Here is a 144179-nt window from a genome sequence, read left to right on the forward strand (position 1 = left end):
CGATCGCTGTGGGGATACCCGCAATCGTCTCATGGGGAGGTAGAACAGGAAGATTCTAATGTAAACAAACATCTCCATGTTCTGCCTAGTGACAGTGTCACTGATCTCTGCTCCCTGTGATTGGGAGCAGAGATCAGTAACATGTCACACGTAGCCACACCCCCCCCACAGTTAGAACCACGCCCCAGGACACACTTAACCCTTACCCTGCCCCCTAGTGGATTACCCCTTCACTGCCAGTTTCATTTACACAGGAATCAGTACATTTGTATAGCACTGATTGCTGTATAAATGACAATGGTCCTAAAAATGTGTCAAAAATGTCCGATGTATCCGCCATAATGTCGCAGTCACAATAAAAATTGCTGATTGCCGCCATTACTAGTAAAAAAAAAATTATTAATAAAAATGCCATAAAACTATCCCCTATTTTTTAAACGCTATAACTTTTGCGCAAACCAATCACTAAATGCTTATTGAGATTTTTTTTTACCAAAAGTATGTAGAAGAAAATGTAATGCCTAAACTGAGGAAAAAAATTGATTTTTTATATATTTTTGGGGGATATTTATTATAGCAAAATGTAAATAAAGAATGCATTTTTTTCAAAATTGTCACTCTTTTTTTGTTTATAGCGCAAAAAATAAAAAACGCAGGGGTGATCAAATACCACCAAAGGAAAGCTCTATTTGTGGGGAAAAAAGGACGTCAATTTTGTTTGGGAGCCATGTCGCACGACCAAGCAATTGTCAGTTAAAGCGACGCAGTGCCGAATCGCAAAAAGTGCTCTGTCAGGAAGGGGGTAAAATCTTCCGGGGCTGAATCGGTTAAGAGGGTAGCGGTTGGGGGGAACGGTACCACACCAGTCATAATATCTCTGATCACCCCGGCACCAGTCACATTGGCGAAAGACCAATGTATCTACTGTATAAACAGTGTTCAAGTTCCCCACTACACCAGACCAAAGCAGCCAGCAACAGTTTTCCTGATCACTGCCACACTAGTCCCTCTTAGAAATACCTTTGGGTATTTACACTCCGAAATGTGGCTATTTTCTGGGTTTCTTCTGTCCTGGCAATCCACGGTCTTCAAAAATATGAAAGGTATTCAGGAAATTAGGTGCATATTTTATGCCCATAGAACGACAAGAGGTGCTTCTTGGATTTTGGGCCTCTTGATGTAGTAAGGCTGCGATAAAGTCTCACACATGGTATCTTCATACTGTACTTGGGAGGAGTAGAACATGTTTTGGGGTGCAATTCTAGGTATGCCTATGCTGTACGTTATAAATATCTTATTTTTTGACAATTTTGTGTTAAAAAATAAATAGATTTTATTATTTTTTTCCATAAAATAAGACAACTTAAAAAAAACTCTATGCTTCTTGCTAAGTACCCTGGTTGGTCTATTTTCCAAAAGGGAATCATTTTGGGGGTATTTTTTATTTTCCTGACATTTTATGGCCTCACAAAATGAGAGGCAGTCAGAACATCAGGATTGATCAATTTCCAAATATATACTGTATACTATGATTTGTAGACTTTCACACAAACTAAATAATATACACTGATTTGTTTTTGTTTTTTCTTCATCAAAGAAATGTAAAAGAATAATACATTTTGGCCTAATTGTATAAAGACATTTTTTTTTTTTTTGCAAAGTGTTATAGTGTATAGTGCATAGTGTAACAGAAACTAAGAAAACTGTTGCACTTTTTTTTCCAATTTACTTAGTATTTAAACTGCTCAAATGACTGTGAGATAATATCATCTGTCTGCTGACATCAGGAGAAAGCATTTCAAAAGTCCGGTCTCCTCTCCCTCAATGATCACTCTGACTACACTTTTATTTAAAACATTTTTTAAAAAGGCAAGAGGCGGCACCCAGTGGCTGATATATTTCAGATATTTTTTAAAACAGCCAAGAACTGCACAGGTGCCAGGATTCACGTGGATAAACCAGCATCTCAATGCAGGAAGTAGATGCTGACCCTCAATGATGCCTAAATAAAAATGCCTTCATCCTTCTGGCGCAAAAGCAGATAAAGACTTTGTCAGAGTGAACTGTGATCTCTGTGAGAGGTAGTAAATATATGTGTCAAAATGACATCTTACTTAGCATGCATGCATTACCTGGAAAAAAATTTATATTGGATGTCGGGACTATTAAATACAGTGGACGACGTTAATATTACCATACTGATTGTGCAGTCTGACAGGGGTGCCTGAATCGGAGTGGCTAAAGCAGTGGTGGTCTTTAGTGTGGCCACTGAAATCCAAAGTTTGAACATAATATTAGGTAAATTATATGTATAATGTTGTTGGAGACGGGGGACATGCTGCAGGAGGCTGACGTAGACAGAGAAAAAAACAAAAACGTTAACCGCTCAAACCACTTTTGTTACGTAGCAAGGAGAATATTGAACATTTTACAAAGCAAAAGAAAACTTTCCTTTCCCAGCACACTTACTACCTTGTCAGAAAAAAAGCAAATACTTTACTGTTTCAGCAATTTGCAATAGAAACACAAGTTTTGATTGCATAAATTTGCAACTATATTACCAAAAGTATTGTCTTTATGGACCTTGCTTTGTGCACCGATGCGCAGTCATGTTGGAATAGGAAGGGGCCATCCCCAAACTGTTCCCACAAAGTTGAGTGCATGAAATTGTCTGAAATGCCTGGCGATCTACCCGTCAATTGCCAACAGCCTGCGCCTGACGGTTTGATCGAGATTTAGCCAGCATGCAGAGTAGTGCAGGAAGCGTCTGTAGTATGTTCTTTTTCATGTCATGCTGCTCGCCAGCAGCCCCTCCTCTCTTCTCATCTATCCCCATTGACTTGTGACATCATCTGGGATGGATGAGAAGAGAGGAGGGGCTGCCGGGGAACAGCATGACATGAGAGAGAACTTACTACAGATGCTTCCTGCACTACTCGCCATGCTGGCTAGTAAACGATCCCATAATGTGCCATGTGCCCTGATATGCCCCATAATGTGCCCTGATTGCCCCATAATGTGCACTGATGTGCCCCATAATGTGTCATGTGCCCTAATTGCCCCATAATGTGCCCTGATGTGCCCCATAATGTGCCCTGATGGGCCACATAATGTACCATGTGCCCCATCATGTGTCCCGTGCCCTGATGTGCCATGTGGCCTGATGTGCCCCGTGCCCTGATGTTCCCCATGTCCTGATGTGCTATGTGCCCTGATGTGCCCCATAATGTGCCCCATAATGTGCCATGTGCCCCGAGCCCTGATGTGCCCCGATGTGCCCTGATGTGCTATGTGCCCTGATGCGCCCCGTGCCCTAATGTGCTATGTGCCCTAATGTGCCCCGTGCCCTGATGTGCCCCGTGCCCTGATGTGCTGTGCCCCAAAGTCATATGCCCTGATGTGCCCCATGCCCTGATGTGCCCCATGCCCTGATGTGCCCCGTGCCCTGATGTGCCTCGTGCCCTGATATGCTATGTTCCCTGATGTGGCCCATAATGTGCCCCATAAAGGGCCATGTACCCCATCATGTGCCCTGATGTGCCATGTGCCCCATGTGCCCTGATGTGCCTCGAGCCCTGATGTGCCCTGATGTGCCATGTCCCCTGATGTGCCCCGTGCCCTGATGTGCTATGTGCCCTGATGTGCCCTGATGTGCTATGTGCCCTGATGTGCCTGTGCCCTGATGTGCTATGTGACCTGATGTGCTCCGTGCCCTGATGTGCTGTCCCCCGATGTCCTGTGCCCTGATGTCCTGTGCCCTGATGTGCCCCGATGTGCTGTTCCCCCGATGTCCTGTGCCCCAGTGTCCTGTGGCCCGGTGTGCTGTGCCTCAATGTTGTGTGCCCTGATGTACTGTGACCCAAAGTCCTATGCCCTGATGTGCCCCATGCCCCTATGTGCTGTCCCCCGATGTCCTGTGCCCCGATATTCTGTGCCCTGATGTGCCCCAATGTGCTGTGCTCCGCTGTCCTGTGCCCCAGTGTGCTGTGCCCCGGTGTGCTGTGCCTCAATGTTGTGTGCCCTGATGTACTGTGACCTGTGCCCTGATGTCCTGTACCCTGATGTACTGTGTCCTGATGTGCTATACCCTGATGTGCTATACCCTGATGTGCTGGGCTCTGTACCCTGGTGTGCTGTGCCCTGATGTACTGTGGCCTGTGCCCTGATGTCCTGTACCCTGATATGCTGTACTCTGATGTGCTCTACCCTGATGTCCTGTACCCTGATGTGTTGTGTCCTGATGTGCTATACCCTGATGTGCTGTGCCCTGTACCCTGATGTGCTGTGCACTGCCCTCTGATGTGTTGTGCCCTTATATGCCCTGTACACTGATGTGCTGGGCTCTGTACCCTGATGTGCTGTACCCTGATGTCCTGTACCCTGATGTCCTGTACCCTGATGTGCTGTGTCCTGATGTGCTATACCCTGATGTGCTGTGCCCTGTACCCTGATGTGCTGTGTTCTGATGTGTTATCCCATGATGTGCTGTGCCCTGTACCCTGATGTGTTGTGCCCTGATGTCCTGTACCCTGATGTGCTGTGTCCTGATGTGCTATACCCTGATGTACTGTGTCCTGTACCCTGATGTACTGTGCCCTAAAGTGCCTTGATGTGCTGTGCCCTGTACCCTGATGTGCTGTGCCCTGATGTTCTGGTCTCTGTACCCTGATGTGCTGTGCCCTTGTGTGCTGTGCCCCGTACCCTGATGTGGCCTGGTGTGCTGTACCATGATGTGCTGTACCCTGATGTGTGCTAATATGCTGTACCCTGATGTGCTGGGCTCTGTACCGTGCCCTGGGACAGTCTGGATGAAGTCCAGGGCCAAATGTTTGTCCCAGTCCAGCCCTGTCAAGCCCTCTTTGAAGTGTGGTCCTAACTAATATGTAACAGAACTCCCATCTTGAGAGAAGGCTGCAGCCATAGACTGAAGACATGTTACATGAGACTGCTAGAGATCACTGCTGTCGCAAATCTTTTACAACTCAACAGTTGTGCTAACCCCCTAGAAGAACTACTTGTGTCACATTTGATATATAAGATCAGAATAAAAAAATAAATAAATAAACAGAGGAAGAGGAATGGATGGACAGCAGAGAGAATTAATATAAACACCTTTTATGTTGTCTGGTTTTGATGTGTGCTGACCTTGTTGGGTGAAGCAATACATACATTCTGCTAAATGTGTAATATTTTGTTGTACATTAATTGCATAATTAAAAAAAATAAAAAAACAAAAACATCTAACTGTTTAACTTATAGAAGCCAGTTTAAGAAACATCAAAGTGCAGGTTGGGCAATATAGAACTATCGTGAATTAAAACTTCGATATACAGATATATATATACTGTAATATATATATATATATATATATATATATATATATATATATATATTAAAAATCTGTGTAATAAGCCTGGAGTTTATCTTTAACCGCTAACCAACCAGGTTGGCACAGCTGTAGCCGTACGTCGCTCCTTTAAGATGCCATAGCAGTCTCCAGAGCTGATGCACTTGCCCGGTGGGTGCAATGACCGCTGGGCACCGGCAAACACTCGTGACAGAACGAGAACAGGGATCTGTGTGTGTAAACACACAAATCCCGATTCTTTCAGGGAGAGGAGACAGATTGTGTGCTTCTACTAAGTATGCACACTGATCGGTCTCCTCCCCTAGTCAGTCCCATTCCCCCTACAGTTAGAACACACCTAGGGAACACAGTTAAGCCCTTGATCACCCCCTAGTGTTAACCCTTTTCCTTCCAGTGACATTTATACAGTAATCATTGGCTATTTTAGCTATGTATAAATGTAAATGGTCCCAAAATAGTGTAAAAAGTGTCCAATCTGCCACTGCAATGTCGCAGTCCTGATAAAAATCGCAGACTAGTAAAAAATAATAATAAAAATGCCAAAAATCTGTCCCCTATTTTGTAGACGCTATAACTTTTGCACAAACCAATCAATATACTCTTATTGCGATTTTTTTAATCAAAAATATGTAGAAGAATATATATCGACCTAAACTGATGAAGAAATCGTTTTTTTTTTGGGGGGGGGGATATTTATTATAGCAAAAAGTACAAAATATTGTGTTTTTTTTCAAAATTGTCAGTTGTTTTTGTTTATAGCGTAAAAAATAAAAACCGCAAAGGTGATCAAATACCACCAAAAGAAAGCTTTATTTGTGAGGAAAAAAATTACATAAATTTTGTTTGGGTACAACGTTGCACGTCCGCGCAATTATCAGTTGAAGTGGCGCAGTGTTGTATCGCAAAAAATGGCCTGGTCAGGAAGGGGGAAAATCCTTCCGGGGCTGAAGTGGTTAATAACACATGCTCGGTTAATCTTTAAATACAGAAGTACTGTCGTGCAGTTTATAGCAAGTAATCTTTGTCTCTTCAGAAGATCAAAAATGACTTTAAATATGTAAAGCAGCCGGAGGCTTTTGCATGCACACTGTTCTCACTAGTTAAGTATTCATTTGATAACTCAATTACTGCTGTTGGCATTAGAGCCCAGCAGGCATTTCATTAACAATTCAATATATGGGTCATTAGATCTTGCAAAGGCTTGATTTGACCTATGATGTGTCTGGATTACAGTCCTAAATTGGAAATTACACTTTATGACAGTATTCATTTCACAAGAGGATAAAAATAGTGAAGGGTCTTTGACAAATCCAATGCACCTTACAAGTTAAAAGTGAAATCCTTTATTCCTTAAAGTCACAATGAGAAGGTCAGCAAACAAAAAAAAAATTACTTTAGAACAAGCAGGAGGCCAAGCATGCAATTGATGAAGGTTAAATAATGTTAGCTCAGTACTGTACACAATATAATCAGCTACAAATTTCAAACGGAATTAAACCTATCGAGTTAACTGTTTCCCAAAACAGTTACATTTAAGGCATGTATTCTCAACCAAACTGTCAAGCTATTAAGCTCTATTGCAATTGCAAAAGCTAAAATTACTTAGCTCTGCTTTAAAGTGTTACTAAACCCAGGACTCTGCATTCACTATCTGATATTTATATGAACACGGGCTCATCCATTTATTATATGCACCACATCCCAAATGTTGTATAAATTGGAACACTAGTTGATAGGGACTTTAAAGGTGCAATATTCAAAGTCAGGTATAATGTATAAAAAATATATTCTTTTATTTTTAAACAAGAACAAGGATTTTTATCGTTAAAATATACAGGAACAAGGAAATGTGTGTGTGGTCCTTGGTATTAAGTCAGCTGCAAAATTTAACTAACTGGCCATTATCTACCATCTGTGGCTACCTGTGACACTGAGGTGGGTTTTTGGTGCGGCTGATTATCTCACCATCCTGGCAGTTCTGGTCTTTTTTCAGGAAATAGTGAAAGCATTATAATGTACAAACGGACAGCATCCCCTAAGGAAGCCCGATATAGGGGCGAAACGTTGGGAAATATCACCATGCTGCATCATTTATAACACAGAATGTATTGTACTAACTATTATGCATTTCCTTGTTTCTGTATATTTTAACAATAAAAATCCTTGTTTTTGTTGTTTAAAAAAAAAAAACATATTTTTTATACATTATATCTGACATTGAATATTGCACCTTTAAAGTCCCTGTCAACTAGTGTTCCAGTTTATTCACTATATCTGGTCTCCACAGTACACAGAACATAAAAATGCAATCATTTTAGTAAATATAAACTGCTAAACATATTTTATCATAAGCAGTATATAGCAGTCTTGTGACTTCTATCAGTGTCTGGTTAAAGGTTGTAGGAGGAATTTTCATACTGCACTGGCTGCCCTACCAGGATGTAGGACCTCTGACCTTCTGTCTGGACAGTGCTGATTGGTCCTGTGCTGATCACATGCACTCCCCCAAGAAAAAAAAAACTCTCTAGCAATACACGCCAAACTGAGCATGTGCAGCCTGACTCCAGTAACTCTGTTTTATCTGGACATGTTTTGGAGACAATGCAAGAAGAGTATATGTGCATACAGGATCAAACAGTATATTTACATAATGCAGAGGATTAACCCTTTAGGTTCTATAGTTAGTATATCAAGCATGCTATACGGCATATACAGACTGATTTTAAGGTTGTGGGTTTAGTAACACTTTAAGATTGTTTTTCAGCAGCAAATGATGAAGCAGCATCTGGCAAAGGCTCATGGTGATATACTCTGTTTTTTAGTGCTGTGCTACGTAGCACAATGTGTTTGGGCCCCAGATAGTAATGAATTTCAAAATACACTAGGGAAGATATTAATTACAGAGAGTAAGATACACAGCAGACAGAAAGAACACATGGAAGACTATATTGAAGTTGTAGACCAAAGAAATATGTCCCATAATGTGAGGCTGCAGAGATAACCAATTAATCAGACAGTGAAAGATTGAGTAACAACGAGGTCACAGGCATTGATGAAATTACCAACTGACAATGTTAAAAGAACCGAAAATAGTGTAAAAGAAAAGTTTGTTCAGGTCAAAAGAGGCATTTACCAAAATGAGCAAATTCCTTTTAAAATGGCTGAAACCCATTTTCGTAGTAATCCTGTAAAAAAATGGAAAAACCACAAAATGTGCAGCTTGTCAGATATTAGCCCTGATACATGCAATGAAGGTTTTGTCAAAGGTAATCTTCAGTCGCATAAGCTGAAAGCTCCAGGACAAAATCAACCTACTGCTATATGGCTTGTGGCCAAAAGTTGGCACCACCAAGAGCATTACCACACCGAAAACCGTTTTAGAAAACCAGATCAACAAACGACAGGAAAACATATTTATGCTTCGTTGACTTTGTCAAGGCATGCCAAGAGTCAAGCATGGCATCCTCATAGAAACATCTTCTATCTACACTATCTTCTGTCTTCTAAAAATACTGTCTATAATGAACAAGGGTTTATGAAGATGGATACCAAAAGAGAACATGAGATAATAGTAGAAAGAGGCATGTGCCAAGGTTATGTTCTGTCTAAAATACTGTTTAAAACTCATACAGATTAAGGCCCATACACACTTTCAGATTTCCTGCTGATTTTTTCCTTAATGCCGCATACACATGATCGAATTGTCCGGCGGAATTGGTCCAGCAAACAATCCGGCAAACAATCCGCCGGACTTTATAGCGAACGGACTTGGCCACACACGGACGCTCCGAAAGTACGGCGATTTCTAACGCGATGAAGTACAGCAAGTACGACGGGACTAGAAAAAGGAAGTTCAATAGCCAGTAGCCAATAGCCTCTGTCTCGTACTTGCTTCAGAGCATGCGTCATTCTTAGTCACTAGCACACTGACGAATGGATTGTCTGCTGAAAGCCAAGTCCGGCGGACAAATTTTGAGTCAAAACTACTTTCTAAGGCCGCCGGACTTTACAATGAAAAAGTCTGCTGGAGCCCACACACGATCTAATTGTCCGGCATAATGTGGTCCGGCGGTCTTGACTAAGTCCGCCGGACAATTAGATTGTGTGTATGCGGCATCAGATTTACCAAAAACATATAATATGAGGTCAAACCTTAGGAGTTTCAATATGTATGCAATCAGGCAGGCCCTTGTACTACAGGGTTTTGGTAAATCTGAAGACAAAAATCAGCAGAAAATCTGATAGTGTGTATGGGGCTTTATTTTTTCATGTTGCTTGAGAAGGCAATGGGATTTCAGCATATGATTCCAAATGTAAACAGAAAATAAGCTAAATAATTTCATTAAACAGTTAAATTGATGGGTTTGGTTATACTTTAATGCCGCATACACACAACCAGACTTTTTGACGGGCTAGGTCCAACGGTCTTCCTGACGGACTTTCAGAACGAACGGACTTGGCCACACACAAGGACTCCAAAGTCTGACGGATTAGGAAGTTCATAGCCAGTAGCTGCCCCAGCGTTGGTTTTCATCCGTCGGACTAGCATACAGACTAACAGATTTTTTGACCGGACTCGGGTCCGTCGGAAAGATTTGAAGCATGTTTTATTTCTAGGTCCGTCTGACTTTTGGGGAAGAAAAGTTTGCTGGAGCCCATACACGATCGTTATATTTAACGGATTCATTCCATCAGACCTAGTCCGTCCAAAAGTCCAGCCGTGTGTACGCGGCATAAGTCTTTGAGCTGACTTGGTAGGTCAGCAGTGCACACACCACATCAGCTAATCACTGAATTGGAATTAATTTAAAGATATACCAAAACTTTTCAGGTGTTACATGGATGTTCTGCACATACAGAATGTTTCATACTAAAAACTTTCTTAACTTCATTAAAATAACCATATGACATCAAATTTCTATAAAGGCAAAAAGATTCTGTAAATACCCAAAGATGTGCAGCGCTTCCTATGATATTGTAACTCAATAAATACCAATCATATAATGTAATTAAAGTACCAAAAAATTGAATTCGTGACTTGACTTCGCCAAATTTTCAGTGTAACCCGAAATAATGCCAACAATATGCTTGATAAGTTTAACCATTCACCAGAAAGTGGAAAAAATCCAGCATAAGATATATGTCACCCCCACCAATCTGTGCACTCACCAAATGATAATGCGCCTTAGGTTATAACTCTGAAGTAGAGAGACATCTTGCCCTGGTATATTGGTAGGATGGTGGTCCTCAAAAGGATTAGGCACTATGCAAAAAAAAAGCTCACCCGTGGGAGCCCAAAAGATGATCATAAAGTGTAGTAGTTTATTAAACACTTGCTTACTGGGCACTTAAAGTGGTTGTATACTCAATTTTGGTACTTTTACCTACAGGAAAGCCTATAATAAGGCTTACCTGTAGGTAAAAAAAAAATCTTCTAAACCTGTACGGTTTAGGAGATATTCCCCTCGCAATGCGCCGCTGACTGCAGCGGCGCATGCTCACAAGGCATTCTTGGCTAAAAGTCCAGCAGACGCCAGACCCTGCTGGGAAGAAATCTCCCGCTCGCATGCGTGGGAGTGCGATATCGCGCCTCCCGCCATTCACAGCGCCGGAGCCGCGATACCCGGAGGAAACGCTGAGGGAACATGTCAACTCCCTCGGCGTGGGTCGGGCCAGATGTTGGGACCTCGTTCTAAGGTAAGTATTTAATAATGAGCTAGTATGCGGTGCATACTAGCTCATTATACCTTTTCCTTTGCAGGTGAGTTAAAAAAAAAAATTCAGAGGGTATACAACCGCTTTAAACCCCCTTCCTGCCCAGGCCAATTTTTAGCTTTCAGCGCTCACATTTTGAATGACAATTGCGAGGTCATGCAACACTGTACCCAAATTACATTTTTATTATTATTTTATTCTACACAAATAGAGATTTCTTTTGGTGGTATTTAATCACTGCTGTTTTTTTTTTTTGCTAAAAAAAAATAAAAAAAAAAAAAATAAAAAAAACATTTCATAGTTTGTTTACATTTTTTGAAAACAGGTAATTTTTCTTCTTCATTGATGTGTGCTGATGAGGTAGGACTGATGGGCACTGATGGTCATTGATAGGCTGCACTGATAGGCTGCACAAATAGGCACTGATGAGCACTGAGAGGTGGCACTGATGAGGCAGGACTGATGGGAACTGATGGGCATTGATAGGCTGCACTGATTGGCACTGATAGGCTGCACAGATAGGCACTGATAGGTGGTACTGATGGGTGGCACTGATGGGCGGCACTGAAGGGCACTAATAGGTAGCACTGATGGGCACTGGTAGGCTACACTGTTAGGCAGCACTGATAGGTGTCACTGATAATGAGGCACTGATGGGCACTGGTAGGCGGCACTGATATGCACCTGTAGGTGGCACTGGTGGACACTGGCAGGTGGCACTGGAGGGCACTGCATAGAAGCAGTGCATCTCCCTGTTCGGGACCGATGTCCCTCTGTCAGAATACAGTGATTGGCTTTTATTTTTACTCACACTGTCAGCATGAGGGGGAAAAAAAATCTGATTACCAATTTTCTGTTTACATCAAGTGATCGGCTGTCAATGGCTGAAAGCTGATCACGTGGTAAATGGCCGGAATTAGCCCCTTACTCTGATCTGTGATCAGCCGAGTCTCATTGACTTGGTGATCACAGAGCATGCGGCGCCTGCCCTGCAGGGGGCATGCTGGCAGCTCATGCATGGGAGGACATCTATTGATGCCCTTCCAGGAATTAAGGGCTGCGCTGTAGCCGTCACTCAGGCTGTAGCGCCGGCGGGAGATGGTTAAACTTAAAAACTAGTCGATAGAAGCTGCAGCATAAAACAAATAGGCCAAGAACTCGCATAATAAGCCATCGCTCCTGCCACGAGGACATGGTGGTAATAGCGTCAGCACGTAGGCCCCCTTCTGACACGTTTCATGCTTGTGTGCATTCTTAAGAGATTTTTCTATCTGAGATTCTGTATATTCCCTGGGGAGCCTATTCAGATCTCAAAAAATATAATAAGCTTGAAAATTGGTTTACAATATCCCTTTTCCACAGACGAAATTATGAGTTAACAAGCATTTAATTCTTGGTGAGCTCTCGTAACGCAGTGGTGTAAACTAAGCCTTAAGGATTTATGTAGGAAACCAATTGTACATTATTACAAAAGCTTTTTGTGCATATAATTTAAAGTGGAAGAAAAGCCTAACACTATCTATTCTTAAAGATGTTCCCTCCCCCCTCCTCCCTGATATCCTGCCTAACCTGTACTTACCTTTTTTTTTTTTTTTGCTCTGGTCCGCTGTTGTCATCCCACAGCTCTGGCTTCCCTCTGTCAATGAAAAGCTGCTGCAGGGGAGAGGAGTTAGTGCCAACAACAGTTGAGCCATGGGATGTAGACAAAGACTAACCCAAGCTCTACCACACAATTGTAAAGTAATGAGCTGAATATCTGTGCTCAGGCTTGTTGTGTCCCATGAAGATCAAAATAGAAAATGCCGGCAACATGATTCCTTCTGTTTACAACTCTTTATATGGCACTAACAGCAGTGCTACAGCTATAGTGCTAACACGTTTCGGCCGGAGCCTTCCTCATAGCAACATATATATGCTATGAGGAAGGCTCTGTCCAAAACCCATTAGCACTATAGATGTAGCACTGCTGTTAGTGCCAAATACAGATTTGTAAGACGAAGCAATCATATTACCAGAATTTCTTGCTTGTTGGGCCATGGGAGCCTATGAGGGATGTTGCGAATTCCCAGCTGCTGTCGAGTGCTCCCTGAGCTAGTGCTGCAGGATCACAGACTGGACCAGAGCAGATTAAAAATAGGTAAGTATATAGATATTTTTTAGACAGATTAGGCAGGATAGATAGGAGGAGGGGGAGGGTGCATTTTTAAGAATAGATTTAGTTTTTTTTTTCCACTTTAACCACTTGCCGATCAGCCGCCGCAGTTTTACTGCAGCAGAATGGCACGGCTTGGTGAAACAATGTTACCTTACATCGCTTTGCCCCGTGGCCACTAGGGGCGCACGCACCACTGCTCGCCCGCCCCCCCCTCCCCCCCGGAGCCGATACGAGTGCCTGCGATCGCTCATGACACCGCGAGAACCAGGATCTGTGTGTGTAAACACAGACATCTCGGTTCTCTGAGGGAAGAAGATTGTCTGTTCATATAAAGTATGAACAGCGATCTGTCATCTCCCCTAGACAGTCCCATTCCCCCTTCAGTTAGAACACACACATAGGGAACACAGTTAACCCCTTGATCGCCCCTAGTGTTAACCCCTTCCCTGCCAGTGGCATTTTTACAGTAATCAGTGCATTTTTATAGCACTGATCGCTGTATAAATGCCAATGGTCCCAAAAATGTGTCAAAAGTGTCCGCCATAATGTCGCAGTCCCAATAAAAATTGCAGATCACCGCCATTACTAGTAAAAAAAAAATAATAATAAAAATGCTATAAACATATCCCCTATTTTGTAGACGCTATAACTTTTGCACAAACCAATCAGTATCCACTTATTGCGATTTTTATTACCAAAAATATGTAGAAGAATACGTATCGGCCTAAACTGAGAAAAAAAACATTTTTTATTTTTTTTTAAATGGGGATATTTATTGTAGTAAAAAGTACAAAATATTGTGTTTCCTTTTCAAAATTGTCACTTTTTTTTTTTTGTTAATAGCGCAAAAAATAAAAACCACAGAGATGACCAAATACCAAAAAAAGAAAGCTATATTTGTGGGGGAAAAAAAAGGACAACAAATTTGTTTGGGTGCACCTTTGCACCACCGCGCAATCGTCAGTTAAAGCGACGCAGTGCCGAATCGCAAAAAATGGCCCGGTCATTCAGCAGCCAAATCTTCCAGGGCTGAAGCAGTTAATGTAAGTGTATTGATGAGTAATATACAATTTATGACTGTGAAATTGTGGTCTTTGTTAGTAATGCATTGAGTGGCAGCAAACAGGAAGAGTGCAAAAAAAAAGACATTTCAGTAACCAAGAAGTTCTCGCTCACTGATAGCTAGCTCTTCTTCCTGTACAAATTTTTATCAGGTCTGATCACTACAACATTTTCACCATTATCTTCTCCATGAACACGACGACAGACATGTCTGCTCTGCTGGGTTTGGTCATCTTGTTAATGTTAGGAGAAAGGACTCAAGCTGGGACCAACGTTGGTAGGGATATAATATAATTTCTTTGTATCTTTGTTTTCTCTAACATTGCAGATTATTTGCATAAAATGCTTCTCATGCTGAGAAATGTCCATTCTGGGTTTGAATTCACAGTTTCTCGCTTATCATAACAGTTGTTTCTTCTGGTTTTGACATTAGTGCCATGTCATTTACATAGATTACATTTAATGGAAGATAAACAGAATATATTTTTTAAAGGGATACAGCAAGTCCATTAGCAGAGACAGAATCCAGCCTAGCTGATTAATACTGCATGACAATATCTGTGTTACCTATGCTTTCTGAATGTTGTTCTTTAAAGCTGATATCTGGGCAGATATAAATACACAAATTAATGCAGCTTTGTGTTCATAGATTGTAGATTATTAATTTTTTTTTATGCAGTGTACCCTGTTTCCCTCAAAATAAGACATAGCGTGATTGTCGGTGATGGCTGCAATATAAGCCCTACCCCCAAATAAGCCCTACCCTGAAAATAACACCTACAAGGACTTTAACTAGGGCTTATTTGGGGGGTAGGGCTTATATTGCAGCCATCACCGACAATCACGCTAGGTCTTATTTTCGGGGAAACAGTGTAAGTACCTGAATAGTAGCCAATAGCTTTGGTGTAGGAATTTGATCTGAGCATGCGTGGCACTTTGTCCGATCGGAATTCTCTACACATGATCGGAGTATGTCTGATCGGACCAGTTTGTCGGAAAATATTTCCAACAAGTTGGAAAATTAGGTCCGACGGATATTCTGATGGAATCAGTCCGATGCATACCACACGCGGTCCGATAGGACACATTCCGACGGATTCTCCGACCGTGTGTACAAGGGCTTAAAGTGATAGTAAAGGTTCATGCTTTAACCCCCCCTTCGTGACCAGGCCATTTTTTGCGATACGGCATTGCGCTACTTTACCTGACACTGTACGCAAATACAATTTATTCTCTTTTTTTCCCCCACAAATAGAGCTTTCTTTTGGTAGTATTTGACCATCTCTGCGTTTTTGTTTTTTTTTCGCTATACAAAAAAAGACCGTGAATTTCGAAAAAAAAATCAATATTTTCTACTTTCTGCCATATAACACATCCAATTATAATAAATAAAAAAAAAATCGAATTTCTTCATCAATTTAGGCCAATATGTATTCTGCTACATATTTTTGGTAAACAATCCCAATAAGCATATATTAATTGGCTTGCACAAAATTTATAACGTCTACAAACTATGGGATATTTTTATTTTTTATTTTTACTAGTAATAGCTGCAATTAGCAACTTATAGTGGGACTGCAATATTGCGGCGGACAAATCGGATATTTAACTGACACTTTTGACACCTTTTGGGCACCATTGACACTAATACAGTCATTAGTGCTAAAAAAAATGTACTGTCACTATACTAATAACAGGGCCAAAAGGGGGGTTTAATGTGTTCCTAGCAAGTGCAAGTGCTTACTCACTGTGTGGGAGGTGCTTCTATGAAAGGAAGGCATAGATCCGTGTTGCTGCTTAGCAGAAACACAGGATCAATGTCTTCCCTACTGAAGAACGGCGGCCTGCCTTGTTTACATAGGCAGATCACCATTCTGCCTGTCTACTAAACAATTGGTGGACATTGAGTCTGTGGGAACCCATCGCTGGGCTCCCGCTGTGTGTGATCACAGCTCCGTGGGTCTCCAGCGGCACGCACCCCAGACCCGGAAGTGCCAGGGCCTGTTCTAGGTACGTGATATGGTGCAGAGCGCATGCAGAAGGTTTTTTACCTTCATGTATAGAATGCATTAAGGTGAAAAAAACCTTCAGCATTTACAATCACTTTAACTTTCCAGTCAAAGCTTGGGGGCTTACTCATTACAGCCTGGAATCAGAGAAAGTGGGATGATTATAGATATGATTCTATGCCTATGAATTTGGTATAACTGAAACATGTTGGGCCTCCATTATGTACTGCTGCTCTGATCCAGTGCTTTCCTGTATTTCACATGAGCTTCTTATGTCCACCTAGCACTTCTCCTTTCCCTTGCCTCCAGGACCTCTCTGAACCATTCCTCACTTATCCAATATTCCCCCAGATCTGCTCCTCTTCTCATCCTCCAGTGCGCCCTTGTATTGTACCACTTCTTCCATTGTTCTCCCAGCCTCTATTCACTTCTGCCTTCAGTGTTCCTCCTATATCCTACCCTCTGCCTCCCCCCTCCTCAGTTTCCACCCAGTACTGGTCTCTTCTGCCTCCAGCACCATCCTGTACCATACCTCACCTCCCCCTTCAGTGTTCCCTCAGTGCTCATCCACCCTTTTGGCTCCAGCCACACCTTGTACCGTACCTCAGCTGCCCCTTTAGTAACACCCCTCTCGCACAGCACTTCTCCTCTCTTCTGCCTCCAACACCCCCCTGTACCATACCTCACATCCCCCTTCAATGTCCCCTCCAAGTACTTTTTTTTTTTTGTGCCATGAGCACCTACCTCACTTCCCCCTTCAGTGTCCTTTCCCCAGCACTTTTCTTCTCTTCTCTTCTCTTCTCCTCTCCCACTTTGTGGAAACAGTTTGGGGATGGCCCCTTCCTGTTCAAACATGACTGAGCACCAGTGCACAAAGCAGGGTCAAAAAAAGACATGGATGAGCAAGTTTGGGGTTTAGGACCTTGACTGGCCTGCACAAGAGTCATTTAAAGTTCATGTGTGTGTAAAGGCAGGTGTCCCAATACTTTTGACAAGATAATGTACATGTGCTTATTTTTATATGAGTGGAGATGAGTATGGGTAGATAGTATGGGTAGATTGTATGCGCTCATACACTTTTAACTCTCCCCCTGGCCCTGAATTCACTAGGAGTTGGTGCACATGGCCAGTGTATATTTATTTACCTAGCTAGAACAAGTATATAACAGTAGAAATGCCCTATAATGCAACAATATATAAAATGTGTGTGTAAAAAGTATATAGGTTCGATAGGATATAAAATATATAAATCCGTCTGAAACAAAATAAGTGAAATGAAAGTCACCAATGGTCAAGGTGTTATTGTGAAAGGTAATTAACTTGCAATGTAGTAATTCTAATAATGGATACAAATGTTATCAAAGTGTTGTACCAAATAATGTGTAACGGTTTCAATAAACCAAAAAACTAAAAACTGTCAAAAAAAAAACAAGTTAAAAAACATAAAATAGTAAAATATTATTATGTCAAGAATGTTATGTAAAATTCTATAGGGACAATAAAAATAATACAAATATTTGGTGCCAATACCATTATACTATATGAACAATGAAGTAATACAAATGGATAAATATAAGGCTATAGAATATTCCAATACATCCAATTCCTTATTAATCCAATGGAGTGTAGTGAATTTAACATACAGATCCATAAGTTTCCTAATTGCACAACTTTTGAACCATTCATCTGAAGTTATATTATCAGGAATTTGTTCTATAATCTTTCTTAGGTTTACTTATGCTTGAAAAGGAAGTGACAGCTTGTAAAATGTTGAGGCAATGTTCTGCAAAAAGGATTCAGCATATATGAAGTGACCCAGAGGGGCAAGTAAGCCCATTACTACATGGTCTGTGGAGCAGTTGATAAATTGTGTGATAGGATAGGCTCTAATAGCACCATGATAAAATATTGTTTGACCATATGTGATATAAAAACAAGTTTTATATTTGAGTTTTCTACACTGTAAAACTCATTTGATACCCTTCAGAAATTCTATAAGAGAAACTGTTGTCCTTCCACTCGTTATTTTGTTGGCTGCTTGCTAGATTAAGGACATTTTTGGAAAATTATTTTGGGGCTTGCAGGTAAAATGGGAGCCTAGCTTTGGATTTTTTTTTTAAATATGCCCATTCTTCCTAATGGCTTTCTCTATCAAGTGGTGCTTTGTATTGTGTTTGGTAATGAAATTAATTCCTGTTGCATCTGATTCTGACAGTTTTTAGAGTGTTCTGGCAGGTTAAAAATATCTCATAGACATCCTCAAAAACATTTTTGCAGTATTGGCCTTAAAGAAATTTCTTTTAAAGGGTTATGCTTTGCATAATATAATCTTTTGGCCAATATGCAATCTTTTCTAAGTTGTGTGTAAAGGTAAAATCAAAAATAATGCTATTGCTATATTTAGCAATCGATATACTGAATGTTGAGCACAATTCCAAATGATAATGTTATATAGCATACAATATTACCATAGTCAGGGTTATGTTTCCATTTGTTAAAGTTGAAAGGATAAATTCACTTTTGGAACATGTTACCATAGTTAGGGTGGAACATTTAACGTGTTCCAGCTCCTGCTGCCTCTTCCCCCTGATCCCCCGTGACAGTGGGTAGGGTTCTTCTCCCTGTACCGGCTGTCACTTTTTGAAAAAAGCGCAACCATGCCAGGCTCTGCCCATATAGTTTTCTGTGAATCAAATAACTACAATTTCCACCTGCCACTGCGGCAGACGGCTTGTATTTTTCAATGTGCTCCCTTGTAGTTTATTCACCTGCAGCTTTCAAACTGACAGCTTGTACACTGCACCCCCAAATCAAAGATCACAGGTGCAATGCTTTCCAGGCTCCTGCAGGAAAAAATAATACATACACATTTTTTTGCTGAACAAATATGTACAGTGGTGTGAAAAAGTGTTTGCCCCCTTCCTCATTTCCTGTTCCTTTGCATGTTTGTCACACTTAAGTGTTTCGGAACATCAAACCAATTTAAACAATAGTCAAGGACAACACAAGTAAACACAAAATGCAATTTGTAAATGAAGGTGTTTATTATTAAAGGTGAAAAAAAATCCAAACCATCATGGCCCTGTGTGAAAAAGTGATTGCCCCCTTGTTAAAACATACTATAACTGTGGTTGTCCACACCTGAGTTCAATTTCTCTAGCCACACCCAGGCCTGATTATTGCCACACCTATTCACAATCAAGGCATCACTTAAATAGGAGCTGCTTGACACAGTAAGGTCCACCAGAAGATCCTTAAAAGCTACACATCATGCCGAGACCCAAAGAAATTCAGGAACAATTGAGAAAGAAAGTAATTGAGATCTATCAGTCTGGAAAGGGTTATAAAGCCATTTCCAAAGCTTTGGGAATCCAGCGAACCACAGTGAGAGCCATTATCCACAAATGGCGAAGACATGGAACAGTGGTGAACCTTCCCAGGAGTGGCCGGCCGCCCAAAATTACCCCAAGAGCGCAGCGACGACTCATCCAAGAGGTCACAAAAGACCCCACAACAACGTCCAAGGAACTGCAGGCCTCACTTGCCTCAGTTAAGGTCAGTGTTCATGCCTCCACCATCAGGAAAAGACTGGGCAAAAATGGCCTGCATGGCAGAGTTCCAAGGAGAAAACCACTGCTGAGCAAAAAGAACATCAAAGCTCGTCTCAATTTCTCCACAACACATCTTGATGATCCCCAAGACTTTTGGGACAACATTCTGTGGACCGATGAGACAAAAGTGGAACTCTTTGGAAGGTGTGTGTCCAAGTATATCTGGCGTAGAAGGAACACTGCATTTCATAAAAAGAACATTATACCAACAGTAAAATATGGTGGTGGTAGTGTGATGGTCTGGGGCTGTTTTGCTGCTTCAGGACCTGGAAGACTTGCCGTGATAAAAGGAACTATGAATTCTGCTGTCTACCAAGAGATCCTGAAGGAGAATGTCCGACCATCTGTTCGTGTACTCAAGCTGAAACGAACTTGGGTTCTGCAGCAGGACAATGATCCTAAACAAACCAGTAAGTCTACCACCGAATGGCTGAAGAAAAACAAAATGAAGACTTTGGAGTGGCCTAGCCAAAGTCCTGACCTGAATCCTATTGAGATGTTGTGGTATGACCTTAAAAAGGCCGTTCATGCTCGAAAACCCTCTAATGTAACTGAATTAGGACAATTTTGCAAAGATGAGTGGGCCAAAATTCCTCCAGGACGCTATAAAAGCCTCATTGCACGTTATCGCAAACGCTTGGTTGCAGTTGTTGCTGCTATGGGTGGCCCAACCAGTCATTAGGTTTAGGGGGCAATCACTTTTTTACACAGGGCCATGATGGTTTGGATTTTTTTTCACCTTTAATAATAAACACCTTCATTTACAAATTGCATTTTGTGTTTACTTGTGTTGTCCTTGACTATTGTTTAAATTGGTTTGATGTTCCGAAACACTTAAGTGTGACAAACATGCAAAGGAACAGGAAATGAGGAAGGGGGCAAACACTTTTTCACACCACTGTACATGTATTATTTTTCTATAGAGCTTAACTTATGTTTTCAGCACCAAACACAATAGGTATATGTAATGGTGTGTCTCTCATTACCTGCAGGTGGCTGCTTCTGTTAAAATATATCTCAGTGTCTCCTTTACAGCCACTTGATACTGCCCTGAGTGGCTCTCTTCTGGTGCTGTGAAGCTTAATAGTGCTCACCACCCTCACAAAACTCATATTACTACATACCCACAATGCATTATGTTATGCGAATGAAGGAGGAACAGTTAAATAACAGGATCTCCTCCAACCACAGAATAGAATCAGGGCCGTCTTTAAGGCAGGGCAAAAGGGGCAGCTGCCCTGGGCCCTGTCATTGTTGTGGGGCCCAAAGCAACTGCCTCATACTTGCCAACTACCCCAGTTTAAATCCCCTTGTCCCTTGAATTTTTAGTCCTGTGCTGTGTCCCGATATCTCAGTGTGAACTGCTGGTACTAATGCTGCCCAGGTCTGCCCTATTGTTGTGTACAGATGACTTACCTGCAGAGCCAGTGTTTACATGTAAATAACCGTCATTCATAAGTAAATACCTGAGGCCAGCGGCATTGATATGTAAATAAAGGCCGCATTTATATGTATATCATGCCCCCCTGCAGTGAGGAGATGATGTGCTGTAACCTCTAGCAACCAACCAGTGAGCAGTATTACTATACAGTAATCTCTAGCAACCAATTAACAAGCAGAAATCATTTGCTGTAACCTCTAGCAACTAATCAGTGAGCCGTAATGTGTGCTATAACGTCTAGCAACCAATCAGTAAACAGTAATGATATGCTGTAACTGCTGGCAACCAATCACAATCGCTGCTTGATCTGATACAATAATTAGCAGTTAGACTTAAAATCAGTTTAATGTATGTCTGGAGATTGAAATTGCATGGGAGGGCCCCAAGAAAATTTTTGCCCAGGGTCCAATCAATATTAAAGACGGCCCTGAATAGGTTGCATTGTGGGAGTGTAGTAATTCAGGTTTTGTGAATGGAGGAGAGGGAGAATGAGGGTGTTGCAATTTTCCTCTGTACCAGCTAAAAATTCCAGGAGGACAGAAGTTTTGGGCAGTATTCAATGGCTGTGGAGAATACAACGCATAGATGATTTGTAGCAGAAGTAACTGTCTGTAGGTAATGGCATTAACACAATTACAAATAGCTAATGCCTTTAGTGCTGTATACCAAAAAAATATATAAACTAAGCTTCAACTTTAAAAGCCACCCAATGGTCCATGGTCACACTCACATAGCTATGAGCATAGTTTGCTCCCATAGCAGTCCCTTGGATTGCAAAAACTATTAATCCAGAAATGTATAATTGTGCTCCAGAGAACAATGGGTGCTTTCTAGTAAAAATGTAGCTGTAGGTTTAACATTCATTTGTTTGTTATGCTGTTAACTTAATGCTATAAGGGAAATAGATGATCACAGTGAACACACATCTAGGGAAAATCACATGTATGTGGGTTCCTATTAGGGATGAGCCGAACACCCCCCGGTTCGGTTCGCACCAGAACTTTCGAACGGATCCCAAATTCGAACGAACGTTAGAACCCCATTGAAGTCTATGGGACTCGAACGTTCGAAATTAAAAGTGCTAATTTTAACGGCTAATATGCAAGATACTGTCCTAAAAAGGGTTTGGGGACCTGGCTCCTGCCCCAGGGGACATGGGTCAATGCCTAAAATGTTTTTAAAAATGGCCGTTTTGGCGGGAGCACTGATTTTAATGACGATTAAAGTGAAAAAAAAAAGTGAAATATTCCTTTAAATATGGTGCCTGGGGGGTGTCTGTAGTATGCCTGTGAAGTGCCACGTGTTTCCCGTGTTTAGAACAGTCCCTGCACAAAATGACATTAAACGGAAATAACACCATTTAAAACTGCTTGCGGTTTTAATGTTATATCTGGTTCCTGCAATATGGTTGAAAATCATTGAGAAAAATGGCATGGGTAGCCCTCCCTGCCCATTACCAGCCTACTTGGGTCTTGTACGCATATTAAGGGGAACCCCGTACCCATATTAAAAAAAGGAAATGCGTGTGGCCCCCAGGCCCTATATACTCAGAACAGCAGTATACAGGCGGTGCAAACAAGACAGGGACTGTGTAGGTTTGTTGTGTTAAGTTGAATCTGTTTGTAATTTTCAACTGGTACATTTTTAAAGTGTAGCTCCAGTCAAAAAAACTATTTTAAAGCTTTTTGGAAAACATAGGGAAGGGTTATCACCCCTGTATAATTTGTTTTGTCGTCCATCTTTTTTCATCTCACTTGCTGTTGTCTCCTTCCGTTTGCAAGTAGGAGATGTTTGTAAATTGGATGTGTGAAAGTAGGGGCCTGCCCTATATGCTCTGCAGAAATGGCGGAACAAGGTGTTGGTTTTGCCACAACATTGTAAGCCCTCAAAGTGACTCTTGGTGGGCGCTGGAGCGCCCTGCTGTGAACGATTATATCAAGAATTGTAATTACATGCCATTGTTGAACAGTGGTAGAAAAATTGACCTTTGGTGGTTGTGGTGCTGGTGCCACAACACTATAAGTCCTCACCGTTACTCTTGGTGGGCACAGGAAGGGGCCCTCCTGTGAAATATTATATCAAGAATTGTAATGTTTGTTAAACAGGGGCAGAAAAATTTGGCCTTAGGCACTGCTGCTGGTGCCACCACACTGCAACCTCTTCCATATACTCTAGTTTTATTGCAGGAATTAGCCCTGCTGCAAAGCATTGCATCAAAAATTGTACTTAAACGCCCCTGTTAAACAGGGACAGAAAAATTGGGCCTTAGGCACTGGTGCTGGTGCCACCACACTGCAACCTCTGCCATATACTCTAGTTTTATTGCAGGAATTAGCCCTGCTGCAAAGCATTGCATCAAAAATTGTACTTAAACGCCCCTGTTAAACAGGGGCAGAAAAATTGGGCCTTAGGAACTGGTGCTGGTGCCACCACACTGCAACCTCTGCCATATACTCTAGTTTTATTGCAGGAATTAGCCCTGCTGCAAAGCATTGCATCAAAAATTGTAATTAAACGCCCCTGTTAAACAGGGGCAGAAAAATTGGGCCTTAGGCACTGGTGCTGGTGCCACCACACTGCAACCTCTCCCATATACTCTTGTTTGATTGCAGGAATTAGCCCTGCTGCAAAGCATTGCATCAAAAATTGTACTTAAACGCCCCTGTTAAACAGGGGCAGAAAAATTGGGCTTATGGCATCAACCAGAACCAGAAATGTTCTTCCAACATATCAGCGGAGGAGGAAGAGGATAGACAATCAACATAACAGGACAGTCACTCAGCATCAGCATAGGCAGTCTTGAAGGGATGTGGTATTTCAAAAAAAATTATTCGGTTACATCAGCTTCAGGTGCTTGGTAGCTGTGGGTGATCCAAGACTGATTCATCTTGATGAAGGTCAGTCGATCAACTGATTCGGTGGACAGGCGCACCCTGTGATCGGTAACAAAGCCACCAGCAGCACTGAAGGTGCGTTCCGAAAGAACGCTGGATGCAGGACAGGCCAGTAGCTCAATTGCATACTGTGCAAGCTCTGGCCAGTGATCCATCCTCAAGACCCAGTAAGCCAGAGGATTTTCGGTGGGAAAGGTGTCCAAGTCTGACCTTGCCCCTAGGTATTCCTGCACCATGTAAATCAGACGCTGGCGATGGGTGCTGGAACCGATCATACCTTGGGGCTGCGGACTAAAAAATTGTCTGAAAGCATCAGTCAGACGGCCACCTTCTCCACTGCTCCTTCTGACCGATGCCTCAGCAACACACTGTCCAGGACCAGGAGTTTGTAACCTCCCAGTCTCTGGGAACGCGTTGCACAGATCTTTCTGCAAGGCCTCCCGGAGATGTCTCATCCTCTGCTCCCTCTGCGATGGCAAGATAAGGTCGGCAACCTTACCCTTGTACCGTGGATCAAGGAAAGTGGCCAGCCAGTAATGGTCCCTCTCCTTGATCCGAAGAATACGAGGATCCTTCCGCAGGCTTTGCAGGATCAGGGAGGCCATGCAGCGTAGGTTAGCTGAGGCATTCGGTCCGGAGTCCTCTGGGTCGCTAAGGACAACATGATCCGCAGCTACCTCCTCCCAGCCACGTACAAGTCCACGTGTTTCTTGGGACTGTAAATCATCCCTACAGGAATGCTGCTGCTGCTGCTGATGCTGAGTGCCAGCCTCCACCTCCATGCTGACACAATCATCCTCCTCCTCCTCTTCCTTCTCCTCATCCTCTTCCTGTGTGATGGGTGGCACAGCAGGAACACTGTCTGGATAAAGGGGGCCTTGAGAGGCAAGGAAGTCCTCCTCTTCCTGCCTCTGTTCTGCCTCAAGTGCCCTGTCCATTATTCCACGCAGCGTATGCTCCGAGAGGTGGACAAGAGGTACAGTGTCACTGATGCATGCACTGTCACTGCTCACCATCCTTGTGGCCTCCTCAAACAGTGACAGGACAGTGCATGCATCCCTGATCATGCCCCACTGGCGTGGTGAGAAAAAACCAAGCTCCCCTGACCCTGTCCTGGTGCCGTAGTCGCACAGGTACTCATTGATGGCCCTCTGCTGCGTGTGCAGCCGCTGCAGCAAGGCCAATGTTGAGTTCCATCTGGTGGGCATGTCACATATAAGGCGGTTCTTGGGCAGGTTCAACTCCTTTTGGAGCTCAGCCAGCCGAGCACAGGCATTAAATGATCGGCGGAAATGCACACAGACTTTCCTGGCCTGCTTCAGGACATCCTGTAAGCCAGGGGACACGCCCAAGAACCTCTGCACCACCAGGTTAAGGACGTGAGCTACACAGGGCACATGGGTCATTTGTCCCTGTCGGAGGACGGGGAGGAGGTTGGTGCCATTGTCGCAAACCACCATTCCTGGCTTAAGCTGGCGTGGCGTCAACCACCTCTCGGCCTGCCCCTGCAGAGCTGACAAAACATCCGCCCCAGTGTGGCTCCTGTCCCCCAAACAAACCAGCGCAAGCACGGCATGGCATAGTTTTGCCTGCGTACTTGCGTAGCCCCTGGAACGCCTACGGAGCACCGCTGGTTCTGAGGACAGAGCACTGGAAAAGGCCATGGAGGAAGAAGAAGAGGAGGGGGTGGAGGAGAGAGGTGTGTCACAACCAATAGTAGCATTTTGGAGGCGTGGTGGCGGAACAACCTCCAACACTACTGCACCTTGTCCTGCATCCTTCCCAGCTGCCAGAAGAGTGACCCAATGGGCCGTGAAAGACAGGTAACGTCCCTGTCCATGCCTGCTGGACCATGAGTCAGCGGTAATATGCACCTTACCACTGACCGCCCTGTCCAGCGAGGCAAGGACATTGCCTTCCACATGCCGGTAGAGAGCCGGAATCGCCTTCCGTGAGAAAAAGTGGCGTTTGGGGACCTGCCACTGAGGAACCGCACATTGTACAAACTCACGGAAGGGGGCCGAGTCTACCAACTGAAAAGGCAGCAGTTGAAGTGCTAGCAATTTAGCCAAGCTAGCATTCAACCGCTGGGCATGTGGATGGCTGGGAGTGAACTTCTTCCGCCGGTCCAGCAGCTGGGGCAGGGACATTTGCCTGCTATAATCGGACGTGGGTGTACCGCTAGCAGAGTTCCCGGAAGCACTTGGCTGTGACACACCTAATTCTACACCTTCATTCCTCTCAGAGCAGGTTTCAGAGAGGACTGAAGGTCTAGTGGGGTTGGAGATGCCAGCTGATGAGGAGCAAGGAGAGGTCCGCTTTGTTCTTTGGTGTGGGTCTTTGAGGTACGCTTGCCAATGAGCTGCATGGCAGGTCAACATATGTCTGGTCAAGCATGTGGTGCCCAAGCGGCTGATATTTTGGCCACGTGAGATACGCTTGAGACATATGTTGCAAATAGCAGCGGTGCGATCTGATGCACTCGTCTCAAAAAAGGCCCACACCAAAGAACTTTTAGAATAACGCGCAGAGGCAGCGCTCTGCACAGGCGGAGCTCTGCGGTGTGATTCAGTCAGTGTGCTGCCCCTAAGCTGGCCCCGGAGGGCATCCTGCCTCGTTGGACATGTGCCTCCTCCTCCTCCCTCCTTCCAGGCACCCACGTGGAGTCAGTGCCCTCATCATCCCCTCCCTCTTCATCACTGTAGCAAACCTGGCAGTATGCTGCAGCTTGTGGAACATGACTGCCAGATTGCTGTCCTTCTTGAGCATCCCCTCTGTCTGCGCTCACGCTACTGCCTTCCTCTAGCTGAGTGTCATCATCAGAGCCCACAAAACACTGGGCATCCTCCTGGAGCATGTACCCAACACTGTGCTCAAAGAGTTCAGGAGACTCCTCAGGAGGACGTGGTGGGTCTAGGGAAGGAGTCACTGATGATGACATTGAGAGGAGGGAAGACGATGCGTTGGCAGCTGCTTTGCTACTACCCTGAGACTGGGTGAGAGAGGATGAGGAGGATGAAGAGGGCTTGGTCATTCACTCTACCAAGTCGTTGGCATGTTGCGGTTCAACATGTCCAGCTGCCGAAAAGAAGGACAAGCATGTCCCATGGCCACGTGCTGATGACAATGCACCGCGTCCACGACCAGCACTGTTGTCTCTAGACACAGAGCCTGCTTGCCCTCTTTTATCGGCTCGCGCCTGTCTGCCTCTCCTTGCTGGCCTTCCAGACATGGTAATGGCCTGAAGGGAGTTGGGTAAAACAGCAGTTGGGTAGTGTATATTGTGCTGGAGGCACACAACACCCACTAACTCCTGCAGATGCCTTTATTATAGAACACCAGAGATAAAGGGGTATATACAGATGTATACTGTGCTGTGCTGGAGGCACACACAACTTCCAATAACTCCTGCAGATGGCAAGTGGGCTCAAATAGAGAAGAGCTATGTAGGTGGATATAGCGGTATGTACTGGGTACAGAGCACGCAGACAGCACGCACTATCTCCTAACACTACTGACTGCAAGCTCTATTATTAAAGATAGATCACTAGCTATATAGGTGAGGTGAATATAGCGGTGTATACTGCGGTCAGGGCACGCAGACAATAACCAGAGAACACCAGAGATAAAGGGGTATATACAGATGTATACTGTGCTGTGCTGGAGGCACACACAACTTCCAATAACTCCTGCAGATGGCAAGTGGGCTCAAATAGAGAAGAGCTATGTAGGTGGATATAGCGGTATGTACTGGGTACAGAGCACGCAGACAGCACGCACTATCTCCTAACACTACTGACTGCAAGCTCTATTATTAAAGATAGATCACTAGCTATATAGGTGAGGTGAATATAGCGGTGTATACTGTGGTCAGGGCACGCAGACAATAACCAGAGAACACCAGAGATAAAGGGGTATATACAGATGTATACTGTGCTGTGCTGGAGGCACACACAACTTCCAATAACTCCTGCAGATGGCAAGTGGGCTCAAATAGAGAAGAGCTATGTAGGTGGATATAGCGGTATGTACTGGGTACAGAGCACGCAGACAGCACATCTCCTAACACTACTGACTGCAAGCTCTATTATTAAAGATAGATCACTAGCTATATAGGTGAGGTGAATATAGCGGTGTATACTGCGGTCAGGGCACGCAGACAATAACCACTACACAACAGCAAGATAGAAAATCGGCCGAAAACGATCGGTGTGTACTGTGTTGAAGGTACACAGAACACCCACTGCTTCAGACGCCAACACACTACACGAGGCCGCCGCGATGGCGGCCTTATATAGTGTGGGGCGTGCACTACACAGCCTGAGCTATGATTGGCCACAGGCATCCTGCCTGTGGCCAATCATGGCTCTCCTCGCTGCTGGCGCTGCGATTGGCCAAGCATGCGGGGTCACAGTGCATGCTTGGCCAATCATGAGCCAGCAATGCACTGCGCCATCGCAGTGCATTGTGGGCCGTGAGCGCCACGCGAATTTGACGCGAACGGACCAAAATGTTCGGATTTCGCCGAACGGACAAACAGCCAATGTTCGAGTCGAACATACGTTCGACTCGAACACGAAGCTCATCCCTAGTTCCTATTTAGAATTCTAAAGGACTTCCAAGAGTTGATTATAATCCTTTATGTAGGATAGTAGGGGTTTACCAGGTTCAAGAAAATCTATGTATTATAGGCCAATTGTCAGACTATCCATACACGCAATTATTGATCTACCTGGGGGTGATTTGTTGGCTTTATGGATTTTGGGAAATAGTGAAAATAATGGTTTTAGAAAAAAATCTTTGTATAAAATGTATAAAATGTAGCATTCTTTTTTGTTCATTATTCTTTCTTTGATTATCCTGAATTAAATTCCACCACCTTGTCTGCTTGTGTAATCACATGCTTATTACACTATTTGAGATACTTCAGGGATTTTTTCACCTCTACTGAGATAATCACTGAGATGATCACTGTTAGGAATCTTCCCTTGTGATCAGTCAAAACTCCAGATGTGTTGAGAAGCAGGCAATTTATTTCTGATTAGTGATGGCCGAACGGTTCGCCCGGGCGGTCGTTTCGCGGCGAATTTCGGTCGTTCGCGGCCCGCTCGTTCGCTCGCCTTTTTCCGTCGTTCGCCCCGGCGGACTTACGTGTTTAATGTGTAAAAGAACTTTGACCTATGATGACACGTCTATCATGGGGTACAGGACAGCCAATTGAGACATGACAGCACATGGACACTTTGACATTCCCCCTAACCTATAAATACACCCGATCCGGTGGCCATTTTACATTCTTTCTTCTGTCACTATAGGGAAAGGTTGCTGTGTGGAGTAGGGAGAGATAAATCGCTAGCTATTTGGTACACAAAAGTTATTTTCAGAACTGGTATAGGTGTTAGGTGTATATAGGTTTGCTGTGCTACTGATTCTTGCAGCAGCCTGAGTGTCTTTTGTCAGTTTAGAGAAAGGGAAAGGACGGTGTGAGCTACAGGGAGAGTCAGTTTAGTCATCATCATCATCATCATCATCATCATTAGCTGTTACTATCAGGTCCACAAAAGATCTATTCCAGTAACCACTAATTGTTCCAGGCTCCTCTTTTTTCCCACTTTGTATAGGGACAGGAAGGAAGCAGTGTGTCAGGCAGTGAGGGTCAGTTTAAAGACTTGCTGTTACTATTAGTTCCACAAAGGTTCTTTTCAGGACTGGTATCAGTGGTATGGTAATAGGCTTGTACACGTATAATATTCTTTCTTCCAAATATAGAAAGAATATTATACTTGACTGCTGCCCTTCTGCTGCAGTCTGCTAATCATTCACAACTCACTTGTTCCACAAAGCTCTTTATCAGGACTGGTAACTTGGTCTGTGTAGGGTGCTACAGTACATAGGGTTGAGTGAGGTACAGTCTGCTGTTCTGTAAGGACCGCTATCGGTCCACAATAGATAGGGTTGAGGTGCACCACTGCTGACCACTGCCCTATACTGCAGCAGTCCTTCATTGGTATAGGGACTGACGTACAGTCTGCTAATCACTAACACACAACCTGCTTGGTCCACAAAAGTTCTTATAAGGACTGGTAACTTGGTCTAGGGTGCTACAGTACATAGGGTTGAGTGCGGTACAGTCTGCTGTTCTGTAAGGACCGCTATCGGTCCACAATAGATAGGGTTGAGGTGCACCACTGCTGACCGCTGCCCTATACTGCAGCAGTCCTTCATTGGTATAGGGACTGACGTACAGTCTGCTAATCACTAACACACAACCTGCTTGGTCCACAAAAGTTCTTATAAGGACTGGTAACTTGGTCTAGGGTGCTACAGTACATAGGGTTGAGTGCGGTACAGTCTGCTGTTTTGTAAGGACCGCTATCGGTCCACAATAGATAGGGTTGAGGTGCACCACTGCTGACCGCTGCCCTATACTGCAGCAGTCCTTCATTGGTATAGGGACTGACGTACAGTCTGCTAATCACTAACACACAACCTGCTTGGTCCACAAAAGTTCCTATAAGGACTGGTAACTTGGTCTAGGGTGCTACAGTACATAGGGTTGAGTGCGGTACAGTCTGCTGTTCTGTAAGGACCACTATCGGTCCACAATAGATAGGGTTGAGGTGCACTACTGCTGACTGACCGCTGCCCTATACTGCAGCAGTCCTTCATTGGTATAGGGACTGACGTACACCTCTATGCTTCTATTGGCTGAGGGAACATAAATAACGTTGTCATGGCACAGGATGGCACTTTATTTACTATTCATGTTCCCGTACATTCTTAGGCTATCATATTAAGTTAAATCGAATCATCCTACTTACTATGGAGTTAATTAAGACAAAACAATACAACAAGTTAATACAATAATGTGCTCAGAAGTAAGTTTTTAAAAATCAGTCTCAGGAATATTGTTTTTCTAATAGTCACACAATAAACATTTAAAACTTTTCTAACAATCACTCTTTTAGGTTTTATTGGTGGACTTGTAGATATTTAAAAATGAATAAAGTAACCTTTAACTTGGTGAGGATAAAATTAGGTTTTTGGTCTGAAAGAAGTGTGTGTAATTTTAAGGTAGAAGAGGGCTTCTAAGTCTTAAAATGGTTATAACGCCTAAACAATTTTCACCTTAATGCATTCATTCCTTGCATTAAGGTAAAAAAATGTTTAGGCATCAGTATCGCCACCTCACCCCCCCCCCCCCCCCCTCACTTTTTACTTACCTTACCAGCACTGTGCACATCTGCAGCTCTTCACTTCTATCACTTCCTGGTCTCACAGGCAAAAGACGCAGGCTGTTGTAAGACCACAGTCTCAGGACATATATGTCATCTGCTGCTGCTCCCAATCTCTTGGAGTCCTGGACCATATTGTGCTCCCAATTAAATTGACTCCTCAGGTTACTTATTTTGCCTGTCAAATAATTGATGTGCTCCCAATTAAATTGACTCCTCAGGTTACTAATTTTGCCTGTCAAATAATTGATGTCTGCCCTGGGGTGCAAAGGCTTCACCAATTGCAACTGTTTCTCCAGCGTTGCCTTCCTCTTTATTTTGTTATGCCCCCTAATATTTTTTTTATTTTTGTTTTGACAAGTACTTGGCTATGTGTTTTACTTCAAAAAGGACAGTTTGTGAGTAGGGAGGTACATTTAAAAAATACAATGTCAAATTAACAAGGGACACCAACACCAATCAACCTTTTTTGAGGTTAAAAAATACAAGATAATAATGGTGTGGTGGTAATTTGACACAAAAAAATGACACACAGGTGTGAATGGGGAGCAGGTGTGTTAAGTTTGGTGTTATTGCTCTCAGTCTCTCATACTGGTCACTGGAGGTTCAACATGGTACCTCATGGGAAAGAACTCTTTGAGGATCTGAAAAAAGAATTGTGACGATAAATAAAGATGGCCTAGGCTACAAGAAGATTGCCAAGACTCTGAAACCAAGCTGCAACACAGTGGCTAAGACCATACAGCGGTTTAACAGGACAGGTTCCTGTCACGGTACTACTTACAGCGAACCCACAGGCGAGCAGGTGACAGGGGATCCCCCAGGGCGTGGAATCTAAGAGTCAGTCGGTGTTCCGCCAGGGACCCTCTCACGAAGGTTTGGACTTAGCTGCGTGCTGACCCCAGGTCACAACCCCCGGGTTCACCCTGCTCGCTAGGGAAGTACCAGAAGACACTGTAGACAGGGATGGATGGATGAAGCAAGGAAAGCCAGATAGTGAGCCAAGGTCAGGGCGGGCTGCAGACAACGTAATCAGAACAAGCCGGGTCGGTACACGGAAGATCAGTTCAGGAGAAGTCAGGTAAAGCAGGTTACACAGGGGAGCTTCAGAAACAAACATTGCTCAAGCAATGGTAGCTAGTTAGGAAGGGATTTAAATAGAGAAGAACATGAGGGGCTGGACAGGAAGTAGCAGGAGGAAACATATATTAGGCAACAGGTGAAGGGCGTCGACGCCCATAGCTGGAGAGTGCACAGAGCTGAACACCAGACAGTGGACAACAGATGCCAGCCGACCCACTGCAGTAAAGGTGAGACACAGATCAGCTCCGCAGCTGATCTGTGACAGTTCCACTCAGAACAGGCCTCACCATGGTCATCCAAAGGAGTTGAATGCATGTGCTCAGTGTCATATCCAGAGGCTGTCTTTGGGAAATAGACGTATGAGTGCTGCCAGCATTGCTGCAGAGGTTGAAGGGGTGGGGTGGGGGGGTCAGCCTATCAGTGCTCAGACCATATGCATCACACTGTATCAAATTGGTCTGCATGGCTAGCATCCCAGAAGGAAGCCTCTTCTAAAGATATAGCACAAGAAAGCCCACAGTTTGCTGAAGACAAGAAGACTAAGGACATGGGTTACTGTAACCATGTCCTGTGGTCTGATGAGACATAGATAAACTTATTTGGTCTAGATTGTGTCAAGTGTGTGTGCCGGCAACCAGGTGAGGAGTACAAAGACAATTGCGTCTTGCCTACAGTCAAGCACGGTAGTGGGAGTGTCATGGTCTGGGGCTGCATGAGTGCTGCTGGCACTGGGGAGCTACAGTCCATTGAAGGAACCATGAATTCCAACATCTATTCTGACATACTGAAGCAGAACATGATCCCCTCCCTTCAGAGTAGGGGTCGCAGGGCAGTATTTGAACATAATAATGACCCCAAACACACCTCCAAGCTGACCACTGCCCTGCTAAAGAAGCTGAGGGTAAAAGTGATGGACTGGCCAAGCATGTCTCCAGACCTAAAGCCTATTGAGCATTTGCGGGGCATCCTCAAATAGAAGGTGGCGGAGCGCAAGGTCTCTAACATCCACCAGCTCCATAATGTCGTCGTGGAGGAGTGGAAGAGGATTCCATTGGCAACCTGTGAAGCTCTGGTGAACTCCATGTCCAGGAAGGTTAAGGAAGAGCTGGAAAATAATGGTGGCCACACAAGATATTGACACTTTGGGCCCAATTTGGACATTTTCACTTAGGAATGTAGTCACTTTTGTTGCCAGCGGTTTAGGCATTAATTGTGTGTTGAGTTTTTACACTGTTATACAAGCTGTACACTCACTACTTTACATTGTAGCAAGCAAAGTGTAATTTCTTCAGTGTTGTTACATGAAAAGATATATTAAAATAATTACAAAAAATGTGAGGGGTGTACTCACTTTTGTGAGTTACTGTATTTTTTTATTATTATTATTATTATTTATATACAGTAAATGTGCACTTGATACTTTCTGCAAACATTATGGATGCTTATATGCTTATACTCCAAATAATAAAACACTAGTTTGTGTTTTAAGTGTGGCACGCTGCAGGGGAGCATTTTTAGATTTCTCAGAGTTGCACTTTGAGAAGAACTTTGGAGCACCACAACGTAAAATAAAAAAATGTGATGCTATTTGTGATTTTAATGCAGGTATATTTTATACAAAAACGGTTTGATAATTACACTTTTACCTTAGTCTATCCAGATCTCAATTGTTTTTTGTATTCCTTTTAATCTGAAAAAAAAAAAAAAACATAGATAAAATGCCGAGGAGGAAAAGTGGTGGTCAAAAGGCTGTTTATCTTTTTTTTTTATCTTCTCTTATGTGTATGACAGAACCCATTAAAGTAAGCTTACACTTCATATACTGTGGTGACTGCACAGCCCTATAATTCTGGATTCATCAGGGATAAATCAACAATATCAAACTACTTTACAGAAAGTGATTACTACAGAATGCAATGACTGAATAAATTGTACTTGTTGGTGTTTCACTCACTTGTTTGTGACAGACAGTGGTTACTGACCTGTAGACTTTTAATTTCTCCTCAAGCCATTTTTAATTTGTATTGCTGCCGTCAGCAAAAGAAGCAGTAAAGTGCCCAGTAATTGTGGCAAGGATCAATGATTTTCCTCTTCTGCAAGAAAACACTGCATTACATACCAACATTGTCTGTGAAATAATTTTAATTTCCTTTGCAAGTTCTCCATTTGATTAAATAAGGCCTTTAGTCAAAGGGAAGCAGCGTGTTACAAAATCTTGAATTTATAAGAAAAATCTCAATCAGGCATTCTGTTACATGTGTAATGCACAGACCTTTGTTTTTTTCCCAAGTTTTCTTCCCATCTGGGTCCCTAGGCACCAGGCACACAACACTTGAACAATTTCTCTCACAATAGCCAGGCAGTGGATGCCTTTTTAGGCTTTATTGCTTGTTAAACTTGGATGGGTGCGGGGAAGCTTTCGGATACTCCAGAATTTAGTGCACAAAGTATTTGGAGGACTCTATGTATTCGGTCTACTCTCTTGAGGAATATCCCTCCTCTTGGCAGAGAATAGAAACACAAACATGTCTGGGACTCCCAGCAGGGCAAATCCCACTTTAGCAACACTGAAGAAGTCACACAAAGGCGTTAAACAGCAGTCACTAGGATCCCACTACAAGGCCTCCACTTACTGTGTCTCTAGATACTTGGTTATACTCTTGTCCAATATTGGCTAGACACTCTACAATGAATCTCCAGGCCAGATCCTAAGTGCATCCCCTTGGCTAGGCTCAAAACTGCTTTCAGGAAAAATAGGCTTCCCAGTTCCCTTTAGGCTGGGGCCCCAATAAATTCTGTCCTATACCCCCCCCCCCCCCCAGCTCCCACTGAATTGGAATCTAGATGAGTTCTCTTAAAGCTGCAGCTAGTCTTCACAGAAGGGAAGCAGCCCTTCAGGCTGGAGTCTCCTCCTCCAGGATAAGAACCCTGCTGCTCTAGGCCTCAGACTATTTAACTGCTTCTCATCCACCTACTGGGCACTTCTCCCCAGGGATTGAACAAGACCACATAAATATTCAGGCCCAGGGTCTGCTTCTTCCAGCCCACTACATTCTAGAACCTACAAAAATGCAGGAGAAGTAGTCGAGCCTGCAGCCTGGGAAACCCATAGCAGTCAACATGAATCACACACTGCTCCAAAGTTGCCAAACAGACTAAATTTACCTGAACCTCTCTAGCAACCTATTCTAGGAGGGTACTACAAATAGATCTTGTGACATTCTATACAGGGATAAAGCTGAATTTCTGATATAATTGGTTGTCTTTTGTAACCCCAGTTTTGGTGGTGCTGTTCAGAATATAGGGTCCTTTCACTAAACTGAGTAATTATAGAAGTGCTCGTTATCTCATATTATAATTTTATCATCGACACATTTAGTTGCTATGTGATAATTCTGCCTACACATCTGCAATGCTTTTTTCATAAAATAGGTATTTATTGTAAGCTTTCACATTGGGGAGATTTCTCTTTACTTTCTGACCCTGAGATACAATAGTAAGGGGAAATGTTTGGAAAGTTAGGGGAAATTCCATCTTAGCCCCTGTACACACGGTCAGAGATTTCGACAACCAAATCCGTCGGATTTTGTCCATCGGATTTTGTCCGTCGGATCTTGTCCGAAATTGTTGCATACACACGATCGGACAAAGTTGTCGAAAAATCCGATCATTCAGAACGTGATGACGTAATTTCGTTACACTGGGACTACGTTCAGGCTAGTAGCCAATAGCTTTGATGTAGGAATTTGATCTGAGCATGCGTGGCACTTTGTCCGATCAAAATTCTCTACACATGATCGGAGTATGTCCTATCGGACCAGTTTGTTGGAAAATATTTCCAACAAGTTGGAAAATTGGGTCCGACGGATATTCCGACGGAAACAGTCCGATGCATACCACACACAGTCGGATTATCTGACAAACCGGTCCAATAGGACACATTCCGTTGGAATCTCCGACCGTGTGTACAGGGGCTAAGACATTTGTCATCAGAAGTAGTCCCCTTTATTCTTATTCTGGCAACAGCTGTATTTATTTCTCATCAAAAAGGCAACAAAAAAACCTGACAACACTTCCCCATTATATCCATATGTAGCATCACCTTACCCATCACCCTTAAAGGCAAGCATTTCAAACCTCTTCCTAAACTTAGGAAGCATTTCAAACATCTTCCTAAACTCCTAAACATATCCTGAAAAGTGACCAAAAATGCAAACTCCAGGCCTCTACTTACAGTCTATCCAGAAGAAAGGAAATTTTCCAAAACTGACACTCTGTACTTTGCAAAATGTCGAGTCACTTTTAGGTAGCACATGTACCCTCTAGATGACCCACCAGAACTTCCTGCAATGTACCCTGAAAGTAGGTTCTACTGTACCTAGCTTTCAGGGACACTATGCAGCAGCTACGTTTTCTCCCCTGGTGTTCCAGTTCTGGTAATCCATAATTCTTAGGCCTCTGACCCAGGCCTCTCCTCTGACATAGGCTCAGACCTCATTTATACATCCCCCTTTTTTGGCAGCAGCTTCCAAAAGGTCCCTCAAAAATATTTATGCCCTCCCACAGCATGCACTGCTGGCAATAATAATAATCTCATAGTGGTTATGATGATTATTGTATCTTCCCACACTAATGCCAGCCAACTCACAACAGTGGGCAGAAGTAAACAATAAAATTGAGCTTAGAGCAAACCAAACAGCAGAACTATAACAATTCATGCACAGGCCAACCGCAGCCCAGCAGTACTATATTTAGGCTAGGGATATCACTGCTTAGGACAGGGCCCCTACAGATAACTAAAAAAACATTTTTGACTACACTTTAAAAAAAAAGTGTATTTTAAAACTAAGAGCATGTACAAATGCACTTATTTTTTTTTTATAGTACCCCTTCCTTCTACTCCGTCATACCTCCATCTCTGACCCTAGCTTCCTGCAGTACCTCTATTCCTCTGCAAAAATATGATCTGGCCATGCCTGCACAGAAGATCCCCACAGATTTATATTGGGCCCTCTCCCACATGGCGTTTTGTGGTACAAGCATAAAACAGTGAAGTAAATAACAGGAGATTACATTTAAATGTATCACCTTTAATCAGTGTATATTCAGTAAGCCCAAATTAAAAAGTACTCACCTTAAAAGTTAGCTGAGTCACAATTTACAGTATATTGCACCATAGCATGAATGCTTAATCATAAGTAAAACCTTTATTGAGATGTTGTATAAGATTCATCTACTCCGTCTTCTAAGTGGTGTGTTTCCAAGTATTGCATGGAAACACACCACTTAGTAGACAGAGTATTGCATTGTTCAGAATATTCACAGGCATAGATTCATCAAATGCTAGTAAACTCAACAGTGTTCCTTCTGTAGGAATCCCTCAGCATTGCATGCTAATTAGCACTTGACTACTGAACTATAATTACATATCTTACTGCATTCCTAGATTACCATTCAATTTAGGACACTTCTGGGCACAAAATCCACAACTTGCCAGTACTGATTGTATATCCTAACATGTGTCCCAACCTACCAACCATTCCCCCACCCTGGGACGCCTGCCTGGGGAGCACTGCAAAATAGTGCAGTTTATACAGGGCCGGCCCTACCATGGATCCCGATGGGTCCATTGGTCCCAAGCTGCCTTCTGGGAGGGGCGGCTGCAGCAACAGGGGCGGACAATTGCTTTGTCCTGGAGAATGCAGGATCACTAAACTGCCGCCTGTGTTGGGGGGGCACATCGTTATTGGACAATTCCCTCCCTTTAGTGTAGTGTCAACCTTGCGTGTTGTCCTGCTGGGGAGCGGAGTAGGGTGGACAGGAGGGTAATGCGGGAAGAGGGTGCAGTTTGCTGGGTACAACCATACCCAGCACAGAATATGCTGCTGAATACAGCAAAGTAGACAGAAAGCGGCTTTGTTCCTGCGTGTAGGCGAGATTGTAGCACTACACCCGCCCCCTGCCTGCACCGTGCACTCCACTACTAGGTCCCTCAGCAAAAATAGAAATTGGCTATTAGCGCTTTCTTGAGTGATTCTAATCTTGATGCACACAACTTTCCTGCTCCTCTCTTGCCTTCTCCCTCCACCGCGCCCTTCTTCTCTTTCAGTGTCTCAATGCTCTTGTGACATCACCAGGCCCACACCCTAGCCTCCTGTTTTTTTCCCTCTCCCTGTTCTGGGCGATCTCAGAGCCCATTCCATGTCTGTGTAGTGACACCTCCTCCTGTGCCCTTTCCCTCAGACCCCCTCCTCTTCAGCCCTACTGCTAAACTGACTGCTGCTCTCTCTTCTGTCTGTGATGCTGAGGCTAGCCCTAACTTATCAACTAACAGGTAACACACTTTCAGGCTTGATATCACTGATATAGCTGTGGAGAGTGGAGACAACTGTTATTTCAAATTCTATTTTTAGTACATGCACATTCACAAGAGGTGCAAACAATGTGTCTCCGATGCAGGGCTGTCTTTTATCAGCAAGGGGTACATAGGTGTTGTGTGCACCCCCATGCCAACACCTCATTCATATCTACTGGGACATGAGGCTGCATGGACTCAGCCACTGTATTCTAATATTACATTCAGGTGCAGGATCTAATAGAAATTAATGGGACGCTGGTACAGGAATACACACAATGCCTGTGCATCCCCAAGCTGATAAAAAAGAGAGCCCTGCACAGGGCACACATGTCTGCACCACGTGTGTTTCAGTGCATGAGGGTGCCATTAAGAGTTTTTCAGGGATGGGCTCAGTCCTTCCTTCTCTGAGCTGGCTGCTCAGATGTCGGCTAATTGCCAGCTCCCGCTCTCACTCAGCTGTTTATGATCCTGCTCGTCAGTTCTGCCTGCTTAAGTCATCCAGTCCAGAAGAGCTCTGCCTTCGCCTTGGTCACATCACAAGAAAATATCTCCTGCGTTCCTGTTTAAAGACTGGCTTTGCTGACATCCCTTCTGGCTTCAGATCCTGCTTGCTGTTTCACTACTTTGATCCCTAACTTCTGGCTTGGCTGACTATCCGTTCCGGTTACTGAACTTTGGCTATGTTTTGACCACGTTTGTTCTTTTTACCTTTATTATTAAACAAGTGTGATTTAACTGTACTTCTTTCTCGGTCTGATTTCATGGTTTCTGACAGAGTTAATGGAACCCTTATGTGTTTTCTTAAAGCATCATGTTTTTCTATGCGGGTGTGGAAGCGTGTGTAATTTACATGCACTGACTCCCGCGTCCACACTGATGTGAACCTAGCCAAATTTTGGTGGTCATGATTTTTTTTTATTTTTGCCATTTCATGCTTGGATCCAGGCAGCATCATTTCTGGGGCCAGCCCTGAGTCTATAAGTAGTGATACTTCAGTTATGCAGATCTTAAATAAAGATCCAATGGTCAGGTACGAATTTACATGCAATGGTTTGTTATCTTTCTCCAACAAACTGAAAATATTGATTTTGACAGCATTTACAACCCACTTAAAAATGTAATTCACAACAATTGCCTATGGGGTTACATGTATTACTGCTTTTTCACCAACCAGTCTATTATTTTTTGTTGTAGACATTCACTCCACTACAACGGACCCTGGGTTTCCCAAAAATGCCAGCACGAATGACCCAGAAGTTAAAAAAGCAGTAAGGATAACTGTGTATGCATACAACAACATGTCCAATGATGCTTTCCTATTTAAAGATCTGGAGATAGAGAAAGCTATGATACAGGTAAGAATACTGGACTGTTATTTCAGTCAGTTATAAAACTGAATAAATATGTCATCAGAGCACAACGTCAGTATCTGGTTTTCTTCTGTAGGTTGTGAAAGGTATAAAATACCTGCTAAGAACCAAAATAGCAAGGACAGTATGTTACAAGAGCATGAAGGATGTTTTGGACGAGTGTGACTTCCAACCAACAAAACCACTGAAGCAGGTATGCTATAACCTTTAGATGGGTATAAAAATCAGAGAGGTGAAATGGTTTATTACGGTAGTGATCATATCAATTACAGTCAGAAAAAGACAAGATGTTAAACCAGTTTTCTCAGCTAGTGTTCTATGGAACCCTAGGGTTCCTCCAGAGGTTACCTATCTGTAAGGGGGCCTTCTTCCAGTACCCACCAATGTAAGGAGCATTCTTCCCATTGATCACCATTGTAAGGAGCATTCTTTTAATTGACCACCATTGTGATGCTTCATTCACTGACTATCACTTTAATGGGGCCTTCTTTCACTGAGAATAATGCCGCATTCACACGACCAGACTTTCCGGCAAACTAGGTCCGACGGTCTTCCCTAGGTCAAAGAGGTTCCTTCCCTACCACATCCAAAAATTAAAACTGAAAGTTTTGCCTAGAAATAAATACACTCTATTGCTTCATTAATGTTTGCTTCTCTATTTAGATCTTCACATGCTACTCAGAAGTGTGGAAGATTAGCTGGCAGCACGTTGAAAAAGTGTCCATCTTGAAATGTTCGGAAGATGCATCTTCTCACAGACCTCCAAACTATCTTTAGAGTTTTTTCTATCTGTCGTCATATAATATCCAAGGACAGCAATGTAATGTTTACTGTACATGTGATAACATTTCATTAATGGGTTTAAGATTAGAGTTCTCTTGGTCATGTAAACGATAATATATTTCAGCGAGAACCTTAGTCATAGCCCCATCTATTTGCTTATCTTGCTGAGCCTGGTCACCTGTGCGGGGATCTTGCATCTACATTAGGCTGTTCCTCGTAGTGAGCACTGCACCTACAAGACTTTCTCTCATCAACCTATGTTGTTCTGCCATCAGGGGAAATAAATTGAACTCCTCTAGCTCTAATTTCAAATTTGATGGGTCAACATATTAAAAATAAATAAATAAATAAAAGGTAACTTATTTCAGAAGCAATAGGAACTGCATGAAGCTGTGTAGCTGGAACTGCCTGTAGTAGAACTCTTCACAGTGGGCTTTTTCTGCTTCCATACACAGTGGCTCACGAGGGGCTGAGCCAGCTGCCAGTCCAGGCATTGAATTTTATACCCCATGTTGCTACTTTTATTCTTTTTTTATTTAAAAAATCAATGAAATTATTGTGAAATAAGAAATAATAGACTAAAGGGTAATGCTCCCCTCTTTAAATAAAGGGGTAATTAGACTGCTGTGGTTCATTGTGGTTTATTCAACATTTCCTGCCTTGTTTTGAATGTTTCAAAACCGTAATTGAAGCATTCACACCTTCACACTCAAGGATAAGAAACTCTAAAGTTAAGCATGGTATACACCCACAGCTTTTTTTTTTGTTTTGCTCAGCCAGAGGGTTGAACTGAGAACAACGGACAGATCCCTGCATCCATGCAAGCGATGTAGATGCCGGGATCTCCACGGCTGAGCTATTGTATTCCAACAGTATGGAAAAACAAAAAGAAATACACACAATGCCTGTGCATCCCCAAGCTACCTAGTGAATAAATGCGAACAAAAATATATGTGTAAATAGCTGCAGCTCAAAAATGTGAGATATACACAAATATAGAGAGAAAAACAAGCTGCGCTTAATAGACAAATACCAAAAAATAAGTGAATAAAGGAATCCGTGATGGCCCCATAATTTAATTCCCCAAAAAACTAGGGCTGTTACTGATTAAAATTTTCGTGTTCAATTTTTTTTTAATCGACTAATTTCGATTAATTATAACGCACATACAGATCCAACTACTTTTAGCTGATCTCCTTGCATTGCAACTCTGCATTAGTCCGTGGTAAATGTGGTATACGCTATATACAATCACCCAACACTAGTTAATTTCCACAATCCATGACTTAATGTCACAGTTCACACAAATACGTTTTCAATTCAAACTGTAGGACTGACGTAAATAATTTTTTTAATTAAACTTTAAGAAAAACGTAGACAGTTAATTTAACTTTAATTCTAAATCTTATCTAGTATATTGACTGTCAGTCACTTTATAGTAGGCAAGTAGGCATCACTTTAGTCAGTCACGCAGACATACCAGAGTGCTTATATTTTGTAATTTTTTTTTACAACAATGTTAAAAACGGAGGTTATCAAATTTGCCTACACTTAGCTCACTGAATAATCCCAGTTAACCACATCCGTATTTACCATCACTGTCCGGGCTGTCCGGTGACGTCACGGGCATCGACAACACCGGACTTCTCCCCCCTTCCCTTCGTTAGCAGACGGAGGCACTTGGGGAAGGGGGGAGGAGTCCGTTGACATCGATGTCCGTGATGTCACCGGATCTCAGACGGAACTCCCTGAAGACCCAGAAGCCGGGAGAGAGGCGAGTACCGATCAACAGAATTTTGATCAATCAAAAAAATTAACGATTAATCAAGGAATTAATCTTTAATTTTCCTAGCCCTAAAAAAAATAAAAAATAAAATAAACGAATATCATTGACAGCAGTAAAGGTGACAAAGTATATATAAGGACATTAAAACAGTGAATCGTCCCAAATAGAAATGAGTCTGTGAGCATTAATTCAGTGATGGTTCAATAAGGTGAATAGAACTTCTTAATCACAGAAAAAAACCCTGTGATGTGATCCACCACCGCATAGAGGACAAGCTTGTAAAGTAACTTGATATCCAGTCAGCAGTGCAGTCACAGCTCAACTCCGCAGTATTGAACCAGTGCAAACAGGATCGCTCCATCCAGTAGGCATAAGGAGCAATCAGCAGATAAGGCCCAGAAAAAAGATGAAAGAAAGGCTCTCCATAGTGTGACTCGGTATAGCCAAATTTATTAAAAAAGAAAATTGCACTAACATCTGAAAGCAGGTAAAAACATCAAAAGGTAAAAACAGTAGCTGGTCGACTTGCTGACACCCGTTCAACTACGAGGTACACCACAATGACGTCAGCGTGTCAACCACCCAATGTACGTTTTGTCTCAGAGAGACATCGTCTTGGGAAACCAACAGTATGCTCCCCCCCAACAGAGAGAGCAACACACACATTGGAAGTCGGGCAGTTCCTGCTGAACCGGCCAAATTTCCGTTGTATACCCAGCTTTTGCTGCGATAGCTTTCTGTGCTGATGCATCTGGCAGAGCGGGTCCTGTGTAAACCACTTCAAACAAACTGCGTAATAAAAATTCTGGAACGGCTGCCCTCCCACACAACGATGTATAATCAATTATTTATGGGAAAACCATAAAACTAGATGATGGGTACAAGCGGGAGATGAGAAGAAACGAGGTTCCAAGCCGTGCCCCTGCTATAAACTTGTGATTTCTTCTTACACCAACTCTAAAAAAATTACTTGTTAAGAATTTGTAAAATTGCCATTACTTCTCTCACCTTCGGGATCATAGTAGTTTCATAGTTAGTAAGGTTGAATAAAGACACCAGTCCAACCTGAGTGAGTATCTACATTTGTCCCTGTCCGTGTACATTGCACAATCACATTGGTCCCTACCCTCAAGGAGCCCACAATCCAAGGTCCTCATTCATATACTAGGGACAATTTTGGACAGAAGCCAATTAACCTACCTGCATGTCTTTGGATCATGTTGCGGGTTCCACCTCAACTCTAGGGTGAAACATGTAACAAGCTCCCACTCCTGCAGCAGCTCGACTATCCGAGTCCTCTGTGTGACAGCAGTATGGGGAGAAGCTCCCCGTACCAGCTTTCACTCTTTGAAAAGAACATGGCCATGAGAGGCTCCAACCCAACAGCCATATCATTCTTTCACAGTTCTGTCACTGAATAAACTATAAATATGGACATCCTTGGCGGCTGTCAGCTTGTAGTTCTCAATTAACTACCACGGCGCTGTTGAGCATACATTCTATGATGTATGGGCAGACAGCTCACACTGACAATCTGCAGGAGACCTGCATGGCACCAGCAATCAGCTGATCGCTGGTGCAATGCTTTCCAGGCACCTAAAAATGTAAAAAATAGTAAATGCACATTTACCCAAAACTCTTGTCACAAAGCACTGTGTTTGCCTGCACCGGATTGCATTGTGCAGTGCAACTTGAGCCCATTCAAAATTAATAGGCCCAAATCACACCACACTGAACCACATGTGAATCATACAGGAATGTGAACTGGCCCTTAGTCCTCATTCACACTGAACATGGGTTTGAAATCGTGCACGTTTAGCTGAACTCGCATGATTTCAAACCCGCATTTTATTGCAAGTTCAGGGGTGATTTGAAAGACAGCTTTCTATTGAAATGGTCCCCGAAGTCGCCAAAAGTAGTGCAGGAACTACTTTCAGAAATCAGTGCGGCACCACACCGATTGGGACAGTGCCGTTGCCAGCAAAGGCTGTGATTCGGCATGCGATCTGACATATCAAATTGCATTTCAATTTACTCTGATGTGAACAGAGGCTAAAGGATAAATGTACTTTTAAAACACATTTGCATTTTACATTTTTTCCTTTCGTACACCATGAAACTCCAACCTTTTCCCTCAGCCCTTTTTTCCCCATGTCTCAAGAGCTGCCGTCATATGCCCAGGCCAGTGCAAGTTTCCTTTGTTAACATTCAGCTTGTCTACAGCCTGAACAATGGCAAGAAACAAAATAGCAGTGTACAAAGGATTACTTGAGAATATTTAATAAAAAAAAAATCCTATTCTGATTACAAGAATGATCTGAGAGTAATTGATAGATTAAAAAGGAGTAGGATATGTTGTCTTGAAAAATCAGATGTTAGCCATTTTTCCTAATGCAGATTAAAAAGAAATCAGTTTTTATTGGGACATCTCCACACGCACTGGACAAAAAAAAAAAAATAGATTACCGTAGCGTTTCTCCCAAGAATGACGGGCAGGGAATAGCCGGTCATTTTCACACAAGTGCTACAACCAGCACTACAACCAGTGCTATAATCCTTTCAGAATGCCAGTATCTGTGCATGTGCTGTACTTTTGCACCTTCATTTTTTTTGTATGGAAGAGTTAAACTGGCCATAAACTGACCCAAATTCAGCCGGTTCAGCAGGGAGTGGCCAAATGTTGATCGGTGTGTGGCTGTCCCTGCTTGACAGAAGTCGATCAAACGATTGACTTCTGTTGAACGAAGATGGCAAAAATCTGGTACATGTTGGAAAAATTTTCTCTGCAGTACAGCGGATGCCGCTGTCAGAATACAATGTCCCGCTGGGGATCTGCGAGGAATCCAATAGCTAGAAAAAACGTGTATGGCAAGCAGCTTAAAGTGTCTGTAAAGACAGAAGATTTTTTTTTACCTGCATTAGGGTAAAAAAATAAAAATAAAAAAATAAAAAATAAAAAAAACACTGTTCAGCTCCCCCCCCACCCACCTTACACTTACTTCTTGAGCCAGATCTCGACCCAGCACTGTGCCCAAGAGAAGAGGCTGTCTTCACTCTCTCCTCACTGGACATGGAGGCAGCAGCCAGAGACATTGGCTATTGCTTCTGTCAAATCAGTCTGTAAGGAGAGAATGGGGGGTCAGGGCCAGCTAGCACTGTGTGTGTGTGTGTGTGTGTGTGTGTGTGTGTGTGTGTGTGTGTGTGTGTGTGTGTGTGTGTGTGTGTGTGTGTGTGTCAATGGACACACAGAGCCAAGCTCAGGGTCGAGCCGTTTGAGTTTCTCCATAGCAAGCAGCCTGCTATGAGGGCACTTGGAAGGTGGGAGGAGTCAGAAGCACTGGCAGGGGACCCCACAAGAGGAGGAGTGGGGCTGCTGTGTGCAAAACCATAGAAAATATGTAGACATGTTATTTAAAAACAAATTCCTTTCCAATCACATTATTGAGTAAACATTGGACAATCCTCCTTTCAGATAACACCATTGACTGTCTGAGGGGCTCCTTATTACCCTTTTTGCCTGATAATCACAACTGATAAAAACAATTAGGAGCAGGTATAGCTAGTGCATTCACTGGAGCTCAAAATTACAGCTCAAGAAATCAAGCCCATGTTTAGACAATGCAAACTTAAAAAAAAAAAAAAAAAAAAAGTAGCCCTGTCTTTTTTCCTCTTTCTCCATTTGTCCTGATGACCACCATCACTGAGACAGGGACCACTGGAAGGCCCATAATATTACAGTTGTCATCAGACCAGAAACAGGGGTGAGAATCTTCCTGAGAAGACACCAGCTTTGATGATAACTGATGGGGGATTCCCTTTAACTTCTGAGAAATTTCTACTAACTTCCTGTTTTGTCCAAGGGACAGGAATTAAAGGGAAATCTCCCTAATGAAGACTGGCAATAGAAACCTATTTAGGCCAGATTCACATATGTGTGGCTGTGGGCTCGTGCCTGAGGTTTGGTGTGTCTGTTCACCGGTTTCAGGTGCAATTCAGGTCTGAATTTTTTGCCTGAATTCGCACCTGAATTGGACCCAAACATGCACAGGACCCTTTTTGAATGCAGACCGCAGCCGTCCTGAACCTGTGTGTACCGGCTCCATTGAGAGCCGGCCACACTCACCTGTTATGCGAATTGGATGGAGAGAAAGCCACATCCAATTCGCATATATGTGAACCCAGCCTAAAGGTTTTACTCATTTCTTTCTCTTTCTGAAATTAATTTTTTAAAGTTTTGGCTAAAGTTACACTTCCAAAATTCCAGATTGACATTTTTACAGACATTTATACTAACCATTGCAGATGGGTGGGTTTGGAAATCCTACCCTTTGTACCATACAGGAATAGTAGTCCTACTGCCTGTCAAAAAGTACAGCAAGACCTTGGATTGCAAGCATAATTCATTCTGGAAGCATGCTTGTAATCCAAAGCACTTGTATATCAAAGCGAATTTCCCATTGAGAAATAATGGAAACTCAAATGATTTGTTCCACAACCATTTATTCATAAGTCCTTCAGTTTATAGTCCATATAAAAAGATTATAGCAATGTGACCGGGTTGTGTAACCATAAACTGTCCCTCCACAAATGGCAGCCTCCACAAGGGGATTAGAAGCAAAATCCAGCAGGAGCTACACAGAATAAAAGAGAAGAGAAGTGTAGTAATATGGTTACATTTAATGAAGGTACAACATTTAGTATATCACATGGCTGATTAAAAAAGAGGCACATCTATGTATAGAAGCATCCGGGGTAAAGCTGTCCACATAGACCCTTCTCCGCACTGCTGGCTCTCACCGCTGTCGGTCTGCAATCCTGACCAGGAAGACTAATCTGCAGTAGAGCGATTCAACTGCTTGTGGAGTGCAGAGTGGAAGGGACAATGTCAATGGCGGGGAGGAGGACAGTCTATGAGGACAGCTTTACCCCCAGATGCTTGTATACTTGGTTGATGATTAAAACAGACACATCCATGCGAGTTGCTAAATGTTGTACCTTCATTAAATGTAACCATATTGCTACACTTAGAGGCGCCTCTCTTCTCTTTTATACTCAGTTGTGACCTGACGCTACTTGTATAATCAAGAAATCGCTTGTATATCAAGTCAAAATGTATTAAAAAAAATTTTGCTTGTCTTGCAAAACGCTCTCAAACCAAGGTTACTGTAAGATATAATATTTAGGTAAACCTGGCCTAAAATTACTTGTCCGGATAGAAAAGCAGCTGTTTTTGCTGTTATGCTCATGCTTTCTTCAAATTGTGCTGAGCCATCACCCTGGAACAGGCATCTGCATAGCTAACATCTAAATACTGTAATAACTGCACACTTGTTTCTGTCACTGACTTACTAAGCAAAGATAAGGAGGATAGGAGCAGAGTCTGCATCATAAAAAACAAGTCAGCAAAGGCTGCTCCCATATTTCCACCCTGACAGGTATTTGTAAACTAAACTCCAGGCAAAGTAAAAACACTCCTTTGCAGTAGGGCTGCAAGGGTTAAATGCTTCCTTAGGTCTAGGGCAGGGATATGCAATTAGCGGACCTCCAGCTGTTGCAAAACTACAAGTCCCATCATGCCTCTGGCTGCCAGAGTCTTGCTATGCCTCATGGGACTTGTAGTTCTGCAACAGCTGGAGGTCAGCTAAGAATTGAATATCCCTGGTCTAGGGGAACAAGAAAAGCAGTTTTACTTACCTGATCATCGGTTTATGCAGACTCTTTCCACACTGCAAGACTGGTCTGCAGCTTCTTCTTTCCTATGCTCCAGTGGTCGTAGGTCCCCTGGTATCATCAAATCCAATGAAGGGTTATGCATTGGACATGTGGATGCTGAGGAACGGTACAGCGCTGGAGCATTGGGGAGCACTGACTGCTGTGGAAGTGGTGAATCAGGTAAGTAAAACTTGTTTCCCAGTCTACTAGACCCTTGCAGTTCCGCGGCAGCCTCATTATTTTCATAGAAGTTGTACTTTAAGAAATGAAAAAAATGTGGGTACTAAACCAAAAAAACAAAAAAACAAAAACAAACACACACTATACACAGTCTGAAGAAAAGATCAAAACTCCAGTGTAGTCACTTTATTAAACAGTTTTCAAATCATTCCAATCAATAGCACTTTAAATAGATATTCCAACAATAATTCAGGAATTGACAAAATTGCATGAACAAAAAAATGGATCAACAAAAATACAAAAATCTGTTAACATTATGTAGATGCACATGACAGCTACAACATAAATATTTAATATACAGAAAACAATGTTAAGATTATTTAATAACTAAGTACACAGCGGAGTGGTGTGAGTAACTGATCTAACCCAAGCCAGACAAATGAAAGAAGAGTTGTGATTGGTTGCTGCACACCACTGCTCTCTGCACTAGGTTAGCAAATAAGCACCCGTCTCTGGCATGTAGATGAATATAAAAGTATTATCCAGTGCAACTGACCACAATGTAAAGCAGGACTGCCACTGAATGAAGTAAGTTGGTAGTTCCTTCTATCAGGAAGTCGTCTTACAAAATTAACAGTCTTGTGTAGTAATGCATGGCTACATATGTCTGTTGCAACATGGTATATACTCCATTGAGCAACATTCTTCATATTGTGGTAAAGGTATGAACAAGGGTTTTTTTTAGAAAAAAAAAAAAAGAAGTATATAAACACCTATAGAAGTCAGTAGAAGTTTTCTTGCATTTGACAACCTGCATTAGAAAAAACTGAAAATCGGGAATCTTAATCTGTTTTTTTTTCTATCAATCAGTGGTTTTACCTCCTAAATTTCCTTAAACAATGAGCTATCGCTTAAAAGTAAAAATGTTTTTTTTAATACATAATAAGCACGTTATATTATACACACCTGCTCTGTGCAGTGGTTTGGCACAGAGCAGCTCCAATCTTCCTCTTTTCAGGTCCCCTGCTGGCGCTCCTGGCTTCTCCTCTTCAGTCAGTGCCCCCAATAGCAAGCCACTAGCTCCGGAGGTAATGGTGCGTGCTCACTCCTGAGCCTTGATGTGTGTCCATATGACAAACACAGCTCCACTCCATGCTCTCTCCTCATTGGCTCACTGGCTGTGATTGACAGCAGCAGGAGCCAATGTGGAATGAGAGACACAGGAGAAGCTCAGCTCTCGTACACGTCACTGGATCACAGGGGTCGATTAAGGTAAAAAAAAACCTTGAGCCTTTAAAACCACTTTAAATCTTTATTTCCTCTCAGAACTTAGCCTTAACCCAAACTTTCATTAACCCTTCCTGAACACTTGTCATTAAAGGGATTGTCTCTGCAGTCCCTGACACTATGGCAAAAACCCTGCCTGCACTCTCCTTACCTCCAAGTATTGCTATGGGTCCATCCCTGTGACAGGCTGCCTTACGGGCCATCATAAATGTTTACGAAGCAGAAAGGGCAGAGAAAACTTCATCAAGTTTAAATGCCTAAACTCTAACCTCAACCCACACAAACTTAAACAAATCACTGTCCTTAGTTCTAAATTAAACATTGCAGCAGAATATTTTCCTTCACATGAAACATCTCCTTTAAAAACCTCGATCCTGCAGAAAGATCAGCACTGAACACTGGGTATATGTGATTTTCTAGTTATAGATACTAATTAAATAGCAGATTATCAATATTCATCATTTCCCAAACACATTATTATATACAGATTAAGTGGTTCATTTATTGTACCTAAAGCGGAAGTAACGAAGAAGCTTTCATCTTCTCCCAGGCTTCCTTACACATTTTGTTTGTTGAGCCTCTTGATTGGCTGGGCCACTTTGACGTCGCCCGGAGTAACATAATCATGGCACAAAGGGGTGCCGTAAATGTACGCTGAGCTGCAAATGTGAGGATCAATTTCCATTACTGCTGACTGGCAGGAAGAAGCATTTAACTGCCTATCAGTGTTTCTTTTTTTTTTTTTTTTTTTTTTTTAGTTCAATTCTACATTAAAGAGAAACTCCGTTAGAGATTTTGATCCTTAACATGACTTTCCCAAATCAGGAACTTTTTTTTTTTTTTTTTTTGGCCTCCCAAAAGAACCCATATTAAAACATGCACCAAACATTAAGATCAGCTCAGGCACTGCTTGACTGCTTGTAATGATCAGGCAATGCAAACACAATAATCAAGCAACATGAACATGGGTTAACATAACACTAATGCTCACATAGATGTACCAAAATGGGAAAATAATAACATTTGCTCAAAAACCGGTGTTGAGTTTTGCCAGAGTTGAGGGGGCTGACGTGACAGGTGTAGCAGCTTTGATAAGGAGGGGCAAATTATTCCCGCTGAAAAGGAATTATGGGGGGGGGGGGGGGGGTTGGGCTTGTGTTAACCCTACTTAACATCAAATGACAGCAAATTTCTGCCTATTTCAGTGCACTCAGATTAAAGTAGTCGTCGATGGGCTAGCAGGCTTGAGATGTCATTTTGTGCACATTTTGCAAATTAGAAAGTGTGCAGAACTTTAAACTAAATATAGGTCTTTAGCTGTGCCCTTTATTACCCTTTAGAGAAAGGCACTGGAGAGTTGAAACCACAGATAAGCTGGACCCAATTAATGTTACAGCCGCATCTGGGTGGAAGGATATGTCCCAGTGATCTCCTGGAGAACGTGGAAGACTTGACAATGGAACTCAGACCTGCCCCAGTACACCCATAGTAAACTGCGCTTTTGAACTTTTACCTACCGGTAAGCCTAGAATAAGGCTTACCTGTTGGTACTGTAATTATCTCCTAAACTTGTAGGTTTGTAAGAAATATTCAGACTGGATGCAGCCGGTGACATTACTGGCGCATGTGCCCTGAAGGGATGGCATACCCGTGCCTTTCCCCTCAGAGCTCTGTGCCATAAACTGTGACTTCAATGCGCATGCGCGGGATTTATGTTATCATGGCTCAGGCATTCACAGGACCAGAGCCAAGGAACCAGGAAAGACCGGGGGAAGACGGAAGCCCTGTCAGCTGTGACAGCACACTGCTGGAAGGCTTTTTTCTAAAAGGTAGGTACCGATGTATACTAGCACATTATGCCATTGCCTTGCTGGGGAATTTTCTATTTTAGTCTGCGATTCACTTTAAAGAGAAAGTACAAATTATTTTCAGTAAAGACTGTGCATTCCCTTTAAAGGAAGCCTGTAATGGGAGATACAAGAGAAAATACTGAACTACATTCCACTTTAATATGCACTGATATGGAAGCACATCTGAAAATAGAAAACCTTTCAACAATGCAACTAATGCATGGCAAGCTAACTGTACACAGCCTGCACTGAATATCTGACTGTCTAAATGTGTAAAAACCATTGAGGAATAGTTGGGTTCATATCTCAAAAAAATAACAAATAAATCTGCTTTACTTTGAACCAAACGAAATCAGAGTGAGCTCCTACTACGCAGAGATGCTCAGAGCAGGGGACACAGTTTTTGCTTTCTCTTTGAGTCCAATTCTGGTCCTTCAGCTACAAAAGGGTCTGATAAGCCACTTCAGACATCATTAAGGTTCAGTCTACAGATAAAGGGAGACCGGAAGGATCCCAGGTATAAATAACCATCATGTTCATGAGCCTCACTGATAAAGGTTGCCACCTCTCCGTTGGGATCATGAAAACTTCTTTTGTAGGATCCTTTCTCTCCGAGCTCTATAACCAGGCTGTATCTTGGAACAAACTTCATTACAGTATCCGGACTTAAAATCTGAATGAGCAAAAAACACAAAGTTAAAAAGTAACTCGACATGTTCTATGAGTATTTAATAACAATGGGAGAAAAAAAAAAAAGTTGAAGAAGTCCTGCTTTGGATTTTGTACTATATACAAAAATGGAGCACTCTTTTATAATAATTGCACAAACAAAATGAATATAAAAAAAAGTCTAGTTTAAATACATATAGTTGCCTGTGTACAGGAAATACAGACAACTAAATGAAAATAATTTTTCACTTTAATTGCAATTTAATTTTGCACTGGCCAAGTTACAAGAAACTCTGCATTTTCATTAGTTCATGCAGGCATGATAGCGCTCCTGCAATGCTAGATTACTGGCATCAACAGACAGGTCGTTTTCTCGGGTATCCTCTAGGTGCAAAAATTCTGTTGCAAATTTTGGGTCATTGATTTTTGAAGATTGTTGTTACTGAGGTACATAACATATTTGTAGCAGATTTTAATTAAAAGTGACAATAGTAATATGCAAAACAGAAAAAGACAGACATACTATAGTTTTTTTATTCTCTGGTTTCCTGAGCAGTAAACCTCAGAAACTGCAGAAATGTGAAAAAGACCTTACAGGAAACGTATGACAAATTACTCTACTACATGAACGGCTACTCTCAAGGGTAACCTAGGATGAAAAAAAATTAAGATTTATAACTTACCAGTAAAATCTCTTTTTCGCAGTGCCATACAGCACATGGGACTTTAGATGCGCTGACTGCTTTAGTGTTAGTTTTTCCAGCTAAGGACATTTTAAGCAAGTACAGAAAAATAGGATTTTCTGATTTACCAGTAAAATCCATTTCCTGGAGCACAGTACAGGACACAAGTTATTTTTTTAAAGATGGGTCATATGCAGCTGCCAGGTGATTGGACAATGGACCAAAAAAAATAAAAAAATAAAATAAAAAATACAAATAAAAGCTTGCTTGTAACCAGCAATTGGGAGATCATAAGGAACAGAGAGGAGGGATCTGTGTCCTATACTGTATGTACTCAGGAAAAGGGATTATACTGGTAAGTCAAAAGTCCTATTTTCTAATTCATACAGTACAGTCCATAGGATTTTAGTTTTTAACCATGGAAAGTCCTTACTGCCTAAAAGAAGCTGTGACTGCAAAGTAGACTCTTGAAGTGCGCACCGCCTAAAAGACAATGAAAAGAAACTTCCCTGGGCTAGCTCACAGCAGGACATAAGGAGAGAAGGGCTATAACCCGGTTGAGGTGGAAGTAGGAAACCACTTTAGGAAGAAAAAAATCTTGAGGCCTCAGAACAGCCTTGTTGTGTAACAATAGGAAATGTTCTTTACTGGATAAGGCCACAAACTCAGAGACCCTCCTCACAGAGGAGATAGCAATAAGAAAGGCAATCTTGTTATTAAAGTCAGATGCGAGAATATCCTTAATAGTTTCGAATGGGCATCCTCTGAAAGGCCAAAAGAACCAGGTTGAGATCCCATGGAGTCACAATCCAGAAAGGCCAGCAGAGTGTTTGCTACGAGTACAAGCATATCCAAGTGCCACATCCTCCTGGGCCAATTCAGTGAGGTGAAAATTACTGGAATGCCCCATCTTGATTCTGAGGTGCAAATGAGGGAGAAGCTGGAGAGGTGTAAAAGGCACAGATCTAGTTGAACTGATCCCACAAAGTCACCAGCACATTGCTGGACTGGAAACCTATTCAGTTTTTTGAAAAATCTGGATGCCAGATGATCCATTTCTGGCGTCATCCATCTGCAGAAAAGAGCTTGCAGTAACCCCAGATGGAGAGCCTATTTCCCTAGATACAAACACTGACAACTGAGAAATTCCATCTAATGATTTTCCTAGTCCAGCATGTGGATGGTGGGCGGGACCAGAACACGGAATTCTGCCCCAGAGAGAATCAAGTCCACTACCCTATTAGTGGCACAGATTCTGGGGTATCCTTAATGGTTGATGAAGGCCATGATCATGGCATTGTCCAACTGGATTCATGTGGGGTGACCTTACAACAGAGATCCAGTTCTGAAGGAACAACTGAACTGCCCCAAGTTCCAGGATGTTGATGGGAAGATGGCGTTCCTCTGACAACTAAGTTCCCTGCACCAAGAGGACATCTAAGTCTCCATCAAGTCATGTATTCCATATAGGCTGGCAGCTATCATGAGAACATTTATTGTCTTTGGAGTGAAAGGATTTCCTTAACTTCAGCACTGGGTTGGAAATCCAAAACATTAGGAAAGAGTCTAGCGTGAACCTGGACCTATAGTACTGCCTCGAAAAAGGTTGCCATCAGGCTCAAGACCCCTATGCATGCACAGATCATAGATCAACTCTGGGATTAGTGCGTGTGGTTATGAAAGCAAAAAGGGACAAAAGTTTAGATAACCCACAGCATGCATCTCCCCCCCCCCCCCCAGAACGAAGCTGAACTAAGACCGGGGCAAACACCACGGTGAAAACCTATGGATAGGCCAAAGGAAAAGGTGACAAATTGGTAATGCTGACTGCCCACAGTAAAATGCAGATAGTGTTGATGGGGAGAAAAATATTCTGATAAAGGCTTGTTCCAGGTTTAGACTTGGAGCTGGAGGTCTGAGAGGAATGGAAGGAACTTTTCCTAGACTCAAAAGTAGCAGGTCACCTACAGAAGCTCAAGCTTTCTTTTTCTGGGAGAGAAGAGTATTCCCACCACTGTTATCTCCTTGATGTATTTATCCAAAGGAGGGGCTAAACAGGAATTCTCCATCAAAGTAATGTAGCTGTATATATCCCAAGACTAAAATCCTGTGTGCTGTACTGCATGACTAAGAAACTGTATTTAAATATGTACAGTACATACATTCAAACACTTATAAAATGTGTAAACTGTAAAAATAAAAAAATAGCATGAATGTTTACCAATTGTATCTATATAAACATTACAATATCCAAATCAAATATATAAAAATACTCCTGCAACAAGTTGAACATTGGAAAGACCAATAACTGTTCACACGCACACACACACACAAATATATTGTTTAAAAGGGGTAGTTCCCTATTGATGGCTTTTCTAAAAAAAAAAAAAAATAAATAAAAAAAAAAAAAAAAAAAATGTATATGCATTACAGCTATTTCTGTACTTTAAAAATGCTGTTCTCAATTTTTTCATACGATCTTTACCTTCGACGATGCTTCTAATGTGGGCTCCCCCCTCCATCCTGCTATTGGATATGCAGTCTGCTCTCTCTCTCTCTCTCTCTCATGCACTAAATGCTGAGGTCAGCTGCTAAAACACGAAAGAGTGGACTGCGAATGCGTGGTTAGTTGTGAGTGTTTGTGAGGTGTTGAGTCCGTGCATTCAATAGTTGGCTTGTTCTTGGCTAGACGGAGAGGGGGAGCTCACAGTAGAGCCTGCAGTAGAAGCAGCATCAAAATTAAGGATCATGTTTTAATAACAAAGAACAGGATTTTAGTACAGACAAATTTGTATCACCCTTTCTCAGTTCCATATACTGACCTCACAACTGTTATCGAGTTAAGTTACATTGGTTATATTTTCACATACCTTGAAAATGATCTTTTTAATCCAAGGTTTGTCAGCTAAGAAGTCCATCATGGAAAATCCAGGGTTTAGTCTCACTGCAGACATGGCCACCCAGTACCCTCCTGTGCTACTAAGGCGAATATTATCTGGAAATCCAGGCAGGTTGTCAACAAACGTATCCACGCCACCTTTGGTGAGGCCAGAAACATAATACCTACACAAACATAATTATGGTAGATAATAAACTAGAGCTGCACTGTAATAAATTAAATATAAAGAACAAAAGAAGTCCATGCTGATAAAATATAAACAGACTCAATTTCATTTATTGAAAGTTCTTGAACCTTCCTTCGGCCTTTAGAACCACTTCAATATTGCTTATGTAAAAGTGCTGCATTATATTTACTGTGAATAAATTAAATATATTTAGGATTTTTTGTATATTTTGAATGATCTTTAAAAAAATGAATGTTCCATTAGCAGTAAAGATATTGTAAGGGCCTGCATTGATAAGCACATCAGAATAGATTCTCTCCCTATAAGACCCCTTTCACACCACACCGCCCTTTGCGTCGGCGGTAAAACGCTGCTATTTCTAGTGGCGTTTTACCGCCGGATTTGCGGCGTTTTGCCAGCGGCATTACAGCAATGCCCCATTAATTTCAATGGGGAGCAGCGGTGGAGGAGCGGTAAACACACCGCTCCTTCACCGCTCCAAAGAAGCTGCTGGCAGGACTTTTTTCTGACGTCCTGCCAGCGCACCGCTGTAGTGTGAAAGCCCTCGGGGCTTTCACACTACACAGAATGGTGCAGCTTCTTTAGGGCGGATTGCAGGCGCTATTTCTAATGCTATAGCGCCTGCAAAACGCCCTGGTGTGAAAGGGGTGTAAAAGTCAATGTCTATAGGCCCATACACACGATATGAAAATCGGAAGTAAAATTTCGTCCAACGAACAATCTGCAGATTTTCGGATCGTTAGTATGGTGCTTTTGACAGCCGATTCCGATTTTTCGTACGACAAAAGCTGGATGTGCAGACTATAAAATTTGTCGGATGTGAACACAACATCCGATTTTCGTTTAATTAGTACGGTTTTCATCTGAAAAAAAAAAATAAAAAAATCGTAAGACCAAAACTATGCATGCTCAGAAACAAAAACTATTCAACACATTACATCACTTCTGAAGTTGAATTCGGTCATACGAGGATTTTCATATGGTGAGTAACCTTTTCACTTTTGATACAAGACTAGCATGGAACAAAAAAACAGACAAACGTTTGTCTAAAAATCTGATTGTGTGTACGAGGCTTTAAACTGACATCAAATGCAAGCTGAATGCACCTGAAAGCATTTGACCCTGGAAACTAGCCTTAATGCTGGATTCACACTTGCAGTTCGTTAACTCAAGTTCCTTTAAAGTGGTTGTAAACCCTCCCTCCTGACTTAACTATAGGCAATCCTAGAATAAGGCTTACCTATAGGTAGTGGAAACATCTCCTAAATGTGCGCGGTTTAGGAGATATTTCACTTGTAGTGCACCAATGATGTATTTGGCGCATGCACTGTGAAGAAAGGGACCATACGATGCATACTAGCCAATTATGCTTTTAATTTGCAGGCTTTGCAGGGAGCAAAAGAGGAAGTAAAACCCATCAGGGTTTACTTCCTCTTTAAAGCAGAGCTCCAGCCCCCCTTAAAAAATTAAAAGTCAGCTAAAAATACTGTAACTGCTGACTTTTAATATTAGGACACTTAACTGTCCAGGGATCCTGCAATATCAGTACCCCAGACAATTGTTCAATCGGCTCTTGGGTGCTGCCACCGCCATTCCTTCTAAGGGGAACTGGCAGTGAAGCCTTGCGCCTTCACATCCGGCTCCCTACTGCACCTAGCATGCTGCGCTTTCCAAATGGCCCGGCAGCAGTCGAAGGAGGAGGGGGGCGAACTTCCACCTTTTGGGTGGAGCTCCACTTTAAGGCAGCCCTGTTATTATGAATAGGCTCCTAATGCACCACCATGGATCAAAACATGTACATAACCCTTCTTCGGCAAGGCAGTCCACTACAACACACGGCATTTGCACTATGGTACTTTGTGCTCTCCAGTACAATGCATTAAATTGCCATTTACAACAAATAACACTGCACCACACATGGAGTAGGTGTATTGCCATGAGCGGTGGAAACAAATGTTAATACACCCTTCTGATGCAAAGTGTTCCAGCGCTCAGAACCCAAGTACCATCCAATTATACAAGCACTGCTAGAGAGCAGTAAATATTGGTATGACAGAAACCATGCTTGTCCATATTTTTGTCCATTTGGGTCCACTGCCAGCCCACTGAAATTAATTAAATAGCTGTAGATGTAAAATGTGAAAGTCACATTAAAAAATTACTTTCACATGAACGTCATAATAGCAAGTTAAAATTTATACGCACTGAAAATACATTACAGTCTCATCACAAGTGAGGCACAAATACGATTATGATTTCCACCACAAAGTTTAAAGTGGTTGTAGAGGCAGAAGGTTTTTTATCTTAATGAATTCTATGCATTCTAAAAATTCTTCTGTGTGCAGCAGTCGCCCCACTCTAACACTTACCTGAGGTCCCTCTCTGTCCAACAAAGTGCACAAAGTTCTCCCTCCCGATTGGCTGAGACACAGCAGTGGCGCCATTGGCTGCCGCCAAAGTTTGCTAGCCAATTAGGGCAAAGAGGGGGCGAGGTCTGGGTCAGGGCTCAGTGTCTGAATGGACACAAGGGGCTGTAACGAACAAGAGAGTCTCGAGAAGAGGAGGATCCAGGCTGCTCTGTGCAAATCCACTGCAACAGAGCAGGCAAGGAGAACGTTTGTTATTTTTATAGGAAAAAAAAAAAAAAAAACAAGACTTTACAATCACTTTAATAGCCATGCTGAGCAGTAAAACAAGTACACAATATAAAACATTTTTCTACTTCCTCTGCTCCTTACTATTAATATCTGCCTATGTTTAGCCTATGTTACAGTAGGAAACACGCTTTGTTGTCATAGGACTTTCACACTAGCCACATAAACAGTCTTGTTTTGTTTCTAGTGCAGGCTTTTGGCAAGAGAATAGACGGCTTTATGTTCTCAAAACAACATACCTCTTTACACGCGCCATTGTGGTTTCTGCAACAAGTACAAAATCCTCTGCAGGAGAAAGCTGAATGCCATTGGGAAAACGCAATCCAGCCATTAAAACCTTTACTTCCTTTGTCACGGTGTCATACTCCAGCAAGCTGCAAATGACAAGTAATTATAGGATTATACTAATCTCCACGCTGTCATGTACATGAATGGACAAGGCTTCATCACTGTCAAAAAAACACCCATATTAACAGCCTTCATTTTAGCAAACACAATTGGTCATAATGTATTTTAAAGCTGTATGACATTTTTAACAATTGCATAGCATTTGAAAATGTACAATACCCAACTTAACTCAATAAAGGTACAACATGCAATGACCATAAGATCACAGCTATGATAAATAAATTAAAATTTCTATTAGGCTTTGCTGACAATGCGCTGACATCTGAGGGTTCTTGCACTTAGAAGCCCCAAAGCACAATGTGAAAGTTCCCTTATGCCGCGTACACACGTATCAGACTATCCGGCGGACTTAGTCTGGTGGACTTTCCGAACTAGCTACTTGCCCACACACGGTAGTTTTGCGGCGGACTAAGTCCACCGTACTTTTGAAATGAACGGACTCGCCCACACAAGCAGAGAAAAGTCCACTCATTTTGAGCGCGGCTCCAGGTAGCCGAGGCCAGCGAAGGAGGCGTCGCTGGCCCCGTCACCTGGTATGGACTTCTTCGCCGACGCCCTCTTCTTCCGACTTTGAGAGTCTTGTCCCCCTCTTCGGTTCTTCTTGCCGGGCCACTGCGCTTTCTTCTAGCTCTTTTACAAGCGGTGGCTCGGTCTTCTGTAGCCGCTGTTGCCGTCTTCTGTTCTCTTCTGGAGATGTTGCCTTGTCGCTGTCTCCGGTCACTATGACAGGACACGCGGCGACTTATATAGGGACATCACCGGATGATGTCCCCGCCCATTATGATGTCACGGTCCCAGAGGATGCTGGGACTGTGACATCATAATGGGCAGGGATATCATCCGGTGATGTCCCTATACAAGTCGCCGCACGACGCGTGTGTCCTGTCATAGTGACCGGAGACAGCGACAAGGCAACATCTCCAGAACAGAACAGAAGACGGCGACAGAAGACCGGACCACCGCTTGTAAAAGAGCTAGAAGAAGGCGCGGTGGCCTGGCAAGAAGAACCGAAGAGGGGGACAAGACCCCCGAAGACGGCGGCAAGACCCCCGAAGACGGAAGAAGAGGGCGGCGAAGAAGAAGAAAGCCGGGCTCCTCCGCTAGTGAAAGAGCTAGCAAAAGAACAGAAGATAGCGGAGGAGTCCGGTGAGAAGACCCCCGAAGACGGAAGAAGACCCCCCTTAGCTGTGCAATAAACTATTTTAACCCTTGTGTGTTTTTTTTCACTTTTTTTCACAGGTGAATGGGTAGGGGTACATTGTACCCCATACTCATTCACATAGGGTGGGGGGGCCGGGATCCGGGGGCCCCCGGATTCCGATAAGCCCCCCGCCCGCAGAACCCGACAACCAACGGCCAGGGTTGCTGGGAAGAGGCCTTTGTCCTCATCAAAATGGGGACGAGGTGCTTTGGGGTGGGGGGGCCCCCCCATGTTGAGGGCACGCAGCTTGGTACGGTTCAGGAGGGGGTGGGGCACTCGCTCGTCCCCACCCCCTTTCCTGGCCGGCCGGGTAGTGTGCTCGGATAAGGGTCTGATATGGACCTGGGGGGGGGGGGGGGGACTCCCGCTCCGATTTTTCGGAGTAGGGATTACCCTTTAAGTCCATACCAGCCCCGGCTACCTGGAGCTGCGCTCAAAATGAGCAGACATTTCTCCGGGCAGGAAAAGTCCATTCATTTCCAAAGTACGGCGGACTGGCACACACACACGGCCCTACTGTCCGCCGAAATGCGAGTCCGGCGGACAGATTGGTGTGCCTACTTTCTTAGTCCACCGGACTTTTGGGTAAAAAAAAAGTCAGCCGGAGCATACACACGGGCGGATTGTCTGGCGGACTTGAGTCCGCTGGACTTTTCCACCAGATTGTTTGATCGTGTGTACGCGGCATTAAAATGGTTTTTATTGCCACTGCAGCTGACAACTCTTCAATTGCTAACCACCTTAGATGCCCCAATAGTTATTAAAGTCCATGATTAGGCTACTTTCACACCGGGACATTTTTCAGGCGCTAAAGGGCTAAAAATAGAGCCTGTAAAGCACCTGAAAAATGCCTCTCCTGCAGCCCCAGTGTGAGAGCCCGAGCGCTTTCACACTGGAGCGGTGCGCTTGCAGGACATTAGAAAACGTCCTGAAAGCAGTATCTTTTGGGTGGTGCAGGAGCGGTGAATACACCGCTCCTCCACCTTCCCTGCCATTGAAATCAATGTACACCGAAGAGCCTGCAAATCGCTTTGGCGATATTAACCCTTTATTTAGACGCTGAAAGTGGCCGAAAAGCACCACTATTACAGCAGTAAAGCCATGCTAAAATTAGCGGCGCTTTACCGCCAACGCGCCCGCCTCAGTGTAAAAAGTAGCCTTAGTAAAGTGTTAACAAGTAGCAGCACTTGAGTTTGTCATAGAATATAGGTGTAATTACCTCTAGCTTTAAGTGAACCCATGGTTTGCCCATACAGAACAAAGCAACATTTACCTACTTCCCCATCTGTACATACTCACCTTTTATGCTCTTTACCCAAAACGAAAAGCTTACAAAAGGGCTAAGTACTCTCTCCCCACCCTCATGCAAGTGCTGGTGCTTGGTGATTGGCTCAGAGCTGTCACATGGGGCAGAGAGCGATTCATATGCTTTGCATATACAGAAGTAGTGGATATTTCTCTTGGCTACTGGTGGTTGAATATGGGGGTGTTGGCTGAAAGAAGAAACATTGCTGGGGAGAACATTAAAAAAACATGTTCCCCAACTTTTCATATTCCCGATATGTCCCTGCTGTACCATGTACTTGTATGAGAAAGTCTCCTGTTCTCTTTGTATTGCTTCCTTTGTGTGGAATCCCTGGTGTTTCTGCCACTCCTTCTGTTTCCCTATCAAAAATTGATCACACTAGGCACGAGAGCACAGTGTTGTCAGTTCTCTAGCTGTGCTGGGAACTCCACCTGCTCTCCTCCAATGATCAGACTAGTTCTGACACACCCACTGCACAGCCATTCACTGGATCATTATACTGTGGTTTCCCCCCCCCCCCCCCCAGCTCTTATGCAGCCAAGAACAGAGGAAACATGATACAGTTATAAAAAAGGGGGGGAAAAAAAAAAGTGTTGTTTAGATTCTTTTATTTTATATGCATACACATATTTTTTGCCTTTTGTTTCTATTTTAAACTGAATGGGTTGTTTTATAAGATGATCGTTTACATACACTTTGAAGCCCAACTCCATAAGAATAAAAAACAAAAAAAACAAAAAAAAAAAAACTGCACAGTAAGAGTTAAATTGCTTGTTGCGTCTAGGGCTTGCAGAACAGACACTATTACCTGATTCCTTGCTCCAGGCTCTCTCCTCCTCCACCCGAAGCACCAGTCTATGGTCGGATACTCATTATCGTCACATACAACACAGGACATTAACCCTGTATTGTATATTTAGGTGTCTGAAATGCAACCGGAAACAGTTGCAACTTACAGAGCAGCTACAGGAGACCATTTAAAGTGCTGGAGGGAGCCTGCTGGAGTGAAGATTAAGGTAAAATATTTAGCTCAGCGAAGCTGGCCCCCCTGCAATCAGCACAAATAAAAACTCAAGTGTGTTTCTTTAGTGCTACGCTTGTGCGGTTTTGCATCGTAAAAATTAACATTTGTACTGCTTTTAATTTGAAGATATTAGCAATTGTTTTTTCCAGACTATGACATCACCTAGCCCCCTACAACAGCCAAATGAAATGAAACTGGGCTGGTTGGTTAGAGCCGTGTTTGTGCCATTAAAATTTCTGTTCTCTCTTTTGTTTTTGAGTTATTAATGATTTAATAAAAAGGTCACTCAGCTTCCCTACAACATTCAAGAGGCACAAAACTGGTCTTGTTGGTTAGCGCTACGTTTGTGCTGCTATGGGTTTTACGTTTTATAAACAGGTTTTTTTTTCTTTATCAAACCCAACCCACTTTGGCCCCCCCTACAAATCAGCACAAATAAAAACTCAAATGTGTTTCTTTTAGTGTTGTTTTGTGCCGTAAAAATTTACATTTGTGCTGCTTTTATTTTTACGATATTGGCAATTGTTTTTTCCCAGACTATGACATCACCCAGCCCCCTTACAACAGCTAAAGGACATGAAACTGGGCTGGTTGGTTAGTGCCGTGTGTGTGCTGGTTTGTGCCATTTAAATCTCTGTTCTCTCTTTTATCATGTTTGTTTCGTGTCCTTTGGCTGTTGTAGGGGGGGGAGCTGGGTAATGTCATAGTCTGGAAAAATAATATATAGAATGATAAAGAAAAAAAAACTATTATAAAACGTAAAAACCGTAACAGTACAAATACAAATTTTAGCAGCACAAATGTAGCACTAACCAACGAGACCAGTTTTGTGTGTTTTAGCTGTTGTAGGCGGGCTGAGTGACCTTTAATACATCATTAATAAACGCAAAAATTATAAAAAAATAGAACAGAAATTTAAACGGCACAAACACGGCACTAACCAACCAGCCCGGTTTCATGTCATTTGGCTGTTGTAAGGGGGCTAGGTGATGTCAAAGTCTGGAAAAAACAATTGCTAATATCTTAAAAATAAAAGCAGCACAAACATAGCACTAAAGAAACACACCTGAGTTTTTATTTGTGCTGATTGTAGGGGGGCCAGCTTCACTGAGCTTAAATATTTGCTCCTTAAAGTGGAGCTCCACTCAAAAGGGAAGCTCCGCTTGTTCGCACCCCCCCCCCCCCTTCGCTATCCTTTTTGGGGGGGGGAGCAGATACCAAATTTTGATAGGTACCCATTCCAACTTCTAGTTAAGAACTCCTTCCCTCCGGTCCCTTCTGGAACACACAGGTCCCAGAAGACAGTGGGACCATTCAGGGAACGCAGCGCGACTCACGCATTGCGCAGCAGGGAACCGGCTGTGAAGCCTGAAGGCTTGGCTTACAGTTTCCCTTACTTACAATGCCGGCTCCTGCATCCCAAGCTGATTGACGAAATCGGCTCAGGGTGCTGACATAGCGGGATCCATGGACAGGTAAGTGTCCTTATATTAAAAGTCAGCAGCTACAGTATTTGTAGTGACACTACAAGGATGAATTTAGAAAATTTTCTGTTGCTTTATTCCACATGGGCAAAGCAATAGTTCACTTCAAGGTGCGGAAAGCTGCAGTATCACACTATAACTATTTCTATGGTGGACTCAGGGGGTAACTATTTTCTGACACTTAAAGCGATTGTAAACGGTCACCTTGTAAAATAATCCATTCAGTTGAAAATAGAAATAAAAGGGAAAACATTTGTTTATAGATACTAAAAATTATAATATATATATATATATATATATATATATATATATATATATATATATATATATATATATATATATATATATATATATATATATATATATATATATATATATATATATATTAGAGCTGCCACGACGCATCAAAGTAATCGACTGCGTCGACTAAGAAAATACGTCGACGTGCGTTCTGGGCGTCGATGCGTCACAGTGGTGGCAGTGCTTAGTATCTACCGCTGCCCTCTGTGCCGCCATCCCCCTCTCTTCTCCCCCGCTGTCCCCCTCTCTTCTCCCCCTCTGTGTCGCCGTCCCTAGGGGTGCAACGGATCGTCACCGATCCGTGATCCGAGCGCACATGAGGCGCTCTCGGCCTTAGGAGAGGCCGCGGCTTCAGCCTAGCTCCGAAGCGGCGGCCATCTTTCTACACCCAGGCATTTACAATGTGATTGCTCCGACGGAGCGATCACTTGTAAACAAACCGGTGTCATGACATAACACCGGTTTCTCTCTCCCCTCTCTGTACTGATCTGTGCAGTGGAGGGGAGAGGTCGGATGGAAGCAGCCATCCCTCCATACCCTGCCAATACTCTGCCAGCCCGATACTCTGCCAGCCAATGCAATGCAATACTCTGCTGCAATGCAATGCAATACTCTGCCCGCCAATACTCTGCTGCAAAACAATACAATACTCTGCCCGCCAATACAGTACAATGCTCTGCCCGCCAATGCAATACAATACTCTCAAAAAAAACACTAGATTCATTAAAAAATAAAAAAAATTATCGGATAGTCGTTGACTAATCGAAAAAAATAATCGATAGATTAGTCGACAGACAAATTAATCGTTAGTTGCAGCTCTATCTATCTCTCTCTCTATATATCTATATCTATATCTATAAAAAAAAAAAAAAAACACAACAACACACACACACACACACACACACACACACACAATACACATACTGCCTCCAGTATTAAATGATTTCATACACTCAACCGACTAATTAGAAAACATAATAGTATTAAAATAAGCTTCTACCTAATTTGGCCCTATTGTACGTTTGTGTAGGACTATGATAGGTCCATTACATTGTAAGCTCATTTAGAGTAAGGATAGAAGTAATTGGCCTATGCACGGTGTAAAACACTGTGGATTTTGCTGGACTATACAAAAATACTTGCCGGCCATCGTCTGTGCCTTCCATAACTAAGAGGGGGTATTCCCTTCTCTGCCATTTACTGCTGGAATCAGTAAAGTAGATCTTTCTGCCATCACTGGTTACAGCGAGGTCATTAACAAAGGACATTTTCTTCCCTTGAACTGGGGTCCTGGAAGAAACCAGCCTCTCCACTTCACCTGTGCAAACAGATAAAAGAATCAGTAGATGTGTCCAGTGAAATCAATATTTTATATTATACCTCAACAATCGAATAGGTATATATTTACAGAATACCTGTAACAGTATTCACTTTGAATATTCCCTGATAAGCATCTGCAACAAAAAGTGTTCCATTAGGGCCAACTCTAAGCCCCAAAGGTCTTCCGCAGTTTGGTTCATTTTCTCTTGTTCCTGTAAAAGAAAAAAAAAAGAAAAAAAAAAAAAAAAGAAAAAGGTTTTATTAAATAATTCTATAAGAATTGAGTATAATATTAACAAGAAACCACCGAACCTAGGTAGGAGTTAATGGGATTTAGCCAAGGGAATAACTGATATATAATGGATTACCCTTTACTTAACATTGGAAGCCTTGAGTGCTTTACCTCTCTGGCAGCTGTCCATTTCCAACTGCAGTAGGGGGCAGTGTTGTGCACTATACAGCACATCAAACCTCAGCTCCCTATTTATACAAACTTTATTTGAAGTGTACAAAAATGACACTTAGTTTATGTCGCTATACAGGGCCAAGGGTGACGGAGGATCAGGATGGAAATAGAACTTCCCTATTGCATGACTAGTTCCCGGAAAAGGAAAAAAATAAATGGCGCCTATGCAGAAATTCCTGAGAGAGAATGCACCTCTTCGCTACCTTCCACTAATGCCAGTGAACCTACTTTGCAAGATAACATATGGATAATGCATGTGTGTAAACATTTTTAACTTCCATTTTCAGAATTTATAAAAAAAAAAATAAAAAAAAAATGGATATACAAGTTCTGCTTTAACATCTTTTTTTTTTTTTATTATTTGCATGCAGTGTTTTTATTCTTTTCATACAGAACATGCCTCAAAGACATGACCAAAATTAAAGCAAGTCTCTAACATCTTGCTGAGCATTACAATGTTAAAATCATTATTTTTACATAAGTTTCAAAGGCCTCCGTCATAGGAACACATTGTAATCCTCACTGTGAAACTGTGTTATTTTCTGGTATTATAAAAGGCAGCTTTACAAGGCAGCGTGCAGCTGAAACCTTAAGTGCCTATTACATGAATAGGATCATTTTAACAAATTAAAGCACTTTGCTGAAGTTAAGCATTTTCTACAATAGACTTCTAACTAAATGTCAGTCATTCAGAAGCACAACTATACTGCACCAACAGCACAATGTTAGCTGATATTACAGCATAATACCCTTGGGCAATGTCTTGTTAAAACATGCTAGAAAACCACTTCATCCGAATGATCAGACAGAGCGTAACTGTTGCAGTTCACTAAACAGGGGCAAAGTTAGCTTCAATAATGCAAAAACAAGGTCAGAATGACAAAAAGCGTGTATACACAAAACGGACTATGAAAGCTGCACAAACATGGACTCTTCACAGCAATGTCTCTATGGCTCAATCATTGTATCCTTGCACAGAGACTGTGGAATGGGCTGAAAATGCTGGGACTGTGGTAATAATGGGAGATATTAGCTATCCTAAATTGACTGGAATAATGTCACTGTTGAACTATAAACCTATTACAGGACAATAATATTACAGTTCATAGAAGTCACAACTTGAAATGATGCTCTACTGCAGTGATTCTCAACCAGGGTTCCGTGGAAGCCTAGGGTTCCTCCAGAGGTTGCTAGGGGTTACTTCAGCATTGGGCAATTTCTGCCTCAGATAAGTTCCCACTCACGCCATTAATCTTTTTAGCTCTCTGTAAGGAGGTAATTCTTCCCAATGACCACAAGAGTAAGGACCATTCCTCTCACTGACCATCACACTAATGTATCATGAGTTGTAGAGTTCTAATTTTTATCAGGGGTTCCCCCGAGACCGGAGAACTATTTAAAGGGTTCCTCTGTGTTGAAAAGGTTGAGAAAGGCCGCTCTACTGGATAAAACCATTCAGTGCTTACAGTGAGGGGGGAAAAAAAAAGTATTTGATCCCCTGCCGATTTTGTACATTTGCCCACTGACAAAGAAATGATCAGTCTATAATTTTAATGGTAGATTTTAACAGTGAGAGACAGAATAACAAACAAAAAAAAAAATCCAGAAAAATGCATTTCCAAAAAGTTATAAGTTGATTTGCATTTATTCAGCAATGCAGATAAACACAGGTTCATAGCAGGAGAGCTTTGTAGAGCAAGTCCATAGCATAAAACTAACAAAATATCTGGTTGTCTAAGCTACTAACTAAATTCAGGTCAGCTTCTAACGAATTGGTGCCCCTTAACATGTTACCCACAATGAAGAGTCAGCACTGTTGTTTTTAGTGTTCTGTCAGCACTTAGCCTTTTCACTCTGCAGCATACTTTCACAGCAGAGAGAGCCCTGGAGTCAGTTCACATATAAAAAAGGCCTGTGAACAGCTCCAATAATTGAGGCCTGGCTACCAATTAAGATGAGGTCCTAGGAATGGAGGCTTTTCACACCCAAAGCACTACAAAACCCTGAGGACTAAGGACAGGACTTAAGATTTTGAAAAAAAAAAAAAAAAAAATCTTGTTTTCTCCATAACAGACACAAACTCTGGAGTCCTTCTACATGTGTGGGTTTACCAAAGAAAATCTGTTCCCTTTCAGACTCTCCGATTAAAGTCTAGTACACAAGGGCCGAATGTCAGGCAAAAATCAGCCGGTTCAATAAAAAACGTCCGACATTCGGCCTGTGTGTATGCTGGAAAATTAGCAGCCGACCAGCTCCCAAATCAGCACTCTCAGCGAATTGCTGAGAGCACTGACTGGAGTTTTCTAGCAGCTTTCCCCCATCAGGGGAATAGTACAGCAGGGAAGATCACTGTAACATCGGCTCCGACCCAAACTATCAGTTTTTTTTTTTTTTGTTCAACCTGCTGGGCTGAACAAAAAAAATAAAAAATAAACGGGCGGTTTGTACCAGGCTTAAAACTCTGTAGCGCCCCACAGGCTGGCAGCGAGGAAACTGAGTCACTTCTCTGGCTCATTCAGTTGGGCGGGTGTGTAAAAGTTCAACAGGTTTTTTTGGCAAGGAACATAATGGCCTAGGAAGTATGTGAAAATACATCCTCCTCAAGCTCCTCCTGCCAGATGAAAAGAAGAATACACAATATTTCTTATTTACTGAAAATAATAATAATTATATTATATATTATTTTTATTTTTTACATTTTTCTTTATAGTTCCGAACAGAATTACAGAAAATATATTGAATAACCTATAGAAAGCCTTACCACAGGGGGGTGTGCCCAGTCTTGCTATGGTGTGGATTTTGTCTTCTTCAATTTTCACAATCTGCCCATCAGCAGTACCGGTATACAGGACATCTAAAGAAATGTTTTAGAAAAAGAATTCAGGTAAACTCAAAACAATCTTTACAATTCCTGTGAGTTTCAAGAATTGCTCTCATGGTAACGTATGCATTAAAAAATACATTTTATATTATATGCTACGTAACACTAAAACAAATGATTTACAATGAGAGGCGTTGATGGATCTAAATAGATTTCAGGTATATAACTAACATAACTAACCCATCGCTAAGAAATAATAATCTGCAGTGGCAGATGATTATTATTTAATACATTTTTCAGAAATTACCCACAAAAATGACTAAATGTTCAAAGCCAAGACAGAAATCTCTTAACTTTTGCATTATTCATTTTTAGAAGAATCCTTGTGACTGTGTGCCTCTTCAAAACATTTAACTTATCACAGCAGTTCTAAACTTCTGATCATGTATAATTACATTTGCTAGTAAAAAAAACAAAAAATAAAAAACAAACATATCTAGTAATGGATCGGTCCACACAGTTATTTCAACTTTGAGAATGCTGGGAAATTATGAAGTTATTCCACCTGAAAAACCTATTATTTACTTTGGAATTAATAAAGTATTCAGATGCCATGGGACTGCGTTGGTCAGCTATTCTAGCACAATCCCACTTCATGGACAAGGCAAAATGCCTGATCTCATGTGTACCCGGTTCACACCACTGCACTGTTGGGGAGTGCGGGTATGGTGTACTGTATGCGGGGTTTTTTTAGCAGCGCAGTGCGAGACAATTCACTGCCTCACACTACGTGGACAGCAATTGAACTTTATGAGATGTCTATGTGATATCTCAATAAAGTTTTTTTTTTTTTTATTTTTTTTTTATAAAAGTGCGACTCACCAAATTCAGTGCTTTATGTGCTGAGCTCAGTCGAATTGCACTGCGCACAGACTGCTGCACTGTGATGCAGTGGCTGGTGTGATATAATAGTGTTAGGCCATCTGTTAGGCTATTATTGCTGATCATCCTCTACTGGAGAAATTTCCCCTTGCATCCTCTACCAAAAAACAGGATTTAAGGGAAAAAAAAAATCTTCCCAAACAAAAGGAAAAAATCCTACCTTTGAGAGCTGTCAACAGAACAGGTGTCTCAAATGGCAGATTTCCCCTTCACTCCAGTTTCAGTCATAACCGTAAAATGGTCACAGGACATAAAGTAAGGCTGAATCTCCCAAATGAGAAAACAGACAGACAACAATAAACCTTATAGGAGGTTCTAATCATTCTGTAATCTGACTTAGGCCAGAGTAACCTAGGTTGGGCACCCCACTATAAGGAAAAAAAATTTCAGTGCCCAGAGATGGACTTTAAAGTTGTAGTACAGTCCACTTTTTAACTTGTACCTACAGGTAAGCCTATAATAAAGGCATACCTGTAGGTACAGTGAACATCATTTGGAGATATTCACACGGGATGCAGCCGGTGTCATCATTGGCGCATGCACTCTGAAGGGACGGCATACCCGTGCTGTATCTTCAGAGTTCTGCGTTTTGAGGTGACTGCCGGGTGCATGCGCAGGAGTGACATCATTGCGGCTTGGCCTATCACACAGTCTGAGCGCACGGACCCAGAAGGAGGACCGAGTGACGATGGAAGCCCTGGCAGCGGTGACAAACTATGCCATAATGTGCTAATATGTGGTGCAGTGTTTTTGTTGTTCTTTATGGATTTACTGCTGCTTTAAGGTGACCATTTGTCAACAGAAAATATTTAACTAAACCACAGGACTCTGGTGATCTTCACTGTGCAGCCTCATGCAGCAAACAAATAAAAAAGCAAAAACCACACATACGTTACAAAATCCCAGGATAAAATAAAGCTTGATATTGTTGATCCAAAGAATGATGATCAAAAAAACTAAAATGATAACTCACCACCAATATTTGCAATGGATTCTGGGCCTACTAACTGGTCTTCGTACAGACGCTCAGCTTTTCTCAGCTTAAGGTTTGCCTCTAGGGCACCTATCATTAGAGGAGGAGTTGGGAAACTGAAAAGAAAAACACAAAATAAATTGGCAAGAGTTAATTATAACAATCACGTACCACAAAGAGGTGTATGAAGCATGACTGGATTCAATTTGTTTAAACAAAAAGGCTGGAATATCTGAAGTGGCATTCCTAATGTCAAGTGACATTACATGAGCAAATACAACCTGAAAAAAGCTTCAGCTTCATGAGGCAACAGAAGGTGAGCAACTGTGCAAGCATGATCAAGTTGCCAAAATACTTTTATACCACTATCCTTTAAAGCACAGACACTCAGACTGTCTGATTGTGCGTGTTTATGCGTTAAGGCCTATGAAGGACGCTATGGTGGTATGGAAGGAGCATGGCCTGACAACTGCCGGTATTTGGTAGAAAACAGCTAAAAGTGAGCAAAGTGATCTCACAAGGCAAATGCTTACGCTGCTGTGGGTGTCGGGAGCTGGCAACTGCTGTGGGTGTCGGGCGCTGGCCGCTGTTGCCCATATACCCAAGTGTGAGAGAAGTCGGATCCCCTATGTATTTATGCATTTGTGTGTTATAGAAAATAGAATTCTCTGTGTCCTCCTCGCAGTAGCTTCTATGTTTTTCTATGTACTCTCCCAGATACTATGATATGTCCAATTAAGGTTTATGTGCGTTCATAAGCTTGTGTGGTTTATGTTATCAATATTATAAGGTTGATTTAGTGCATTTAGGTTTCATTATTAGATACTAGTTTAGCGTTTCTACAGTACGTCATTTTATATTCCTTCTTTGGTACTACCCACCTTGGAAATTATTTGCTCTTTACATAGGTAAGAAATGGGTCATGGCCTTACCCTAGTCAATATTTGTCTCTAGAGTGTGGAATTGTGGCTTATCCTGGGGACATAGTTTTTGTTGGTGTGTTGGTATTTTTTACTTTCTCTCCTCTCCTTAGTCTTCCCAGTTTTCTTTTTTCCTCCTTCCTTCTCTGAGACACCATTTTGGGGTGGATATATTGGATTGTACAAGGTGCATCCAGAAAGTAATGAGAATGAGAATTTAAAAAATTAATTTATTTACACTTTTTTTTTTACAATTGAACATCGTCTCCTTCAAAGTATGCACCTTGTGAGTGTACACAACACTGCCAGCAATTTCCCATTCTTCAAAGCATCCCCGGAAGTCTTCAACAGGGATGGCATTCAGATCCTGTGTAGTGGCTCTTTGGATATTATCCACACTACCAAAATGGTGTCCTTTCAAATGGTGTCTGTGGGAATATAGAAAAAGTCGCAAAGGAGCCAAGTTGGAGCTGTAGAGCGGATGGGGAAGCACAGTGATGTGTTTTTTGGGCAAAAACTCTATAACAGCCAAAGCACCGAGACTCGGTGTTTGCCAGGATGACAGCCGACTCAGACAAGTCATCGGTCATGGTTGAAAACAAACGTCACAAAGCAAAAGGAGACCTCGTTTAAAAAAAGATAGATGCAGGCTGCTTGGTGCGAACACTGATTGTGTATTCACCACAAACCAACAAAAAAAGAAAGTGCAGCACAAACCACCATATGAAAAACAATGCATGTTAATAATATACTGATAGACTGTTCAATATGATTGATAAATTTATACAGTCTATCAGTATATTATTATTTACATGCATTGTTTTATGACATTTGTTTTATCATATGGTGGTTTGCGCTGCACTCTTTTTGCTTTTTTTTTTTTTTTTTTTTTTTTTTAATAAAGACCTCACTGTATTCACATTCTGTTTGTGGCAAAGAGGGCCATCCTGATCGTTGTTCGTCTTTAACACCTTCTTATTCTTACTTGAAGGCTTTGTGCCATTGGTACACTTTTGCAGAAGACCGCTCATCATCTTCATAAGCTTTCCTCCTCATTTCCAAAGTTTCTGATGCACTTTAATTTCAGACCAAAAAATTTTTTTCCCGTACCGCTATTCCAAATGTGCTTGCATTTTTCTTAATACGAGGCACTTGAACAGAGTATCACAAAAAAGAATGTCTCAACTCTGACAGGACTTGAATGCAACTGATCAGTGTTCTAACGTATGCCTGTCACCCCACCCCAAGTAACTGGCCAGCTTTTTCCCTTCACAGAGCCCTTCGAGCGCAGGAGCTTCATTATATTCTGAACAAACCTCGTATTTCAATAATCTTTTTTATTGTAGACTTTCTACTATTCGCCATAACCTAAGATCATACAAGAAGGTGGATCCTGAGGAAGTAATATTTTATGCAAAACATGTCGATCCAGGGATTTTCATATGATATACATTGTATACCTGATATGGCGATTGCATGGATACTTTTTTTAATGTATCTGTAAAGTTGTACTTTAACTTTTTTTATTGGCATAATATAAAAAATATCCCCATGCTCCAGTCTCCCTTTTGGGTTACTGTTAGTTCTATAATTTAATGCATAAAACAACATAACCTCATTTTTGTAAAATGCTATCCTCCGCAACCCTCTATGTAATGGAGGTAAAAGGGAAAGATGCATTTGAAGTCCAGCCTGTGTGACAAACATGGTTCCCTGCATGGATACAGTTAAGGAGTGAGCATAGCCATCCAGAGACAGAATGTGAGTTATTTGCAGGACACCCAGGTGAAAATAAAATTAAAAAGCCTGAAAGATAAAACTAATGCAGCCAAAACATTTAAGCACTGCTAAGCCTCAATATATTACATTTTTGTTTCTGGGTTTAGATTCGTATTAAGGGGAATCGACCTTTACCTTACAGTTTTTTAAAGTTGCCTGGAGTTTATCCTCTTATGTACTCTATACTCTCTATAACCATTAAATCTCCACTCCCATGCCTTTAAAATTCCACATAAAAAAAAAAAAAAAAAAAAAAAACTTAACACAGCAGAATTCTTTGCATTACCCAGAAGACAGGAAGATTTATTGCACCTGATGGGGAAAAGAACAACTGAAAGACAACACACAGACAGCTGTCAGAGTCCGATAACTACCTGAGAATCTTTACTATAGACATAATTAAGATGGCTAACAAGACTAAACTGGCTGTTCTGAGAAAGGTAAACAACAAGTTACAGCATGCTTACAGACTAGCTTCTTCTAGAATACAGTTTGTGCCGTGTGATATTGATAAACACTCATTAGAAAAACATTTACGCTATTAAGCATGCTAAAGCACTGGGATAGATGATGTGTTAAAAGAGAACTAGGGCCAAAACCCTTCTGGCCCTTCTCCTGTGGGTCACAGGGGCGCACATAGTTCTGAACTCCTGTGATCCCCATTTAGCCAACAGCAGGCTAAAGTCCACTGTCAGCTGATGTCACTAAGGCAGTCCAGACTTTGGAGGGATTCCGACTTTAATGTTTGGGGTTCCACCCAGATGCCTGACTGGAAAGCTGGCTCAGCGTATCAGCATGCCACTGAGAGTCTGAGCCAGCCGCTCCCACCCCCTCCACAGGTCAGCGCTCCAGTGGAGCACTTGAGGGGCAGAGCAGAGACCCGGAGACTGACCGTCACCAGTCTCTCTACTTAGTGAAGACCGAGAGCTGAGTGATCAGAAGTCTTCGATCGCTGAGTTCTCGGTCTTTGATGCAGGTGCAGCATCAGACCAATGCTGCATTCACCTAGGTGAGTATGATGGGTTGTTATTTTGAAATCACACACTTCTCTTATTTATGACAATCTGTATGTCTGCCAACACCTGTATATTGTTTTAAGCAACTTATTATGTTTTTTATGTCTGTATGCCTGGAAAAGACCCCGGACAGCAGATCCTAGTCTTCAAATTCAAGTCCTTACAACCATTTAAAAGTCCAGTGGCAGAGTATCTACTGGTCACTGAGATTCTAATAATGGGAAGCAAAATGGCTGTAGGACTTGTCAGGAGGATACAGGTATTAAAGTGGTTGTAAAGTCTTGTTTTTTTTGGGGGTTTGTTTTTTATTAACAAATATGTTAAACTTACCAGCCCTGTTGCAGTGGTTTAGCACAGAATAGCCTAGATCCCCCTCTTCTTGGGTCGCTCACCGATGCTTCTGGCCCCTTCATCCCATCGAGTGCCCCCACAGCAAGTAGCCTCGCCCCCTCGCTCTCCCGATTGGCTAACTGACTTTGATTGACAGCAGCGGGAGCCAATGACGCTGCTGCTGTGTCTCAGCCAATCAGGTGGGAGTTAAGAACAGCTGATGGACTCATGGACATTTCTGGATAGAGATGGGGCTCAGGTAAGTATTAGGGGGTGCTGGGGTGGCTGCTGCACACATTCGGCTTTTATCTTAATGCAAAGAATGCATTAAGATAAAAAAACCTTCTGACTTTCCAACCAACCAATTTAAAGTCTGAGTAAAGCCAAAACATTTTTTTCTTTAGTTTCGGACACAGTACATAATTAACACTACTGTCAATTTTTTTTTCTTTTTTTATGCTGTGTTATTCCTGTCTGGGAGATTTGTGTTCACCTTCTGTCCCAGAAACACAACGGTAAGTAAGAGGTAAATCACTCCAAAGTAAAGCTAGACAGTCATCATTGAACAGGTGTCCCCATTAGAAGATTTACCTGCACCTTCTGTCTCTGTGACAACTCTAAAAGTTAGATATTAAATATCACTTGGGGGGGGAATTTACTAAAATTGGACCACACAGAATCTGGTGCAACTATGCATAGTAACCAATCAGCTTCCAGGTTTTATTAAAAAATTAGGAGGATTCTAGTGGTTGTGCCGCTGCTCTGTTAAAGATGTAATCTAATGCAATATAACCTTGTGACCTTTGTTGGTGTTGTGAATCATTCCATCAAATAAAGAGACAAATGCTACTCAACATACTTAGCAAATATGTAAATCATATGAAGTAAAGTGACATAATATAATCTTCACAGTATAACCTAATAAAAATAATATACATCAAATCCTAAGTGTACTAAGTGGTAAATTATGATAAAAAAAATTTAATAAAAAAAATTTGTGAATATATATAAAAAAAAATTGTGTATTATATATATATATAATAATTTTTACTTTTTTTTATATAGAAGTAAAAATTATTGTTGTTATGTTCAAGTCCTGATAATGAAAATGAAGAAACCGTCCTTCAAAAGGTGAGCAAAACAAAGTGACTGGTGCCTTTTTCTTATGGGTGCTTTAAAAGAAAAATCTTATAGTGTAGGTGCTTCACTCCGTGCTCTTCTATATAAATGCACTTACAAGAGGGCTCTACCCTCTAAGGCAGGGGTCTCAAACTGGTGGCCCTCCAGCTGTTGCAAAACTACAAGTCCCATAATGCCTCTGCCTGTGGAAGTCATGCTTGTAACTGTCAGCCTTGCAATGCCTCATGGGACTTGTAGTTTAGCAACAGCTGGAGGGCCGCCAGTTTGAGACCCCTGCTCTAAGGGGTGTTGTGCCTTCACTTTGTTTTGCTTACCTTTTGAAGGACAGTTTCTTCATTTTCAAGCAGACTGTTTATTATTATATTCAGGACATAACAATAAGAATTTTTACTTTATATATTTTTTTTTATAATAAATTTACCACTTAGTAATGGAGAGATAGAGATAGAGAGAGATATATATATATATATAAAAATTGTGATGGGGAAAAATAAATAAATGCACCCGATTCCGTATTCTCCAATTTTAGTTAATCACCCCCTTGCTATCTGGAGACAATGGTCACTAAATCAAATACAGAGTGAAACACCCCAGCGGGAAAATAGACAGAAATAAACACCTGACAGGGGTTTTAACACGTCCCCACTCTATATGAAGGTAAAAAAAAAAAAAGTTTTGGCTTTACTGGCATCTTACCTCCAGCTACAAAGGCAATCTGAAAAGGAAAAAACAAAAAACAAAAAACAAAAAAAAAACACAGGGACTTGATGACAGCTAAGGAGCCAGCCCCACCAGTATTACTTGAAAAGGAGCATAATTAATTAGATGCTGCTCAGATATTGTACTGCCTTACCTTAACACATGGGGCTCTATGGGGCTCTCTAGAAGACAGATGGCTGCCAGCGAAGGAATGATCAGTGCCAAGGCCAAGCATGTTAGGGTGACACGGAACACTTTGCCGCTGTATGTGCTGTGGATCAAAAAAATATCAATATTTACTAGACAGGAATAAAGTAGGACAGACTTGAAAAAGGCTATTTGATATGCAAGAATGAAATATAAGGATGGCCGTACATTATACAATTTTCTTTTTAAATAATAGGAGGTCAAACCTAAACACCTTCAATGGAGGCCCTTGCAGTACATAATTGAAGGTAAATCTAAAGGAAATTGAATAAGAAAAATTGTATAATGTATGACCAGCTTAAGGCTGCTTTCACACAGAGGAGTTTTTGAAGTGCTTTTGCGTTATAAAAAAAAAAAAAAAGCCCCCCCTTAAAAAAAAGGGTCCCTTTAAAGTCTGTGTAAGTGTTCACACTGGGATGGTGCACTTCCCTTGCGATGTAAAAAAAATCTCTCTTTCCACATTTTTGGTGGAAAGAAAAAAAAAAAAGAAAAAAAACACACCTCCCTATTGAAATGCATTTAAATTGTGACAAATAACACACCTGTGTTTTTTTATGCAGTTTGAGTCACATGTACTGTGAATAACGCACCGCAAATGCGAAAAAATAAATAATCGCAGCAAAAACACATATGCGTTTTTACCGTGCTTTTGTTGCAGATCAGTGTGAACGTAGCCTTAAGCATCACGACTGTTTAACCAGCAACACAGCTCTGCTTACAATAAGCTCAGCCAAAGGGCAGTCATGTTTAGTTAGATGTATGCAAGTCATTACTAAATTAAGAGTTGTTAGGTGCCATTCACAATTCTAAATGTATATACAGTAGATGCATGCAATAATTTTGAATGGTATAATTCACACTGTGTTTGCCTGCATTTCATTTAGCTTTGTTTAGGCCAGGTTCACCCTATGAATTACACAGGAATGTAACAGATCATTTATGTGCAATTCACATGCGGTTCAGTGCGGTGCAATGTGAGCCCATTCATTTTGCTCAAATCGCACTTAATTGCACTAAAAATAGCGCATGCACAACTTTTGGGAATGCACTGCAACTGGATCACATGGTACTTTTGTACCATGTAGGCAAATGCACTTTGGGGGGACTTCACATCCACCTTGTCTGTGCGGATGGAGGAATCTGTGTTTTTATTCAGCCTTCTGACTTAGGCTGGGTTTACACCGCTGCGGCAGCGAGAACCGGATGTGATTCGCACCGCACTGCAGTGCAAATCACATCCGATCTCTGTGCGATGCGAGTTCAGCCATACAGATAGTATGGCTGAATTCGCATCGCACCCGCCCCAAACTCGCACAGGACCCTTTTTTTGGTCCGCAGCAGAATCGGATCGCATGGGTGTTCACACCATGCGTTCCGATTCCTGTCCGAGTTTGCAGATCGCACTGCGATATGCGAACTGATTTGGGGGTGTCATTAACGTTTCACTGACACTCCCAGCAGTCCGCATAGGGCAGTGTGAACTGTCGGCGGGAGGCATGCGATGCGGGAAAACGCCGCGGATTCGCGGCGTTCCCGCATCGCTCCAGTGTGAACCCAGCCTAAAAGGGAAAAAACAAAACAAACAAAAAACAGCATGTATGGCCAACTTTGGGAACAGTCATGTCGTTAAAATCATGAATCCTAATAACACCTGACCTGTCTTGTGGGCCAACATGAAAGTCTGAGACAGGACAAACTACAGAAATCTTGTACTGCTCTTATTGCAAAAAACTGTTACACTTTATCCTACACTGGTATTTTATCATAAGATCTAAGATCTTGAAACTTTCATAATCAAAAGAAAAATCAGAGCCCCAACCCCCCATTTGTAAATTTGAAAAATAAGAAAGAAAATGCGAAAGGACAAAAAATTTGAAATAATAACTACTAAATTTTAGGTATTGGAATTTCCTTTCAAATTTGGCTGTTAGCGAACGTAACAAATACGAATTTATGTGAAGTTACCAATTATCAGAAATAACTATTGTTGCATCTAAACAAATGGAACATAACGAATTAATAATAAAAAAAAAGTTTTTATTCTCATCAATTGGTTACATTCCATTTGTTTAGATGCAGCATTCGTTATTTCAGGTAATTCGTAACTTTGGACAAATTCTTATTCATCACGTTCACCAACAGCCAAATTTGAAAGGAAATTCCAATACCTATAAATTTAATAGTTATTATTATTAGTTAGTTATTATTTCTGATTGTCGAATTTTCGTTCTATTGAATCTTTGTTCTTATTTTCAAATTTCGGAAAAATCTGTTAAAGCGAGTTTTCGTTCATTCAAATATTTCCAAATTAAACAAATTTGTCAAATTTCGTTGAAAAAACGAATTTGGAACAAAATGAATTACATGTCTACTGAGAAGGAATATGCTGACAGGGGGGTGGAGCACATAGATCAGGGATATACAATTAGCAGACCTCCAGCTGTTGCAGAACTACAAGTCCCATGAGGCACAGCAAGACTCTGACAGCCACAAGCAGGACACCCAGAGGCAGAGGTATGATGGGACTTTTTGCAACAGCTGGAGGTCCACTAATTGCAGATCTCTGACATAGATCATAGATGAACATGCTGGAGTTACGGTTTCAGTACTTTATGCATCACTGACCATGAAACTAGTTTGCAAGTCAAAGGTTCTGACTTTCCCAATCTGCAAGCTCGCTGCAGATAAGTGACACAAAGTACAAAATCAGAGACAGCCAAGCAACCAACAATTAGAAGGTCAGCAATAACAGCTCTTTATTTCCCTTCGTATATTCACTTTAAATGTTTTTTTTTTAACCACTAGAGATCCGCGCTATAGCCGAATGACGGCTACAGCGCGGACCTGCTTTGCCGGGACGACGTCTATTGACGTCGTCCCGTGCACGAGCGGCCTGCGCGCGGCGCGCTGTGATCGGCGAGTCTACGAGACTCGCCTGATCACGGATCCGAGCAAGGGGGTCGATCCCGACCCCTTACCACGTGATCAGCTGTCAGCCAATGACAGCTGATCATGTGATATAATGGAGCCGGTAATCGGCTATTTTTCCTCCTCGCACTGACAGCGCGAGGAGAGAAAAAAAAAAGCCGATCACCGGCGGCCGTGATCGGGACATCAGTCCCGATCACAGCCAACTTATCAGTGCCCACCTGCCCCCTGCCAGTTATTAATAAAAGTGCTACCCATCAGTGCCCATAGTGCCATACATCAGTGCCCACAGTGCCACCTATCAGTGCCCACAATCTGCCTCAACAACAGTGCTGCACCTCAGTGCCACATATCCGTGCCCATCAGTGTCATCTACCAGTGTCACCTATCAGTGCCACCCATCAGTCCCATCTATCATTGGTACCCATCAGTGCCATCTTATCTATGCCCATCTTTGCCCATCAGTGCCGCCTTATCTGTGCCCATCAGTACTGCCTTATCTGTGCCTATCGGTGCCACCTTAACTGTGCCTATCAGTGCCCACCAGTGCCGCCTAATCAGCGCCCACCAGTGCCGCCTCATCAGCGCATTTCAATGAAGGAGAAAAATTACCTGTTGTTTGCAAAATTTTATAACAAACTATTAAACATGATTTTTTTTTTTTTTGCATCTTTTTTTGTTTGTTTAGCAAAAAATAAAACTCCCAGCTGTAATTAAATACCACCAAAAGAAAGCTCTATTTGTGGGAAAAAAAAATGATAAAAATTTCATTTGGGTACAGTGTTGTATGACCGCGCAATTGTCATTAAAAGTGCATCAGCGCTGAAAGCTGAAAATTGGTCTGGGCAGGAAGGGGGTTTAAGTGCCCAGTAAGCAAGTGGTTAAAGTAATAGTAGAACTAGAGCTCTTTTGGCCCTACTTCTCCAGTGGGTCACAAGAGTGCATTTTGTTCTGTATTCAGCTGACAGCAGGCTAAAGTCTGCTGTTGGCTAATGTCACTCAGCTGCTCCAGACTCTGGAGGGATCCTGACTTTAATGTCAGGATCTGCATAGTTGTTTAACTTGCAGCTGGCTCAGCCTGAACCATTTAAAATTTAAAAAATGTCCAGGTCACTCTACAACCACCAGTTTATCGAGCCCACTGAACCTGTGTCTTGTGCAAAAGAAGCCACCAAAATACACAATGCAAAAACAACCTTACCTCATGTCAGCAGTGACACAGCCAGTACCTTCCTACTTGCTGGACCCAGTGAGCCAGGACAACCTTCTACAGATCACCACCACCCCCCCTACATAGCCCCTGAGTCCTCACCCATTGGCAGGAGAATGGTGAAGCTGATTGGTGCATGGCTTCAAGGTTGGTTTCCTCCTTCTCTCCCTGTAAGCCATTGCTCCTCTCTCAGTTCCCGGAAAACATCACTCTGTAGGACATTGTTACAACACACACTGTGATCTCCACAACTGATTTTTTGAATGAAAAAAACTTTGAAAGGTTGTACTGCCAAGACAGTAGCGTGTGTAAGTGCAGCAAAATATGTCATGATGCTGTTTTTCTAGAGCACTGTATAATTGTAGGAGATGGGGGAGGAGCAGAAGACGACACAAGACGACATTTCCCCACTTGCCTGGGCACATTTCCTACTACCAAGGAAAGAGTTCCACAGCCCTGTATTTAAAAAAAGAAAATAACACAGAAATAAAAAAATACCATGTGTTATGGTATAGTGAACTGACACTAATGTCCCACATTACAGGTCTGTACCTACCAACCCAAGTCTTTTCTCATAGTAGCGACTAACATTTTTCCGATGCAGCTGAATTCATCTAAGCTTTAAAAAAGAGGGAGCTCAGTCTTGGATGGTCCTGTACATACCAGCAGCTACAAAGCATCTCTTACGTCATGCTGCCGCATGTCAAAATCATCATTTGCCTTGCCTGACGTTGTATTGAAGGAATATTACTCAACTGTCCCCAGAACACAGCGCGACCCATTACCCAGAAGACGCCGCATGGAGGAGAGAAGACAGAACATCACCGCGGAGGAGGAAGAGGCAGATTAGGATGATATGCCTAGCAACAGGCATTTCTGGTAAATTTTTTTAAAAAAAAGTATTTTTCATTTTTTTTTTTTTTCTAATTTTTAATGTACTTTTGTTTTTCAAGGTGGCCCTCCACTTTAACACCCCAAAAAAAGGTTAATTAAATCCACAAGTACTTTTTTTTTACCACTACTATTCTCAAATACTGGCTTTTAAAATGTGCAAATGCAGCAATTTAGAAATTGGATGAAAGGTTTAGCTCTGGGAAACACCTTTTGAAAGGTAAAAAGTGCATTTTATATAAAAGTATATAGATCAAACCAAAATGAGGGACAAATGAGGAGGAATGAGGCACATTGCTCCAAATCAGGGACAGTTGGGAGGTATGAGAGTGGGCAGATGACAGGTCTGTGTCTACTCTGCTTATGGACATGGCTTATGCTCTATGGACTGACGGCTGTCCGTTTACACCCGATTGCCCTCTGATCCGATCTGCCTACACTTTTTTTTAGCAAACCAGATCAGATTGGAGGCACGTCCATAGGGGTGAATTAAGGGTTCAGTCAGGTCCATCTGAAAAAAACTGACAGGGGGACCCGATCATAACCTTCGTGTGAAAGGGGGTCTTACTGTAGCATTGTTATCTGAATGATGTTAGTGTTGGTGAACGGTTTGAATTAGTAAAGAAAGGAATCAAAAATACCAGGATAAGATTAGGAGGCGTCAATTGCTAGTGATCGAACAACAATCCTTGTGATAACAATAAGCATGACAGGTCCTCTTTATTGGGAGGTCTCAGGGACGTTTTTAAGGCAGGGCAAAAGGGGCAGCTGCCCTGGACCTTGTCATTGTTGTGGGGCCCAAAGCACCTGCCTCATACTTGCCAACTATCCTGGTTTAAATTCCCTCATCCCTTGAGGTTTTAGTCCTGTACTGTGTCCCAATATCTCAGTGTGAAGTGCTGCTACTAATGCTGCCCAGCTCTGCCCTATTGTTGTGTACAGATGACTCACCTGCAGACCATGTGTTTACATGTAAATTATCGGCATTCATATGTAAATAGTGATGCCATTCATATGTAAATAGCGGCGGTCGGCGGCATTGATATGTATATCATGCCCCCCTGAGGTCATATCCACAGTAATCATGTGCTGTAACCTCTAGCAACTATTCAGTGAGCTGTAATGTGTGCTGTAACTTCTAGAAACCAGTCAGTGAGTGGTAATGATACACTCTAACCTCTGGCAACCAATCGCTGCCTGATCAGATTCAGTAAACTGATTTTGAGTCTACCTGCTATTTATTGTATGTCTCAGAGCAGGTGGAGAGAAAAACTGCATTGAGGGGGGGGGGGGGGGGGGGGGAATGTTTTGCCCAGGGTCCAATCAATATTAGAGACGGCCCTGGGAGGATCTAAGACCCCAGATTTCTCATCTGCCCTGAAAGCAAACCGAGATTGCTTTGATCGTATGCTTAACAAGCTGGTAACGGCTTGTAAACATCAAACTGAAAAACGGAAATTATGAAATCCTGATCACTTCTGGTTTCTTACATCACACAGGGGAGGAGATGTACCCCCCTCCCCTCTCAGAGCACAAACACACTCAGTGGGGGGGGCTTTATGCACCTGTACAAATGATTGAGAGGCTGTATAGCCACTTGGATCACTTCTACATGAAAGCCCATCACTGGCTGGAAAGTTTGATACAGATGCATCATCCTGGTATACCCCCTTCAACTCGATGTAAGGGTACGTCCTAAGGGGTTGAAGTGCTTAAAGCCAACATAAATTCATTGCAATCAACATTAACTATTTTTAATCCTTATGTTCCTAGCATTAGTAAATAAATAAGAAGGTATATTACATTTACAGTAGTACCTTGGATTACAAGCATAATCAGTTCCAGAAGCATGCTTGTTATTCCAAAGCACTTGTATATCAAAGCAAGTTTCCCCATAGGAATCAATGGAAACTCAGATAATTCCTTCCAGTGTCACTGCTATTGTATGCGGTACCGCATATGGCCAAAGATGGGGGGGGCGCCAGAGACATATTTGGAGACCACTTGGAGACACTCAGGAACAGCGCGTTTCTGAGTGCCACCTGCGCCCCTGCACCTCTGGCCAAATGCGGTACTGCACACCCCAGTGGCTTAAATTCTGCTTGTCTTGTGAGTTAACGCTCGCAAATCAAGTAAAAAAAACAAAACAAAAAAAAAAAACACAACAGTCTCGTATTGTGAAGCGCTTGTAAACCGCATTACTCGTAATCCGTGGTTTTATTGTACTTGTTTTACATCTCTTCAGTTTCTTCCTTGCCTAGGCCAAAGAGATGTCATACATCTTCATGGGCAATTTTTTTCTCTTTCACCTGGAGGGGGCTCTCTCAACTAAACACACCCTCCTGCCTGCATATCTGAGCTAAGGGCAGATGGATTCCAAGATTTAAATGCTACATTAATCTTCTGCCCTTACTCGAGATGACTGCAGCTAGAAATGCTAGGGGGTTGTTTTTCAAAGTGATTGCTCAACAAAATAAAGCATTTCACATAGATGGATGGATGGGAGAGCCCGCTTTGAACATTTTTCAGTTTGTGATGCTCAGAAACTGTTTAGATCCTCTTTAAAGTGTATTGAAACACAATAACAGAAATACTGCAAATTGATCAGTTTCCCTCACCTTTCAATGCCAGTGGTCACCAGGACCAATAAAAAGAGTGAATCTCCCCACCGGGGACACAGACAAAAATGAATACCTGACAGGGCTGCTAAACTTTCCAAATCCAAGTTTTTTTTTTTTTTACATTTTGTAATTTTGACGTTAGATACACCTAAAGGATTTCAAAACTAAGGTTGTTATCAACATGTAGCTGTGCTTGTTATGCCATTAATACAGGATTATAATTGTTTCCCTCTTTGTTCGTGACATACAAGGATATGTCACAATACTCATTTACATCTCACAAATCCTGGCAGTTAATTGCAGTGATGATTGTTTGCTGACAGGTATAGGAGGAACCATAATGACACGCACATTTCAAAAGACCTCGGAGAAATACACTCTTTCATCCTAGAAATGACTCAGGATTTACACACAGCCGTTCTGACTTTACTTGGTGGAACTTTCCGGAATTTCAAAAGTGTGCAAATCAAGAGCAGAAGTCACAAGATAAAAAGCAGGGGGGCACATGCATTTAAAATATAACTTTTAAAAAGAGGAACCTAAACCCACCCCCTTCATTTTTTGCCCCCTTATACCTCTATCACGAGGTTCTACACAAAACAAAATAGTCACACCTGCGGCGAGGCAAGTCGGAGACGCCTCGCCTCGCCTGCTGTGTGAACCGGCCCTAACGATCCAGCTGTGTTCTAAAGGGATCCGCTACTTCACACACAGCCCCATGCCGCCATCTTCTCTTGCCATCATCAGGGGGTTGCCTGTATCTTCTGGGGGTTCCTGCAGCTGGCCCCACAATGACGCGCATATGCCATGTCACTGGGGGACTTGCTGCAAAAAAAAAAAAAAAAAAAAAAAAAAAAGGGGACAGCTGCCCCCCCCATGACACAAAGTGGTGCTTGTGCAGTAAAGCACCCCACGGCCTTCTGGGATGTGACTTGAGTATCCCAGGAAGCTACAAGCAACTAAAAGGTCATTCTCATCTAGGCAAGAAACCTAGGAAGTGAGGGGAAAATGGCATTAAAAAAAAAAAAAAAAATGTATATATATATATATATATATCATACATACATACACACACACACACACACACACACGGGTTCTTCAAAAAGTTTATTTTTGTATATACTTTATTTTATTAAACTTTAATGGTATCCCAGTCTTAGTCCGTAGGGTTCAATATTGAGTTGGCCCACCATTTGCAGATATGGAGTGATGAGACCAAAATTGAGCTTTTTGGCCACAACCATAAACGTTACATTTGGAGAGGCGTCAAAAAGGCCTATGATGAAAGGTACATCATTCCTACTGTGAAACACGGAGGTGGATCACTGATGTTTTGGGGATGTGTGAGCTTCAAAGTCAAAATTGATGGCAAGATGAATGTGGTACTTTTTTATAAAAAACTGGAGGAACACTTGCATTCATCAGCCAGGAAGCTGCGCATGGGACGTACTTGGACATTCTAACATGACAATGATTCAAAACACAAGGCCAAGTCGACCGGTCATTGGCTACAGCAGAATAAGATGAAGGTTCTGGAGTGGCCATCTCCGTCTCCTGACCTCAATATCATTGAGCCACTCTTGGGGGATCTCAAACGTGCAAGTCATGCAAGACAGCCCAAGAATATACAGGAACTGGAGGCTTTTTACCAAGAGAAATGGGCAGCTTTACCATCTGAGAAGATAAAGAGCCTCATCCACAAATACCACCAAAGACTTCAAGCTGTCATTGAAGTTAAAAGGGGCAATATACGGTATTAAGAACTTAAAGAGGAAGTAAACCCTGATGGGTTTACTTCCTTTTTGTTTCCCTGTAAATGCAAAGCATAATGGACTACTATGCATCACATAGTAGCCCATTATGTGTCACTTACCTGACACAGGAGCCAGCGATGTCCCCGATTTCCTCGCCGGCTGGAAGCGTCCATCTTCCTTCCAGGGTCACGGACTCCGGCTCTGTGACTGGCCGCGGTCGCGTAACGTCACTCCTGTGTGTGTGCGCGCGAGAGAGAGAGCCGCCAATCACGGCATGCAGTTTAATGAAAACGGCACGCCGTGACCCTTCTAAAGTGCACATGCGCAGAATAAATCCTCGTACGGGGAATTATAAATATCTCCTAAACCATATAGGTTTAGAAGATATTTACAGCACCTACATGTAAGCATTAATCTAGGCTTACCTGTAGGTGAAAGGGTGTTGTAAGGGTTTACAACCACTTTAAACATTAAACTTTTGATCGGGTCATTTGGGTAGTTTCCTTTGTGATTATGATTTAAAAAGAGTAAACACAGTTGATTGATAATAAATGGCTTCAGCCAAACACTAACCATGAGTGAAAGAAAAGTTTTTCTATTATCATTCATATTCTCTGGCCAAGAAATCATAAATTCTGTCAGGGTATGTAAACTTATGAGCACAAAGTGAGAGGAGGGGGGGTAGGAGAGAAAGTGGGTGGGGATTGTGAAAGACTATTTTAGCTTTTTCTACCAGTTCATACAGCGCACACAGCCGCTGCATCTGTTAACGAAGATAATGGTTTGGACGGGCATGGTCCAAACTAAATATTTAATGTTCACTAAAAGTCAAAGATCTGCTTTAAAGTCAGTACCAAGGTCATGCCTGCACTGTGAGCTTGCTTTAACCCCTTGTTTACCATGCCCTTTTTTAAATGTGGGTTCATCCCACATTTAAATTTAAAGTGACAATAAACTCTGGTAAAAAACACAACAAACATTCTATTCAACTAAATAAAGTACTTTCTATTTATCTCAGCCGCTTCCAAAATCCCCAGATTCCATTTTTTTATGCTGCTGTTAGAGGGTGGCTATGTTTGCTCTTCGTGGTTCCACTGTATGTAGGAATGTAGCGCCCCCCGCTCTCTTGCTAGCTCCCAAAAAGGACTAGAGACTATGGGACTTGTAGTGTGCTTTTTACATTGGACACAACCAACATGCACTGCTCATATCAAAAAATAGAACTGAGGAGGAAAAAGGGAGGTTCAGAGCTCACAGAAGACATTACGAGAAGCCAGCAAAAAAAAAAAAAAAAAAAAAAAAAAAACACAGCAAGGGCTCATTAACAACTAAGATTGGGCTCCGGCGTGTTCGCACAGCCCACGTGCAGAGCCCGCCAGGAAGTCGGCACTGCGCTGATCACAGGCAGTGAGACATTGTCCTGATCTCTGCAGCCATGAATCACTGTGATTAGCGCAGCGCAGTCTTCCTGGCGGGCTCTGCGAACACACCGGAGCCCATCCTTATTCACAACACATGTGCAGTGGGGTGTGCTGCATTTTTTCTAACGTGCTGTAATGTGTTGGCATGCATTTTACATGAACCGTGTTTGTTTTTTTTGCCTTGATTTGTCCTGCCATGTGTTACATGTATGCTCTTTGAATGCATTTGAGCCCATTGCGTTGCATCATCAGTGCAGCCCATCTGTACCCAGCAGTGCAGCCAATCAGCGCCCATGCCCATCAGTGCAGCCAATCAGCGCCCATGCCCATCAGTGCAGCCAATCAGCACCCATGCCCATCAGAGCAGGCGATCAGCGCCCATCAGAGCAGGCGATCAGCGCCCAACAGAGCAGGCGATCAGCGCCCAACAGAGCAGGCGATCAGCGCCCAACAGAGCAGGCGATCAGCGCCCATCAGAGCAGGCGATCAGCGCCCATCAGAGCAGGCGATCAGCGCCCATCAGAGCAGGCGATCAGCGCCTATTCCCATCAGTGCAGCCGATCAGTGCCCATGCCCATCAGCGCAGCCAATCAGCGCCCATGCCCATCAGTGCAGCCAATCAGCGCAGCCAATCAGCTCCCATCAGTGCAGCCACTCAGCGCCCCTGCCCATCAGTGCAGCCAATCAGCTCCCATCAGTGCAGCCACTCAGCGCCCCTGCCCATCAGTGCAGCCAATCAGCTCCCATCAGTGCAGCCAATCAGCGCCCCTGCCCATCAGTGCTGAAAATTCTGCTTTGCAAACACGCTCTGTTGGGGGGGGTGTTTGCGGTGGTCACAAAAATTGCAAGGCTCACCAAGTACAAAAAAAAAAAGCCTAGAGAGAACCAATCACAGTGTAAGCCCATGTAAATAAAGGATAAGCCTCCATACATTCCGTTTTGGATACACTTTCAAACAAATAAACGAGACTAACGTTATACAAAATAAAAGGTATTTTTTTTTTTTTTAGTTATTGGTTGTAAATGGTTGTCAGTCAGTTGCAGTCCCTGGTGAAAAAGACAATAGCAGGTTTAGGAGAGGTCATTATTGGTGCCAGGCTCACTCACGCAGCATTTGTTTTGCAGCGACAGAAGTGCATGCGCAGTCCTAGAGCTGGCAGGGTAATCGCCATATTAGGTATTGGCCAATAGCAGACAGCCCAAGCATTGCCCGCACCGGGGTATTATACTCGCCTTTTCCTCTCTCCTTCCTGCACGTAGCTGTCATCGGTGATCACCTGCGGCCGGATAGGCCTCCGCTGCCTCAGCCCATCTCCGTCGTCCATGCTCCCGCTTCCACCAAGGGCACAAGACACAGCTGCAGCTAACGGGAGTGGATTGCCACGCCGGAGCCAATAGGAAAATACCTTTCATCAGTATCGACCAATAGGAATGCAGCCCTGGGCTGGCCACAGTGCCGCTGAACTCTTTTACCTCAGAGGGAGTGCTCGGGGTGAAGAGTGACATTTCAGTCAGTATTAACCCCTCTGCTGCCGAAGGTCTAGCCTACTCATATGAGTACATTGTATGAATAACAGAGCCCACAATTATATGATAATATACAAAAATCACATACGTCCTATACTTACATAATTTACAGGAATGACATGCCTGCTAAAATGACATATACAACCACCAATGAAATACAGTGAAAAAGTTATATGACCTATTGTACGCAATGTTTTTGGAAAAATATACACTTTATTGAATTTTAATGCAAAAAAAACACAATATATAGCCCAATTCTTTGTTTAAAATATAAAAGATGATGTTACGCCGAGTAAAAAGATGTCACGCTAACACGTCACGCTTTAAAATTGTGCACCCTCATGGAATGGTGCCAAACTACGGTAGTTAAAAATGTCCATAGGCAACACTTTATAAATTTCTAGGAAAGGGTATTTAAGATGCGGACGTCATGTGGGACGGTGTTCCGGTCCAGTAGGATGTACTGACTTCATGGTCCTGGTCCTCCTGACCAGCCCCCAGGAAGGCTATGGCCTGGGGTGCGGATCCACCTGATCTTGATGTGTCGGGGCTGGCTAGCCCGAGGCAAGGAAACTAAAGGAGGATTCTGAGGTGGTTGGGTGCCGTCTCCGGTTTGGGAGAGATCCAATGACTTCAAGCATTCCAGGGGAGGACTCTTCAGAAGAAGACCACGTACAGGTTGGTTTCTTACTAAAAGCCTGGAAGGGCTGGCTGAAGTACCCAAGAGAATCCGGTCTCGTGGATATCGCCAAGCTGGCTGAAAGATCCAGGTATCTCACGAGTGTTCTTCAAGTTTAGTTTTCCTACGTGTTCTACAACAACGTCTGTGGCAGAGACATATCTTGTATGTTCTACAACAACGTCTGTGGCAGAGACATATCTTGTATGTTCTACAACAACGTCTGTGGCAGAGACTTGTTCCTGAGTTAAGCACCTTGTTGGCTGCTAGGCCTTGCGAGAGAGAGACTGTCCAACTTGAGTGAACATCCAGTTGCGAATGGCTATTCTCTGGATGCAGTCAAAGTAAGCAAGTTATTCAACATTTGACTTTGACACTTATGCCACATACACACGATCGAATTGTCCAGTGGACTTGGTCCGGCAAACAATCCGCCGGACTTTATAACGAACGGACTTGGCCACACACAGACACTCCGAAAGTCCGGCGATTTCTAATGCGATGACATACAGCACGTACGACGGGACTAGAAAAAGGAAGTTCAATAGCCAGTAGCCAATAGCTTCCTTCTCCTACTTGCTTCAGAGCATGCATCATTCTTAGTCCGCCGAACTAGCACACCGACAAATGGATTGTCTGCTGAAAGCCAAGTCCGGCGGACAAATTTTGAGTCAAAACTACTTTCTAAGTCCGCTGGACTTTACGATGAAAAAGTTCGCTGGAGCCCACACATGATCGAATTGGTCCGGCGGATTGTTTGCCGGACCAAGTCCGCCGGACAATTCGATCGTGTGTACGTGGCATAAGAGTACCTGAACTTCCTTTCCAACCTTCTGATCCCAATTTAAGAGACTGTTCATTGTCTACGTTTTTCAAATAAAATCCATTCAAGTGGATCTGTTGTCAGTCTCTCGAGTTACTGGGCCATCTACCACGGGACACCCCTAGACGCAAAGTGAGGAAAAAGAAGGTGACGGTAAGCCCAAATCTAACCAGCAGCTCCTTCGGGGGTTAGTGCTACATGTTGGGGCTCGCAGTCTGGGATTTACTGTAAACCCCGCAAAGAACTGTACACAGAGGCGGCTCTATAATTAGGCAAATTAGGCGAACGCCTAAGGCCCCGCACTCGCATGGGCCTCGGGGGCCGCCTAATTTGCCTGTGATCAAACGCTGATGCCACGGAGCATCCGATGGCAGCAAGTGTGGGGAGCGAGACAGTGGCCTCTAGGTGGCGGCAGCGGCTGGATTACAGCACCGGGCGGGCTCCAAGGCATGTGGGCGGCATGTCCATGTGGAACCCGCAGCTCCTTCAGCCTGTGCAGCTCTCCCGACCTCTCCTCCGCACCTGCCCCCTAATTGGTTCAGCAGTGTGGGGGTCGCTGAAGCTATCCAGCTGAGCTGCCCCATGATTATGAAGAAGAGGAAGGAGTTCTGCTGCCTGGCCAACCGGAGAGAAAGTGAGTGTCCGTGCAGCCTGCCTGTGTGCCTGAATAGGAGGAGCGGTGGTGAGACTGCACATAGTGGAATTGATTTTTCCATATTCCTCCTGCAGCTGCTGAATGTCTGCAGGAGGGAGAGGAGGAGAAGTGATCTTTAAGCGGCTGCATGGAGGAATATGGAAAATTCTATTCTACTATGTGCAGTCTCCCCACCGCTCCTCCTATCTAACTTTTTCTCCATCCCCGTGCTGCACGGCCCCTTCATGTTCTCCCTGGCTCCGCCCCTCCTACTCTCCAGTGGAGTCTAGCCCCTCCGTGTGCTCCCTGGCACCGCCCCTCCTGCTCTCCAGCCCCTCCTTGTGCTCTCTGGCTCCACCCCTCCTGCTTTCCAGCCCCTCCTTGTTCTTCCTGACTCCGCACCATTTCGCCAGTACCCCCCTGCTCTCCACTCCAATTCTTTCTGCTCCCCCTCTCCAGCCCCACTCCTCCTGTGCTCTCCACCTTTCCCAATTCTCTCTGGCCCCCAGCACTCTCCGCCCTCCACTCTCCGCCCCACCCCCTAGCAATCTCCACCCCCACCCCCCTGCACTCTCCGCCCCCACCCCTAGCACTCTCCGCCCCACCCCCCTACACTCTTCACTCCCACACCCTAGCACTCTCAGCCCCCACCCCCTGCATTCTCCACCCCCACCCCTCTGCACTCTCGGACCCCACCCCCCTGCACTCTCTGGACCCCACCCCCTAGCACTCCCCACCCCCCTGCACTCTCCAGACCCCACCCCCCTGCACTCTCTGACCCACCCCCTGCACTCTCCGCCCCACCCCCCTACACTCTTCACACCCACACCCTAGCACTCTCGGCCCCCACCCCCTGCACTCTCCACCCCCACCCCCCTGCACTCTCGAACCCCACCCTCCTGCACTCTCTGGACCCCACCCCCTAGCACTCCCCACCCCCCTGCACTCTCCAGACCCCACCCCCCTGCACTCTCTGACCCCACCCCCTTCACTCTCTGGACCCCACCCTCCCTGCACTCTCCGGACCCCACTCCCTAGCACTCCCCCACCCCCTGCACTCTCCAGACCCCACCCCCTAGCACTCTCCACCCCCACCCCCCTGCATTCTCTGCCCCCACCCCTTAGCACTCTCCGCCCCCACCCCCTACACTCTTACCCTCACACCCTAGCACTCTTGGCCCCCACCCCCTGCACTCTCCACCCCACCCCCTGCACTCTCTGGACCCCACCCCCTGCACTCTCCGGACCCCACCCCCTAGCATTCCCCACCCCCTGCACTCTCCAGACCCCACCCCCTAGCACTCTCCACCCCCACCCCCCTGCATTCTCCGCCCCCACCCCTTTAGCACTCTCCGTCCCCACCCCCTAGCACTCTCCGGACCCCACCCCCAGCACTCTCCGCCTCCCACCCGCCTACACACTCCAGCTCCTCCCTGCTCTTTGCCCCCCAGTGCTCTCACAGACCGGGACATAGGGCACAGAAGGGGCTGCAGACAGGGACAAGGCTAGAGATCTCTCTCACCCCCTTTCCCTCAACCCCTCCTTCTCACCTCCCACTCTCTCTCTTACCCCTTCCTCTCTCCCTCTCTCCCCCTTCCCTCTACCCCTCCCCCTCTCTTTTTCTCTCTCTCTACCTCTCTCTCCCCCCTTGCTCACCCTCTTTCTGCCTGCACACCCTTTCTCTACCCCTCTCTCACCCCCTCTCCCTCTGGCTCACCTCCTCTCTCTCCCCCCTCTCTCTCTCCCTCCCCCTTCTCACAACTGCTGCTCCCCTCTCTCTTCCCCCTTCTCTCTCTCTCTCTCCTCTCCTTCCCTCCCCCCTCTCTCTCTCCCCTCTCCCTCACAAGCTCTTGCTCCCCTCCCCTCTCTCTTCCCCTCCATCCCCCTCCCTCTCTCTTCCCCTCCCTCTTTCCTCTCCCTCCCCCCTCTCTCTCCCTCCCCTCCCTCCTCTCTCTCTCTCCCTCCCCTCTTCTCTCTCTTTCCCCTTCTCTCTCTCTCCCTCCCCTCCTCTCTCTCTCCCTCCCCTCCTCTCTCCTCTCTCCCTCCCCTCCTCTCTCTCTCCGCCCCTCCTCTCTCTCCCTGCCCCCCTCTCTCCCTCTTCTCTCTCCTTTGTCTCCTCCCTCCTTTGTCTCCTCCCCTCCTCTCTCTCCTCCCCTCCTCTCTCTCTTTCCCTCCTCTCTCTCTTTCCCCTCCTTTCTCTCTCTCTCCCCTCCTTTCTCTCTCTCTCCCCTCCTCTCTCTATCTCCTCACCTCCTCTATCTTTCTCTCTCCTTCCTCTCTCCCCCCCTCCTCTCTCTCCTTCTCTTCCTCTTCCTTCCTCCCTCCTCTGTCTCCCTCCCCTCCTCTCTCCCCCTTCTCTCTCTCTCCTCCCCATCTCTCTCTCTCCCGCCCTCTTCTCTCTTGTTCCCCTCCTATCTCTCCCTCCCCTCCTCCTCTTTCCCCCCTCCTCTCCTCCTCTCTCTCTCTCTCTCTCCTTCCTCTCTCTCTCTCCCTCCCTCTTCTCTCTCCTTCCCCTCCTCTCTCTATCTTCCCTCCTCTCTCTCTCTCCTTCCCCTCTCTCTCCCCTCATCTCTCTCTCTCTCTCCCCTCTCTCTCCCCCTCCTCTCTCTCCCTCCCTCCCCTCCTCTCTACATCTCTTCTCTCCCTCCAATCTCTCCCTCCCCTCCTCTCCTCTTTCCCCCTTCCTCTCCCCTCCTCCTCTCTCTCTCTCTCTCTCTCTCTCTCTCTCTCTCCCCTCCCCTCTTCTCCCTCCCTCCCCTCCTCTCTACATCTCTCCTCCCCCTCCTCTCTCCCCTCCTCTCTCGCTCCCCTCCCCTCCTTTCTCTCGCTCTCTCTCTCTCTCTCCCCCTCCCTCCTTCTCTCGCTCTCTCTCTCTCTCTCCCTCCCATCTCTCTCACTCTCCCCCTTTCTCTCCTCCCCCTCCACTCTCTCTCTCCCTCTCTCTCCTCCCCCTCCTCTCTTTCCCCCTGCTCTCTCTCTCCTCCCCATCTCTCTCCCTGCCCTCTTCTCTCTTGTTCCCCTCCTCTCCCTCCTATCTCTCCCTCCCCTCCTCTCCTCTTTCCCCCCTCCTCTCCCCTCTCCTCCCCTCTCTCTCTCTCTCTCTCTCCTTCCTCTCTCTCTCCCTCCCCTCTTCTCTCTCCTTCCCCTCCTCTCTCTATCTTCCCTCCTCTCTCTCTCTCCTTCCCCTCTCTCTCCCCTCCTCTCTCTCTCTCTCTCTCTCTCTCTCTCTCCCTCTCTCCCCCCCTCCTCTCTCTCTCCCTCCCTCCCTTCTCTCTACATCTCTCCTCTCCCTCCTATCTCTCCCTCCCCTCCTCCCCTCTTTCCCCCCTCCTCTCCCCTCTCCTCCTCTCTCTCTCTCTCCTTCCTCTCTCTCTCCCTCCCCTCTTCTCCCTCCCTCCCCTCCTCTCTACATCTCTCCTCCCCCTCCTCTCTCCCTCCTCTCTCGCTCCCCCTCCCCTCCTTTCTCTCGCTCTCTCTCTCTCTCCCCCCTCCCCTCCTTTCTCTCGCGCTCTCTCTCTCTCCCTCCCCTATCTCTCTCACTCTCCCCCTTTCTCTCCTCCCCCTCCACTCTCTCTCTCCCTCTCTCTCCTCCCCCTCCTCTCTCTCCCCCTCTCTCTCCCCTCCCCTCTCTCTCTCCTTCCCCTCCTCTCTCTCCTTCCCCTCCTCTCTCTCCCTCTTCTCTCTCCTTCCTCTCTTCTCTCTCCTTCCTCTCTTCTCTCTCCTTCCCCCTTCTCTCTCCTTCCCCTCTTCTCTCTTCTCCCCTCTTCTCTCTCCTCCCCCCTCTCTCTCTGTATTTCTGTCCCTCTCTCTCCCCCCCTCCTCTCTCTCTCCCTCCCCTCCTCTCTCTCTCCCTCCCCTCCTCTCTCTCTCCCTCCCCTCCTCTCTCTCTCTCTCTCCCTCCCCTCCTCTCTATCTCTCCCTCCCCTCCTTTCTATCTCCCCCCCTCTCTTTATGATCCCCCACTCTACTTCCTCTGTGGATGTGGAACGACTCAGTGACATCCCCCCACCATTCTCCCAAGACACAGGAAATTCTTAGAGGGTTTGCCACCTTGCTGGGTTCCAGATGTTTTATTGGCTGCATATGTCTGATGGGTGAGGAGAGTGCCCTGGAATTGGTGCTAATGAACGGTGTGCTTTTGCAGCCATTTTTATTGCTTGAATTATTTTCCCCATTCTCCCCCTTCCCTCCTCTCTCTCTCTCTCTCCTCCTCCCCTCTCTCTCCCCTCCTCTCCCTCCCCTCCTCTCTCTCCTCCCCCCTCCTCTCTCTCTCTCCCCCTCTCTCTCCCCCCCTCCTCTCTCTCTCCCCCCCTCTCTCTTCCCCCTCTCTCTCCCCTCCACTCTCCCTCACCTCCTCTCTCTCTCTCCTCCTCTCTCTCTCCTCCCCTCCCCTCTCTCTCTCCTCCCCTCCCCTCTCTCTACTTCCCCTCCTCTCTCTCTCTCCTACCCTCCTCTCTCTCTCTCCTTCCCCTCCTCTCTCTATCTCTCCTTCCCCTCCTCTCTCTCTCTCTCCTTCCCCTCCTTCCTCTCTCTCTCTCCTTCCCTCCTCTCTCTCCTTCCCCTCCTCTCTCTCTCGCTCCCTCTTCTCTCTCCTTCCTCTCTTCTCTCTCCTTCCTCTCTCCTTCCCCTCTTCTCTCTCCTTCCCCTCTTCTCTCTCCTCCCCTCTTCTCTCTCCTCACCTCCTCTCTCTCTGTCCCTCTCTCTCTCTCTCCCCTCCTCTCTCTCTCCCTCCCCTCCTCTCTCTCTCCCCTCCTCTCTCTCTCTCTCCCTCCCCTCCTCTCTCTCTCTCCCTCCTCTCTATCTCCCCCTCCCCTCCTCTCTATCTCCCTCCCTCCTCTCTGATCCCCCACTCTACTTCCTCTGTGGATGTGGAACGACTCAGTGAGATCCCCCACCATTCTTCCAAGACACAGAAAATTCTTAGAGGGGTTGTCACCTTACTGGGTCCCAGATGTTTTATTGGCTGCATATGTCTGATGGGTGAGGAGAGTGCCCTGGAAGTGGTGCTGATGAGCGGTGTGCTTTTGCAGCCATTTTTATTGCTTGCATTATTTTCCCCATTGTGGTCATGAGTGGGGCCTCATGTGTAAGTTTCGCCTAAGACCTCACAAAGCCTAGAGCCGCCTCTGACTGTACACGTGGTAAAATATAGGACAGAGGGTTGTGTTTTGGAACTGCGCCATCAGCGCCATCTTTACTCAGACTTTGACTGAGGTGCATAAGCGTGGGTGGAGCCCTTGCCGAAAAGCCTGTGAAGTTACGCAGCCCAAGCAACCAGCGGGAGGAGTCTAAGCTGTTCTTTTCCTGCACGAGGCACCGCGCGAGAGTGTGTTGCAGAAGGAGAGGAAGCTAGTCTAGTTTTTCTCTCACAGTATTCGAGAAAAAGGCTCTCAATGTGAAAATGTTTCAAGCTCCGGGAATGCCGCCCAGCATATGCCGTTGAGAGAAGGTATGATGAGAGTGAGCAGGGGCGGACTGACAACTCATGGGGCCCCCGGGCAATAGGAGATCATGGGGCCCCCCCTGTGTCCCAGCCACACTGCCGACATTACATACATTGGTCTCTACCCCCTTTAGCTGCAGAGACAGCAGCTGAGAATGTACACATGCTGCGGCAGGAATTATACCCCCTGTTGCTTTTGGTGGGTGATCGTGACCCAATCAAGGGAATAGGGCCACTCTGCAAACACCCAGCAACAATGTGTAATGCATGCAGTAGCATCATGCTAGTGTGGGATCCAAGGGGTTAAAGCAGGTTATGTTATACAATGCCTCCTTATAGCCTGCTTTAGCCACTTGGTCGCTGTACTGGATAAGGTTGCACAACCTTTGCAGAGCAAGGCCCATGCCAAGCGTGACAGGGTGTATAATTTCTGCTGAGGCTGCAACATGTGTAAACCCCTGGACCCCTAGGATGGAAACAGAGAGGGATCCCTGGCATGGGGACAGAGGGGGGTCCCTGGCATGGGGACAGAGGGGGGTCCCTGGCATGGGGACAGAGGGGGGTCCCTGGGATGGGGACAGAGAGCTGCAGACATGATAAAAGACAAGAGATGGTCAGATGCTGCGGACATGATACAGGAAGTGGACAGGGGGACAGAGGTTGCGGACATACTGCAGGAGGGGGACAGAGGTTGCGGACATACTGCAGGAGGGGGACAGAGGTGGACAGGGGGACAGAGGTTGCGGACATACTGCAGGAGGGGGACAGAGGTTGCGGACATACTGCAGGAGGGGGACAGAGGTTTGCGGACATACTGCAGGAGGTGGACAGAGGTGGACAGGGGGACAGAGGTTGCGGACATACTGCAGGAGGGGGACAGAGGTTGCGGACATACTGCAGGAGGGGGACAGAGGTTGCGGACATACTGCAGGAGGGGGACAGAGGTTTGCGGACATACTGCAGGAGGGGGACAGAGGTTTGCGGACATACTGCAGGAGGGGGACAGAGGTTTGCGGACATACTGCAGGAGGGGGACAGAGGTTTGCGGACATACTGCAGGAGGGGGACAGAGGTTTGCGGACATACTGCAGGAGGGGGACAGAGGTTTGCGGACATACTGCAGGAGGGGGACAGAGGTTTGCGGACATACTGCAGGAGGGGGACAGAGGTTTGCGGACATACTGCAGGAGGGGGACAGAGGTTTGCGGACATACTGCAGGAGGGGGACAGAGGTTTGCGGACATACTGCAGGAGGGGGACAGAGGTTTGCGGACATACTGCAGGAGGGGGACAGAGGTTTGCGGACATACTGCAGGAGGGGGACAGAGGTTTGCGGACATACTGCAGGAGGGGGACAGAGGTTTGCGGACATACTGCAGGAGGGGGACAGAGGCTGCGGACATACTGCAGGAGGGAGACAGAGGCTGCGGACATACTGCAGGAGGGGGACAGAGGCTGCGGACATACTGCAGGAGGGGGACAGAGGCTGCGGACATACTGCAGGAGGGGGACAGAGGCTGCGGACCTACTGCAGGAGGGGGACAGAGGCTGCGGACATACTGCAAGAGGGGGACAGAGGCTGCTGACATACTGCAGGAGGGGGACAGAGGTTGCGGACATACTGCAGGAGGGGGACAGAGGTTGTGGATATACTACAGGAGGGGGACAGAGGTTGTGAACATGATAGTGTCCTCCTCACCTTAGCCTCCTCCTCTGTCCACCATCATATTACTTCTCCACATTATCAGTGTGCTGTGTCCTCCTCCTGTGCCTCTTTCTCCTCTCCACAGGTCAGGGCAGCACAGTGCTTCCCTGACCTGTGGAGAGGAGAAATGGGCACAGGAGGAGGACACAGCACTGATCATGTGGAGAAGTAATATGATAGCTGACAGAACACATCAGTCTCTGTACCTCCCCTGCATGCCACAGCTTCACCCTCCGCCGCCTCCGGGCTCGCAGCGATGTCCTCCTCTCTCACTCAGAGTTTACTCACAGTTCTACTCTCCTCTTTCCTCCTCAGTCCTCACCCCTGCTCGGCTCCTCTGCCAGTGTCCCGATCGTCTATTCAAAAATGGCGCCGGGAGGCGCCATTACGTTACTGCGCATGCGCCGCCCGGCCGAGCGCGTACGAACTTTCCCGAGCCCGGCCGGCTTTGGAACAGCGCATGCGCCGTTCCATGGTCTGCTCACGGCCATCTTTTTTACGGGCACCGATGCCCATAATGGATTTTAATGGGCAGCTCCAAAAAAATTTTAACTCTACGGGCGGTTGCAAACACCGTGGGGCCCCCTGCTGGACACCTGGCCCTCGGTCGGCGCCCAACTGCCCGAATGGTCAGTCCGCCCCTGAGAGTGAGACTCCCGGGAGCCACTTTGACCGATACAGGGATTCATCTGGCACCTCAAGGGCGGTTCGTCCTGTACGCATTAGGGGATGTTGAGGCCCTGGGGATGTTGTGTGGAAAGTGTGAGAGACTGTTCTGAACCCCCGGCCATTTGTCCATTGTTTTGCCTGTGGGGAGTATTTCTTTAAAATGGAGCAGTCAATCGCACTACCAAGGGCCTACCGCATGGACTGGGCCATGGGAGTGACAGCCGAGGAGTCGGCCATCTTCGCCCCTTCGGTGAGTCTTTCCACAGCGGTGATACCTGTCGTTGCTGACACCTCTGAGAGAGATGCCGCTACTTCCACCACTGCGACTGCCTGAAGAGACCACTTTGGAGCAGATGGACACTGCTTCTACTACCATTACTGAAATCATCTTGCCTCCTTTGGAGAAAGTGGGGCGTACAAAGTCTTCCCGGAACCGACATGGAAAACCGCTACCGAGTCCGGCTGGATCCAATCGGCGGAAGAAGGTTGCTTCGGGAAAAACTCAGACTGTAAGTATACCTTTAGTGAATTATATACTGGCAGAGGAAGAGTCTAGAGTTAGAGTCTTTGTCAGACAGTGGAGATGATGACATTTTGGGGACACTGTCTCAGGAGTTGTTGTGGGCTGGAGGGGATGATGTAGCCGCCACTTGTACAGATGTTTCGGACTGGCTATCTTTAACCTCAGGGGTTGGAACACTGAGTGCGGAAAACCCCATTACGGTAAATGTGACTCTCCCTAAACCCGTGAATTTGCCCACACTTCAAAGGAACTCTGCCACGTTGGTGCAACGGTCCCCAAACTCCTGCATACAGCCCGGGGAAGGAAGTGCCCGCACACTGCCAAGACTTGCAAGATCACAGCGACTCCTTCATAAGAGAGTAGCCAATGATTACAGGTTGGAATTCCCCTATGTTCCAAGGGACATTATGAATATTATTGAGGAAAAAAGCGAGGCATGGTATGAGGACAATGTTTGGAACTACTTAAAAGTACCAAAGCCACTTCGCAAAAAGGCTTTTTCACCGGAGCTGTATGAATGGTTTGTCTGATGTCTACAACATTGGAGTTATGGTTGGCACATTTATGGAGACAAAATTGTGATTTGCAGACCGGACAAAGACAGTGCCGTTTATTTCATTACCACTGTGGATGCACAGGGGAAATATTTAACTTAGCCTGATCACCGTTTCTACTGGTGAACTGTTCCTGAGTCAAGTCTTTGAATTTGCAAGGAGAGTTTCTCTTGGTCTTTATCTCTTTGCATTTTCCTTTGCAACTACTGAACTATGGGGTAGTTAGACAGGGCCAGTTACACAGAGAAAGAAATATTTGTCGTGTTAAGATTACTTTACTGGACACAGAACCTATCCTAACAAGAGACTGCACCTTAGCGGCACATACCACTAGGTGGCATGAGTTGGCGCAATTAGCACTGTTTTATAAGTAGAAAAAAATAAGAAGTTTTAAAAGTTTTAAGGTTTAGAGGAGAGGGATCCATTGAGATTGGATGGAACCAGGGCCGGACTGGCCTACCGGGATACCGGTAAATTTCCCGGTAGGCCGTCTGCCCCCGGGCCGCTTTAAGCTGTGGCTGACTGTAGTGATCGCCTCCCTCTCTCTCTCTCTCTCATAGTGTCACACACACAGCAGCAGCATCTCTCGAGGTATGTGTCACGTAGCTGGGTCTGTGTTGTGCTGTAGCAAGGTCCCGCCCCCCTAGGCCAGCTCGTGTGATAGCAGATAGAACACTCATTGAATCAGTGTTTCTCCTATCACAGGATTAGGTCCAGGGGGGCGGGACCTTGCTACAGTACAGCTGAACACAGACCCAGCTCCTGTTTGTTCTGTGACACACACCGCGGGAGATACCTGCTGTGTGTAAACGAGGCAATGCCATGGTGAGTGCCATGCACAGTGGGGCTGCATTCATACAGTGGAGCTGCATTCATATGTACAGCGGGGCTGCATTCATATGTACAGTGGGCTGCATTCATATGCATAGTGGGCTGCATTCATATGTACAGTGGGCTGCATTCATATGCACAGTGGTCTGCATTCATATGTACAGTGGGCTGCATTCATATGTACAGTGGGCTGCATTCATATGCACAGCGGGGCTGCATTCATATGTTCAGCGGGGCTGTAATATGTACAGTGGGGCTGTAATATGCGCAGCAGGGCTGTATTCATATGTACAGTAGGCTGCATGTATATGCACAGTGAGGCTGCATTCACGGGCACAGTAATTCTGCATTTGATGGACAGTGAGGCTACATTCATGGGCACCATAAAGCTGCATTTGATAGGCACAGTGAGGCTGCATTTATCTCTTGTACCATGTCTGCAGTCTCTGACCATCCCTTGTACCATGTCTGCAGTCTCTGACCATCCCTTGTATCACGTTTGCAGTCTCTGACCATCCCTTGTATCACGTCTGCAGTCTCTGAACATCCCTTGCATCACTTCTGCAGTCTCTGACCATCCCTTGTACCATGTCTGCAGTCTCTGACTATCCCTTGTATCACGTCTGCAGTCTCTGACCATCCCTTGTATCACGTCTGCAGTCTCTGAACATCCCTTGTATCACTTCTGCAGTCTCTGACCATCCCTTGTACCATGTCTGCAGTTTCTGAACATCCTTTGTACCATGTCTGCAGTCTCTGACCATCCTTTGTATCATGTCTGCAGTCTCTGACCATCTCTTTTACCATGTCTGCAGTCTCTGACCATCCTTTGTATCATGTCTGCAGTCTCTGACCATCTCTTTTACCATGTCTGCAGTCTCTGACCATCCCTTGTATCACGTCTGCAGTCTCTGACCATCCCTTGTATCACTTCTGCAGTCTCTGACCATCCCTTGTACCATGTCTGCAGTCTCTGACCATCCTTTGTACCATGTCTGCAGTCTCTGACCATCCTTTGTATCATGTCTGCAGTCTCTGACCATCTCTTTTACCATGTCTGCAGTCTCTGACCATCCCTTGTATCACGTTTGCAGTCTCTGACCATCCCTTGTATCATGTTTGCAGTCTCTGACCATCCCTTGTATCACTTCTGCAGTCTCTGACCATCCCCTGTATCATGTCTGCAGTCTCTGGCCATCTCTTGTACCACGTCTGCATTCTCTGACCATCCCTTGTACCATGTCTGCAGTCTCTGACCATCCTTTGTACCATGTCTGCAGTCTCTGACCATCCTTTGTACCATGTCTGCACTGATTATCCCTTGTATCACGTCTGCAGTCTCTGACCATCCCTTGTATCACGTCTGCAGTCTCTGACCATCCCTTTTATCACTTCTGCAGTCTCTGACCATCCCTTGTATCACGTCTGCAGTCTCTGACCATCCCTTGTATCATGTCTGCAGTCTCTGACCATCTCTTTTACCATGTCTGCAGTCTCTGACCATCCCTAGTACAATGTCTTCAGTCTCTGGCCATCCCTAGTACCATGTCTGCAGTCTCTAACCATCCTTTTTACCATGTCTGCAGTCTCTGACTATCCCTTGTATCACATCTGCAGTCTCTGACCATCCCCTGTATCACGTCTGCAGTCTCTGACCATCCCCGTATCACGTCTGCAGTCTCTGACCATCCCCCGTATCGCGTCTGCAGTCTCTGACCATCCCCTGTATCACGTCTGCAGTCTCTGACCATCCCCTGTATCACGTCTGCAGTCTCTGACCATCCCTTGTACCATGTCTGCAGTCTCTGACTATCCCTTGTATCACGTCTGCACTCTCTGACCATCCCTTGTATCACGTCTGCAGTCTCTGAACATCCCTTGCATCACTTCTGCAGTCTCTGACCATCCCTTGTACCATGTCTGCAGTCTCTGACTATCCCTTGTATCACGTCTGCAGTCTCTGACCATCCCTTGTATCACGTCTGCAGTCTCTGAACATCCCTTGTATCACTTCTGCAGTCTCTGACCATCCCTTGTACCATGTCTGCAGTCTCTGAACATCCTTTGTACCATGTCTGCAGTCTCTGACCATCCTTTGTATCATGTCTGCAGTCTCTGACCATCTCTTTTACCATGTCTGCAGTCTCTGACCATCCTTTGTATCATGTCTGCAGTCTCTGACCATCTCTTTTACCATGTCTGCAGTCTCTGACCATCCCTTGTATCACGTCTGCAGTCTCTGACCATCCCTTGTATCACTTCTGCAGTCTCTGACCATCCCTTGTACCATGTCTGCAGTCTCTGACCATCCTTTGTACCATGTCTGCAGTCTCTGACCATCCTTTGTATCATGTCTGCAGTCTCTGACCATCTCTTTTACCATGTCTGCAGTCTCTGACCATCCCTTGTATCACGTTTGCAGTCTCTGACCATCCCTTGTATCATGTTTGCAGTCTCTGACCATCCCTTGTATCACTTCTGCAGTCTCTGACCATCCCCTGTATCATGTCTGCAGTCTCTGGCCATCTCTTGTACCACGTCTGCATTCTCTGACCATCCCTTGTACCATGTCTGCAGTCTCTGACCATCCTTTGTACCATGTCTGCAGTCTCTGACCATCCTTTGTACCATGTCTGCACTGATTATCCCTTGTATCACGTCTGCAGTCTCTGACCATCCCTTGTATCACGTCTGCAGTCTCTGACCATCCCTTTTATCACTTCTGCAGTCTCTGACCATCCCTTGTATCACGTCTGCAGTCTCTGACCATCCCTTGTATCATGTCTGCAGTCTCTGACCATCTCTTTTACCACGTCTGCAGTCTCTGACCATCCCTAGTACAATGTCTTCAGTCTCTGGCCATCCCTAGTACCATGTCTGCAGTCTCTGACCATCCTTTTTACCATGTCTGCAGTCTCTGACTATCCCTTGTATCACATCTGCAGTCTCTGACCATCCCCTGTATCACGTCTGCAGTCTCTGACCATCCCCCGTATCACGTCTGCAGTCTCTGACCATCCCCCGTATCGCGTCTGCAGTCTCTGACCATCCCCTGTATCACGTCTGCAGTCTCTGACCATCCCCTGTATCACGTCTGCAGTCTCTGACCATCCCTTGTACCATGTCTGCAGTCTCTGACTATCCCTTGTATCACGTCTGCAGTCTCTGACCATCCCTTGTATCACGTCTGCAGTCTCTGAACATCCCTTGCATCACTTCTGCAGTCTCTGACCATCCCTTGTACCATGTCTGCAGTCTCTGACTATCCCTTGTATCACGTCTGCAGTCTCTGACCATCCCTTGTATCACGTCTGCAGTCTCTGAACATCCCTTGTATCACTTCTGCAGTCTCTGACCATCCCTTGTACCATGTCTGCAGTCTCTGAACATCCTTTGTACCATGTCTGCAGTCTCTGACCATCCTTTGTATCATGTCTGCAGTCTCTGACCATCTCTTTTACCATGTCTGCAGTCTCTGACCATCCCTTGTATCACGTCTGCAGTCTCTGACCATCCCTTGTATCACTTCTGCAGTCTCTGACCATCCCTTGTACCATGTCTGCAGTCTCTGACCATCCTTTGTACCATGTCTACAGTCTCTGACCATCCTTTGTATCATGTCTGCAGTCTCTGACCATCTCTTTTACCATGTCTGCAGTCTCTGACCATCCCTTGTATCACGTTTGCAGTCTCTGACCATCCCTTGTATCATGTTTGCAGTCTCTGACCATCCCTTGTATCACTTCTGCAGTCTCTGACCATCCCCTGTATCATGTCTGCAGTCTCTGGCCATCTCTTGTACCACGTCTGCATTCTCTGACCATCCCTTATACCATGTCTGCAGTCTCTGACCATCCTTTGTACCATGTCTGCAGTCTCTGACCATCCTTTGTACCATGTCTGCACTGATTATCCCTTGTATCACGTCTGCAGTCTCTGACCATCCCTTGTATCACGTCTGCAGTCTCTGACCATCCCTTTTATCACTTCTGCAGTCTCTGACCATCCCTTGTATCACGTCTGCAGTCTCTGACCATCCCTTGTATCATGTCTGCAGTCTCTGACCATCTCTTTTACCATGTCTGCAGTCTCTGACCATCCCTTGTATCACGTCTGCAGTCTCTGACCATCCCTTGTATCACTTCTGCAGTCTCTAACCATCCCTTGTATCACTTCTGCAGTTTCTCACCATCCCTTGTACCATGTCTGCAGTCTCTGGCCATCTCTTGTACCATGTCTGCAGTCTCTGACCATCTCTTGTACCATGTCTGCAGTCTCTGACCATCTCTTGCACCATGTCTGCAGTCTCTGACCATCCTTTGTACCATGTCTGCAGTCTCTGACTATCCCTTGTATCATGTCTGCAGTCTCTGACCATCCCTTGTATCACGTTTGCAGTCTCTGACCATCCCTTGTATCACTTCTGCAGTTTCTCACCATCCCTTGTACCATGCCTGCAGTCCCTGGCCATCTCTTGTACCACGTCTGCATTCTCTGACTATCCCTTGTACCATGTCTGCAGTCTTGGACCAACCCTTGTACCATGTCTGCAGTCTCTGACCATCCCTTGTACCATGTCTGCAGTCTCTGACCATCCCTTGTACTATGTCTGCAGTCTCTGACCATCCTTTATATCATGTCTGCAGTCTCTGACCATCCTTTGTACCATGTCTGCAGTCTCTGACCATCCCTTGTATCACGTTTGCAGTCTCTGACCATCCCTTGTATCATGTTTGCAGTCTCTGACCATCCCTTGTATCACTTCTGCAGTCTCTGACCATCCCCTGTATCATGTCTGCAGTCCCTGGCCATCTCTTGTACCACGTCTGCATTCTCTGACCATCCCTTTTACCACGTCTGCAGTCTCGGACCATCTCTTGCACCATGTCTGTAGTCTCTGACCATCCCTTGTACCATTTCTGCATTCTCTGACCATCCCTTGTATCACGTCTGCAGTCTCTGACCATCCCTTGTATCACTTCTGCAGTCTCTAACCATCCCTTGTATCACTTCTGCAGTTTCTCACCATCTCTTGTACCATGTCTGCAGTCTCTGGCCATCTCTTGTACCATGTCTGCAGTCTCTGACCATCTCTTGTACCATGTCTGCAGTCTCTGACCATCTCTTGCACCATGTCTGCAGTCTCTGACCATCCTTTGTACCATGTCTGCAGTCTCTGACTATCCCTTGTATCATGTCCGCAGTCTCTGACCATCCCTTGTATCACGTTTGCAGTCTCTGACCATCCCTTGTATCACTTCTGCAGTTTCTCACCATCCCTTGTACCATGCCTGCAGTCCCTGGCCATCTCTTGTACCACGTCTGCATTCTCTGACTATCCCTTGTACCATGTCTGCAGTCTTGGACCAACCCTTGTACCATGTCTGCAGTCTCTGACCATCCCTTGTACCATGTCTGCAGTCTCTGACCATCCCTTGTACTATGTCTGCAGTCTCTGACCATCCTTTATATCATGTCTGCAGTCTCTGACCATCCTTTGTACCATGTCTGCAGTCTCTGACCATCCCTTGTATCACGTTTGCAGTCTCTGACCATCCCTTGTATCATGTTTGCAGTCTCTGACCATCCCTTGTATCACTTCTGCAGTCTCTGACCATCCCCTGTATCATGTCTGCAGTCCCTGGCCATCTCTTGTACCACGTCTGCATTCTCTGACCATCCCTTTTACCACGTCTGCAGTCTCGGACCATCTCTTGCACCATGTCTGTAGTCTCTGACCATCCCTTGTACCATTTCTGCATTCTCTGACCATCCCTTGTACCATGTCTGCAGTCTCTGGCCATCTCTTGTACCGTGTCTGCAGTCTCTGGCCATCTCTTGTACCATGTCTGCAGTCTCTGGCCATCTCTTGTACCATGTCTGCATTCTCTGACCATCCCTTGTACCATGTCTGCAGTCTCTGGCCATCTCTTGTACCATGTCTGCAGTCTCTGGCCATCTCTTGTACCATGTCTGCAGTCTCTGGCCATCTCTTGTATCATGTCTGCAGTCTCTGACCATCTCTTGTACCATGTCTTCAGTCTCTGGCCATCTCTTGTACCATGTCTGCAGTCTCTGGCCATCTCCTGTACTATGTCTGCAGTCTCTGACCATCTCTTGTACCATGTCTGCAGTCTCTGACCATCTCTTGTACCATGTCTGCAGTCTCTGACCATCTCATATCCTGTCTGCAGTCTCTGAGGGAGTCTGGAGAGGAGTCAAGAGAGAGAGAGAGAGCTGCCAGGATGGGGGTCATGGGAGAAGTCAGACTTATGTGGACTGTGGAGAGGAGACTATAGGATAAAACCAGAGCCACTGAGCTGGAGCCAACTGACTGAGCCCTGCACGGTGCACCTGAGAGAAGGTCAGTGACAGCACCGCCAAGCCAGTCTGAGGGGGGGGGGGGTTACTGAAGTAAGGGGAGAGTGAATACAACAATGTAAGGGGGCACTGATATAAAGGTTTCCCCCTATTTTAGTAAACCACCCCTACATGCATAGCTCCCAACTGTCCCTGATTTGGAGCAATGTCCCTCTGTCCCTCTTTCCTCCTCATATAATACACTCTTCAAATGTGCTTTAAAATGCATGGTTTTCCCTTTAATGAACCAGAAAATAATGACGTTGTGCTGGTATAAAAATGCTATGGGGCTGGTATGAATTTTTTTCCAGGGCTGATTTTTATTCCCAGTCCGGCCCTGGATGGAACCCTGCCTTCTAATAGTCTGTGTACAGTGTATTGTTTGCATGTTTTTCTTTTCTTTCAGGATTCACCAAGGAGTATCTATCAAGCTGCCGGAGAATGAGTGGTTTAGGTAGACAGGTTTGGGTGGTAATCTTTTTGTATGATAATTCTGTGTTTAAACAATGTCTTCACACAATACTGGAAAGTTTATTGTTTCCCTTCCCTCTTCCCATTCTTATCCCAACGTTCAGGTACTCAGGTTTTTTTTTTTTTTTTGATAGAGCTAGTTGTTATCTCTGGGTTTCTTTTTTCCTGTCTTTCCCAGACGATGAGGACATCGTCTAAATAAGCAGGGGGAGTGTGTAGTGGTGGCTCCTGAAAAGCACGCGCTATGCATTTTTCAAAGTTAAGGTTATGCCTAAACTGCAGTTTGGTTTGGGTACAATTGTCTAAATTTGGACTTCAGCATCAGTCTGACTGGACTGTGAGATGTTCCGCCTGACCCCAGGGGGCACTGTCTCTTCTGGCAGATATGGAACTATGGTCTGGTTGGATGTTTAAGTTACTCTCTCTTAGAACCCGCCCAGAGGGAGTGGCACTCTTGCTGTGATTTCTGGGAGAGGGTATTTAAGATGCGGACGTCACATGGGACAGTGTTCCAGTCCAGAAGGATGTACTGACTTCATGGTCCTGGTCCTCCTGACCAGCCCCCAGGAAGGCTATGGCCTGGGGTGCGGATCCACCCGATCTTGATTTGTTTGGGCTGGCTAGCCCGAGGCAAGGAAACTAAAGTAGGATTCTGAGGTGGTTGGGTGCCGTCTCCGGTTTGGGAGAGACCAAGTGACTTCAAGCATTCCAGGGGAGGACTCTTCAGAAGAAGACCACGTACGGGTTGGTTTCTTAGTAAGAGCCTGGAAGGGCTAAAGTACCCAAGAGAATCCGGTCTCGTGGATATTGCCAAGCTGGCTGAAAGATCCAGGTATCTCACGAGTGTTCTTCAAGTTTAGTTTTCCTACGTGTTCTACAACAACGTCTGTGGCAGAGACATATCTTGTATGTTCCTGAGTTAATCACCTTAAGTTCCTTGTTCCTGAGTTAAGCACCTTGTTGACTGCTAGGCCTTGTGAGAGAGGGACTGTCCAACTTAAGTGAACATCCAGTTGCGAATGGCTATTCTCTGGATGCAGTCAAAGTAAGCAAGTTATTCAACATTTGACTTTGACACTAAGCCCTTGTACACACGGTCGGACATTCCGATGGAAAATGTCCGATCGGACCATGTTGCCGGATAATCCGACTGTGTGTGGGCTCTATCGGACTGTTCCCATTGGAATATCCAACGGACATTAGAGCTGGGCTATAAAACTTTCGACAAAATGATCCGATTGTGTGTAGAGAATTCTGATCGGACAAAGTGCCACGCATGCTCAGATCAAATTCCTAGACCAAAGCTATTGGCTACTAGCCTGAACGTAGTCCCGTCGTAACGAAATAACGTCATCACGTTCAGAACGATCGGATTTTCCAACAACTTTGTCCAACCGTGTGTATGCAACACTGGTTTCGGACAAAATCCGTTGGGCAAAATCCGATTTTGTTGTAGCAATGTCCGACCATGTGTACAAGGGCTAAGAGTACCTGAACATCCTTTCCAACCCTCTGATACCAATTTAAGAGACTGTTCATTGTCTACGTTTTGCAAATAAAAATCCATTCAAGTGGATCTGTTGTCAGTCTCTCGAGTTACTGGGCCATCTACCACGGGAAGGTAACGGTAAGCCCAAATCTAACCAGCAGCTCCTTCGGGGGTTAGTGCTACATTTGTATACTGTCCCTTTATTTTTTTATAATTTTTATTCCTATCACAAGAAATGTAAACATCCCTTGTGATAGAAATAAGGCATGACAGGTCCTCTTTATTGAGACATCTAGGGTCTATAAGATGGTCCCCAGCCATCTCTATGATCCTGTGAGGTCGGAAGCGACGTCATGTTGTCAGATGTAAACACTGCCATTTTTTTCCCCTGGAAAGCAGAGATCAATGCTTTTTTTTATTTATTTATTTTTGATCTCTATTTATATCTATTTGTTATGCTTTCCAGGGTAGAGATGATATCTGGGGTCTATAAGACTATAAGATATCCCAGACCCAAGATTTCATTGATCTCTGCTTTATAGGGGAAAAAATGGCAGTGTTTACATCTGACAACATAACATTGCTTCCGACCTCCCAGGATCATAGAAATGGCCGGGAACCATGCGGTCTTTGACCACCTCTGTGCTAACTAAGGTTGCCATCTTTTCTTCACAACAAACTCAAACACTTTTTTTCGTAGTATACACTATAGGATTATAAAAAACCTGATACACCTTTGGGTGCCCCAAGGATAGTGGTAATGCAGCACACTGTGGCAAACATTGGATGTGGCCAAACTGCTCTTGCTGGCATCATCTTCCCCCCCCCCCCCCCGTGCCCCATTGATGCCAAACCTACCCTCAGACAGCAGCCCACAGCTCCCGAATGGCAACAGACTTTTGTGTGACTATCTCAGTTACTTGGGGAGCCACATACAAAAGGAAAAAAATATATCAAGCACGGCGCTGTCACATCCTATCCAGTTCCTCCAGAATACTTCTGAACAATATATATTGTTTGTTACATCCACTCTGGGCGTTGCTGCTCTTACTAGAGTCCACTGGGTGGCAGACAAACCTAAAAAGCACAAGAACGAGAAAGAGCGCACACCAGCCCTAGTGCATTAACGTTTATTTAACTCCATAAAAGATTAAAAAAAGCCAGGTATATCACTCACAAACATCCGATTGAATGGTTGCATTGACAATTGGAGCCTCCACTGTTGCCTCCTTCCCCGATTTTAAGCTCCCTGCAGTAGCTGACAATATGGATGGTTGAGCACTCTGTTCGCCTGCTTACTGCAGGTACACTATCCCTCTCTCCGCGCCTCACACGCACGGACCTGCCGGCTATGGATGACGTCACTCGCAACGGGGGGCGGATCTATCGACGTGTATGCTGGCTCTGACGCTGGCTCTAGCTGGTTGTTCCCAAGACAACATGTTTCGGAGGCGTGGCCTCCTTCTTCAGGCCTGAAGAAGGAGGCCACGCCTCCGAAACATGTTGTCTTGGGAACAACCAGCTAGAGCCAGCATCAGAGCCAGCATACACGTCATCCATAGCCGGCAGGTCCGTGCGTGTGAGGCGTGGAGAGAGGGATAGTGTACCTGCAGTAAGCAGGCGAACAGAGTGCTCAACCATCCATATTGTCAGCTACTGCAGGGAGCTTAAAATCGGGGAAGGAGGCAACAGTGGAGGCTCCAATTGTCAATGCAACCATTCAATCGGATGTTTGTGAGTGATGTACCTGGCTTTTTTAAATCTTTTATGGAGTTAAATAAACGTTAATGCACTAGGGCTGGTGTGCGCTCTTTCTCGTTCTTGTGCTACTTGGGGAGCCACAGCCCAGTCTGAATAATGTGTCCGGATTTCAGAGAGACTGAAACTCGTACACATTATTCCACATTATTCCAAACCTGGACTGTCCGGGTGAATCCCGGACAGGTGGCAGCCATAGTCGTAATCCCTGTCTCTCCGATCACACGGGCAAGCCCGGGGATGTGCCGATGGGTGACGGGAGGGGGGGGGGACATCCACTCCTGCTGCCTGTAAAAGCAATCCAGCAGGATGGCTTTTACATTAGAGGGGATTGCTGGCTGAAAAGAAAGATATCTGGATGATGCCTGTGGCTGCAGGCCAAAAAAATAAAAAACCCAGTGGTGATCAAATACCAGCAAAAAGAAAGCTCTATTTATGTAGAGGCATAGAAAGGGTTATAGGCAGTTATATTATCCACAGATAGAGCGATGCGTCTGTCCTGTACATGATGTATACAGGGTTAATATTCAATGTCAGTGATCAATAAGCATATTATTGAGGTGGCACTACACTATCATATAGGGGACACCTTGGTGGTGGGTCACGCCCAACCCAGATAGGCACTAAGCATAGATTGTCCTTATTTTATTGGCACATTGGCTCCAGGTCAGGGCCAAAACTGGAAGGGCAGGGGGGACGCGCTCCGTGTGTCATATTAAGTGGGGGGTAGCTGCTAGGGTTGCCACCTGGTTTTCACTAGGACCTTCCCGAGATTTGATTTAAATCCCTGCAAATTTGTGCAGAATCACGGAGCCCAGTGTCAGAAGGAGTTTCAGAGCTGAGCTCAAGTAACTGGCCTAACAGGGGTGCCTGGCTCCTTCCTTTAATGAACATTGTAAGTGATCAGGTCTGATCGCTCACTGTGTCAATCCGTCTATGAAGCATAGTAAAACAGGAAGCCACTCAGCACAGAGTACTACCTATTCATTCACTGTCCAGTACAACTGAGGCTGCAGAGAAATGGACTGGGGAATCTGCCCTCTGTCCCTTGCTCTGTCTCAAAAGTGAGATATCAGGGGTCTGTTTAAACCCTTGATATTTCACCAAATCCCCCCAACAGGTCTGGTAAAAAATTTAATAATAAATACAATTTGTTAAAAAAAAAAACTTCTGAAACCGTCCACTGCCCCACTGACACCAACCACACACTGTCCATTGCCTTACTGGCACTGTCCACTGCTCTACTGATTGACACTGTCTGTTTTTAAGGGAGGCTAATTTATATTTTTACAGAGACATTTGTTTTATTAATTTAATCATATTTTATGGGTACAAGAATGCTTTTGTTTTATTTAACAATGCCCCTTTCTGCCCCTCCCAACGCAATTTGGCCACACTCACTGTTCACTGTGGTGCACTTAGCGCACTGCATTACTACTCTTCTTGAGGCACACAAAGTTGTCCCAGCTCTTTTATAATGCTATAGTGTATACGCCCAAAATAAATTGTGCCGCTAAAGTGTTGGAGTATGGCTTGAAGAAAAGGTGGCAACCCTAATGCAGCCCTATGGACAGGTGGATGTACACAAACCTAAAATTGATGGATTGGAGGTAGCCCGATGTAAACAGACAGCAGAGCCCGTGTATATCAGGCCATCCATAGAGCTATCACTACCCTGCTCATGCCTGCCAGACACAAACTGAATGGGCAGGAATGTAAAAATCCTGAAACCCATCCCTTTCAACTCCAATTCAGCTGAAGATCTTCTCACAGACCCCCTACTGATCAGAGTGGCTTCATGTGAAAGGAGCCTAAGGAAAGGTAACAACCCTGTCAATTTTCAAGTCAGAGGAAATCTCTCCAGAGTAAAGGAATTCCTGGTTGTCGCCAGAATTAGAGTTCCCATTGGAAGATTTTCCCTCTATTCCTGTTTTGGTGATGACTCAAAATTTGGGGTTTTCCTTCACTTTAAGGCTGCATTCACACCTGAGCATTTCAAAGTCGTGTGTTTTTACCACGATTTTGCAGTAATTTTGTTCAGGTTACCAATGTAAAAGACAGAAAAACACCTGTAATCTGCCCCAAAGAAGCTTATATTGTTTTTTGAGCTCAGGGCGTTATTCAGGCATTTTGCTTCAGTTGACAAAACGCTCAGATGTGAACAGGTACCATTAAAATTAATGGGATTTTGCTTTTTGGGCGTTCTTCGGGCATTTTTTCAGGCGTTTTATGAGCTGAAAAGGCTCAGGTGTGAATGTAGCCTTAGGCCACTGCTAAGATTAGGCCTACCTGATCCCAGTGCCAGTACTAACACTGCACTATTTTTTGGTGATCTAGCAAGCACCCGCAGCCTAGTATGTGAAAAAAAGTCAGGCAGAATTGGCGCTATACCCTTAAATAAAATGTGTGTCAATATGTGGAACTCTATTAATTAATACAATTATTCCTAATCCGTGCAATTGGTTAAACAGTTATACATCCATACAAATAAAGGTTGTGCAGCAAAAAAATAAATAAAAAATTGGTGATATAAACCTAGTGAAAAATACTGAAATAAATAAATAAATGCAATATTATTATCCTATAAACATAAAATGCCGACAAGTCCTTTGTAATATATTGAACAGTTCATAATCCAAATGGTGCCTCTTGCAAATATCCAAAGAAAATCCCCGGTGCGCTTTGGTGAAAATGCGCTCACCAAATCTTTACCCCTACTGGGGGAAAACCGCCTTCACAGTGTATAGCCCCTGTGTCGCTCTCTGGCATCTCCCTGGGAATTTGGTTATTCATCCATCCACAGTTTAGATTCTCATTTAAACGTTACATGTAAAAAGTAGGAGAATCCATAGTGTAGTATGTCTTTAATAGGGATGAGCCGAACACCCCCCGGTTCGGTTCGCACCAGAACTTGCGAACGGCCCCCACGTTCGTTACGAACGTTAGAACCCCATTGAAGTCTATGGGACTCGAACGTTCGAAATGGAAAGTGCTAATTTTAACGGCTAATATGCAAGATACTGTCCTAAAAAGGGTTTGGGGACCTGACTCCTGCCTCAGGGGACATGGGTCAATGCAAAAAAAAGTTTTAAAAACGGCCGTTTTGGCGGGAGCACTGATTTTAATGACGATTAAAGTGAAAAAAAAAAGTGAAATATTCCTTTAAATATGGTGCCTGGGGGGTGTCTGTAGTATGCCTGTGAAGTGCCACGTGTTTCCCGTGTTTAGAACAGTCCCTGCACAAAATGACATTAAACGGAAATAACACCATTTAAAACTGCTTGCGGTTTTAATGTTATATCTGGTTCCTGCAATATGGTTGAAAATCATTGAGAAAAATGGCATGGGTAGCCCTCCCTGCCCATTACCAGCCTATTTGGGTCTTGTACGCATATTAAGGGGAACCCTGTACCCATATTAAAAAAAGGAAATGCGTGTGGCCCCCAGGCCCTATATACTCAGAACAGCAGTATACAGGCGGTGCAAACAAGACAGGGACTGTGTAGGTTTGTTGTGTTAAGTTGAATCTGTTTGTAATTTTCAACTGGTACATTTTTAAAGTGTAGCTCCAGTCAAAAAAACTATTTTTAAGCTTTTTGGAAAACATAGGGAAGGGTTATCACCCCTGTATAATTTGTTTTGTCGTCCGTCTTTTTTCATCTCACTTGCTGCTGTCTCCTTGCGTTTGCAAGTAGGAGATGTTTGTAAGTTGGATGTTTGAAAGTAGGGGCCTGCCCTATATTATAGCGGTATGTACTGGGTACAGAGCACGCAGACAGCACGCACTATCTCCTAACACTACTGACTGCAAGCTCTATTATTAACCACTTGACCACTGGGCCCTTAAACACCCTTAATAACCAGACCAATTTTCAGCTTTTGGTGCTCTCACATTTTGAATGACAATTACTCAGTCATGCAACACTGGACCTATATGAAATGTTTGTCCTTTTTTTCACACAAATAGAGCTTTCTTTTGGTGGTATTTAATCACCTCTCAGTTTTTTTATTTTTTGTGCTATAAAAGAAAAAAGACCGGAAGTTCTGCGAAAAAATGAATTTTTCTTTGTTTCTGTTATAAAATTTAGCAGATTAGTAATTTTTTCTTCATAAATTTTTTTTTACTGGTTACATGTTTTGAGTTGCAGAAGAGGTCTAGGACTAGAATTATTGCTCTCGCTCTAACGTTCTCGGCGATACCTCACATGTGTGGTTTGAACACCGTTTTCATATGTGGATGGCCTCGGCGATACCTCACATGTGTGGTTTGAACACCGTTTTCATATGTGGACGGGGCTTACGCATGCGTTCGCTTCTGCATGCGAGCACATGGGGACATGGGCGCTTTAATTTTTTTTTTTTTTTTATTGTTCATTTTACTTTATTTATTTTAGTTTGACATTTTTTTCCCCAAAAATATATTTTTGATCACTTTTATTCCTATTACAAGGAATGTAAACATCCCTTGTAATAGGAATATGGGGTGACAGGTCCTCTTTACAGTGAAATCTGGGGGTCAATATGACCCCACATCTCACCTCTAGGCTGGGAAGCCTGAAATAAAAAATAAAAAAAAGACTCTGGCTTTGATCGTACTGGCGAGTTGGTAGAAGCACCGGAGGGCGGTGAGGGGTGGGGGGCGTCTATGGCTGGGTATTTCAGGGTATCACCGAGTATGGCTGGGTATCTCCGAGTATGGCTGAGTAATAGCAGGGTACTGCAGAGTATTGGGGAGTACTACAGAGTAATGGCAGGGTACTGCAGAGTAAAGGCAGGGTACTGCAGAGTAATGGGGGGTACTGCAGAGTAATGGCAGGGTACTGCAGAGTATGCACTGGTATTGCAGAGTATTGGCAGGGTATTGGCGGGGTACTACAGAGTAATAGCAGGGTACTGCAGAGTATTGGGGAGTACTACAGAGTAATGGCAGGGTACTGCAGAGTAAAGGCAGGGTACTGCAGAGTAATGTCAGGGTACTGCAGAGTAATGGCAGGGTACTGCAGAGTAATAGCAGGGTACTGCACTGCAGAGTAATGGCGGGGTACTGCAGAGTAATGGCGAGTACTGCAGAGTATTGGGGGGTACTGCAGAGTAATGGCAGGGTACTGCAGAGTATTGGGGAGTACTACAGAGTAATGGCAGGGTACTGCAGAGTAAAGGCAGGGTACTGCAGAGTAATGGCAGGGTACTGCAGAGTAATGGCAGGGTACTGCACTGCAGAGTAATGGCGGGGTACTGCAGAGTAATGGCGGGTACTGCAGAGTATTGGGGGGTACTGCAGAGTAATGGCAGGGTACTGCAGAGTAATGGGGGTTACTGCAGAGTAATGGGGGGTACTGCAGAGTAAAGGCAGGGTACTGCAGAGTAATGGGGGGTACTGCAGAGTAATGGCAGGGTACTGCAGAGTATGCACTCGTATTGCAGAGTATTGGCAGGGAATTGAGGGGTTAAATTCGGTGAGCAGCGATGTGGGCACTGCAGATGCAGCCCACATCGCTGCTGACACCGATCTCTTTCCCCTCCGCTGTACCGATCGGTACAGAGAGGGGAGGGAGGAACCGGCGTCATAACATGACGCCGGTTTGTTTACAAGTGATCACTCCGTCATTTGACGGAGCGATCACGTGGTAAACGGCCGCGACGAGCGGCCGTTTACCGTGATCCGTGATGCGCCGGGTCCTATGGACCCGGCGGTCACGGATGCTCTCGAGTGCGCGCCCCAGGGGGCGCGCGAGAGCAGAATTCTGGGAGGCTGTTAATTAACGGCCTCTCAGAGTTAAACAACCGCCCTGAAGCCGTTAATCGGCAATGGGCGGTTGTTAAGTGGTTAAAGATAGATCACTAGCTAGCTATATAGGGGAGGTGAATATAGTGTAGTGGTGTATACTGCGGTCAGGGCACAGACAATAACCACTACACAAGAGCAAGATAGGAAATCAGCCAAAAACGATTGGTGTGTAACTGTGTTGAAGGTACACAGAACACCCACTGCTTCAGATGCCAACACACTACACGAGGCCGCCTCAAAGGATGCCTGTGGCCAATCATGGCTCTCCTCGCTGCTGGCGCTGCGATTGGCCAAGCATGCGGGGTCACAGTGCATGCTTGGCCAATCACGAGCCAGCAATGCACTGCGCCACCGCAGTGCATTGTGGTCAGCGCGCCATACGAATTTTGACGCGAACGGACCAAGAGTTCGGATTTCGCCGAACGCCCGAACAGCCAATGTTCGAGTCGAACGTACGTTCGACTCGAACACGAAGCTCATCCCTAGTCTTTAAAAAAAGGTTTATTGAAAACAGAAAACTACTCACATCTTATCAGAGCAAGATTCACTATAAGAAATCCTCACACTGCCAGCTGCTGTGGTGTATTCAAAAGAGGTCACTTCTCTATAGCCACGCCAAGTACTGCCTTTTAGACAACAGCACTGCAGTATCTCATGGTGTTGTGGGGAGTCCCAGCATTGCAGTACAAGCTGGTGAAAAGGCTAGCACTAGTAGCATCCCACAGCCAGCAATTGGTAGCCCCCAGATTCAGTAGTACCCATTATCCTCCAATTCACAGCTCAGCCCAGAATTCAGGTGGAAACAGCCAATTTAAAAACTCCCCTTGATTTTTTGAGCTGTTTTTCAGTGAAGAATTTGATTGTGGACTAAACCAATCTTTATGCCGGCAAATACATTGTTGCCTACCCAAATTCGTACCTTGGCAGACCATTCCAGTGGAAACTATCACGGTTTTCGAGTTTAACTTTTTTGAGGCCTAACCCTTAACATGAAAGACACAAAAAAATAATGAATTGCTGCCATATTGGTCCACAGACCCAATTCATCATATGCCCATGTTCTCTGTTGCAATGGCCAGGCATACAGTATATATGAAAATATGTGTTTCATGCATTTCAATGAAAATACCCTCTGTTGTCCTCGGGGTGACCCTGACTATGATCAGTTTCACAAAATTTGGCGCCTTGTAAATTACCTTTACAACAGCTTAGTGCTATGCCCTTATCTAGGAAAGTTTGTGAAGACCTGCTGTGATTGGAAATAAAGTCTGTCACACACTATTCCACCGGTGGGTCTTAGACAATAGAAGTATTAGTCTATGAGTATATATAAGAAAGCTACATCCTGTATTTTGTATGACTCTGCAATCTAACTGTTCTGATGTAAGAGCTCACCCATTTGTGTCGACACATCTGAAATAAATTGTCTGCTTTTCAATACATCTGGAGTTTGACTGATCACAGGAGAAGAATCCTAACAGCAAACGACTAAGGGTCCTTTCACACGGGGCGGATCAGTTCTGATCCGCCCCGTGGATGTCCGTTTGCTCAGCGGGGATCACTCCGCCGATCCCCGCTGAGCAGGGAGATGACAGCTCCGTCTCTGCACACTGCGCAGGGACGGACCTGTCACAGCGCCGCTCTCCCCTATGGGAGATCGGATGACGACGGACCGCAGTGCCCGTCGTCACCCGATCCGATCCGCAGACGGATGGAAAAATAGCTTTTTCCTCCGTTACACTTTTTCGGATCGGAGCGGGTCGGATGTCAGCGGACATGTCACCGCTGACATCCAACGCTCCATAGACCTCTATGGAGCACCCGTTCAGGTCCGCCTGAAAAACTGACAGGCGGGCCTGAACGGGACGTCAGTGTGAAAGAGGCCTTACTAGGAGGAGAACTGATGGGTGAATTAAGGATGGACAAAGGTCTGGGGTCCTAGTAGAGGACAGATTGAGCAATAGCATGCGATGTTAAGCTGTAGTTACCAAAGCTGGCAGAATATTAGCATGCATAAGAAAGGGGATATATTACCGAGACATTGGTGGCCCGTCCATAGGGGGTGTCCGCTCTTCTGCTCCCCCCATACAGTTACGAAAAAATTCGGCAGAATGGCACGGGCAGGCGAATCGCCGTCATGTTACGTTATGAACTGATCAATCCCCAGGCCCAGGCCAGTGAAATCTGACCTGGACCTACTGATCGCTCCTGGCGAATGTGATTCTTCCCCTGTCTGTGTAACTGTAAACACTGACAGGGGAAGTGATGTCATCTCTCCTCGTGTTGGTCTTTTTCGTTCCAAACCGAGGAGAGAGAGCATCTCAGAGTAAGTGCACCAACATTACAATGACACCGATCACCCCCCCCAGTTAACCCCTTCACCCCCTGTCACTGTGTCACCCAGTGCAGCGTTCAGATTTTTTTTTTTTGATGGCTGTACTGGTGTTATTAGTGACAAAAAACTGCATTGGGATATTTAGTATTAGGCCCAGATAGGCCTAGGGACCCCCTCTAATAAGGGTTTAACCCCTTGATTACCCCCTGTCACTAGTGATCACTCTATAAGGCTCACGGGTGATGCAGGTTAGCTAGTTTATTTTTTATAGTGTCAGGGCACTCGCCGTATTTTATCTGATTAAAGGTTTAACCCCCTGATCACCCGGTGGGTGATCAAAGTTAGGTTTTAGCATCAGATAGGCATACCTCCCAACTTTGTGAGATGGGAATGAGGGACACCTACTAGCAAATGTATCTAGGGATAGGACACGCCCCCTGTCACACCCCCTTAAAGGAGAATTAACCCCCAAAAAAGTTCATTAACTCCACAAGGGCTTTTTATTTTTCACCACTACTATTTCTTTATATTGGCTTTTAAAATTTACAAATGCAGCAATTTAGAAATTGGACAAAAGTTTTAGGACTGGAAAGCACTTTTTGAAAGATAAAAAGTGCATTTTATATACAACTATATTGATCAGACTGAAATGAGGGACAAGTGAGGGGGAAAGAGGGACAGAGGGACATTGCTCCAAATCAGGGCCAGTCTCTCGAAATCAGGGACAGTTGGGATCTATGGATAGGGTCTGTGTCACCCCAGGCAGCGTCAGATTAGTTCCAGTAGCGCTAACACCCACGCACGCACCATACACAGGGCCGTCTTTAAGGCGGGGCAAAAGGGGCAGCTGCCCTGGGCCCTGTCATTGTTGTGGGGCCCAAAGCAGCTGCCTCATACTTGCCAACTATCCCAGTTTAAATTCCCTTGTTCTTTGAAGTTTTAGTCCTGTGTTGTGTCCCAATATCTCAGTGTGAAGTGCTGGTACTAATGCTGCCCAGCTCTGCCCTACTGTTGTGTACAGATGACTCACCTGCAGACCCTGGGTTTACATGTAAATAACCAGAATTCATATGTGAATAGCGGCGGCATTACTAAATAAATAGCTGCGGCCCACGGCATTGATATGTAAATAAAAGTGGCAGTCATATGTATATCATTCTCCCCTGCAGTGAAGAGATGATGTGCTGTAACCTATTTAAACCAATCACAATTGCTGCCTGATCTGATACAGTAAACTGATTTTAAGTCTAGCTGCTATTTATTGTATGTTTCAGAGCAGGTGGAGAGTGAAATTGCATTGGGGGGGGGGCCCAAGAAAATTTTTGCCCAGGGTCCAATCAATACTAAAAACGGCCCTGATCATACACCTGCCTTAGAGGTATAGTGTCTGAATGTATCAATATCTCATCTGATCAGAACTATATTAGCATCCCCAGCAGTTTAGGGTTCCCAAAACGCAGCATTAGTGGGATTAGCCCAGATACCTGCTAGCACCTGTGTTTAGCTCCTCTGTCCAGCCCACCCAAGTGCAGTATCAATCAATCACTGTCACAAAAACACAACACACATAACTGCAGCGTTCACAGAGTCAGGTCTGATCCCTGTGAACGAAAACCATTTTTTAGGTAGCGCTTCAATCAGTCAGGTGCTTTTTTTCTTGTGAGTCTCATTAGCGTACCAGTAAATTTAGAGACCAAAATGTCAAATCGAAGGTACAGTAGTGAAGAGGCCTACACGTTTCTGAGCATGTGAAGAGGAAGTCACTCATCTGTCAGATTCAGGCTCAGAATGCGAACCTGTAGACAGCAGCGGCACCCTGACAGATAGCTCTGATGACGAAGTTGTGGTCCCTGCCAAGGTCAGGTATACCAGACCCCATTCTTCTGCTGTCATTGAGGTGCAAGAACCGCAGGTCCCTCGTATGAAGCAGAGAGCCAGTACTAGCGCCGCTCATCCTTCTGGTGAACTGGCAAGCACCAGCGGCCTAGTACATCCTGGTCGTACATCCAGCACTGCAGTATCACGTACTGATGTGGCTAGTTCCATAAGTGTAGTTCAAGCTGGCGAGGTGGCTAGCATGAGTAGTGTCCCTTTGCCACCAAGAAGAAGACAAAGACAGACCCGTCATAGAAAGAAAAATTCTGAAAAAATTCCCCATGGGGTTTTTTAGCAGCAATTTGAGACACACAAAAATTATTTTCATAAAAGTATGGATTTTATTCACATAGATTGATGGAATGAGTACCGGTATACATCATAGAAAAATAGAGATAGTTAAAATATGAGCTCTCGTACTCGTACTTCAAATATTGATGAAAAATACAACAATCCTTAGCATAAATGGTTGATACTTGATTTAAATATTTAGACATAGAGTTCCCATATTTGTAACTTAGAGAACCATTTGATGTTTGTGTAGCACTAACCCCCGAAGGAGCTGCTGGTTTTATTTGGGCTTACCGTTACCTCACCCGCTCACCTCTTCGTCTTAGGGGGGTCATTAGACAACTCAAGCGCCAGGTGACCCGCAATTAACCCCTTATGAAGAATAAATATGGCACAGTCCAGAACCCTCTATTGTGTAGACTTCCAAAAACAGTGTCCTCGAGTTGCAAGAGGCAACGGCAAATCCCGGACATACGAGCCCCCACATGTAGCACTAAGCCCCAAAGGAGCTGCTGGTTTTATTTGGGCTTACCGTTACCTCACCTGCTCGCCTCTTCGTCTTAGGCCGCGTACACACGCGGGGACTGTTCGCCCAACTTTGTCCGTCAAACAGTTTCGGCAAACAGTCCGCTCAAAATTAGCATGGACGGACATGGCCACACACGACGGACGAACAGTTTGCTGAAACCGTGCGCGATGACGTGAACGGCACGTACGACGGGACGAAAAATACGACGTCCTATACACTGCATTATAACTTTCGGCGTGTAAATCCTTTCTGAGCATGCGCGGAACTTAGTTTGACGAACAAGCCTACACACGAGGGGACTGTTCGCTGAAACAAGGTTTCAGCGGACAGTTTTTCGGAATTTCCGAAAAACCTTGTTCAGCGGACTGTTCGCTGAAACTGTCCGCTGAAAGCCCACACACGAGCGGACTGTTTGCCGAAACACTGTTCAGCGGACAAAGTTGGGCGAACAGTCCCCGCGTGTGTACGCGGCCTTAGGGGGGTCCCGTTGGAAAGTAGCCCAAATGATGATGAATCCAACATTTAGTCCTTTTTTCAAAAATGTATTTAGGGGTAACACAAAGAAAGAAAGAAACACAGTCCTTCAATAGAGGGCTAGAGGATAAGGGGAGTTCAGGCACCCAGTAATTGTGGGTTAGAGGTATTAGTCAGATCCAGAGGACAAACAGCTCCACAGACTGGATCCAGCAATCACTAGATAGGCCCCTCTCACTTGACCTAGCAGCCGATGAGGTGCTCAACAAAGTCTCTGCCACAGACTTGTCAATTGAACTTAGAAATCTTGAGAGTTTTAGAAGAACTACCATACAGTACCAGATTCTTTCAGCCGAACCGGCGATACTGTATGGGTATTGATCCAAGTTGCATCCTCCCACTGAGTTTCCAGGCTCCTCCAGAGACACCAGCCTTGTGCTTGGTCCTCCACTGGAAAAGTCCTCCCCTGCATCCTCCAGTTTTCTTGGCTTCTCCCCACAGGCGAGACAGTACAGGACCACCCCTGGATCAGCAGGCCCCAGGACATTTCTGGGCCCACACTCTCAGTTGCAAAGCCTCAGGCCAGCCAGCCCCGAGGTGCAGGACCATGCGACACCAACCCCAGGCCAGGAGGGCCATGAGGTCGGGATAGCGGACCCCGGAAAACGAACCACAAAAAATGGTGTCGGTACCTTAAATACCCTCTCCCAAAATGCACAGCAGGGAAACCACTCCCACTGAACCACTTCCCAGCAAGAGGTGGCATTCAATACATCCAGCCTGCTGCATTTTCACACTCACCGACGGTGACAGCGACACCCACGGCCAAGTGGGAACCAGCGCAAACCAGCTGGACTGGCACAGAAACCAGAACTTTTAGTGAGAATTAGTCTGAGCCAAACTACTGATTCAGACAACTAAATTTGGAAAAATAATAGCGTCTGCCCATCAGGAGCAGGGTGCTACATATGGAAATACCCCAATGCATTTCAACCCAGGACAAGTGGTGGCCTTCTTCAGGGTTTTTTCTATTTCTGTTGATACACAAAATGGATAATTTTTAGTATTACATAACATTTCAATCATTTAATAGGTGTGGGTGTCTACCAAAAACAACAATGGCCGATATTTACCCTTGCCATCAAATAAATGCGTTATGACCAGAGACTTTCTAAAAAGACATCAATCCCCTTCAGAGGTGATCCGGGAATCCCCTCTGAAGGGGATTGATGTCTTTTTACTACTGTTGCTTTTGATAGACACCCACACCTATCTCTATTTTTCTACGATGTATAATCATTCCATCAATCTATGTTAATAAAATCCATACTTTTATGAAAATAATTTTTGTGTCTCTCAAATTGCTGCTAAAAAAAAAAACAATTTTTTTTTTCCAAAATTTTCTTTCTATTGCTTATCGGGATGTGCAGCTCCCTTAGATCTAATATATATGTCCATTCCCTCCTAAAAAGACAGACCCGTCGAACCCGTAGTGCCCTTCCTGCTGCATTCACCAATCCTAATTGGGAGCCCACCACTTCTGCAGCACCCGTACTTCCCCCATTCACTGGCCAACCCAAAATTCAGGTGGAAACAGTTGATTTAACATCACTTGATTTTTATTTGCTGTTTTTCACAGAAGATCTCTATAGATATATTGTGGACCTAAGCAATTTATATGCTGGTCAATTCATTGCTGCTAATCCCCAGCTGACCCTTGCATGTATACCCATGATTAGAAGTGGGTGGATGAAGGGCGGTATTCTAATAGTGGGCATACCCACCGATTAATCTCTTTTTTTGTTCAGCCCAGCAATGTACTGGTACGTTGCTGGATTTTGAGTGGTTATACCAGAATGATGCCTGCAGGTTTCGGTATCATCTTGGTATCACTCTTTTCAGCTAGCGGTCAGCTTTCATGTAAAAGCAATCTTAGTGGCTAATTAGCCTCTAGACTGCTTTTATAAGCAGTGGGAGGGAACAGTCCCCCCCCACCATCTTCCATGGTTTTCTCGGGCTCTCCTGTCCCAACAGGGAACCCGAGAATGCAGCCGGTGGTTCCGCCAGCTGACCATAGGTAAAAGTACCCCTGTCCCCCCGTGCTCCCACAAAGGCGAACGCAAGTGTTGGTCTGGTGTAATATGTAAACAGCAATTGCACCATGCATGTAAGGTATCACGTGAAGGTCAGATCGAGAGCAGTAATTTTAGCAGTAAATCCCCCCTGTCAATCTAAAATTGTAACCTGTACAGGCTTTTAAAAATGTATGTAGTTTGGTGCCGCTGCACGTTTGCGCGCAATTTTAAAGCATGTTGTGTTTGGTATACATGTACTCGGCATTAAATCATCTTTTTTATTTCACCAAACATTTGGGCAATATAGTGTGTTTTAGTGCGTTCAAATTTTAAAAAGTGTGTTTTTTCCCAAAAAATTGTGTTTGAAAAATCACTGCGCAAATACTGTGTGAAAAAAATTGCAACACCCACCATTTAAATCTGTAGGGCCTTTGCTTCAAAGTAATTTTCTTGCAAAAAAATAATATTTTTTCAGGTAAACAAAAAGTGTCAGCAAGGGCTTTGTCTTCAAGTGGTTAGAAGAGAGGGTGATGTGTGACATAATGGGGTCATTTGGGGGGGGGGGGGGGGGGTTGTGCTATCTGGGAAAAATGTACACCCATAGAAACCCTGAAGGTGGTGATTGGTTTTCGGGGTCCTATACGTGGTTAGACTGGCAAAAAGTCCCACACATCTGGTATCCTCGTACTCAGGAGAAGCAGCAGAATTTATTTTCATTTAGTGACAACATTGTGTAAAAAAAAAAAAATTGTAATTGTCCCGAAACTTGTGGCAAAATATAAAATACTCAATGGACTCAACATGCCTTTCAGTAAATAACTTGAAGTGTCTTATTTCCAAAATGAGGTCATTAGGGGGAGTTTTGTGCTATCTTGTCATTTCATGGCCTCCGAAACTGTGATAGGTAGTGAGGAAGTGAAATCACCATTTTACGCCCTTAGAAAGCCTGAAGGCGGTGATTGGTTTTCGGAGTCCTGTACACGGCTAGGCTCCCAAAAAGTCTCACATGTGGTATCCTCGTATTCAGGAGAAGCAGGAGAATGTATTTTGGGGTGTAATGTCACATATGTCCATGGCATCTTTGAGCAATAGATCATTTAGTGACAACTTTGTGCAAAAAAAAAAAAAAATAATTAATTTCCCCACAACTTGTGGCAAAATCTAAAATATTCCATGGACTCAACACGCCTATCAGCAAATAGCTTGGGGTGTCTACATTCCAAAATGGGGTCATTTGGATTTTTTTTGTGCTATCTTGGCATTTTATGGCCTTCATAACTGTGATAGGTAATGAGGAATGAAATCAAAAATTTACACCCTTAGAAATCCTGAAGGCAGTGCTTGGTTTTCGGGTCCTGTATGCGGCTAAGGTGATGTCACGTGGTGACCCCTTATGACATCATAGTCCCAGCATCCCCCGGGACTATGATGTCATGAGGGGCAGGGTCACCATGTGACATCACCCAGTGACCCCCGCCCCTTATGCCTATATAAGTCGCGCGTACCGTGTCCATGGAATTACAGCGGGAGAGAGCGTTGTGTAAACATCAGAAGAACAGAAGAAGACGGCGACGACGACGAAGGAGAAAGCCGGGCTCCTCCGCTAGCACAAAAAAGTGGCAAAAGAGCAGAAGATAGTGGAGGAGCCCGGCAAGTAGAACCGGAAAGCACGGAGAAGTCGGAAGAAGACCGCCGAAGTCGGAAGAAGACCCCCGGACAGCGACGATGACGACAAAGGAGAAAGCCAGGCTCCTCTGCTAGCAAAAGAGTGGCAAAAGAGCAGAAGATAGTGGAGGAGCCTGGCGAGAAGAACTGGAAAACGAGGAGAAGTCGGAAGAGACCCCCGAAGTCGGAAGAAGACCCCCGGAGCTGCCTAATAAACTACTTTAAAAACCTGTGTAGTGTATTTTTTTTGACACTTTTTCCCTCAGGTGAATGGGTAGGGGTACGATGTACCCCATACTCATTTGCATGGGGCGGGGGGCCGGGATCTGGGGGCCCCCTTATTGAAGGGGCTCCCGGATTCCGATAATCCCCCCGCCCGCAGACCCCGACAACCAATGGCCAGGGTTGTCGGGAAAAGGCCCTTGTACTCATCAACATGGGGACAAGGTGCTTTGGGGTGGGCGCCCCTTCCCCAAAGCACCCACCCCCCGATGGAGGTGGCGAGATTGACTTCCTTCTCTAGTCCCGTCGTACCTGAAGTCACGTTCAAAATGAATGGACTTTAGTCCATGTGTGGGCAAGTCCGTTCATTTGGAAAGTCCGGCGGACCCGCATACAGACAAGGGGATTGTTCCCTCGAAAGCCAAGTCCGGCGGACAATTTTGAGTCAAGTCTTCTTTTAAAGTCCGGACTTTTGGGAAGAAAAAGTCCGCTGGAGCCCACACAAGATCGAATTGTCCGGCAGACTCTGGTCCGCCGGATAGACTGACCATGTGTACGTGGCAATAAAGTAAAAGCTGTGTAAATTCCAGAAAATGTACCCTAGTTTGTAGATGCTATAACTTTTGTGCAAACCAATCAATATATGCTTATTCAAATTTTTTTTTACCAAAGACATGTGGCTGAATACAGTTTGGCCTAAATGTATGACTAATATTGAGCTTATTAATTTTTTTATAACATAAAGTAGAAAATTTTTCATTTTCATTTTCAGTCTTTTTCCGTTTATATTGCAAAAAATAAAAATCACAGAGGCAATTAAATACCATCAAAAAGAAGCTCTATTTGTGGGAAAAAAAGGATGCAAATTTTGTTTGGGTAAAGCATTGCAAGACTGCGCAATTACCAGTTAAAGCAGCGCAGTGCTAAATTGTAAAAAGTGCTCTGGTCATTGAGCAGCCAAATCCTCCAGGGCTAAAGTGGTTAAATATGGCCCTTAAAAAAAAAAAAGTCCTTGAGTGCACTGTGTTTGGGACACAGTGCACTATGAGAAGCGCCATATCTATGCAATCACAAGATTGCAGATGCCGCGCTTCATTGGCGGGGTTTCGAGCTGCTTTGCGGTGCAATCCATCGTGCCGAGCTGCATCTGCACAGTGCCTAGCCAGGTGCTTTGTTCTCAGTGTGAGAACAAAAGTCAATTCTGGCACCTGGTGGGCTACAAAAATATGGCCGCCGCTTAATCCTCTTGTGTGCAGTGGAGAGGGGAGGGACCTCCCCTCTCACCTGAACACACTAAGAAAGACAGGAACTAGCTGAAGGGAAGAGACAGACATGATATGAAGGAGGGCTGTGCTGCTGGGGACACAGATGTAAGGAGGGGCTCTGCTGGGGACACAGATGTAAGGAGGGGCTTTGCTGGGGACACAGATGTAAGGAGGAGCTCCGCTGGGGACACAGATGTAAGGAGGGGCTCCGCTGGGGACACTGATGTATGGAGGGGCTCCACTGGGGACACAGATGTAAGAAGGGACTCTGTTGAGGCACCTGATGTAAGGAGGGACTCCGCTGGGGGCACCCGATGTAAGGACGGACTCCGCTGGGGGCGCCTGATGTAAGGACGGACTCCACTGGGGACACCTGATGGCATCTGGTGGCAGGTGACACACTCAGGGCTTCCACTGATTCTGCATTATGGTGAGTTGAATGATTTAATTTTATATTACAATGTAATAATAGAAATAATGCGCTTCAATCATCCTGACACTATAACAACCATGGTGGCGGGATGATTGAAGTGCTAACACCAGGTGTTTGGAGAATCTTTATCTGCTGATTGCTAAACTTTCTAGAATACACATATTTCTATTGTTGAGTAGGATCCAGGCCTGCTGTCCCTCCCTCTCCCTCCATCCCCCATTCATCTCAGGCGCCAACCACGCCCCCTTAGAGCCACACCATTTAGGCCACACCCAAAATTCCACTGAAAACATGCCCATTTTAGCCAAGTGGGAGGGGTCAAAAAGAAAGGGCGCCCTCCATCCTAAAACGTCACCAGCCACCACTGTCCAGAGATAGAACAATAATCCTACCACTTTATAAAACTCTGGTTAGACCACATCTGGAGTATTCTGTCCAGTTCTGGTCCCTAGTCCTCAGAAGAGAAGGGCCTGGAACTGAAGAAAGTCCAAAGAATTGCAACAAAACTAACAGGGGGACTGGAGGACCTCAATTACGAGGAAAGACTGCAAACACTAAATGTATTCTCGCTGGAGAAATGACGCTTGAGAGGAGATATTCTAGCTATTTACAAATACAGCAATGGTGATTCCAGAATAGAAAAAGAAAAATTTGTTGCGCTATAAAGCTAAAGGACAAAGAAAACAGCAGCTGACACAATACAAAGTATTCAAAAGTTTCAGTGTAGAGCTTAAATAAATGAAACAATAAATAAATACAAAGTTCATAAATGTTATTGTATAGTATAGTCTTCAAAGGAAGAAAATTCATCTGTCAGTCAAAAGAATGAGAAAAGGAGACCATCACCAGCACTCAACAACACTGACTCTTGCCATCAGTGCATTTTTATTATGTGCATAGGGCACATTCCTGGACAATCAAAATTCCCAGATTTCCTCCTTATCCTGACTCAGTAATCCAATCCACAATATATCGTCAAATGGCACATATATAGATCTTAGCTCCACCACATTCCAATGGATATATTCCCAAATAAAAGTGTAATGGCCATATGCAGGAATGAAAAGAATAATCCCATTGTGCAAATACCATAAAACTCCAAGAAATGTTTATTTCATAAATCTAATACAAATACACTCACATTCTAAGTAAAATTTGTGGGCATATAGGTAAGAAAGTAACCAGCATTTCCTACCACCAAAGCAGAAGCCACTCCCGAACTCCTCAGCATGTCAATAGTCCCTCATGGCGATTCCAGCATAGGAAAAAAACGTTTCAGTCTCAAAGAGTGTAAGAGGACACGGGGCCACACATTGAGATTGGAAGAGAAGTGGTTTAACCTTAAACTACGCAGAGGGGTTTTCACTGTTATGGATGTGGAACTCTTCCACATTTGGTGGTGGCTGCGGGGAGCATGTATAGTTTTAAGTGACTCAAATGCCGCGTACACACGACCGGACTTTTTAACGGACTAGGTCCGTCGGACTTTCGGCACTGACTTTTCCGAACGAGCAGACTTGTGTACACACAAACTGAATTTCCGGCAGACTAGGTCTGACAGACTAAAATGAAGTTGCCCACACACGGACTAAAGTCCGTTCATTTTGAATGGGACTCCAGGTACGACGGGACTAGAAAGGGAAGTCAATTTCGCTGCTTTCATCGGCGAGATTGACACCTTGCGAGCCCCGTCGCCTGGTTTTAAGGGGAACCCCCTACCCCCAAAAAAACTGTGTGTGGGTCCCCCCAAAGTCCATACCAGACCCTTATCAGAGCATGCAGCCTGGCCGGTCAGGAAAGGGGGTGGGGACGAGTGAGCCCCCCCTCCTGAACCGTACCAGGCCGCATGCCCTCAACATGGGGGGTGCTTTGGGGAAGGACAAGGGCCTCTTCCCGACAACCCTGGCCATTGGTTGTCGGGGTCTGCGGGCAGAGGGCTTATTGGAATCCGGGAGCCCCCTTTAATAAGGGGGCCCCCAGATCCCGGCCCACCACCCTATGTGAAAGCAGTGGCCTGGCTTTCTCCTTTGTCGCTGTTGTCGTCGTCGGGACCCCACACCATTTTTTTCGGCGTAGGGGATTCCCCTTAAAATCCATACCAGAACTAAGGGCCTGGTATGCTCCTGAAGGGGTATTCCCTCTCGCGCTCGAGATGTACAGTATCCTGCAGCCGAGAAACAGCGCAATAGGGATAAGGAGCACAATATACAGGAATATAGGAAATAAATATAGACACTGACACACGCACACCTACACAGGTTGAACTGTATGGACTATTGTCTTTATTCAACCTTACCTACTATGATACTATGAAAGATTAATCATTTTCAAAGTTTTTTTAATATTATCTAAGCAAACAGTGTTTGTTTTTTGTTTTTTTTGTTTTTGTAAATGTATATAGTAAAAAAAAAAAAAAAACAGTGGTGATCAATCTCCACTAAAAGAAAGCTCTATCTATCTAAAAAAATGATATAAAATGTATTTGACTAAAGTGTTACACGACTGAGTAATTGTCATTCAAATTATGACAGTGCGGAATGCTGAAAAGTGGACTTTAAAGGGTTAAACATGTCAGTCTTCAAGAGGTTAAAATGCTGGCCTAGGGAGGGATTTATCTATTTTTAGTGTAGTCCTATTAAAGCCAGTTCACACAAGCACGATGCATGAACCAATGGGATTCCAGTGCCAGTTCCCGCATTGCATCTCCCCCCCGCAGGCAGTTCCCACTGCCCCTATGTGAACCACTGCTGGTGTGAATAGAAAGTTAATAACACCCCCAGATGGGGTCACATTTCACAGTGTGAACTGTGAATTCGGACAGTAATTGGATCGCATGGGTGTTCACTGATTCACTGATTCTGGTAGGGACAAAAAAAAAGGTTCCTGCACGATTTTGGCCTGAATGCGATACGAATTTAGCCATACAATCTCTACGGCTGAACTCATCACCACACAGACATCGGATGTGATCTGCACAGCAGTGTCTGACATTGTGCTATGTGAACCACCACTTACCCCCGGTTCACACTGAATGCTTTGAAATCACACTACTTCCATGTGATTTCAAAACCGCTGGTCAGTGTGATTTCATGTGTGGCTTGCTGACATCTGTTTGACTTTATGCACAGATGTCTGTGCAAGTCGCACATGAAATTGTCAACAATAGTGCAGGAACATTTTTCAAAATCGGTGTCCAGAGTCCAGAGTTGCATTTATTTGAATGGCTCCATAGGCACAAATAGGGTGTGACTTGTCATGTGACTTTAAACTGTAAAATGGCATGATAAGTTGCACCAGTGTGAATCGTGGCTAAGTTTAATAGGGACAGAGTTACTCATAAGTATGTAATTTTTTTATTTTATTGCTCTAGTGCAACAACACAGCTCATTGAAAAATACAATACAGTTAGCAACTGTTGTCACTCTAAGCCCTTGTACACACGGTCGGAGATTCCGACAACCAAATCCGTCTGAGTAATTCCGACGGATTAATTCCCGGAAGAGGTCCTGAAGTGATGTTGCATACACACGGTCGGACTAAGTTGTCGGAAAATCCGATTGTACATAACGTGATGACGTTATTTCGTTACGACGGGACTACGTTCAGGCTAGTAGCCAATAGCTTTGGTCTAGGAATTTGATCTGAGCATGCGTGGCACTTTGTCCCTCGGAGTAGGCTACACATGATCGGAGTATGTCTGATAGGAGCATTTTGTCGGAAAATTTTACCGGCAAGTTGGAAAACTTGGTCCGTCGGATATTCCGACGGAAACAGTCCGATGCAGACCACACACAGTCGGAATATCCGACAAAACGGTCTGATAGGACACATTCCGTCGGAATCTCTGACCGTGTGTACAAGGGCTAAGACAGGAGATGTGTACTGAAACATTCCTTGGGTTAAAATAAAGACTGGTAAAATAAAAATAAAAACTCTGGTCACCTGCAATATATCTTTTTTTTTTTTTTGTTCTTGGGTTTAACTGCAGTATCAGCAGACACTTCAATAACAGAACAACACTGACACCATGTGGCTACATAGACTATTGGCTTTACATGAAGCATTTTAATAAGAGCTAAATGTCAGTTTATAAAGCTGCCGTATAATGCCTGCAATAATTAATTCTAAGCAGAAATTCTATTTGTCACGGCGTGGCTAGTACACTTTTATACAACATACAGTTGGGTCCATATATATTTGGACACAGGCACAATTTTTGATTTTTTTGGGGGTATTTACCAAAACATATTCAAACTAAAGTTATATAATGTATATGGGTTGAAAGTGAACATTCTCAGGTTTAATTAAGGTATGTACATCCAAATCGGAGGGAAGGTTTAGGAATTCCAGCTTTCAAGAATAGCCACCCCCCCTTTTTCAAGGGACCAAAAGTAATAGGACAATTGGATCAAAAGCTGTTTCATGGCGAGCTGTGGGCTACTCCTTCATTATTTCTTCATCAATTAAACAGAAAAAAGGTCTGGAGTTGATTCTAAAGCCTCGTACACACAGTATGAAAATCAGAAGGGGAGTTTCATTTGACAGGCCGTTGTCTGAAGTTCTTACCGTTAGTACACTTTTTGTCAAACTACAGCTCCACCTCAGATTTTCGGATTGTCAGTGCATAAATCCGTCACAAAAAAGTCAAAAGTACAAACACGCATGCTTGGAATCAATGCTCACCAAACATGAAATTAGCAGAAGTGTGGCGCTCAAGAGCTAAAATTCCGCATAGTACGTCACTACGTTCCTGTTTGTGGCACAACAATTTGTGTAACGTTAGTATGCAAGACAAGATCCTGGCACATGCCCATTTGACAAAAATCAGATGCTCGCTTGTCCAAAAATCGTACCGTGTGTACAAGGCTTTAGTGTGGTATCTATTGCTGTGAACCTACACCATGTGTTCAAAGAAACTGTCCATGTGAAACAGGCCATTGTAAGGCTTCAAAAACGAAACAAATCCATCAGAGGGATAGCAGCAACATTAGAAGCGGCCAAATCAACAGTTTGGTAGATTCTGAGGAAAGAACGCACTGGTGAGCTCAGCAACATAAAAAAGCCTGGACGTCCACAGAAGAAAACAGTGGTGGATGATCACAGGATCCTCTCTATGGTAAAGAAAAACCCATGGTTGCAAACCATTCATAAGCCTGCAGAATAGAAAAGCCAGATTAAACTTTGCCAAAAAACATCTAAAAAAGCCAGACCAATTATGGAAAATCATTCTTTGGACGGATAAAACTAAGGTTAATCTGTACCAGAATGACAGGAAGAAAAAATTGTGGAGGAGGCTTGGAACAGCTCATAATTCAAAGCACACAACGTCATCTGTAAAACATGGAGGAGGCAGTGTAATGGCATGGGCAAGTATGGCTTCCAGTGGCACTGGGTCATTGGTTTTTATTGATGATGTGACAGAAGACAGAAGCAGCCAGATTAATTCTGAAGTGTTTAGAGATATTCTGTCAGCCCAGATTCAGCCAAATGCAGCAAAGTTGATTGGACAACGGTACAGTGGTGTAGTGGGTAGCACTCTCCCCTAGCAGTAAGAAGGGTCGCTGGTTTGTATCCCAACCACGACACTACCTGCCTGGAGTTTGCATGTTCTCCCTGTGCGTGGGTTTCCTCCGGGTACTCTGGTTTCCTCCCACACTCCAAAGACATGCAGATAGGTTAATTGCCTTCTGTCCAAAATTGGCCCTAGTATATGAATGGGTACCTTGGATTGTGGGCTCCTTGAGGGTAGGGACTGATGTGAGTGTGCAATGTACAGGGATAGGGACAATTGTAGACACTCACTCAGGTTGAACTGGATGGACTGGTGTCTTTATTCAACCTTAGAAACTATGTAACAATGGACGATGCTTCACAGTACCAATGGACAATGATCCCAAACACACTGCAAAAGCAACCCAGGAGCTTTTGAAGGAAAATAAGTGGAATATTCTGCAATCACTTGCTGAAGGCAAACATAAAGACAGAAAGACACAAAAAGAACAACTGAAGACAGCTGTGGTTACAGCCTGGTAAAGTATCAGATAGGAGGAAACCGAGACTTTGGTAATGTCCATGGGTTCCAGAATTCAGGTAGTTATTGCCAGTAAAAGATTCTCAAAAAAATAGTATTGTTATGACAGCTTACCTGTAAAATCCTTTTCTTTCGATGTACATTAACGGGACACAGAACCATAGTAATTACTATGTTGGTTATAGTCCACCTTCAGGTGCTGGACACTGGCACACCCTAAACAGGAAGTTGCCTCTTTATATAACTCCTCCCATACTGGGAGTATCTCAGATTTGTAGCAAAGCAATACACGTGTATACTTGGAAGAGGGGCGGGACCTCTGTGTACCGTGATGTACTTCAAAAGAAAATGATTTTTACAGGTAAGCTGTTATAAAAATCCTATTTTCTTTAATCGTACATCACGGGACACAGGACTATAGTAATTACTATGTGGGATGCCCCAGAGCAATGCCAACTGAGGGGAGGGAGACACAACAAAAGTAGGACACCATGAGATCAGAGGACTTATACTGCTGCCTGCAGTACACTGCACCCAAAGGCGATGTCCTCATGTCTTTTTACATCCACCTGATAGAATCTGGTAAATGTATGGATTGAAGACTAAGTTGCAGCCTTGCAGATTTGAGCCATGGAGGCTTGGTGATGCACTGTCCACAAAGCACTAACAGCCCTAGAGGAGTGCATTTGAGAAACTACCTCTTTAAACCATAACCTAGAATGATTACGTCAAATCCATTTAGAATAGTAGATTTCCATGCTGCCTATCCTCTTTTAGGACCTTCAGGCAATACGAACAAAACATCCGTTTTCCGAATCTGAGCAGTCGTCTTTAAGTAGACTGCTGTCACCACATCAAGAGAATGTAGTGATTTTTCTTCCATAGAACAGGGCTCTGGAAAAAATGAAGATAGAACAATATCCTGGTTTAGATAAAAACCTGATACTACCTTCAGTAAAAAGTTAGGATGAGAACGCAATACTACCTGATCCTTGTGAACAATAATAATATGGCTCTACATGGCTCTAATAACTATGGCTAATACATGAAAAAGTGCAGCAGATATGGTTACCTGAAAAAATAGTTTCCTGGTCAAAAAAGGACCAAGGGAATATGCCGTATTGGTCCAAAAAAAAGGCTAATTTCAAGTCCCAAGGGTTCAGGGATGAACTAACCAGGGATTAAGCCGTGTTACCCCCTGAATAAAGTTACGAACCAAAGAAAGTGAAGCAAGGGGTCATTGAAATAATACCTATAAGGCCGAGACCTGTCTTTGGAAAGCACTCAAGGCCAGCTTTATTTCTCACCCCATCTGCAGAAAGTCAAGGATTCTACCTTTGACCTATTTCCTGGGGTGCAACCCCTGATTTCACACCAGGAAACATATGCTTCCCAGACTCTATAATATACAATTATGGAGGCCGGCTCCCTTGCATTAACAAAGATAGAAACCACTGAACCTGACAGCCCACATTTCCTCAGAGTGTGGGTCTCAATAGCCAAACCATTAAATTTAAAAGAATCACTGACTTCACTTCCTTCTTGATCCTGCGAAGAAGTCATGGACAACCCTGGAGAGGAGAGCCAAGAAACTTACCCTAGGGTGGGACTACTGCCTGCAGCACCTTCCTACCGAAGGCTTGATCTGCAGCTGACAGTAAGTCCAGCCTGAAGTGCCGGAGAAAAGTTGAGTAGCTTGACCAGGTGGCCACCTTGCAGATTTGATCAGGCGTAGCACCGGCCCTTTCGGCTCAGGAAACTGCTGTAGATCTAGTAGAGTGGGCCCACAACCCCTGAGGGTGGCATTTCTCCTTTGGCTTCATAGGCTTCCGAGATTGCCCATCTCAGCCACCTGCCCAGAGTGCTCTTAGAGGCTTTGTCCCCTTTACGAGAACCCGTAAAGATCACGAACAGGGCATTGGACTTTCTAAATTCCCTGGTGACGGAGAGATATTGAAGAAGACACCTCCTCACGTCTAGAGTATGGAATGCTTCTTCACCCGCATTGGCCGGAGTCGAAGAAAACATAGGCAGCACAATTTCCTGAGAATAGTGGAAGTTTGAGGAGACTTTGGGTAGCAAACCTGGGTCTGTGTGAAGAACCACTCTATCGGAAAAAACTTTGAGAAAAGATTCCGAAACTGCTAAAGCCTGCAGCTCGCTGACTCTTCTTGCCGACGTAATGGCTACTAAGAAGATTGTTTTGAGAACTAAACTTTTCAATGAAGCCTCATGCAAGGGCTCAAACGGGGCCTTCGTGAGACCCTGTAAAACAATAGATAAGTCCCAACTGGGAAAATTATTGAGGGGCACCGGTCTATTCCGTGCCATGGCCCTGAAAAATCTTGAAATTAGAGTTTCTTTTGATAAAGAGCCGCCACCTGTGTCTTTAACCCTTTCATGACTAAGCCTATTTTTGGAATTTGGTGTTTACAAGTTAAAATCCATATTTTTTGCTAGAAAATTACTTGGAACCCCCAAACATTATATATATTTTTTTAGCAGAGGCTCTAGAGAATAAAACGACGATTGTTGCAATATTTTATGTCACACGGTATTTGCGCAGTGGTGTTTTAAACGCAACTTTTTGGGAAAAGGGACACTTTCATGAATAAAAAAAAAAAAAAAACAGTAAAATTAGCCCAATTTTTTTGCGTAATGTGAAAGATAATGTTACGCCGAGTAAATAGATACCAAACATGTCACACTTTATAATTGCGCGCACTTGTAGATTGACGGCAAAGTACGGTACCTAAAAATCTCAATAGGCGACGCTTTAAAAATTTTTTACGGTTACCAGGTTAGCGTTACAGAGGAGGTCCACTGCTAGAATTATTGCTCTCGCTCTGACGATCGCGGCGATACCTCACATGTGTGATTTGAACACCGTTTACATACGCGGGCGCGACTTCCGTATGCGTTTTCTTTGCTTCGTGAGCTCGCGGGGACGACGGGCGCTTTGAAATTTTTTTTTTTATTTTTTTTTTTATTTTATTTATTTTAAAACGACTAAATTGTTTTTAAAAAAAAAAAAAAAATTTGATCACTTTTATTGCTGTCACAAGGAATGTAAACATCCCTTGTGACAGTAATAGGTGGTGACAGGTCCTCTTTATGGAGGGATCGGGGGTCTAAAAGACCCCCCACCCCTCCTTTACACTTCAATGTATTCAGATCGCCGAAAACGGCGATTCTGAATACCGGATATTTTTTTAAAACCGGCGCCATTGGCAGCCGAGTAAACGGGAAGTGACGTCATGACGTCGCTTCCGTGTTTACGATGAGGAGACTGGAACGAAGCCGATTACGGCTTCGTTCCAGTTCCTCCGCAGCAGCCGGAGGCGTCGGACCACTGATCGGTGCTCCCGATCGAGCGGGAGCACCGGTAACAGCGGCGAGAGGCGGCGGGAGGGGGGGACGTCCCCTCCCGCTCCTCCGGCATAACAGCCGAGCGGCTTTTAGCCGCATCGGTTGTTATGGCTGGAAAGCCAATCGCCCGCTGTAAAAAACAGTACCGGGATGATGCCTGCAGGTGCAGGCATCATCCCGGTATACCCCCGGAAGCCGAGTACGCAGATCTGCGTACGCTCGGCGGGAAGGGGTTAAGGTGCTGGCTGCCAGTCCTTTCTCCATTCCTTCATTGAGAAATTCAAGTACTGAAACGACCCTATCTACCTGAAAGCCCTTAGCCACATAATAGGAATTCAACTTCTTCCAGACCTTCAGGTATATGGCTCTAGTCACTTCCTTCCTGCTGGAGATTAAGGTCTTTATTACTCTCTCTGATAAGCCCTTGGCCCTTAGGAGGTCTTCCCGAAGCCAGGCGGTTAGGTGCAGTCTGTCCGCCTCTGGGTGGACCACTGATCCCTGAGTTAGAATGTCCTTCCTGAATGGCAGTTTCCAGGGTGGTTCTGCTGCCAGATTTAGCAAGATTGCAAACCAGGGTCTTTTTGGTCAAAAGGGCGTGATTAGGATAATGTTGGTCCTTTCCTCTCGGAATTTCCTTAAGATCTACGCCAACCCGGAAGTGGAAACACCAACCTACGGACCTGGCCTTTGCGTTCCGGGCGACCGGAACCACTCACCGCCCCGCCCGGAACAGGGAGCCGCGTCATCCGCCCACCAGCAAAACAAACCCGGAAGCTGCTTTAGCGGTGAACCGCTGCCTCTCTGCTCCCTGTGCGCTCCGCAAACAGAGCCAGGGTCCCGCTGATGCCTTGACTCCCTGCCGGCCACAGCTCCGCTGAGCATGGGAAAAGCTGGAGGGCTCCGGAACACCCTCCGAACGTACATGGAGGTACCCACAAAGAAACAAGCAGGGAGGTAAACCTTAGTCCTCCACCCTGGAGAGAGCGCAAACTCCCCCCTTTCTGGTTCCCACAGGTGCTTCCACCATGGCAGAGGAAACACAATAACTGAAGCCAAAGGTGGAAAACGAGGGATTTAAAGATCGGCAGGTGTTTCCTGAAGAAAGGGGCGGAGCTGCGCTCTCTCCAGGGTTGTCCTGAAAGGCGATTTGAAAAAATATCTTTTTAGTAAAATAAACAGTGGCTGCAGTGTTGAAAACAGTTTCAAACATTTCATGGCCCCGATGCTCACTCTGACCAGCCACCCCCTCTCAGGGAAGGATGCCATTTGTAGAGATGAGGAGGCATTCCAGAGCTTGAGGGAGACCCTTTTAGCTCTTTTTTGGGGGTGTTTTACCCCCCCCCCTTCTGACCTCTGACCTTAGCCCAATGCACAAAGCAGAGGTACTACCAGAAGAAATCGCATCCACTGTTTGAGCAATAGTCCAGCCACTGCCGCTGATGTTAATGCTCAGCCTGATGCAAATAGTAAATGTGTCAAATGCCTGTGTCACCAAAACCTCTTTCATGCTCCTCTTCGCTCTTATGTCTCTCTGACAATTTTGCAGCCAGCACAAATTGAGTTTTTTTTTCTTTGTTTTTTTTTAAACACACTCCCGCATAGGACGCCAACGCCGTGCTAAGCCCTGCCCCCACCTCGCATCACACCCCCCTCCTTTCTCTTTAAAAAAAACAGTTTTCCGCGCAAGCACAGGCCTCTGATCCGACGGGATCGGCTTGTTAATGAGGGAGGGATGGCGTAGGGGAGACCTGGAAGCCCCTGCTGAGTAGGGGCAGTGAAAGAAAACGGCATTGCTGATCGTTTTTAGTTCTCCCTTATACTCAGCCTCATGAAGAGGGGAAGAGTTCAGCCCAGATGGGGGTGTCTGGAGGAAGTAAAACCCCCCAAACTTACCAGAGGTCTGCCTGCTAGCCGGAGGAAAAAAAGTCTGCTGCTTCTGTGACACCAGTGTTGACAGTTAGGCATGACAACATTTACTTTAAAGGAGACATTTCATGAGAAAACTCCCCTTACTTTTCTGGGGTATCAAACCAACAGACACAATCTTCCCCCTTCACGGTGGGTTCCGTTAACAAACCTTCAGGAACCGGAGACCCTCGGGGGAACCTGAAATCCTGGACCTGTAATAGCACCCGCCAGTAAAACTTTATGGCCTTAATACCAAAAGAACTGGATCCCGGGGTCCAGCTCTCTAAAAAGAGAAGCGTTTACAAGCAAAACCTTGTTTCTTCGGATACGAGGCCTGGGTAGTATTCAATTTGGCCTAAAAGACACTTGAATGGATCCAGCTGCATAGCTAGCCCCAGCAAGGATTGTTCCAGTGGAGCTCAGCACAGCACATCTTCACTCGTGGCCAACATCTTAGACACTGGCAAAAAAACTGGGATGCTCCTGGTATGGGAGGGGTTATATAGGGAGGCAACTTCCTGTTTAGGGTGTGCCAGTTTCCAGCACCTTAAAGTGGACTATAACCCACATAGTAAGTACTATGGCTCTGTGTCCCATGATGTACGATTAAAGAAATTAACATTTTATTTATGATTATATTAATTTGCCCAAATACATTTAAGGGCCTGAAAATGGGGGGACTGTGTATAAAAATGGTTGCAGTTCCTAAAATGTATACTTGATATTTATTTTCAACCCCTTGAATTTAAGCTGAAAGTTGGTACTTCAAATTAATTTGGATTGTTTCATTTATATTTTATTCTGCTGGCATACAGAGCCAAAAGCATGAATATTGTGCCTGTGTCCAAATAAATATAGACCTAACTGTATATGTAAAAAATCCCAGGAACTTGGCTAACCGCTGACATGGATGGCCACAGCTGAGAGAGCTCCCTGCTCCATCCTGAATAACTGCTGCATGCACAACCTATATGAACAGCCCCCTGTAACCAGCATTGCTTATTAACTTTTCTTTGAGCAAACATTGCCAGCAAACCCTTTCTGAGAGGTTAAAAAAATGTGACTGCATGGACCGCCATAAGGAAGGCCACAACGCTCCTCATTCAAAAAATTACTCATGCTCTGCATGTATTGCCACCAAACCTGCAGTGGAGGAAGCAGGATCACCACTGAAACTGCAGCAGGTAAATTCCTAAGTCATGGCTGCAATCACCACTGGTAACACATCCCTGAAAGGGAAGATTGATTCAACCTAAATAAAAAAATTTTAAAAGTTTTTAACGTGATACAAAACTGATATAGGGCTCACTAAAACAAAGACAAGAATTTAATCTCTGGAAGATGTATTTTCCCTTATCTCTCTCTGCTTGCTGCCCACAGAAGAGAAAGCAAAAACCTTTGGTATCGAAATGCAGATGATCTCAACAACAGCCTGGAACAGAATAATATCTGAATTATTGGCTCCAAGAAATGGTAGAGGGGCAGTTTATTGATGGTTGCAAAATACATCCCCCGATGTTCAATTTGCTATGGCACTTACAGTTAAAAGAGCACCTGCCACCTCTGGGTAGTCCACCAAGTTCTATGCACATTATTTGTACAGACTGGTGGGCACCCTCTTACGCCAATCTGTATCTGAAGGTGTTGGAGAGGCGTGTTCTCAGATGAGGAGATGTCAATGTACCTGTGCCACCTTTTTCCTGGCACAGATACATTTACAATAGTCTTATAATATGGACGGATCCTGTGGAAAAGCTGGAGGAATTTATTGTATTGTTGAAAAACGATTACAGTTAAAATTTACTATGCAAATTGATATACATGAAATCACATTACGATTAAGGTCCAACAGGATGGATCATTGACTAAGGCTCCCTTCACACATGCTGGGGCCGTGGCCCACAACAGGGGGCCCGGTGCATCCCTGTTCACCAGTTCAGATGCAAATCAGGTCCAAATATTTGCCTGAATTCAGACCTGAATCGGACCAGAAGATGCACAGGACCCTTTCCAAATGTGGACCGCAGCCGTCCCCCAGGGCTGTGTGAATCGGCTCCATTGAGAGCCAGTCACACTCTCCTGTCATGTGAATTGGATGCGGGGAAAAATGCATCCAATTCCCATATAGTATATGTAAACCCAGCCTAAGGGTTTGAATTGAAAGCACACAGCTGGAGATACAACTGCATGCCTCTAGTGCACACTCTCCCCCCTATTCCTTAGTGAACAATGGTATCCTCAACAAACAATATCTCAGAGTATGAAGACATTGCTTGGATGAACAATGTTTCAAAATTAAGGCCAAACAACTGCAGATAAGAATAGACCAAAGGGGATAGGGTAAGGAACTTTTTTTTTTTAAAACAATCTTTATTTATAGGAGACAGGGTATTACAGCTTGATATACAGTAAAAGAATGATAAAAAATGAAAATGAGAGGATAAACATTTGTTGTAGGTAATGCTGATACGTAATACTCAGTGGTTTCTTTTTTGTTTTTCACTTGTAGTGGGAACAAGAACATGAATAGTCAACAGTCATAAATTAACTTGGTACTGATTAGGTTATTGAGAGAGTATTTATCAGGTGACGGGTCAGCACGGTAGGTCAACTCGATTGTTGGGCTGAGTAATCCCATTCCTCAGTCTATTTCGTGCAGTATAGGACTGGTCTGTCCTCTTGTAAGGGGTTCTCACGCGTGATACGCTTGGTCAGCTTTAACGTTCAAGGTAACTCACGTTGGGCCGACGGCTTCCTAGACGACCGAGTGCGGGGGGAAGGGGTGCAGTCCTGCATAATAGCGGTACCAAATTGCCATTTCCCTGCTCAAGTCAGGTTGTCCCATGGCGTCAGGTTGCCAAATTTTTGTTGGGCCAACCAAGTCCTCCATTCCTCACCCGTCACCTGGCACTCAACATATCAACCATCTGCCCGTAGGCAGCCATAACTATTCAAGTCAAAGTATTAGAAAGTAGTTAAGTGAGAAAAAGAAGGGAAAAGAAAAGTGGTTTAGAGCATACCTGAAGCCTCTCGTCCGACTCCGCCTTCTCCCTGAGCTCCGTCAACCTCTCCATACATGTAGGATGATCAAGGGGGTGAGTGAAGAGAGAGAATAGCATCCTGTCTCCCCGCCCCTGATTAATGAAATGTTAAATTGAGTGTTGGAGTCTCCTCAGCTCCTGGTCCCCATCTGTAAGCCCTGGGGGCGTCCCCTTAGGGATGGCTCCGCCAGTTCCAGGAGGGCCACATCCAAACTGGATGAAATGTGTCCAGGATTCGATATATACATTAGCCAGGGCTGCCAAATCGCGGTGAAGCGGTCATGGGCCCCCCTGCAAGTGGCAATCCACCCCTCTGCCTCCCGGATGTCACCTACCCTGCGGCGCCACTCCTCCTTACTTGGGATTTGCGGACGCTTCCAAAAAATAGGGAGCAGCCGCTTAGCTGCATTTAGCAAATGAGGCAGCACACTCTTCTTGTACTGGCTCACTGGCATGGGAGGAATGGGTAGCAGGAAGTGAATCGGGGACAGAGGAATATCTATGCCTATGATTTATTTGATCAGAGATTTAATGTCCTCCCAGTAAGTTCTGATTGCAGGGCAATCCCACCAAATGTGCAGAAGAGTGCCCCTGTGGCCACAGCCCCACCAACATTGATCTGACGTGGATGGGTATATCCTTGCTAAATCTGCCGGCACACAGTACCAGAGCATCAGTAGCTTGTAGTTAATTTCTTGCATCTTGGAATCAATCGAGCTGGACCGGGTAAGTTGGTAGAGGCAAGATATTTGGGCAGGGGTGAAAGTTATCTCCAAGTCCCTTTCCCAGGCTCTGATGTAAGTGGGCTTCACTGTGGGGGATGCAGAGTTAAGCAGTTGATAGAGTTCAAAGACCATGTGTGGTATTGGTTCTTCCGCTATGAAGAGACGTTTGAAGGGTGTTAGGAAGGAGATATCCCGTATGGAGTCTCCCTGTGTTTTAAAAAAATGGTGGAGTTACCTATACCGCCAGAAGTCCATAGGGAAGCTCCCCCTCCGATCTCGTAGAGTTTCTAGGGACATTAGTTTGCCATTCTGCATTAATTTACCACAACTAGCATCTCCATCATCTGCCCAGGGGCCAAGGAAAGCAGCCTGTTCCCCCAGGGGGAACCATAAGTAACCCCCCAGTGGGGCCAGTGGGGACACAGGGGGCGCCAGTGTCAAATTGGCATTAAGTCGGTCCCAGGTTCTCAGGACCTGGATCATCAGCGGGGAAGTAAAGGTGGATAGACCCCTGTGTTCCCGTGCTACCCACGGC

General features: G+C 44.6%; 2 protein-coding genes across 4 annotated transcripts; one reads left to right on the plus strand and one right to left on the minus strand.

Moving 5' to 3' along the window:
* The first annotated feature begins 14413 nt into the window (after nt 1–14413).
* On the plus strand, nt 14414–41705 carry CST7 (cystatin F). Its single transcript, XM_077486219.1, has 4 exons — nt 14414–14577; nt 40126–40286; nt 40378–40494; nt 40965–41705. Exons 1-4 carry the CDS (start codon nt 14490–14492, stop codon nt 41076–41078), a joined length of 480 nt encoding a protein of 159 aa, XP_077342345.1. The 5' UTR covers nt 14414–14489; the 3' UTR covers nt 41079–41705.
* A 7228-nt stretch (nt 41706–48933) lies between these two features.
* APMAP (adipocyte plasma membrane associated protein) lies at nt 48934–89552 on the minus strand. Of its 3 annotated transcripts, none has more exons than XM_077486220.1 (9): nt 89386–89552; nt 77275–77391; nt 71237–71352; nt 69262–69354; nt 66130–66246; nt 65858–66032; nt 59231–59365; nt 56122–56314; nt 48934–52572 (listed from the first exon to the last, which is right to left on the minus strand). In XM_077486220.1, exons 1-9 carry the CDS (start codon nt 89475–89477, stop codon nt 52363–52365), a joined length of 1248 nt encoding a protein of 415 aa, XP_077342346.1. In that variant the 5' UTR covers nt 89478–89552; the 3' UTR covers nt 48934–52362. The 3 variants fall into 3 exon arrangements, with proteins under 3 accessions (XP_077342346.1, XP_077342347.1, XP_077342349.1); XM_077486221.1 differs by lacking the exon at nt 89386–89552 and adding an exon at nt 81568–81708; XM_077486223.1 differs by lacking the exon at nt 89386–89552 and adding an exon at nt 81457–81540.
* Nucleotides 89553–144179: the final 54627 nt, after the last annotated feature.

Source organism: Lithobates pipiens, unplaced genomic scaffold, assembly GCF_037356315.1.
Source record: "Lithobates pipiens isolate NorthernLeopardFrog02 unplaced genomic scaffold, aLitPip1_a1.2 Scaffold_18, whole genome shotgun sequence".
NCBI classification, from domain to species: Eukaryota; Metazoa; Chordata; class Amphibia; order Anura; family Ranidae; genus Lithobates; species Lithobates pipiens.

Coding starts and splice junctions, on each gene's coding strand:
- CST7 (XM_077486219.1), top strand. CDS start 14,490: ATGAACACGACGACAGACATGTCTGCTCTGCTGGGTTTGGTCATCTTG. Junction 40,287..40,377: donor TAGAGAAAGCTATGATACAG/GTAAGAATACTG, acceptor TTTCTTCTGTAG/GTTGTGAAAGGTATAAAATA. Junction 40,495..40,964: donor CAACAAAACCACTGAAGCAG/GTATGCTATAAC, acceptor TTCTCTATTTAG/ATCTTCACATGCTACTCAGA.
- APMAP (XM_077486220.1), bottom strand. CDS start 89,477: ATGGACGACGGAGATGGGCTGAGGCAGCGGAGGCCTATCCGGCCGCAG. Junction 69,355..71,236: donor ATCCATTGCAAATATTGGTG/GTGAGTTATCAT, acceptor ACATTTCTTTAG/ATGTCCTGTATACCGGTACT. Junction 56,315..59,230: donor ACAATGGCGCGTGTAAAGAG/GTATGTTGTTTT, acceptor ATGTTTGTGTAG/GTATTATGTTTCTGGCCTCA.